The 133,960-nt window shown below is 35.0% G+C and overlaps 6 protein-coding genes across 8 annotated transcripts; 3 read left to right on the top strand and 3 right to left on the bottom strand.

Annotated features, from left to right (window-relative positions):
- Nucleotides 1-2,122: 2,122 nt before the first annotated feature.
- LOC129254996 (cyclic nucleotide-gated cation channel alpha-3-like) lies at nt 2,123-18,833 on the top strand. Of its 2 annotated transcripts, none has more exons than XM_054893542.2 (11): nt 2,123-4,840; nt 10,919-10,977; nt 11,339-11,400; nt 11,951-12,039; nt 12,832-12,934; nt 13,230-13,384; nt 14,316-14,402; nt 14,965-15,061; nt 15,572-15,708; nt 16,008-16,218; nt 17,285-18,833. In XM_054893542.2, the coding sequence occupies exons 1-11, from the start codon at nt 3,396-3,398 to the stop codon at nt 17,426-17,428; spliced, it is 2,589 nt and encodes an 862-aa protein (XP_054749517.2). In that variant the 5' UTR covers nt 2,123-3,395; the 3' UTR covers nt 17,429-18,833. The 2 variants fall into 2 exon arrangements, with proteins under 2 accessions (XP_054749517.2, XP_054749518.2); XM_054893543.2 differs by having other exon boundaries at nt 2,218-4,840; nt 16,011-16,218; nt 17,285-18,825.
- A 9,035-nt stretch (nt 18,834-27,868) lies between these two features.
- On the bottom strand, nt 27,869-32,976 carry LOC129268622 (uncharacterized). Its single transcript, XM_054906154.2, has 3 exons — nt 32,533-32,976; nt 31,098-31,196; nt 27,869-30,572 (listed from the first exon to the last, which is right to left on the bottom strand). The coding sequence occupies exons 1-3, from the start codon at nt 32,942-32,944 to the stop codon at nt 29,542-29,544; spliced, it is 1,542 nt and encodes a 513-aa protein (XP_054762129.2). The 5' UTR covers nt 32,945-32,976; the 3' UTR covers nt 27,869-29,541.
- Nucleotides 32,977-35,380: 2,404 nt separating this feature from the next.
- On the top strand, nt 35,381-43,595 carry LOC135153262 (dCTP pyrophosphatase 1-like). Its single transcript, XM_064095743.1, has 4 exons — nt 35,381-35,549; nt 37,367-37,445; nt 42,158-42,284; nt 42,830-43,595. Exons 1-3 carry the CDS (start codon nt 35,467-35,469, stop codon nt 42,266-42,268), a joined length of 273 nt encoding a protein of 90 aa, XP_063951813.1. The 5' UTR covers nt 35,381-35,466; the 3' UTR covers nt 42,269-42,284; nt 42,830-43,595.
- Nucleotides 43,596-52,888: 9,293 nt separating this feature from the next.
- LOC129254998 (dCTP pyrophosphatase 1-like) lies at nt 52,889-69,771 on the top strand. Its single transcript, XM_064095898.1, has 5 exons — nt 52,889-52,909; nt 54,793-54,918; nt 56,994-57,025; nt 59,026-59,060; nt 65,072-69,771. The coding sequence occupies exons 1-5, from the start codon at nt 52,889-52,891 to the stop codon at nt 65,287-65,289; spliced, it is 432 nt and encodes a 143-aa protein (XP_063951968.1). The 3' UTR covers nt 65,290-69,771.
- A 3,120-nt stretch (nt 69,772-72,891) lies between these two features.
- Nucleotides 72,892-81,588, bottom strand: LOC129254999 (uncharacterized). The gene is made up of 2 exons (XM_054893544.2): nt 80,668-81,588; nt 72,892-77,482 (listed from the first exon to the last, which is right to left on the bottom strand). The coding sequence occupies exon 2, from the start codon at nt 77,470-77,472 to the stop codon at nt 75,592-75,594; it is 1,881 nt and encodes a 626-aa protein (XP_054749519.1). The 5' UTR covers nt 77,473-77,482; nt 80,668-81,588; the 3' UTR covers nt 72,892-75,591.
- An 8,198-nt stretch (nt 81,589-89,786) lies between these two features.
- LOC129255000 (huntingtin-interacting protein 1-like) lies at nt 89,787-132,384 on the bottom strand. 2 transcript variants are annotated; one of them, XM_054893546.2, is made up of 26 exons: nt 132,121-132,384; nt 128,111-128,174; nt 123,932-124,074; nt 117,703-117,759; nt 116,277-116,357; nt 115,051-115,133; nt 114,209-114,270; nt 113,727-113,867; nt 112,381-112,514; nt 111,597-111,710; nt 110,049-110,197; nt 109,380-109,545; nt 106,803-106,887; nt 106,134-106,222; nt 105,147-105,321; nt 104,611-104,700; nt 103,730-103,816; nt 103,143-103,250; nt 102,005-102,144; nt 101,110-101,217; nt 100,505-100,657; nt 99,503-99,603; nt 98,840-99,069; nt 98,072-98,244; nt 94,857-94,873; nt 90,527-91,466 (listed from the first exon to the last, which is right to left on the bottom strand). In XM_054893546.2, exons 1-25 carry the CDS (start codon nt 132,157-132,159, stop codon nt 94,862-94,864), a joined length of 2,784 nt encoding a protein of 927 aa, XP_054749521.2. In that variant the 5' UTR covers nt 132,160-132,384; the 3' UTR covers nt 90,527-91,466; nt 94,857-94,861. The 2 variants fall into 2 exon arrangements, with proteins under 2 accessions (XP_054749520.2, XP_054749521.2); XM_054893545.2 differs by lacking the exon at nt 94,857-94,873 and having other exon boundaries at nt 89,787-91,466.
- Nucleotides 132,385-133,960: the final 1,576 nt, after the last annotated feature.

Here is a 133,960-nt window from a genome sequence, read left to right as displayed (position 1 = left end):
CTAGATGTGGCGTGTTCAGAAATATGATAAATACATAACCCATTACTAATATATTTGTTCACGAGACTCAAAGAGATTTCACCGAAAGTAAGTAGTGGTATTTTACCACTATTACCAACTTGATTTATGTAAAGACTTAGGAGATTTTGTACGATTTTTTAAACTCTTCATAAACATTACCTAACCACCCCCTCACCCCCTTCGTATTATCATGATGATTCCTTGAGAGCAGTGGTTACTAGGCAACATGTCAACAAGATTATAACGGTCTACAGTTATGAGATTAAGAAAGAACGGCATAATATAATCAAAGAGATTGTATTAAAGTCTTCCTATCCCGTAATCGGCTTTTGACCTATTGTATCAGAGATTAGTATACAGTATTTCAATGTAAACAGCGTGTATATCGAAATAGTAAAGCATTGCGATGGTCTAATAAATAAAAATGTAATCATATTTCTATAAGATTCAAACAAGCGTGACATTATCTTCTGGTTGACAAAAAAATAAAACATAAGAAATCGTTTATATAACACATTTTGTTCCACAACCTGTGAACTCAGTATTCTTGATGACCGATATGTTTGTCTTTTTTAATCATTGCCGTTATGGTGATGATGATGATGATGATTCTGATGATAATGATGATGATGATGAAAATGAAGATAATAATGATAATAGTCATAATAATTATAATGATGATGAAGATGACGACGCCAAGGCAGATGATGATTATTATTAGTATAATTATAGAAATAATCTAAACAATATTAATAATACCACTGTAGGCCTTTATATGTAGGCCTATAATCATTATAGGTTGTAACTGTTCTTTAAATGTGCATTATCTGTAGCTATTAGGCCCGCAAAGTTTGTGCTATTGTGCAAGTGTGGTGTTATTAATCCCGATCCGTTATATTCCTGCACATTTAGTTTGGCCGAAAAATCCGCCCCTTCTTTTATTCTTGCCCGGCAGGTGTCGTTCGGGCTTTGTCAAAGCTTTTAAGCTACTAAGAAATCGAAAGATCGATCTATTAGCTGCTTTATAAATGAGACAATTGGTCCGTTTAGATCAATATTCGTAAAAGACCTGCTCTTGAAATAATTCTACCAGAGAACCGATGACCCCATAATTCTTTAACATGCAGTTTCCGCATTTGAGCTTGGATGGTTGGATTATCAAATTCAAGTTATTGTTTACTTCTTCAGAAACAAAGATTTTGATTTACTTCACAGTCACTATAACAGTGATATTGACAATCATCATCATAATCGTCAGCATCATCATCATCTTCAACATCGGCGTCATCGTCTTCATTATTTGAAGACATATTTACTGGTATACCATAACATTATGAGAGGAAGAAGATATGACTCAAATATCATAACCATCAAACCATGTACCTACTACAATAATTATTGCGCCTTATTATCTGAATACCCATGAAGATTTTCGTCCTGTTTCCATGACAACTTGTAACGCTAACTTCGGTTATACTGGATTACATAACGTAATAACATGAGATATGTAATATTAATGTAGCCTACTCGTAGGAGCATCCATGTGGCTCAGGTGCACATGACATGAATTTTACTGCAATTGTTATTTTAATTGTATTTTCATTTATTATAGGTTTTAATTTTTTACGGGAGTTTTATTTAGCTTGCATATTTACATGTGAGTTTACTATTTATTCATTCATTTTTCGGGGGGGCACCAACAACAACAATAACAAAAAAAACTGAAAAAGTGTGTCTTTTTCTGACGACGTATCCCTACTCCTCTCTAAATTTTAATCCGCCTCCGAAGAGAACAACAAAACATGGAGTCAAGATGTCTTGTTTACATGTGCCACAGCCGCGGGAAAATAACCTTCATTTGAATTGGGGCGAATATGAACCCTTTTGAGTGCGCCACTCTCAAAGATTTAGATCTATGGACTATAACCCTTTCCTCATGGTCATAAACGGTTTGTTTGGATATATAAACTAATTACGCCTTATATCCTAACTTCCTAATATAAAACATAATTTGACGAGATATTTTTCTGCGTACTATCGTCTGAACACCTTTAAAATCCTCAGCTTATTTCCAAGCCCAAGAGGACGCAGTTGAATTGGAATAGAAGACAGAAGATTTTCTTGAGAACTCAACCAAATCAATAATCCCTGTGAATAACTCTATTTTCGGTCTCCGTTCCCCGGAATGTGAAGATTAAAAAGCAAAGATAAAAGTTGAGAAGCATGCACTGACTTTCTAATCTCTTGACATTTCTGGATGGTTTTATGTGATTCATTTCTTCATTCTAATATTTGAAATCCGTAATCAACGTTGGTTTCGATCTAAAAGAGTAAATATCCATCTACCATGCTATCTGCTTTCTATATGATGTTCATTCTTCATTATATAATCATTATAAAATTATGATGGGAAAATGATTATGTTTTCTCTTCAACGTGACATTAGTTTTTAACATATTTTGTCACCCACAGAATTTCGGCGCCACTACTTTAACCAAAAATCTCACGCGTTTCGAGAACGAAAGGCGTTCATTTAACAACAAAGCTTCCCAGCCCTCGATACAGTGACTGCCTGCTTGTGTTAACAGTTTGTTTGTGTACTCGACGTATTAGAAGACGCTTCGATTTTTATCAAATGGGGTAAGGGCCTTCTTCAGAGTTGAAATGTCTTTTGTTTAATCCGCAGAGTCCCTCTTCGTTTGTTCTTTCTTCGTGACGGTCCACGTTTGTGGGATTTGCCCCGAGCGAGCGGCGCAGACAAACCAAACCAATTGGTAACAAGGGCTGTGACAAAACAAGAGGATGAGAGGATGAGTCTATATTATTCTTACAAGGTATAATTGCGTCCAGAACATGAGGAATAATAGTCTCGAAGATGAAACTTGAATATTTTGTGTTGCTTTTCTTGAATAACTCTGCCCGGCTTTAAACTTTATACAATTGTGTTTGTTGTGGATTGAACGACTTAAATGGTTTCAACATTGAATAATTTTGTTGATTATAAAAAAGGAAATCACTGTCGCTGTTGTCTTTTGTCATGTCTGTGGTGGTCGTCGAAAACAATAGATAATTATTAAAGTCGATAACACCCAAAGAAGGAAACATGCTATGGAAACGCTGATAATTGGATTGGAAAAAAGAAGATCATTCAATGAAACCTTCTGAGTCGGTACTTGAAACAGAAATTGTCTATTAAACCTGCTAACGGATGGAATCTTTCAAGAATCATGCCCTAAAGTGGATATATAAGCATGAACTGTTATGACCTTTAGATAACTCAACAAGGGTGTAGTCTTCAGTTTTTGTCTTTGGCAATTAGCCATCGTTAAGCTGTCTGTATTCGATGTTTTAATTAGAAATCAAAGCTGACGAATATGTCAGTGGAACCCGCGATGAGTCAACCACGAGACCAAACGCCAACTAAGGCTACGCGGGTCCTCACCAGTCGAGAGAGCAATGAGCGGCAAGCCTGGAGTGAGTCGCCATCAGATCGAACTCAACTACTTCCAGAGGCAATTCGATGCTCTTCTGAGAGCTGCGTCAACGAAATGGTGAACGATGACAAGAGTGGTACAACGACAAGTTCGAGCTTACCGTCACATGAAGCAACGAATAGCCATGATAGCGAACATATTTTGCCGAATGAGGCAACAAGAGAAAACGAATATGAAGTTAATTTCAAACCAAACAGGAGAGTGCCAGATCTTTCAAACGGAAATGTTAAACCAAGTACAAATTCTTTTGAACGCAATAGACATGACCTACCATTAGAAAAGGAAAAGATTACAAAGGATTCGAAAAATTATCTTGACTTGATAGATGATTCTAAGTTTCTTCCTGCGCCGGTCATCCAAGATGGTGACTCCAAAGAGGCTGTTCAACTGGATGAATTCGCCTCTGCATCGGATCTTTCTACAGGTCCTACTTCAACCAAAGGTTTTTGGACATCCATCAAGGCGGTGAGTCGTTTAAAGTCAGGAGTCAAGTTAAGGGAAAAGAACAAGCGGAAGAATAAAAAGGTTTCAACACAACGCGTTGACTCTTTCTTGGAGAAATTCACCACGAGGCGAGGTGATCTGACCAACTACCCCGATGACGAGAAAGCCAAAAGTGAGGTTGTTGAAGACGATGATAAAGACGAGGATGAGCAAACGAAGATCATCGTCTCACCGGATAGTGATTTCCTAATATATTGGCTGACCATTGTTAGCATTGCCGTCATGTATAACTTTTGGGTGTTGATCGCAAGGGAAGCATGGCCCGAGCTGCAAGAAAAAGGCCGCATTGCGTGGTTTGTCATCGATTACTTCTGTGATTTTATATACATTCTGGACATCGTAGTCCAAGCCAGAACAGCCTATCTCGAGCAAGGTCTTCTTGTCTTAGATAGTAGAAGACTTCTGAGACATTATGTAAGATCATGGCAGTTTATCATCGATATTCTCTCACTCCTTCCAACCGACCTCTTCTATCTCCTGGATACCAGTCGTCTTCATCCAATTGTCAGGTGTCCTAGATTCCTTCGGATTTACAGATTCCATTTCTGGTACATGAAAGTTGAGACCAGAACTCAATTCCCAAACACATTTCGTGTTATCAACCTTACACACGTACTTTTATTGCTTCTCCATTGGGCTGGGGCAGCTTATTTTCTTATATGCGAAGCCATCGGTTTGACTTCAGAATCAGATGAGTGGGTTTATGCTGGACCAGCAGGAAGAAATGCTACCTTGCCTCACAAATACCTTGCTTCGTTTTATTGGTCGACATTGACCTTGACAACGATCGGCGACCTCCCTGCTCCCGACAACGAAATTGAGTGAGTATAAAACAAAATATGCATCATTTCGCTCCTGAAGTGTTTTATCTTATTATTTTCATCATTGCATCGATGTATTTGTTACAAACTTATAGTCTGAACATGATAGTCCGAAAAAATAGTCACGAAATACTCGATGAAAAATGACAATAACATCCAAATTGTCACTGTTAATCAATGGCATTTCGATTTTGAACAATTATGATCTATCATGAATTATATATTTGCAAAAGACATCATTGTAATCATCATTCTGATGAAATATAATTGAAATAGATAACAACACGTCTAATTGAAACACCTGATAAATAACTGATATGCCTTGCAGGAGACAAAGACGTAGATATATCCAATGCGAGACAATTAATACTACCAAAAAAAAACACTATAAAAATATATTTAGATGTACGTTTGATAATTTTTGGAGTATATAATGATGATATCAAAAGTGACTAATACAGTTGTTTTGATACGCCGTCTATATGATAAAATTATTTTACTCTTTTGACATGTTTAGGGAGAGGATTCCTAGATTGAAAAGTTTTGAAACATAGGGGGGGATTTGAGTGATTCTTTTCACATTGGTACCACAAATTCAAAATGATTATTCATTGTATTGCAGCCGTGGATGATAAGTAGATAAATGAGTGAAATTGTTACAACAAACTGCGTTAGGTAATGTTTGTAGTGTACATTAATTTCTTTTTCAATCCGGGAGGCCTGTGATATGTAAGGAAGGAAACACTGTTGAGCGATTAATTGATAACTTCCATGAATAAGGTTAATGTCGACCTTGCCTTAGTTTATTATTGTGCTTGAATCAACATCTTCTTGTGTCTATCTGTTTTGTCTTTACAGTGATTGTCGTCAACGTACGTACATACGTGCCACTTTATAGATACCCTTCAGTTGAGAGTTATCGTTAAGGAACGTTAAAGGTCAAGTCCACCCCAGAGAAATTTTAATTTGAATAAAAAAAAGAAAATTCCAACTAGCAAAATGCTGAAAATTTGATCAAAATCGGATGTAAAATAAGAAAGTTATGACATTTTGAAGTTTTGCTTATTTTCACAAAACAGTGATATGCACAACTCAGTGACATGCAAATGAGACAGTCGATGATGTCCCTCACTCACTATTTCTTTTGTTTTTTATTGTATGAATTATACAATATTTCATTTTTTACAGATTTGACATTGAGGACAAACTCGACTGAATCATATGTATTAAACAATGCTAATTCCACATGCTCAGGGAAGAATCAATCGTTGGTTTCACTTGACAATGAGGAGAAAATTAGAATATTCCATATTTCATATAATAAAATACAAAATAAATAGTGAGTGAGGGACATTATCGACTGTCTCATTTGCATGTCACTGAGTTGTGCATATCACTGTTTTGTGAAATTAAGCGAAACTTTAAAATGTCATAACTTTCTTATTTTACATCCGATTTTGATGAAATTTTCAGTGTAATGCTGGTTGGATTGTTCTCTTTTTATTCAAATCAACTTTTTGTTGGGGTGGACTTGTCCTTTAATCACTATAGTATACAGTTTCCAATGATAGATATTTCCATGGAATCCTCAATTTCATTGGCTGTTGGCTCCCGTTACCCTGAACTACGAAACATACCATTGACGTAATTGATGGAAATTTTACCATCAGAATTATGTTTTACTTGTGAGAGTTAGCAAATTAATGTGTAAATCTACTTTGATTATATTTAGAAATAGACACTTAAATTTTGCTTTATTGATTTCCAACCACATATTTATACAGAATCAATACATATAATATGTATGATTTTGATTTGATAGCCTAATTGAGAATTTAAAGATATACAAATAGTCAATAATTCAAGGTAAACACTGTAAGAGAGAGAGAGAGAGAGATCTGTTAATACATGTGGAAATACACTGTAAAAAAATATTGGGTAAAACTTTTACCGCCACGAGGGTAATTATGTGACCAACCAATTTTGGGCAGTGCGGGAAGCATATTGTCCAGTAAGGTTAATAAATACGCAGCAATTACTTTAAAATGGGCAAAATTTTCATCGCACTGGATGAACAAAAATGCCAAAAGAAATGCCCAATGTTGGTTGGACACATAATTACCCTCATGGAGCACTTTTACCCAATATTTTTAGAGTTTACAATCTCTTAGTAACCGACATAAAAACCAATGCAATTGATATGTCACACTTCTCTGTTCTTTCTTTCATGAGGGTTTACAGCTTTTCTGTTTTGTTAAGAAGGCATGCACTCCCTAAATATGTTTTCTCATGACAAAGGAAACTAACTAATGATCTGTTTAATGTCCTTCATATCCTTCGTGAGGTACCTCTTCCTCCTTTCCGTATAAGTAATGACGTCATCAGTAACCAAAGGAGCATGGCATACATCCAAACTTCCAGACATGAACTGATGTTCGAGTGTTGTTGATTTCCATTTGATTATGTTTAATTACCATTATGACTTTCGAATTTGAAAGAAGTCTTCTAACAGGAATGAAAGGGGGCCATATGTTTCAGTAACACACCGCGCCAGACTTGCCCCCGTTCGACAACTTATCCAAGTAATTTTGATTCGTTTCTAAAAAAAGTTCCCTAATTAGAAAATAGGACGTTCTAAGAATGAAGCGTTCTTTAAGTAATTTGAACATTGACTAGCAATTCCATGTGGGATTGTAATTATAAATACATGAATGCTTTGTCCAACTTACAGTACATGTTAAGAGAGCTGTGCAAACATGTGTCGTGCCTTTTACCCCATTTCATGCCCTTTCCACTGTTAAGTTTTCTCTCTTATTTTGACATCTATTCCAGTAAATAATTCGTTGCTAAGCACGAGTAAACAATCTATTTTATAGTTGATCTTGTTACCTGTTCGATATATGAAGTGGATATCACAGTTCAAACAATTACTTCTCAAATTACCGACCAAAGTTCGACACTAGGTCATATTCTCCTCATTCCGTTAGTGATCAAGTTCTCATAATTAGTATAATTCAAATTTGATTTGGAAACATTATGATCACAATTACAGTCATCTTACAACATCAAAGATTGTGAATATGTAAATTAAGCATATTTGTCGAGATGAATTATTGTTTGTGTTCACGAAACTAAAGTAATCGTTTTGAGAACACAAATACCCCTCACAGAAGCATGGGAAACTGATGGAAGCTTCTTGGGCGAATATAAAAATGTATTACTCGAAACTTTCTTTGTGGTAAGAAAAGGTGGCTGACACTTAACTTATACCATTCTTCTAAGGGTGTTTGGCTAAACTTTCTAAATCAGCAATGGTTCATATCATTACTCGTAACTTGCAAGACTTGTAGACTAAATAATAATCAAAATGAAGAAAATGCTTTAAACATATTTATTCATGTACTTAATGACGATTTAACGGTTTTTAAACATACAGTTGGAACAATTATAAGGGATGGGAGGAGGTATCATGATACCTATTGATGATAGGGATAGATGGATGAATGCTCCTTCAAACTCCCTCTCCAGTTGGTCTAATTATCGATTCTTTCATTAAGTGTTTGGGGTTCTACTAATAATGACGTCATTCTTCTTTACTTTCAAACATTGATCTAAACCATGTGGGAAAAATCAAATAATTAATAAACATTTTGCAGACTGGAATCTGAAAAAAGTGATAACAGTTTTCATGAAAATGAAAAGTGATATTCAATTTTAACATTCTAAAATCAGCAGGGTATAGGCATAATACATAATTTATGACTCATTTCGATTATATTTTGAATACCATGTTATTTCTTTAATACCGATTATTAAAACCAATATACTGGGTTTAAACTCAAATCCAGCTTCACTTTCTTGTTGACAAAACCGGAAAATGATTTCCCTTCACTAAAAATCTGACAAATTTCTCCCCAGGAATACAAAAGATAATTTTAATGAAAATGATTATCACACCCAAAACTGTTACACCTATATCCTACAAGCAATCAGACAAACATGAAAAGGGTAATCGCTATGAACGCTATAAACATTTTGATTAAAAAAACTGCCCCATTTTACACCAATTTTCTTTAATGGAATTCTCGTTAATCCGAACCCCGTTTGTAAGGCCAAGTGACGTGAACTAAATTATCAAATCTTTGTCAACAAACGTGAAAATCTATACATATCTATAATAATTTTTGTTCCTTTAGTTGACAGCAATCATTCTTTCAATAAATGCAGATAGATGATAGACTTTTCAATCTTGTTCTATATTCATTCATGAAACTTGAACCGAGATGTACCGGAATATATGATTTGTATAAAAATGTTGATAGTAGATAATGATCTGTGGATAGATGAACATTCACATTGTGTCTTTTCTTATAAAACATAGGCCTATATACATGGAATTTTAATTTTACTTGGAAAACTGTAATTCTTATAGCACGATACAAATAAAACTTTTCTAATGATTAAAAAATGAACAATTAATTGGAGCTTCGATCATTGTTCTTAGTGTAATAAATCGGTGAAAGTATTTATCAAATAAAAAGTTCAATGTATTTCTTAGAAAAGAAGGAAAGCCAGTGTTACCTAGTTACCCTTGCCATGCTTGCAACTTTTCAATGGGATTTGGAAAGTTAAAATATTACGTAATGGTTTTCTCTCAAACTAGTCCTCATTATAATGTAACAGTACCTGATCTATAAGCAGGCTTCAGTATAATTGATTTCTTCTTTTATGGGTTCTTTTAAATTCCTTCAATTTAGTTTTAGGTCTTTCTTTCTCAACCAAGAAAGGTAACACATCGATCGATCACCCTTTGAGAGGGAGCAATTAGGAACCTTTTATATAGATCTGATTCTTTACACCAACTCAAACTACTTCTTCATTTGTGAACTTAGCCGTTCTTATCTCTGATGCTTGTTGGTAAAGAATGTACCATACAATGGAATTCACGGGAAGCTTTACATGTGTACCAGGGAAGTTAACCATTCCTAGTGTGTACTAAAGATGTTTTATATTGAATTTCATTTGCTTTGGATAATCTAAACCGAAGTAAAACCCCCAATTTTCATGGGATTTTTGGAAGAAAATGAGGTGTTCCCCTCCACTGCAGGGAGCTTTTAGATTAAAATGGTGATATACTATGAAGCATGATAATTTAACTCATATTTGCCCAAACTCCCTAATTTTAATACTCGACGAATGATTTGTCCGATAGTTACCATTGTTAACAGTCAGACGTATACATTAATTTCAGCAAACCAGATTCAAGGAAAACTTGTCGGATCCAGGGGCACCACCGGGATATTTTGAGTGAAGGGGAAGGGGGGGGGGCTAGCCTACCTAAAAAGATGACGTCATTTTTTCTCAGTAATAATAGGCTTAGACGTCTTACACGGCTCAAAAATTTTCTCATTTACATACTCTTCTTTCTTCCCTTTTCTTATCCTTTAAAACGCTTTCCTGAGAGTCTACATTTTTATTGAGCATTCTATCGCTTCCTTCAAATATTTTGCGATAGGTGAAATAAGTAGTGCACCCCCCCCCCCCGGAGTACACCAACCTTGCCTATAATGATCATGATTCGTTTAGATAGATACACAGGGAAAATATATTTACATTTCTGTGTCAGTTAGTTTGCTTAAGACTCTTACTTGAAAATCCTTAGACGACTAATATTTACCAGATGCTTGAGGCATGGAGATTACCTTAAGGAAACCCTTTCTAACATTGGTTAAAACCTCTCGAATCATCAAGTGTAATCGGCTTGTACAAAAAGAATCGAAACAATAAAGCAAAGTTCACACAGTGATTTCCATTTACATGTAGCTGCGATATACTAATTTAAGATTACAGAACTTCATGAAAAAAAGGCCTACACGCTACTTTGTCTTTAGTTTTAATTTTTAATACTAAAAGTGAATGCATAATTCGCACTATGATTACGCTAAAAACGCGATTGTATACATTTATGTTGTACAAATGTGAAAGGAATATTGATCGTTCTTAAATCTCATCAAACAATATTCAGTCAAGATTGATAATTTTGATTGATTTAGATTTTTTGTTTCTTCTCTTCATCAGATATTTTGTACAAATTGTTGGATATCTGGTTGGTATTTTCATCTTCGCCACAATTGTCGGTAAGTTCCCTGTAAGGTTAAATTCACTTCAAACTTTGTAAATCCATGCTTGATCCGATATTCTCCACTTTGGAGAACTACTGTATTCGTGCGCACATATTACCTAGAATAATTTAATGTTGCTATGAAATACTTTCAATTTGAAGGAAAGTATCAATAATCTCACAAATAAAGAGGATCAACATTGCCACCGAATACAATCTACATGATCTTGACAAACTTATAGAGGCTCTATAAAACAAACATCTTCAAGCAAGAAAGTGAAGAAAAAAAAGATATTTCAATTAAAAGACACACAGATAAAAAAATTCAGGGCGATCGAAAGCAAATGTGTTCCCTTATTTGTTTTAATGCTATACAGGGCAAGTCGGTGCTGTTATTGAGAATCGCAATGCAACACGAATGGAATTTGAGCGTCACGTGGTAAGTAATCTAACCTCTCTTTTGAGTTTTTTTTTTAAGAGTGGGGGAGGGGTCATGGATAAAAAATATTGCGATTGCAAATGCCTTTTTTATTCTGTTATTTGAGAGGATATTTATAATTATATTTCAAGTGGTGTGAATAGAGGGCATGTGCATTTTTTACATATACCAACTTAAAATAATTATTTAGCGTCACTTCTAGGTATACTAATAATTTCTTATTAGTTTATTCAGATTCTTGTTAGACCTTGTCAGTAATTACTTTGTGAACATAATAACAACGTCCTGCAGAAAATCGTCAAGTAAACTTAACCATTAAAGTTTATTTCAGTGATTGAATCGGTATTACTAACATCATAATTATGTAGCCATGGTTTGTTTGTTTGTTTCTTGTATTTTTGCTGATAAGTGTGATTATAAAATAAGTTTTGAATTAAGATTTTAAAAACATTAAAACAATAACATTTACCGATTTAGGAATAAAGAAGGTGTAATACTAATAGCATGTTTTCTTTATACGTGTAAACCTTTTTTTAATTACTATTTCCAGGACCACGCAAAACGATATATGCAGACAAATAATGTTCCGAGAGATGTTCAGTTGAGGATACTTAGATGGTATGACTACACATGGACTCGGTAGGTATTTACTCACACACACTCTCTCATCCACCCACCCACCCACACCCACACACACTCTCAAACGATGGCACATCCCACGTACACACACACACCCACAATTTTTTTTTAATTATTTTTTTATTTGGAGAGTATCATGCAAAATAAACCCAAGGTAAATAATTAGAACAAAATTTACAAATCTTCATTTTTGTGTTAATAACTTAATGAGTATATAAGCTGCTCTGACTTTGTCTTTATTGTTATTTTTTTCATTTTTGTTCTGTTATATCTCCATTTTTTTCTTCTTTTTCCTTTGTGATGTACTCTATGTGTATGTAAGTAATCATTCTTCCTGTAGCCTTTTTAGTTTTATCTTATTTGTCTACCTTGCACTCGCTACAAGCTGTGCTTTCGGAGTTGTCACCTCCATTATATTGTAACCTTTTTGAATGTCTCATTGTGATTGATGCTTAGCCATTGGAAATGTTACTGAATTACATTGAACATAGCCTTCAATCAATTTTCACACCACTGAAGCAAATAATGAAACCGATAGAACAAAGTGCATAAAAATATATACTAAGAAAACCAAACCAAGCCCCGATCATATATTTAATGAGATTTATTGGTACTCCGTTTTGTAAGCTTCTACGAAGTAGGGATTTTGTTACGTTTGTGTTTAGAATAATTGACTAAAATGCAGAAAAATAATAAATTTAGAAAAAATAGGAAAAGCATTAACATAGAAATATTCTTGAGAAACCTTATTACGATTGTTTATTATGTTTTCTTACTATTTTCTTTTCACAGCGGTGCTACACAAGGGCGAGGTGATGTCAATTCATTGGGGCTACTCCCAGACAAACATCGCACAGAACTAGCTCTCCATGTTAATCTACAAACTCTTAAAAGGGTAACTTGATTATCAACTAATACGAAATTCGTTATATATAACCCGAATTTCACCAAAAAACATACATATTTTATCAGTAAATAAGTACGCTTGAAGAAGATAACTTCGAAAGCTTATTCTCAGAGAGGTCCTCGACATGACTGTGTAGAATAATAGGAATATTTGCAGCGATTCATATTTCAACGTAATCCATGGATTAACACCTAATTTTATTTTTGGGTATATCATATAGCCACATTTTCTATTGACTGTAAATATTTGTGAATAAGTCAACTGAATTTTCTTTATTCTACAGGTATCAATTCTAGAAGTGTGTCCCCCGGAGTTCCTTCATGACCTTGTCCTTAAGATGCATTTATGTATCTTCACTCCGGGTGATTTGGTCTGTAGAAAAGGAGAAGTAGCCAGGGAGATGTTCATTATCTCAGACGGTCTTCTAGAGGTCATTGAGTAAGTATTCGTAATTGTTACTCTAATAGTAGTAGTAGTAGTAGTAGTAGTAGAAGTAGTAGTACTACTACTACTGCTGCTGCTTTACTACTACTACTACTACTACTACTACTACTACTACTACTACTACTACTACTACTACTACTACTACTACTACTACTACTACTACTACTACTACTACTACTACTACTTCTACTACTACTACTACTACTACCATTGGCGGCGGAAGCCAAACATTTTAGGGGGACCACAAAATTTTTTTGACAAGCAAAAAAAAACAAAAAACAAGGTTACCAACAAAAAAATTAGGGGGGATCGTCCCCCACCTAAAATTTAGGGGGACACGTCCCCCCCCCCGCTTCCGCCGCCTTTGACTACTACTACTACTACTACTACTACTACTACTACTACTACTACACTATTACTACTACTACTACTACTACTATTACTACTACTACTACTACTACTACTACTACTACTACTACTACTACTACTACTATTACTACTACTACTACTACTTTTACTAATTTTACCAATACTCTTCCTCTTCTTCTCCTCCTCCTCCTCCTTCTTCTTCTTCTTCTTCTTGTTCTTGTTCTTCTTCTCCTCCTACGGTGACAGTATAGTTGTTATTGCCGCTGCTACTGCTGCCGCTGGTACTATACTGTAAAAGTGATTTGGATAATAGTAATGAAGCGGATAATGATGATGAGGAGAAGGATATCAATGATAATAATACAACAGAATATAGATATAACGATCCTAATAATCATCATAATAATCGTAAAGATCAAAATATCCATGATAAAACGGTAGCAATAATGATAACAGTAGCGCTGATGATGACAACCAGAGGTAATCCATTTACAATTAGACTATGTCTTTTTCTCTTCCCTTTAATATATCTTTATTTCGTTTCCTTTGTTTTTAGCGAATCTGGTCGAGTATTAGCCACTCTAAAATCAGGAGACTACTTCGGAGAGATTGGAATTCTTGATCTGGAAGGCACAAGCAACAGGTGAAATACATGGCTGCTATATAATTAATTTCAACCCTTCGTTACTGTTCTTCGAAATCCCACGTTTAGAGAACCACACAGGATAAGAATGATCAGGAGAGCCTTTCAATGAGAGAGTACTGATTCATACTTTTGTTTAATGACTTTACGAAAAACTGGAATATATTTTTCACACGCTTTATTCACATAAGCAAACATTAAAATAAGCTAAATAATAACTGATATATATGCATGTAACATGGTGTGAATTATATCACATGTCACAAATTAGATTAGGTTATGAGACGAAAAATACATTTCATTTTGGTAAAATGGCAGAAAAGCTGCCTTCATTTTTGGTACATCGTATCCCTATATCCTCAATGAAGTCATTATAGTCCTGGAAATTAACAAACATCTTTTTAAATTACTTGTAATGAAAAACAACAATGTTGTATTCCTTTTCCTCAAAGTATATTGTTAAAACAATAAATACACAATCTGTACCCGAACAAGTTTCATGATTTCTCCTTGAATACAGAAACTATTTTTTATTTTTTTGCTGATAATCATCTTTTGGCAGACGAATGGCTGATGTACTTTCTGTTGGATACTCTGAGCTTTTCTCACTCTCTAAAGATGACGTCTTGGGGGTGCTCAAGGATTACCCATCAGTAAAGGTGAGTAGGGCTGCTACTACTATACAATACAACAACAACAATAACAGCAGCAAATACTGTACTAGTATTGCTGCAAGACGGGTGAAAGTTCTCCGAAAAACAATTTGACGCGCAAAAAGAAATAATTTGGTTTTGACCGGGGAGGGTGACTAGCACGGAACCTGTGTCACCGGAATCCACCACTGAGTTAGGTGAGGTTGCAATTATGTCTACATTTTTTCCTCCTAAAATAATCCAGTATCTCTTCCATGATCCTCTGTCGATAGCTCTAAGAAAGTGTAGTTTCATTTTGACCTTTGTTTAGGTATTTTCATTACATAATGTTACGTTGGTGTTTCCTTATTTACGAATATATTTATCTTCTCGAACTTGAATAAGACAAGTTATCTTCTTCGTGATGTTTATCCCTATCCGTAATCTTCAAATTGTTAATCCAATCCACAATCTTCATGTTGTTAATCCCAACTCCTAATCTTCACGTTGTTAATCCCAATCCCTAATCAATGACAGACCGTGATTGAGGATGAAGCAAGGAGAAGACTCAAGACACAAAAGATGAATAAAGAAGAGTCAGACGATCATAATAACGTGGATGCTACGGACGTCGACAAGGACATCGACCGTGTTAGCATCTTATCAGAACTCAGGTACGTCAATCATCACCATTCATTCATCAGTAAGTGTGTTAAAGATATTCTCTTTCTATGTTACTCAAGTAGATATCAGAGGTTTAAAAAAAAAGTCTAAATGCAAAAGAGCTAATCACACTCCTCTCAGAGTGAGCTCAGTGTGAGACGAGGGAACCAGTCCTTTTGGAGTGGGATTTACATCATTTGAGAGTGCATTACAGTATAACTCCTTCTGGAGTGAAAATGTCAAAAAAATATTTATGTACACAATAATCATTTATCCCTCTAACTCATCCTTGCCCTTTACTCTTCTGCAGCAGTTTTAACGTTCCTCAGGAAAACAGAAAGGATTCCACTAAGAAGGTAACTGGACAGGAAAGCCAACAGACGAGACGGAATCGTGAGAGTATTACGTCCCTTAACGTTCCGGTGGTTAAGAAACGAAGAGCTTCTGTTTATGCAGGACCTCCAGACGTCGCCATCAAAGAGATCATGGCGATGGTTGAGAAAGTCGTGTCAGAAAAATTAGTAAGTTCTGAGAAGAAACATATTTTCTATTTCATTTTCACAATGAAATTTTCGATGCTCAAGAAGATACCCCATTGTGAGATTTCCCGTTGAAATAAACTCACTTTTAATTTGCCTATGATGTTCATTTGTTTTATTTGTGAGATATACTCGTTTTTTTTATTATTATAGCTCTGACCATGAATAAGACAATATGCTGATGAATGTGTTTTAAAAACCTTTATCGAAAAATGATAATATCGTTGCCTTATTACAGGTCAAGTCCACCCCAGAAAAAATGTTGATTTGAATCAATAAAGAAAAATCAAACAAGAAAACGCTGAAAAATTAAATCGAAATCGGCCAAACTAAGAAAGTTTGATATTTTAAGATTTCGCTTATTTTTCACAAAATATTTATATGAGTGGTATTCAGATGAGAGAGTCGATGATGTCCCTCACTCGCTATTTCTTTTGTTTTTCATTGTTTGAATTATAAAATATTTCAATTTTTATAGAGATTTGACAATAATAACCAACTTTAAAGAACCCCCTAAAATATTATAACAATGGTTGTTTCACATATTCAGGGAGGAATAAAAATTTATTTCACATGACAATGAAGAGAAAATCTAGGTATTCCACATAATGAAATACAAAAAAAAATAGTGAGTGGATGACATCATCAGTCTCCTCATTTACATACCGACCAGGATGTGCATATAACCGTTTTGTGAAATTAAGCGAAATGTCATAACTTTCTTATTTTACATCCGATTTTGATGAAATTTTAAGCATTACGCTAGTTGGATTTTTCTCTTTTTACTCAATATAACGTTTTCTCGAGGTGGACTTGTCTTTTAAGAAAGATAGTTTACTAATAATTTGTAAATATGGTGAACTATCTACTGAGGGCACCGTATTTAAGAAAAATCTTACAAAATTTATTGTAAATTTTTTCCATAATACAATAATAACAGTCATACAATGAATGAAATACATTGCAACTATGTAACACGTAAACAAAGACATTTCGATGACAAAAATAAACTTTACCAAAATCCCTCCCCATTTTTTCTTTTCACCAGAACTCTTTTGCTGAGAATGCTCGATTGCTGAGAGAAACTAATATGGATATGAGAGAGAAAGTCAGATCACTACAGAAGGAAAATGATACCAAGACTACAAAGATTCAAGCTTTGGAAAAACGAGTCAAAGAATTAGAAAACTAATGTAAAACATAATACTTTCAATTAGCATAAGAGTAAAGGTTTTATTTGACAAATGGACGATACCAGTGTGTTTGATAGGGAGGGGGAGATGATTTTAAGATGACGTCATTCTCTCACTACTAATGATGGCAGATTTACATGACGCTCGTTGAACCAGGGAAGTGTCTATAACACTTCCCTGGTTGAACGTTTGTTTTTATTTCATTTTTTTCACCTTGAATCTTTGTGCAAGATTATGACCATAGAAAACATCCTGTGTGGTAAAGAAATTCGGGGATTAACCATCATTGAGCTGATTGGAGTAATTATTGTCCCCCCCCCCCAAAAAAAAAAAAAAATACCATATACCCTCCGAAATTAGAGGCACAAAAAACAAACAGTTCATAATCCCACAAAACAACGTAAACAATAATTACCATGTTATGAAACTGATAGCCTTATTTTTTACTCTCTACCACTAAAAAGGAGATCAAATTTAGATACTCGTTCCCCTTCAATGTTACATAATCACAGACACTGTATGTACATTTCTCATGTGATGCCAAATGTTTCCAATTATTTAGTAATTGTTATTTTGTTTGATTTCCATATACATTATTTCTCCTAATCGAATAGTTTAAATCATTATATTTTCGTTTAATCCTTTTTGCTGTAATCATCCTAAGATATATATTCGGACTATCCGCTTGTAGGGGCATTGACAATGCTGTATATTGCTGTCTATTTATTTCCCTGTTTGATTTATACTTGGTTGACAAAAAGACTGTGTAAACCCGACTTGCAATGATTCAATATTGAAATCATCACGGGTAGAATATTTTGCATTATTTTAAAGATGTGATGTAATTTCTTTTAAATATTTCTTCTATTGATTGCTGGCTATATGGATGAAGCGAATTATTTTATTTACCGGTTTAACTATCCTTCAAATGCAACGATCCACAGGTTTTAAGCTAAGTGTGGTAGACAATGGAAACAAAAATGCCAAACATGCCACCCCCCGAAAAATTACTTTCTGAATAAATGATACATTGTGGCCTTCAAATGTATTTATACAACATAATGTATGCCAATCAAGATTAATGTTTAGCCTAATTGGATTGCAACCAAAACTGAAGAACTAGAATCATTGAAGACATGTGGTCTTTGGTCATGCTCTCTGCATTGTCTATTTTTCCTTCTTACAACGTGGCATAGTTAATTTGCCTAATAGTAATTAATTCCAGTTTATAAGCTTTCCTGATATCAAATTATTCTGGAGATGAATATTTATTACACTAAAATATACATTAATGTGTCAATTGTGTATCTAGTTCTCTAAATTCCAAAAGTGTGTGGAACAATCTGGAATTAGCTATGTTAAGTGCAATATTTTAATGAGAATATTTGTGAATCATAATCATTTCCATTCCGGTATGTGTTTGTCTTATGTATAAAGTAGTGGTACTTTAGAGTTTTGAAGAGTTTTACGTATAAATCATACTACTTTATGTTACAGCGGATGACAATTAGCTTATATCAATAGCATTTCATCTGATGTGCAATCCCATTTATACCTTGGTCACATTGTTCTACGGCGGCCGTACGGCGAGTCGAAAACAGCCGTTTTAACATTAATTTAGTTTGTACCAGCTACATAATAATAGGTGGTTTTAGTAAAAATGAATAAAACGGCTGTTTTCGACTCGCAGTACGGCTGCCGTAGAGCAAATGTGACTGAGGTATAAGACAGGCCTCACAGACATTACATCGTGCTTTAAGATTTACATCAAATCATAATAAGAGTGAATTAAAAGTTATCATATTTTATGTGGATTCAGTTTATGTTTGTTCAGGTTCTATCATAAATATTGCGTTTTAATATCAGAGCTGCCAGAAAAGACGTTATTATACAAAGTATGATAATAATGAAATGGCTGAGACTCCTGAAAGTGAATATAGGCCTACTTTTCTGGTTAAGTGTGAGTAGATATTTTACGTTCATTATTTTAAATCAAGCATTTGCCATTCCCCATCCCTTTTTATTGCAGTAGTAGAAAATTATTAAATTCAGACATTTAACATGTTTAAGTTCAAGTTTATTGATTAAGATCCATTAAAAAATCTTAAAAGAAATTAAGAAGCGAATACTATGACACACCATTATATAATTATCACAGCAATACAGAGATACAGAGAGAAAAAAGCACAGAGGGTTATCATGGTTATGCATAATAAAAGCAAGGAGCTTCCAACACAAAGGAACGACAAATAGAGAGGGAGAAGTATAGTGTGAGAGAGGGAGAGAGAGAGAGAAAAGGGGGAGGGGGGAGAAGAGAGAGCCGGGGTGAGGGTTGTGGGATAGACCCGGGGGAAAGGCAAATAAACACCACATGGAGAAACAACGCTGAGGTCAGGGGAAAAACCACAGCATTCCAAGCGATAAGCGAGCAAGGAGAAAGTTAAGATATCTGAGCGATAACGACGTCCCTAGGGTCCCATTCCCCCTCCTTTTATCTGCGAGTTCGATGCCGCTCGTTCTGTTGTATGAAGCTCCTTGATCGAAGCTAGCCATCGAGCTGGGCCGCTCAGTGCATGCGCAGTGTGCAGGGGTACTTCTGGCGCATGCGCATTAACGTTCAATCTACTCGATCTGCTCTCCTCTTCGTTCTCCAAAAAAAATCACGAAAATCGGACCAAAAATGGGTGAGTTATGATATGATATTGTTTTTTATGAATATATAATGAGCTATCTTATATTTACTGTAAATAAAATCCCGCAAATTTCCTCCTGATGTGAGATATATGAATTTAAAGCTTGAAGTCTCGTCTTCACAGACACATTCATGAGCAGTACGGCCAGCCGCGGCCAACTTCAAAAAAGACAATTTTCGAAGGCTTGTTCAGTCAGATTTTCGGTAATGGTTGTCCACTCTCGCTCTCGCATGTCCCGAGTTTTGGCATATAATCCGTAGTTCACACGTTTGTTTTGCGTTTTGCATTGTTAAATGTAGAAATAAACCACGGGTAATGTGATTTAAGGCATTGTTTTGAATGCCGTGTTCGATGTCTCGTCAATCTAAACTAATAGTAAAGGCAAAGCCTAGGTTATTGAATTCTAACTCACACCAACTCCAGTATGTGGGACCAAGGAGCTTCCAACACAACACATCTTCCCATTCTACCGAGAAGCATTTATAAATTAGAGCTCTTCTTATCCTAGTCATGATAGACAAGAGTCTAAATTAATGTTGAATTGATGTGCATGTGTACACTTGATATGAACCCAACCCAGGGGGGGGGGGAGTACATTTTCCTGAGGAAAAAAATTGACAAGCCCCCCCCCCCCCCAAAAAAAAGGGTTTTCAAATTCAACAAAAGAAAATAAAGGACATTTCATCTACGCAAAAAAAAAAATCTTGACTTTCAAAGGGGGCGGGGGCAGGGCACACTTCTGTTTTAAAAGCATTTTTACATTACAAATTTCAATTGTGCCTCTCAAAATGGGGGGGGGGGGCCAGCTTTAACCCCCCCCAGCCTAGACTCTAGAGGACTCTGTGATGATATTTTATTATTTTTTTTGGTTATTTTCATTTCATCACGGAGCCTGGACATGCATATGGGACTGCCTGGAGATATACACAAGAAGGGAATTATAAAATAATAAAATTTAGATGTTTATTGTAAATAATGATTATTTTTATAAAAATTATATACAATCAAATTTGAATCGTATTATTTCATAAATAATAATTTTGATCTATGAATTGTTCTTCAAAACAGCACTTCGTAACATAGCTCATCGAAGCAGTTAAAGTGTCAAGCCTATTGTATTTGCAGTGTTTACTAATGCCAATGGATACACGACATCGGTCTTGTAAGAAACCTCTCATTTTTCTTATTTTTTGGGGGGAAACTATCATACCTTTATACGCTTTAGGACGTATAAAGGTATGCAATTTAATAAAATTTTAGTCTACACATGGAGCTAAAAGGATCGCTAGTTCTAATCTTAAATAAGACTTAAATATGAAGGGAATTCCCTTCTTGTGTATCATCTTCGCTAGGCACAGTCCCATATGCACATCTAGGCTCCGTGATGAAATGATGATATAAAAATCCTTTAAAAAATCACAGATTCCTCTAGGCTACCCCCCCCCCCCTTGGATCTTCCAGCGACCCAACCACATTATGAACAAACCAGACCAGGCACAATGTTAAAGAAAATAAAAATGTGAATTAACTTCTGCAGTATGAACAAAACTTGTTTCAATATTTGACATAAAATTGAATCCAATCTAAGTGAACTCTAAACTCAATCGCCTTTGCTGTCAAGCTGACAATAATCGGGTACCCCAGAAAAATCAACAAGAAGTAATTAACTTTTCAGGGCCTTATAAGATGTAGAACCTACAATACAGTGTACATGTAAAATTTCAATATAGAATTCAAAAAAATTGTTTTCCCCTTTATCTTCCTCATGCAGATCCAATGGAAATCCACAAAGGCAGATTGAAAAATATTTGTCGACTGTGTGGGTGTTGCGAACCATCCCGCCGCTACCAACCAAAGGAAAAATGGTCCTTGACTCTGATTAAGTGCCTTCAGATTTCATTCGATGATGATGATGTTTCAGTTCATCCTCCTTCCATCTGCGATTTGTGTGCCAAAAAACTTACCCGCTGGAAGGAAAAAAACAAAAAGAAACAACTAGCCGAGGCCAATATCAAAGTGGTAGAATTCTGTCAGCATTCTAAAAATTGTGATGTCTGCAAAATCCACCAGCCAAGCATAACTTTTTTAGAAAAAGTGAAAGGATATGCAAGTAAGCATGAGATGTGCTCAGAGAAAAGAAGCGACAGAGTACTGATTGTGGAACTTGACAATGAAGGTGACTCGCGTAAGATGGCAACGATAATGGCAGATGGTAAATGGCGGGTGAAAGTTTATGGCAAAGATGTGTGTGACAACGAACTCCTACGGCCATATCCATCAATCTTAACCGCTGACACACTCTCACCTTTCCTGGATACATTCAAGACCCTCCATGTGTGCACAGGGAATCAGGACTTTGCAGACCTGCCCGAGGAAGAGATTTCTGCCAGACCCATATATTTTCATCCATCAGTAAATGACTTGGCCAGAACTATTCGGCACAACGATTGTCCGGTTTTGCTCAATGAACCAGGGAGATGTCCTGTTTGCCGTATTTACAGGAGCGATTTGGCTGCCGTCCGGACAAGAATGGGGAAAAAAAAGGACATACATGTAGCCCATACATCAGTGCACAAACCCCAAAAATACATGTCAAAACCGGAACTGAAACAGAGACTTCAATCAGTAACACAAGAGAAGAAAAATGTAAAGAAACAGCTATCTACCGCTAAGAAGGAACTGAAAAATCTTATTCAGCAGGATGGAGAAGAACTCCCAAAGAGCCAACACAAAGCGTTTCAAGCAATTGTCCGAGAGAATCCTGATGTTTCATGTAATTTTCCAGAGGGGTCACCTGCCAGACTTTTTTGGGATGAACAGAAAAAGGCTGCCTCCTCAAAAAATGCCCGGCAGATGCGATGGCATCCTGCAATGGTGAGGCTGTGTATCGCCCTTCATGCTAAATCTCCATCAGCGTACAACGTACTTCGTACTTCTGGCTTTGTGAAACTGCCCCACAAAAACACACTCCACAACTACACACATGCATTTGATGTCTCACCTGGCTACAACTTCAAAATACTGCAGAAAGTTTGTAAAGACATCGGGTTCAGTTCTTTGCCTGCCTTCAAGAAGAATGTGTCTGTTGTTTTTGATGAGATGAAAATTAAGACTGGGTTGGTGTATACGTCAAAAGGCACCCTTGTCGGCTTTACAGAACTCGGTGATCTGAACAATGAACTAGAGAAATTTCAGCGGGCATCAACCAACATGTCAAAGCCACCTATTGCTTCACATGTTCTTGCCATCATGGTGCGTGGCATCTTTACCAGGCTCCAGTCGCCATTTGGGTATTTCCCATGTACTGCCATGTCAGCGGACCAGTTGTATAACATCATATTCGAAGGTGTGGAGATGCTGCACACTGTTGGATTCCGTGTGCGGGCCTTCGTTTCTGACGGTGCTTCAACAAATCGCAAATTTTACAGACTTTGTGGAGATCAGCATTTTACGATAAATCCGTTTGATGAAGGTAGCCGAATCTTCTTTTTCGCGGATGCACCTCATCTACTCAAGACATCACGAAACAATTTGGAGAACTCTGGAGCGCACAACAGGAGCAGGAATTTAATGGTAATTACTTAAAATTTGTTTATGCATCGGTTGGGTACTTTAATATTAGAAGTGTATCTTTTAGTTGTCTGTCCTTCCAACTATTTTCATTCTCATGATAACTATAAAAAAACCTTTGATAATACAACTTCAAACTTTGCTCATGTATGCACATGAGGTACATGATGATGTGATTAGAATTTGGGGTTGGAAGTCCTAAAGGCCAAGTTTAAAATGTCCCATTCTCACTATAACATTGCTCCATAAACAATTCCTCAGTTGTCTTTTTTTAGATGCTCTTTCAACTTTCAACATGTGGAAAAGGATCTCTTACAATTTGATATTAAAATCAATTTTACAAAATAGAATTGTGAATTTATCATCACATACATATTTGTCTATTTGGTATACATGTAGAGGATACTTGTTTATTAATTAATTTATTTTTGGTGGGCAAAATAATGTTATTCAAGATTATTTAAATGTATAAATGCAGGATTTATTATGATCTGTGGTGTGTTAACAGTATTTACTAATTTCATGTTATTTATTTTTTTCTTGCATATTAGTTCAGAGGACTTCCAGTGTCATGGCAGCACATCATCAACGTTAACAGGTGGGATGAAGGACACAAAGATGACGGCACTGCAAAAGGCTTGAGAATGTTGCATCGCATCACTCCAGATCATATCTACCTGACCCCTGCTTCACGGATGCGAGTTTCTTTGGCTGCCCAAGTAAGCACCTTTTTTCATATCATACGTTATCGATTTTTTTGCTTAAAGCCCAAGTATATAGACATCCATTCTCATATAGTGATTAATGGAGTTTAGATTATTGGAGAGTATGTACATTTTCTATGGGATATGGCGCCCCCCCCCCCCCCTTCAAAAAAGGTACACTTTTCTACTATGAAAGCACAGATTATCTCTGAATTTATCAATACTATTATTCAAGATTATCAAGGAGTTTCAAGCTCCTTGAGATTGCATACCAGATGTATTGAGAAAATATATGTCTTAATTTTTATTCAATATGTCCATTTCAGGTGCTCAGTTCATCGATGGCTAATGCTTTGAGGATGCAACAAAGTCTGAGTAAGGAGCCTCTGGATACAGAAAGCACTCTCATGTTTGTGGATAACATAAACCTGTTCTTTGACTGTTTGAATGTGTCTGGCCTCGGACAGCACATCAAGTCCAAGAACCTTGCTCGTGCTCCTTATGAGACAGCTGACGACTGGAGATTTTTGGTAAGTTGATTATGTAGCGTGTACTGAAATAAAGATTGTGTTATTTAAAATAGTCAATATAGCAGGAACCATGAAACCCCATGTTAACTTCTGACCCTACCAAGTAAAAACTTGATCTGAAACAGCATAGTCAAAATATGGTACAATAAATATACATGGATATAATTCTTATTTGAAGTTTGCTATAATAACCAGCACTTTATTTACTACTAGGAGTACAATTAATGGTATTATGCAAATTATCAAAGTAATCATCATGAAAAATCCTTAAGTGTTTGTCAGTCCATGCCTGCATATTAAAAAATATTTTCAGGGTCGGAAGGTTGAATGAGGAATCCTTATTCCTTTCCAAAAGGCAAATTAATAATGATCATGCACAAAAATTATTTAAGTAATCAAATTTCCTTTTTATTATTCTGCAGTGGCTTGAAGAAAGCTTTCTTGGCTTCCTTGATGAATGGGAATCAGAAGGCCAGCTCCTCAAAGACACAACTCCTTCACAGCGAGAAAAACTCTGTCTGAGTAAACAAACCCTAGCTGGACTTAGAATGACAGGTAAAGCCACCAATATGATGTATTCAACCATGGAGCTATACGGCTTTGATACAATACACATCCATAATGGACTATATCGCTTTAAAAATTATGTCATCATACTGTAATGGAGAAACTTGCATATTTGTTTGTAAAATTTTAGACCTGCCTTTTGCACAGATAAAAATAGATGGGACTCCTCGCAATTAGTGTTCTTATCTTTACATGTATTTTGGTAAAGGCAATCAAATACAAGAAGTGAGCACACTTACAAATGTGTGTGTTGTATATGGAAGTTAGTAATTCATATATTTACTTATTTTGGTAATGTTTGCATATCTTTTGATGTAGTATTTATTTTTCAATATTTTGCAGTGAGGTCGTTCATAGCTCTTAGCAAGGAACTCTTGACGGAAGATGGTGTACAGTTTCTTCTTTCCGAAAAGTTTAGTCAAGACCCTCTGGAAGAATACTTCAGTCGCCAGCGTGGAGTAGGTGGTCGATTTGACAACCCAGATGTCCATCAGTTTGTTACCAATGTCCTTCCACTAGATGTTGCTGGAACAGCCATTGCAGTATCTACCAAAGCAAATGTGAAATCCAGCCACACAGCAAAGCTTGACTCTACCCCTCTTGAAAGACGTAAAAGGAGAAAATTGACAGAATGAGAATGGGGGACTTGCAGGCATGCTGTTATAATCCTCCAGACAAAGTCACACGAAGGAGCTTCAAACATCCTCTTGATTTAGGACTATTTGATTCTTTGTGGTACATGTACATTATGGTTATGACATGAACATATCCAGTATACTGACTTTGACATTAAAAGTTTTTGGTTATCATTTCAGTGTGTTATGACATGAACATGAAATGCTTGGCACTTTAAGGGGCATAGACATGGAATGAAATATCTCCTGTATGTAACAAACCAAGAAGCTACTTCATATACATATACATGTAGGATACTATCATTGTAGAGAATGTGGATGAATCACATGGTACGCACAAGATGGTGGTGACACTGCATTACTCTCCCGTTGTACATGTACATCTACCCCACCTGCATCGCTTGAAGTGTTATAAATTTGTGAAAAGATTAACACTTCTGTTTGCATTGCTGGTCTCAAATACCACATGGACATGTATGATGGAAATGATTTTCATATGTAGCTGCAAGGAGCTTGCAACACATTTGGTAGCTGGAACATTTATTTATTTATGATTAAAGTTTTGGAGAACTGAGAAGTCTTTTGTTTTCATATTCTTATGAATAAGCTATAATTTTGTTTGGATTTATTGATTGAAGTTTCAAGACAACACAGGTATTGATCAGGCTGGTTTGCTTGGTAAACTGGCAGCAAGCTTTGCACCCTTCATTCCATGTCACATACCATTCAGAGTCTGCATAGCAGACTGCTTTAAAGAAGTTCAACCTGAAGATTTTTATTTTTTTGTAGAAGTATAAAAAATACATATTGGTGCTTGAGGAAAATCTGTTAAAGATTAAGAAAGTTATTAGAATTTTAAGTCTTTGATTTGTGACGTTCATAGCTGCCCCATATTTTATGTAATATAAAATGTAAGGCTTGATAAAATGCAGGAATTTCTTTTTTAATGGTTCCTGATGACTTTTTTATGATCAGGTGTGAATTTATTTCTATTGATAATGATATACATTTTCAATATTCTGAGAAAATTACATTTCATTGATTTTTACCATACACTATATGTAGGATTCCTGCTCGCATATGATATCACAGATGAAATAATTAAAATTCTAATACCTGTTTTATGCTTTGATGAATTTTTCTCAAAACCTTTGGCAATATTTTATATCATTTTTTCTGCTATTTTTACAATAAACCTTTTTCTGGGATGAATTTCCCCTTTAAGTGTATTTGTTAAAAGATTTGTCAAGCTCATTACAGTATAAATGTACTTTCAAGGAGCTCGGTATTATAAATGTCGCAATTTTAAGGAGCATTGTGTTGGATTGTATGCAGTGTACATGTACATTTCAGAATGTGCACTTTTTTAGATTACAATCCAATGTGAGGCGTATTTTTTTGTGGGGGGGGGGTATCAGTAGGAAGAATACATGTAAAGCGGTGGTGATTTCATTGTAAACATGCAAAGTTATTAATACTGTGTTTGGTCTTTTGTTCATATCAAATTACATCATGTATCACTGCTGGGGTGTCAACCAAAACTGTATTCAATTTGATAATCTTCCCTCCAATGAGGTAATTGGTTTTAAAATGACCTGGGATTTAATTTGGACATTACAAGATAATTATTTAAAAAAATCAACTATATCTGACATCTTGTCACCCCACCTATGATACTTGAAGAAATGAAAATATGAATTTCTGGTTAACATAGCACAATAAAACATTAAGGAATGCAAGTTTTGAATTGAACTGAATTCATTTATTACCAAATATCACTGTCAGGTACAATTACATGTAATAGTACATCACATATAAACAAAACATTTGGTAATTGGAGCTTACATAATAGCAAGATGCTAAATCGAGGTTAGCCCCAAGTAATTTCATCGTAGTTTAAACAATAATTTAAACTAAATCTCAATATTGTACATCAAATTCAGTACTTACTTATTACTGTTGCAGAAAATTACGATCATTTTTAGTGAACATATTTACACTATTTACAATTTAATATTACTTGGCAGATAATTCCATAGAGGACCAGAAAATGAAATTGTTTTCCCAAATTGGTATTATTTTTGTCAAGATTAACATTTCGCTTTTCTATATTTCTCGTATTGTAAGGATGATCTATCAATGAAAAATAATCAAACTATGTGGCAACCGATTATTAATAAAATCATTCATTATACTATCAAATATTGGTATATGTTTGAAAATATCGAGAATATTTAGATCATGAAATAAAGTAGCAGAGTGATAAGTATGATGGTTGAACGTTATTATTCTAGCTATTTTTGTTTAAGTAATAGTATATGGTTCAGGGTTGTTTTGCACATCCCACCCCAAACTTTACGTGGCGGATAATTTTAATCCCTTTATTTCATGCTTGCAGTAACACATAACATTCACAATATTATTCAAATCAGGATGTTCCAAGAAGTTCCTTGGTCATTTATGATATTTGTTGATAAATACTTATTGCATGTTGGAATCCAAAAATATAAAGCATAACATTTTGACAAAATATTGCTTTTATAGACATGCAATGTATGTGTGTAAAAGGACCTGTCACACATTCTGCCTCCATCTAACAAGTTTTGTCAGATAGTGTTAAGATGGCTGCATATTTTTCTTGCCGTGAATCAATGTTTGAAATTACGTGTATCAACATCTAGATATATCTGAAAACCGACTGATGAACAAATTCATAAGTTAAATAAAGGTACATGGACACATACAACATTCAGATTGTTAGATGGCAATATGTGACAAGACTTTGCTTTCAATAGCATGATATGGAAATGCTCTTGTTCAATCTTTGAAAAATTGCTTTGTGAACTTTTGATTTAGAATTTTTCATCATGCTTGCACCACTCTTTATAACAAACCAAACCAACAAAATTGCAAATGGTCTTCAGATAATAATAAACAGACAAGGTGAACTGTGAGTAGACATTTAAATGGCTACACTGTGGCTTGCAAGTATAGAACCATGGAACATAGTATTAATTTCCTTAAGAGTTGAATATCAATTATTAGATGACTATTGAAGAAAAACCTATCATAATTAGAGTGCATTGTACTTGCATTTTAAGTTGTTACAGTGCAGAACTTTAGACTATGAAAAAAACCAAAACATCACCAGGTACTAATCTTTGCCAGATTTAAAGATGAACTATTAAATAGCTTACAGTGTACATGTATTAGAAAATGTTAGAGCAAAGGGAGTTACACATAAATCTTTACATGTAGATGTACATCAATACATGTATGAGTGTGAGTTTTGTGTTGATAATTCAATTTGGATATTGTCAGAGCTCTATTTTTGTGTTATTTTTTCAAAGATATGAAATTAGAGAATACGAAAATACATGTAGAAAGATATTTGATTTTTGTGTTGCAAGGTCTCATTTATCCTTTTCCAAACCTTTGCGCAAACTTTTTTCTCCTTTTTTTGAAAGCTTCTTCTGTTTCTTATGCAATATTTCTTCTTTTCTCAAAATATTCATATAGACTCTAACATATGCTTTAACTCTGATCTTCACCCAGTAATTTAGTACAGAAGAAAACAGAATTTCACTATCATCAGAACACAAGGACTCGCACAAAACTTGCCAGCATCGTATGACATTTTCGTTACTTGACACATTTTTACAAAGGACATCTTTTAGGTTTTGGTTTTTTGCGATATTCATGTTCAAAGTTTTTTGTGTCTTAATTTCCATGGCTCGAAATAGTTTAAAGACCTTGTCATTAACGGTAAACAGACCACCTCTGTTGACTAGATTTGTCCATGTGCAGGTATATTCTAGAAAGGAATCTGCTTCAATGTCCTCTTGTCCACTTTTCCAGCTTTTGAGAATGCTCAAAAATTTCTTAGCTTTTTCTGATGTTTGTTTGCGATATCTCTTCACAAGAGCATGAGGAATATATCCTGCCACATATCGAATAACGTTTTGGTCATGGTCAGTTAATTTTGCTTCTCCTCCCGTTTGAACACTATCTTGCTGTATCCTCCTTTTTGTAATTATATACAATATCTTTCTCATCAAATATTGTTGAGTAAGACGGATAATGTCTAATGGCACAACTAAAGTGGTTGCAGAAATTAGATCCTCCCATACTCGGCAAACTTCTGAATCAATTCTCATACTGTGGAAAGTTGAGCACATCTTGCTACTTGCGAAGGAACCAATCCGAGCATTGTCTCCAGCACTTGCCGCATCATAGATCTGTTCTATTATAACTTTCACCGAAGCGAGAAGTGTTGTGGTTGTCAAGATGAGCAGTATTTGTTTACAAATCCTCAGGACACTCTGCCCACGCTCAGACCCCTTCAAGTGATCTTCTTTCTCTGCCGCGTGCAGTGCCTCTTGGAATATTGCAGTGCTGTCTCTCAGCAAATCCTCCTTAGACATCTGGACCTTTGACCTTTGTGCTATAATAAGAACACAAGTGAAACACAACATTAATCAATTACATAGCAAACATAAGGCATGTCGAATTTCACATGTAACTTTAAAAGGAAGGATGAAAAATAAATTTAAAAAAAATCTTTCATAGCCTAGATGTACTTGAACATTAATATTATCTGAGATTGCCACCACCCCCCCCCCCAACATGTGATAATGACCATGACGATAATAACTTAATAATGATTATTTAACGGTCATAATAAATGAATAATTAATGAAAAAGGTCAAGAGAGAAAAGGAGATAAGAGTTGCCAAAATAAGAACAGGAAATAATGTATCTTATTGCAACAAGCCAACATCATAACTCCTGTTGCAGCGCTTGATATCCCACCTTCGATACTAGAGATCTGCACAAGTCTGTTTTATTTGTTCATTGATCTTTGATCTGGATATATCATGGACAAAAACTATCTGTATGAGGTGTTCATTGAGCCTAACTATTGCTTGTTGTACTAAATTAGACTGATTCAATATTAAGAGCTACTTACAAGGAATTTTCACCCTCTTCTTTCCAGTTGTGGAGGTGCCTACATGGGACCCATCATCACTTGCTGTAGTTTGCTCAGCTGTCGGTTTTCTTTTAGGATCTGTAGCAAAATAACAGAATAAACATTAAATAAGAAAATGTTACTGCTCCGTTAACTGTATCTGGATATCCATTAGAAAGTGAAAAATTATATAAATTGAAACAATGATTGACAGATCTATAAACATAAAACTTTCATTCATCAGATCAGTGCCCTGGCCTGGGAACAGTTTTTCAAGTAAAGGGGGTGCTGGTTTTCATGAAAATGTTCAGCAAAAAAAAAAATGAAAATAGAAAATAAAACTTTTTACAAGAAAAAAAAGTTTCCACTATCGACTATGGGTAATTTAGTTCTGGAAAAAAATTGACAAGAAAAAACAAATTCTGGCCCATTTGTTCTGAGCTCTGTCTCTCTGCCAGAGCTCTTGGGGACAATACGCTCAGTAAAGGCCTCATTGATGGTGATTTTCTGTGTCAGACAGAGTTTACATTTCGGGTATATTATTCAAAACTGCCAATAAAGTTTGATTTCTTCATTGTCATGTATATTTAAGTAAGGTAATGCAATTTTCGTGGAGATCTGCGTTTTAAAAGAACTACAGGAAAAGTTAGGGTATGTGGGCCTTTATTACATGGCCGAGTACAGGTTATTGTACTGTTATAGATGGAGTAGAAATTAGATATTGAATTCATTTATATCCAAGTTCAACTCACAGTCACACCCACACAAACACATCCAAGATTCTAAGCATGAAAAAAATAACTTAAAAAATCATACAATATTAAATAAGTAAAAATTCATTAATAACTGAACAGGTATTCCTCAAAATACAAAAACTTAGCATTTGAAAAGACCTCCCGAAATCCAAAAAGTAGCCCACGAAAGATAGAAATGGAGCCCCCAAGATTTTACAAAAAGTTGAAAATGGAGCCCCCGGAAAAAAAAAAAATTTCCCTGCATAGGAAGTCTTTTTTTAATTTTGTTCTACTCTTAGAAAAAATAAAATAAGGTTCTAAACTAAAGCTAAAGACTTTAGCTTTTGTTCAGATCCTTCTTAGTTTTTTCCAAGACCAAGAGTTAAAAAGACTTCCTAGTTCCTATGAGAAATTAAAAGAAAAAAATGGGCCAGAAAATACCTGTACTACTAACGTAACATAGATCCAAATTTGATTTTACAATCAGACCATATGTGAAAGAAAAATACTTTCTTACTTAGTTTAATTTAATGTAGATAAACTTAGTAGGCCTAATGTACATGTAAAGCCTCATGACAATTTCAGGATTTATATGGGATCAGACAATGTTTGAACACTAAAATCTCTAAATTATAGTAAATAAATGTGCTAGCATCCTATTCCTAACGTTAACTTTAGTTTAGAGAGCAAAATTAATTTACCGTCAGTTTCAGTGTCCTTGGCATTGGAACAAAATTCGCAATACCATGACCATAAATTCCGCTTCAATGTCCCCCGCGTCGAACCACTTCGGCTCCCAATACCAGCCGCTTTCCCCGCCCTGGCCATAGGGGTTCCGGTAGTGGCGCTCTCGTCTTCAAGTCCGGGTTCATTGTGACGCTCCTCGGGATCACAATTCAGTTGAAGTCCGACGCACTCCGCATGATACAGGCCTATCGGGCATGTTTCGGACGAACAAGCAATCAATTGCTCTGTCTTCGGCAGAGAACAGATACAAATGCCCTCATACGCCTCCGTTTCCCAGTCTACTGTCTCCAAAATAAGGTTTTCTTCGCTTGCAGAATTCGCCATTTCACCAACACTCGGTTCACTACTAGTACTAGACGCATCCATGTTTGTTTACGGAATTTGCAGTCCCATAATGCACCGCGCGGTATCGCTTCCGCAAGTTTTACGAGCGGCAGTACCGCCGCGGGAGATTTGAAAAGGGATTTCGCCAGATTACTTTTCCTGCTGATAACGATCGCGGCATCAGAGTCCAATCAAAAGAACAAGATGCGTTGTTTCTCCATGTGTTGGAAGCTCCTTCTTGATAAAAGGAACGACAAATAGAGAGGGAGAAGTATAGTGTGAGAGAGGGAGAGAGAGAGAGAAAAGGGGGAGGGGGGAGAAGAGAGAGCCGGGGTGAGGGTTGTGGGATAGACCCGGGGGAAAGGCAAATAAACACCACATGAAATATGTAAAGGCAATATTGAAGTTACATAAAGTTACACAAAAAATCACCATATCCTTTTACTTCAAAAGAAAGCTATTCGTTTATGTGCCGACGCTGGTTATTATGAAAATACTGGTCCCCTCTTTAACCGTTTCAGGACTTTAAAAATTGATGATATACATAAATTTCAAATTGCTTTGTTTATGTTTAGGTTTCACTGGACATCGCCAGTTACCAATAACATTTCATCATAATATGTTCCTTTTGAATTCATTTATTCATAATTATCCTACGAGAACCTCAACAAATTTACATTTATCAAGCCCGCTAACCGCCTTAGCCCATAGGTCAATTAGACATACTGGTCCAGATACCTGGAATGATATACCTTTACAAATACGTGGTGCTCCTGCATTGAACAAATTTAAGTTTGAGTTTAAGTATTCCATTATTAGCACTTATTTGAGTTGAGATATTGTTCTATCATTATTTCATCATACTGCTTACAGTATTTTTTCATTTATACGACGCAACTATGTTAAACATAGTAATATTAATCGATACGCGACTGGTGTGTTATTATCATTAGAGTATTCTTGACATGCTTGGTGTGTTTTCCTTTTGGCCCTGCTTTTTGTATTTTTTTAAATATGACTTATATTGATTTTATTCAGGGCTGTAGTCTTTCTTGAGGGGCGTCCTTTTTCAAGCCATTGTGCTTATGACTGTCCTCTCCCATGCAATGATTGTTTATTGTTATTTTACCGTGAAATATTATCAATATATTTTATGCTGTATGATTAATTTTTTGCATGGAAATAAAGAATCAATCAATCAAATAAAGATTTCTGACTTATAAGCGCAAATCAACCAAAGAGTAAGATGCAGTGGTGTTTTTTTAATCCTTTTTTTAGTATGCTTTTATTGGTTCTTCCAGTGATATTTACAACAACAATTTCTTAACTTCATAAATAATACATCAAGGTACCAGTAAAATAAGTAATTCATAAACATATACATAACTTTATAAATCAATGCAACTGGTCCATTCATTTTCCAATTCACTGGAGTGTCTAGTCCATGCGACAACCACCATTATACTGACAGCACTTACGTGGGCGTGTCTATTTTAATTAGGGTATACTATAGGCTAGGAACAAAGCGATCAAGCGTTCAAATTTAAATTCAATTTTAATCACTAAATTGAAATTTCTTGCGCGATTTGTCTTGAGAACTAAAAAACACTAAAATTAACAAATACAGATAACAAAAATTACATTAATCAAATTTTTTAAAATTTCTTTAATTTTTAGAGATTTGGGGTAATTAAGGGAATCCCTCATCAAATACTCTCAGCCTAATTTGTATTAGTATCAGTAGCACATGTTTAAAGGACAAGTCCATCCCAACAAAAAGTTGACTGGAATAAAAGGAAAAAATCCAACAGGCATAACACTGAAAATTTAATCAATGATCGGATGCAAAATAAGAAAGTTATGACATTTTAAAGTTTTGCTTCATTTCACAAAATAGTTATGTGCATTTCCTGGTCGGTATGCAAATGAGGGGACTGATGACATCACCCACTCACTATTTCTTTGCTTTTTTATTATATGAAATATTCAAATTTTCTCCCTGTTTTCCTATGAAACAAAGTTTTATTCTTCCCTAAACATGTGGTATTACCATTGTTTTAACATTTGATGGTTCTGTCAAGTTGGTCGTTATTGTCAAATCTGCAAAAAATTAAATATTGTAGAATTCAAACAATAAGCGAAACTTAAGATTGTTGTAACTTTCTTATTTTACATCCGATTTTGATGAAATTTTCAGTGCAGTGTTATGCCTTGTTTGATTTTTCTCTATTCATTGAAATTACCATTTTACGGGGTGGACTTGACCTTTAATATAATGATGATGATGAATGATGATGATGTTGATGATGATGATAGTGATAATAATGATTATAATGACAACAATAATGATGATAATAATCATGATAATAATGTGCGCTTTTCTTCACCCTCAGACTTGAAGGAATCAGAGCCATCTTTCTCTGCGCAGAATATCAGTCAATCGCCATCTACGACTAAATACTGCACAATAAACAACTTTACACGTGTAACGTCTAGTCTTTGAACTTCGGTCAGTCAGCTGCTGATAGGCCTATATTGTTGTTGTTTTAAATCATTTAAACACAATGTCCTCTCAAGATGATCAGAATCCAAGCGGCGAAGATCATCCTGAATTCAAATTCAGCTCGCACACTTCTCTTGAAGATTTGTAAGTATTTCTTAAATTTGGTTTATTTTGAGCGATCAAATCATTTCTGAGTCTGAGGCTGAGCTGAGCCTGAGTTGTCCCGTTATGTAAATTTAAAATGGATGTCCATTGGCATTTAATGCACTTGCAGACCGCATAATATAAGATGGCCGGGGGGTGGGGGGTACTCGACCAAGAAAGTAGTAGGTCTGTGCCGCGGGCGAGACAGAAAGCGGGGGCCTTAGTTGGAGTGGGCTTATTGTAAAAAGGAGGGTCCTCGGAACGGGCTTCGGAACTACAAATGTTTGTGAAAACGGGTTCCTTGGAACGGGTCGCCTGCGCGTGAGTGTGTATTCCGGAACGGGCATACGTGCATGTAGACAGCTGGCAGCCGTCTGTTTCGAGGAGTTTTTTTGATTTTTTTGAATTTTTGAATCTGTATTTGGTGATCTGAAGCCAACGGAGTTCAGCTGAACAACCAACATAACAGAGACCGAAGCTTTTGGTCTAACGTGCATGCAGCTAGCCCGGCGGCAAGGGCGCTGGGTGCGCTAGCGCAGCTGAGGCGATGGTCGGACAGCGCTTTGCGGCCGCTTTTCACCAAAATTGCAGCTCATTGTAGCAGATCAATATGGCCGGAACGGCGTAACGGAAAATATGCGAAGCTTTATAGTTTGAAGCAGATTTCTTTTTTCTTTTTCCTCGATAAGAAGAAAATGCAATGCTTTGGAGTGGCTTTCTTTGTTCTTTTTCTCAATAAGACAAAAATGGTATGCCTTGGAATGGAAATTTTAGTGTAAAAATGGGGGTCCCCTCCGCGGCACATACCCACTATGCATTATATACTGAGTGCCCCCCCCCCCGGAAGATGGCCCCCAAAAAAACTGCCAGAGACAGAGTAGTCGGACTTTCATGCACCATTGTACAAAATCCACAGATATTTAATCAAAATTTTTACCCTAGTTTAAATATAATTTGTGATATATAAACTGCATTTCTTTAATAAAGTATAAAATATCTAATTAAAATTAAGAGTGATAAAAACATAAAAAAGGATCCATTTGCTGGGAAAACTAGGCCTATGTGTTTATGGTATAATTTGTGAAGGTATAAAAAGACTAAAATACATTGTGTACTTTTTGCCCTAACACTACGCGTTTCCTGTTTAGGGTCCCAATTTTAACGAGACAAATACTCCTTTTTACTCACTCAAAACCAGTGACAAATTGTGGCACTTTATGGTAACAAAGGCAACATATGACCAAAACATACACTCAGCTTACTCTACAGTGACTAAACTTACTATCGGACACAGACTCCTTGCCCTTTCTTGTAAGGTCTCAAATCAGTGATCTGAAGCCGGTTCACAGTACCCCACACCTATTAATACACCGCCGAATCCAAAATGGCGATCACAAACCCAAATAATTGCCCATGGGTCTTGCGCATTCGCCATTTTGTGAATGCATTTGATAACAATTAGTTCAACAGTTTATATTGCACCTGCTGGTCCCTGAAACTACAGTACCACAATAATCTTCAGGATTGAATTAGGCAGTGTAGCTTGAAGAAGAAGAGATAAAGGAAGAGAAAGGAGAAGAAAATAGAAAAAGGGGAAGAAAAGAAAATGGAAGTTCTAATTTCTTAGAAAGAAAGGTAAAGAAAATGGGAAATAGAAAAGAGAAGCAATCAAAGAATTCTTTTTTGAGACATGAAATGATTTTGAAATTCATGGTGTTACTTTCCACCTTTCCCAAATTCATGTAACTTCATTTTTAAAGCAATATGGATGTAATCTATTTTAGAAGTGTTTTGGTTTACTTTGTTTATTTTTACAGGAGAGCCAAGGTACACAAGTTTGCAGAGGAGAGAGATTGGGACCAGTATCACACTCCTAGGAATCTATTACTTGCAATGGTAAGCTAAATCTTTAATACTGTTTCCCCCCCCCCCCCCACCGACCTTACCATCTATACACCCCACAAGAGGAGAGAGATTTGGATCAGTACCACACTCCTAGGAATCTATTACTTGCCATATTACCGGGTAAGCTAAACTTTATTACTGTTCCCCCCACCGAACTTACCATCTATATACCCCACAAGTGGAGAGAGGTTTGGATCAGTACCACACTCCTTGGAATCTATTAATTGCCATGGTAAGCTAAACTTTATTACTGTTCCCCTCACCGACCTTACCATCTATACAACCCACAAGAGGAGAGAGATTCACACTCCTAGGAATCTATTACTTGCCATGGTAAGCTAAACTTTATTACTGCCCCCCCCCCCCCACCGACCTTACCATGTATACACCCCAGAAGAGGAGAAACATTGGGATCAATATCATACCCCTAGAATTCTATTACTTGCCATGGTATTAAAGCTTAATCTTCAATACTGTTCCTCCTCCCCCCCCCCACATTGATATACACCTTACCCTCTAATACACCCCACAAGAGGAGAAACATTGGGATCAGTGTCATACCCCTAGAAATCTATTACTTGCCATGGTAGGCTAAACCCTAATTATTGCTCTTCTCTTTCCCCTCACACTACACCAAACTTTAATAATAGAGGTACAATACATCATGTTCGTGAAACTTAATGAAGTCCCGTTTAATGAAAAGGCCTACTGCTAGTCAGGCAGCATATGTCATGATTTACCGGCTACTTCGACAAATTGACTAAGTCTGATTTTTCACTTTTATGTGATTGGGGATATCACAAGGAACAAGTTTCAACTTGGTGACAAATTTCTTATGGTCATCTTGATCATGTTAGGGGTCCATTTTTTAAATTGCCCTGATTGTGTAGAGTCATACATAAAATTGTTTGTTTTGTTTTGAACAAAAAAGTGTACATAATCATATACTCGTGACCTCCCGTAAAGAAGTTATGACCGGAAATGTCAAAAGATCAACGAACTTTCGTTAAATGGCAAATGACACTGAAGGTGTTAAGAAAGCTATGTTTAAATCCTCCTACATTACCGTATTTGAAGAATGGTAATACCTACAACATAAAATACTTTTTGACCATTTTTACACTGTTCGCGAAATTGGACCACCTTATGACACGCGACCAATTATCAATATTGTTTTGAGTATTCAAGGAATTTCTGAACCCCAGCCAATTTTCAAATGCACACATTTCTTGTATAGATTTTGGACACACATTCCATTAATGCTTGAGAACATGTTCACCCAACATCAAGCTGAGCTTAATGAAAAAATAGAAATATAAAAAGCAAGCATAATCCTGAAAAATTCATGAAATCAGATTTTTTTTTAAAAGCAACAACAAAAAAATTGAAAAAGCATGAATATGCACAACACAGAAGGCATGAGCTGATGTCATTGTGATTCATTCAATATTTATTTTACTTTAATTTAGACTCCTCTTTGAACTTTTGAAGATATTTTCAATTATTTTGAATAAAATACAAAATAACTATTGAGTTTGTGACATATTTGAATCTCTCATCTGCATACATGATTCTTTATCACCCTTTATAGTATCAATATTTTGATTTTCATCAAAATACAATTTTTTATGCATTTGTTAGGCCTACATGTACCCTTTTGGGGGTTTTAAATGTAACTCTTCCCTCTTTTTATTGCTTTTTAGCCTTAACTAGAATAATTTTTCTCATACATATCACATAAAGTACCTACACAAACTGAAGTTTTACATTAGTATAACAAATGAAGGAAAAGAATGTTCATCATGACTTAATTTTTCATACAATTATGGATAAATATTATCATAACTTATAAAAACAAACAGAAAGCAATATTATTTGTATTTTTTCGTATGATGTAAAGTATGTGCATGGGGGTATACCAAAATATAAGTTACGAACAGATATCAATCTATATGAAATAGTTCATTTAAAAAAATATAGAGAGGAGGTAATGTCAAATGAATGTCTTCATATAACTTGTGAAATGGTACTAGAAAAAAAGAAATATCCACGTTTGGTTTTTAAAATGCTTTTTAGCCTTTATTCGGATAATATCACATTTTTCATACATACAAGGGTAATAAATAAAATATACAAAATAAAGTGAAGTAAATGTATACAGCAATATAACAAATGAAATATACATTGTGATATTCATTCTTGAAAAAAGATTATCATAATCCAATAATACAAACAAAAACAGCTAATTTCATTTGTATTTACTGTATAATAATGCGGTATTGTATGATGAAAAAATCCAAACATAAAGACTTCTTCTTAAAGGAGAATGAAACCCTTGAAACCAGCTGAATCCATATCAAAGAGAAAAATCAAAGAAACATATTGTTGAAAGTTTGAGGAAGATTGAATGAATAATAAGAAAGTTATGAGCATTTGAATGTCGAGATCACTAATGCCATGTAGATCCTCCCATTGGCAATGCGACCAAGATCTGTGATGTCACACACGTACAACTCCCTCATTACTTTAGTACTTATTCCACTTATATTCTCACTTTTATAGAGTCTATCACAAGGTGAGGTGTTCTCTTTATGAGAGGACAAATACAGAGGTTTCACAACATTATATCATTGATGAATCATTTTGTCATATGATTAGAATGAGCAAAAAGAGATGTTTTGGGGTATATTTTCAGTGTCCAAAAGGAGAGAGTTGTTCATCTGTGACATCATAGATCTTGGTCGCATTGCCAAAAGGAGGATCTCCATAGCATTAGTGATCTCGACATTCAAATGCTCATAACTCTTCTATTGCTAGTCCTATTTTACTCAAACTTTTGTTGATCTTATTCTTTGATTTTTCTGCTTTCACAACAGCTAACTTGCTCCAAGAGTTTCATTCTCCTTTAAGTTCTCAGCAGATAATAAAATTGATATATAAAATAATTTGTTTAATAAAGATATGAATAGGCTATCGCATGATAAAAATATATATATACATGTATATATCTCCATATTTTGTAAGACAATACAAAAAATTAAGTCTCTATGTTTATACTTAGAAAGTGTACAACAATCTGAATAAAGATTTTATATATAAAACACACAAAAACAAAACAAAAAAAATGTGAAGGGAGAGCAGCCAAACTGAAAACCATCTACTCTGTCTTTAGGATGTTATTGTATATGAATCACAGAGATACGATCTTACGTATACGTAAGCTCCCGAAGGGAGCTAGAGAGGGAACTCTTCCGCGCGTTTTTATTTCCCATAGGTTTTGTACATAGCCAACATGGCTGCCGGCGGACAATTTGAAGGTTGATTTTGGAGGGTCAATGTTTCATTCATGAGAATGACGTCAAAATACGCATAATGCACTTGTATGATTGGATAAAACGCTAATGTTTTATTCATGTACTCATGCATTAAACATTTTTTTCCGTCCCACAATTCCCTACGATATATGTGCGTAGTATCGTTCTTTTGGACTCTGCGAATTTCAAGTTTCTGAAACGAAATAGCTAGACTAATTATCTGTTTATAGAATTGATGTTCGAAATCATGGTTTCTGAGTGAACTTCATTGGAGCAGAAAATCTTGGAGGGAACATCAATACTATTCTAATGACATTCCATAGGAATAAAAGTAAGTTACGCTCATTTTCATGTTTTGATCTCACTTGCAAATTGTAATGTGCTTGCCGGGGTTCGGGGCTCATCCTGTATTACCGTAATTTTCAATATTTCTTTTGCCTGACTTCCAAATAAGTGTGATCATTGAGTTTCTCAAAAATACTATATCTAGGGGTATATAGTTTGTCGTAGATCTAGACATTCATTGGAATGCTTCATGTAGGTCCAAAGTAAACCTGTATTTCAGTTTTATTGTGATTAGACAATTATCAGGGGTAGATGTGGACTTGTTTCCGACCTCCTGTTTTTTAGTAACGACAAACTGTCGATTTTAGGCCTATTCAAATTTAGGTCAATGTAGGGATATGGTCAGAGCGGGATCCAGCCTTTGATATCGCCGGTGCTGGCCGGCTAGCGAGATTGTCGATGTAGTCATGGGGTATGAAAATAGCGGGGACGGACTAGGGCCAAAGTTCAAGCTTGAAAGTTGAAGTTTAGGCCTAGTCCGTCCCCGCTATTTCATCTTCATATGAATAAGTATAATTCTCAGCAGTTTCTTTTATGCAGGAACGTTTTACTTCAGAATAATCAGTGTTGAAATACGATTGACTTAGCATTAATGTCTGTTGTGTTATGTTAAGTGTTAGGCCTACTTAGTCTTAGATTTGAATGAAATGGCGTAGCCTACCCTAGACCTAAATCAAGTCTATTCGAACAGGATACCCTGGGCCCGGCCTGGGGTGGTCATTTGAAAACGTTCTTAGTGTTTACTTCATTCAAATGTGATGTGATTCTTAAGTTATACAGGCCCAGCATAGACCAGATCCAGATTCAGCTATATACAGCTGTAGAAATATGTGGTTGGAATCATTTTACTTAAACAGAGTGAGGTAGGCCTATGCCTCTATGTGATAGAGAATGAAGTTTCGGGTCCAGATAACTTTTTTGTTCTTGTTTGAAATATTCATACATAGACCTGGGATATGGGCAGCTGGAAATTTCAAAAATATTGTTTAAGAAGAGTAATTTTATTTATCTCTAAAACTCTCAAATTTAAATTGTCAATTGCAGATCCAATGGGACCAAGTTCTTAGCAGTTCACACCTAGTCAGAAGTACAAAATTGAGAACCATGCCGATCAGCAAGTGTTCGTTACAATCTAATGAGGAACAGGATATCTGAATGGAAAAATTGCAAGGTATGCTTACTGTTTTGATAATATACAGGCTGTAACAAAGCTCATCACCCCCCCCCCCCCAAAAAAAAAAAAAAAAAAAAAAAAAAAAACCAGATAAATAAATATTCCCCCTTTTTTGGGAGGGGGTGGGCTATGGCCAATTGTGCTGAAACATGATGCGATCATGTAATGTTAAAGTTCCATTGTGATTTAATATTTGTTTGAATTCAGATTTACCAGTATTTCCATTTTTAACACTGCATACTAATTATCCATATCTCCTGTCTATACATGCATTTGCATATAAAAAACAAGATATTAACAGTTATCACAAAATTCTGATAAATATTTGAATCATTAATTTGCACTCTTTATTTTCAAAACATACTGTAGATATATTGATATATGAATTTATCTGGATGTGGGACGAAAGTGACTGCATGTGCTAAACTTGTTTTATCACTGAAGATATAAAATAGAGTTTACATCTTTTTTTTTAATAAACGACTAGATGAGTAAAAATAATTTACAGCTTATTTTGTTCTTTTCTCTTTTTTACCATGCAGGTTTCCCACTTCCCAAGCTGTTTAAGTACTGGTATCACAACATAAGTGCCAAGAAGAGATATGAAACGGTCTCAAAATTTTTGCTGGTGCCCCCCCCCCCCATGCCGTGACCCACGGTACGCCACTGCAAGTCTTCATTAATTATGTAGGGTTATTAAGTTGCATTTATTGTTATCTTCATTTTAAAAAAATGTGAAATGGGTTACCACTGCAATAATATATAAGTAGACTATATTTCAAAAATAGATTGAATTCTAACCACAGTGACAGTAGACAAATCAAATTTTGTTAATGATTCGCTAATGTATTGATTGGGGAAGGCACTCTTTAGGTAGATTCTGGCATTGTGTACCCCCCCCCCCCTTATGAGGAGTGCTTTCACATCAGTAGACTTTTTCTTGTCAGCAAATTTGAAAGGAATTTACCAATTTTTTTGAGTGACAAAGTTTTGTGGAAGAAAATAAACGAACATCAAAGATTTTTATGCTCTTTTATGGAATATTAACTATAGGCTCATCGAGATCCTTTGAATGAAATTTTAACAAACATTGTACAATGTAGAAAAATGTACTTAATCCTATTTTTGTACATTTATATACCCACCCCATACTACCCCTACCCAGTAACAGCCCTTTTTAGCTATGCATTGCCTTTATTTTTTAAAATACAATTTAATGCTTGGTAGACGCTAATCATTATTTTTATGTTAATGTCAATGTTTTAGAAAATGGATTCCTTATATAATAAACATTTTAATTTTGAATTGAATTTTTTGATCTTGGTAAATTTCATTTATCAATTAAGTGTGATGATATATTGCTTCTGAGCTGTTTAAGTTATGCACAAATGGCACAAGATGTTGCACTGTACTGAAATGTGATGGTGCCACTGTTACATGAGATCAAACAGCAGTCAATTTAAATATTATTCAAGAGAAATAAGGATAAGAGTGGGAAAGAAAGTAAAATGACAGGAGAATTATTTGCTTGTATGCATATAGTTATGTCAGTTTCTGAGAGAGAGACAGACAGAAAGAGAGAGAGATGGGGGGGGTGAAAGTTCCGTTTGTTTTGAAAGAAGCAATTATAAGACCTTACTGTTCATGACGGGTAACGGGGGGGGGGGGGGGGCTAATTATTTCTCCAAATTTTTGAAACCTACATATAAAATGTATTTTTTCTTTCCATATGAAAATTACACCAGATTCATTTTCAGTTGAAAATAAAAAAAGAAATACCCTATAGCCTACGATCGGTTGCTCTCTTGCCTATTTGATTTTGAGAACCCCCTCCCCCCTAAAATATGGTATATACCTAGGTCATGATTATTGATGCTTGACATAGAAGTCGCCATTTAAAATTAAGTGCTCCGAGGACTGCTATTTATAATAGGACTTATATTGGAGACTACAATTATGGAGAAGAATTTGATTTGTTATTATCTTTGTTTATATTATGAAAAAAAAGTTCATTTTGTTTTCTGCAATAAAAAGAAAAAAGGGCTCCAAAAACATAAAGAGATGTCATCGTATAGGCCTATGGCAACATTTTCTTTGGGAACCTCCTCTGTAATATTTTCTAGCAAAGACCCTTGCCATTTGCAGCTTAAACATAGCAAAGATGCAGTACTAATCGTAACAGGCAATAACAAATAGATCATTAAAATAGATGAATAATAAAACTCTGAGGAGGAAAAAAACGAATGATATGACATGATGTAATCACAGACACCAACGATATTAAATCAGGTCGCGCATTATGCAAATTAGTGACAAAATAATAATTTACATATTTTTACGCTATGCGCGAAGGACGTTCCATGACCATGCCTTCATTTCGCTGGTGTACCAAAACAGTGGCGGTGTCCATAGGCTTGTATACGAAAAATGGGAGCAGTGTGCACTTTTGACCCTCCAAAATTTTCCCCAATTCTGACCGGATGCAGAAGCGGAGTTTCACCCCCCTGATATGAATACTGAATAGCGCCATCTTCTGCTGGGATTTATGTAGTGTACAATTTTATCAGGATTTACTTTGAAGATGATTTATGAACTACATACAGTATTGTTAGGAAGTTAGGAACAATTTTAATATGCATTATATATTTTGGCAAATGAAAAAAAAAGCTCAATGTGAGATTACGTTTATCCTGGGCTATCATAAATGAAATACCATTGAGGGGGGGGGGGGTGGAGGCTGTTGGTGTAGAGAGTTACAGTACTTGGGCTTTTAAAATATCAATTTCAATTAAATTACATTGTTATTAGAAGAAAGAGAACAATTTTAAGCCCGTCTGCAGATATTTTTATTGACAACCATCTTGGTTTTAACTATTCAAACGCAATGAAGCAAAAATTAGTGATTGAACTTGAAGTATTTGAATACCTTTGAGCTTAAAGGGGAATGAAACCTTTGGAATAAGTATACTTGTGTTGGAACAGAAAAATCAAAGAATAAAAACAAATAAAGTTTGAGAAAAATCGGACAAATAATGAGAAAGTTATGAGCATTTGAATATTGCAATCACTAATGCCATGGAGATCCTCCCATTGGCAATGCGACAAGGATGTTTGATGTCACATGTGAACAACTTTCCCTAAGATGGACTTTAAAATACCCCCAAAATGTCTCTTTCTGCTTTTTCGTGTGGTGATACAAACTCTTTATCCATGATGTATTCTTTAAAAATCTGTATTACATGCCCTCCTATAGAAAGAACACATGATCTACTGATAGATGTGATAAAAGAGGCAATTTGAATAAAATATATACTAAAGTAATGGGGAGAGTTGTTCACAAGTGACATCACACATCTTTGTCGCATTGCCAATTTGAGGATATCCATAGCATTAGTGATCACAATATTCAAATGCTCATAACTTTCTCATTACTTGTCCGATTTTTCTCAAACTTTCGTTGATCTGTTTCTTTGATTTTTCTGTTTTCACACAAGCTATCTTGTTCCAAAGGTTTAAAGGAACCAAACTTCATGAAATGTCTTAACTTGGGAGAAAAATTTGAATAATGAACTTGTTTTGCAGAAATTAATTTGGATTTTATTGTTTATTGGATTGTATTATTTTGTTACATACATTGATTTGCTATTGCTATTGATGTTGAGTTGTTTGTTAAACTGCAGGGTGCATTTGGAAAGCAGTTTTGCATATTAAACTGAACAGGCCTACCCTGCAGTTTGAATTAAAGAAAACAAATAAACGAATACATAAATAAATAAATATATTTTTAAACAAATGAATAAATAAATAAATAAATATATAAACAAATAAATAAATGAATAAATAAATGTGTAATGTGTATGTACATGATTGGATTTTCTTGTAATAAAACTATGAAACATACACAATCCCATGCAGTCCGAAGATGACTTTAAAAATTGTGTGTCTGACCACACATGAGAAGAAATTTATTCATAAACTTGAAATGGGTGAACACAGGATGTTTGAAAGTAATCCATGTATAGTCTGAACTTTGCACACACATTTGTGAAATTTGAGGCAGAAACTGATTCATAAACTTCAAGTGTGTGAAGGTACTTGAACCGAAGTTGATTCATGATTCTCAGCTCTCAGATAGTAATACTTGGTTGACCTTGGTTGACCTAGGAAGGCAAGATGACCTGACGGGGTGATAAACAAAACCACATTCTCATAAATTTATGAGATAAAGGTGATATCACTTCAAAAGAATGCAAAGGCTGGCTGTCATTATAAGAGGGTTCCTGTGTGTTGTTCTTATTAGCCCTTGGAAACAAACTGTGGAGAAGGTATTTTCTCTATTTTCTGGGGTTTTTTTTCAATTCTTATTCTACATTTTTATTTTATTTATTTATTTATTTATTCATTCATTCATGTATGTATTTATTTACTATTATTTTTTATCATGTTTTTAGTTTATTTTTTATTTTATTTATTTATTACTATTATATTTTTTTCCAGGGGGGACTCAAACCATTCCTTTAATATGACTACCTTGCTTAAAAGATACAATTTCAGTATCTATGCTATAGAATCCAATTCAATGCTAAATTCATGGAATCCATGATTTTGATTGGCTGTTGAGCTTCATTACCATGGTAATTATGTGGATGGCAACAGTTACCCTAACAATAAATTTAATGGAAAGGGTCAGGGGGGGGGGGTCATTTTATGATCACCGCAACCAAGCAATGTACCAAAATACCTTTCTATAGACTGCAAGGGAAGTGATTTTATTTTTATTTGCAAGATGCAGACTAATGAAGACGGATCAATCTTGAAAAGATACATACCAGAGGTGCAGTTTAAAGCCATCTGCTGCTATTTTTGGCTCATCCACTCATAAAAATATATTTGTTAACAGAGAGAGAAAACTATTAAAGACATGTTGCTCCTCTTCATTAAAATTATTTTTTGTATGGAACCCAGTAGTATTTTACTAATCCTATTAATGGGGATTATTTTGGAAATTTCTAAGGCTAAATTGCCCTCAACCTCCATATATTACAGGATTATGTTTAGGGGATTTTTTTTTTTGAATAACTGAGCTAAAGGTGGTGTTTTTGTTTAAACTTATTTTCTTGCTTCTCTCTTATTTATTCGGCACTTAAAACATGTTCAAGCTTACAAAAACATTATCAATCATTACATAAAATGACAAAGTATTATATAGATGCGTGCAATATTTGATAGCAGTTTGCCCAGTGCATCAGTTGGTGGCCAGGGAAGAGGAGAGAAAACTTAATATGTCCTAAGTTATAAAGTCATATTCAGTGAATTATTCTGACTTGTCAAAACCAAAATCACTACCTCATCAACACAGAATGTAGTGTATTCATCCATAATTATAGCCTGCAGTGTACTACAATGTGTTTTGTTTGAGTTTTCAAAATAAAATCTTTGCTACTCTTGTAATAAAGAAATACAGTGTAATCAATTTACATGTAGGCCTTCTCCTGTTGAAAAATTACTATTAAATAAGGTATCCATCAAAGTTTACACACAGGCAAGCAGAAAGAATGATGTTGTTGATTATTCTGGATAACTTTGCTTTATGTCAGTTTGTATGAGATACCTACATGCAACAGGCATTTTACTAGCCGATTATGGTGATTGTCATTGTTGAATTGAGCCAAACTTCAACTATCAAAGTGCTCTCTTGCTATGAGATGCTTTCAGGCCTCAGAATTATGACCTGATAAATCATGCATTCACACCAATGTGAACCAGTGATAGAAACAAGAACCTTACGTTCCTACGCAAAGGCTGCACATCCTTGCATTTGTTATATGCTGTCATGCTTATGTCAGTCTTGGAGATTCCCTTGTGAAAGTTCTTTTAATTGTATAAAGTACATAATAATTTGTGAGTATTATATTTCAGGAATAACTTTGCTTTCACGCTTGCAAAATACCTGGTATTTTAGACTTCCCAATCAAAAACTTCCTTGTATGATTCTGTAATCAGTATGAAACAATCAACATTTCTTTACTATTGGAATTCTAATCTGAAGTATGTAATGATGGTAAAGACTCTGGATTTGCTTTCTTCGTTCGCCCTGCATGGTTATGACCTTTGAATTTGACCTTATAACCTTGTGATTCATAATTCCCATTTCATGGCATTTGATGCAAGAAGGACCTGTAGAGGGAATAATACAGCTGGTGTCATCCATCTATCATTTCAGAGAGAAAGAATTAGACCTGGATGATAACATGCTATTGTTGGATAAAAAAGTAGGTCTTCATTTGAAAATAACCAAGACAAAGGTCAAATAATAAAATTATGACCTAGTTTTTTGTCCACTCACCTTTTCGTGACTTTAAAGTCTCAATAGATGTTTATGCTAAGGTTGAGTTTTTAAATCAATTTACATCTAAAGATGTAATAGTCATTTTCACCATTGAATTCTCTGGTTCAATTATGGAAAAGACTGATTGGGCCCTGACGACTAATTCTTGGGCTTGTCTTTCATGGGCCACTTAGTTCCAGTTGGTAATGAATTCATTCAAACTAACATTAGGGAATATATTTATTATTTTTAAGGATCAGCTTATGAATATAATGATGAATATTGTCTATATATCATGTCATATGCAAGTTCAATTATTTTTCAGTATCAAATCAGAGGAATTGAAATCACTTCCTACATTATGACCCACTCTTTGCAAGTTGGCCAAGTATACAGCTCAGGATGGTTCTTCTATTGTTCGTTATTCTATTGTTGCTTCCATAAAAGCCTCTCAAAATATGAAAAATAGGTCAGAAATGGGTCAGACACTCTAACTTCATTGAATTTTCACAACAACATATTTTATTCCAAATGCTTTACACTGGCTATGATGAATAAAAACTCTGATTTTCATATTGATACTTCATTGGCTTATTGTTAATATTTGTTTTCTCCCTTTTTCTGTTTCATTGTTTCTCCATTTTGCTGCATTGTTAGCTCTTTCTTATATTTATTTTTAATATTTATATTTTGCCCTTTTCTCATAGGCAATTTCTTTAACCCTGTACTATAGGTGGCGCTATAAAATGGCAAGTTAGCCCCACCTGCATGTATCATGAGGGGTTAAAGGTCAAGTCGACCCTAGAAAAGTGTTGGTTTTAATCAATAGAGAAAAGTCAAACAAGCTTATTGCTTAAAATTTCATCAAAATCGGTTGTAAAATAAAGTTATTAAATTTGAAAGTTTTATTTTTTTCACAAAACATTTATGCACAACCATGTACCTACATGTACTAGGTCAATGGCACAACTCAGTGATACTAATGAAAGAGTTGACGATGTTTCTCACTAATTTTTTTTCTAATTGTTTGAATTATACAATATTAAAGTTGTACAGATTTGACAAAATTGACAAACTTGACAGAACCGTAGAATGTTAAAACAACAGTAATTCCACATGTTGAGGGAGAAATAAAATTTGTTTCACATGACAATTTGGAGAAAATTTGAATATTTACTATTTAATGAAAAACAAAAGAAATTGTGAGTGGATGATGTAACCAGTCCCCTCATTTGCATATCAACCAATTTGTGGATATAACTGCTTTGTGAAATCAGCGAAACTGAATTATCATTGCTGAACATATTTTGTTACAAGAGAGACATATACGCACATGTGTGAAAATATGAAAAGGTTATTTACATGTAAACACATAAGAAAACGGAAAGTTGGGATATGACATCATTAGCCCACCTTATAATGTACATCTTAATGACAGCATGCATTAAACTGTTTTTCTTAACTTTAAACTTTGTTATTGCTAATCAAATTTTGATGAAATGTTTAGTGTTTTTCTTGGTGAATAATTTACTCTATTTAGATACTGATATTTTCAGCTCCTTTAAAGATAGTATGGGTTTAACAATAGTCCAGGGGAGCGTTTCATCAATATTTTCGTCCGACAAGTTGTCAGGTCTGACAACTTTCCTCCATTATGATTGGCTGAGGGGCAAGGTTACCATAGCAACTGTCGGATATAACGGGACTTGTCGGATAAAACGTCTGACATGTCTTTCATGAAACGCTCCCCAGGATTAAGAAAGTGGTGTGAAACGGGTATTACTCTTTTAATACCTCTTTTTACTCTCTCTCTCTCTCTCTCTCTTCCTCTCATTTTAACTATAAGAAACTTTCAATAGAGGTCAAGATTTTCATTGTCTGTTAGTTTCCCTGTTTTGTTGAGTAGTAGTGATGGTTCGGTTTAGTAACTCCTCTGTATAACATGATTATGCCCTATAAAATGAGATGAAATCATTGTTGGGTTTTCTTTCAGGAGTAGGGGGACAAACTCAGGGGCATGGTTGAATGGTTTTTCTGTATATGCAAACTTAACCTGCCAAGGATAATTATTTGAGAAACCAATTTTATGCTGTATTCAGCAGAACAAGCCCAGACAAATGACAAACGGTTTCAGATAGGGCTAACAATACGAGGAATTTTAAATAGAGCTTAATTCCCCCAATTTACCGAAATCAAGCAAAGAGAAAAGGAGAAGGGGTGTTGTCATGCTTAGCTGTGTATGTAGGCTAATACAAGGTCCTCTACTAAGTAGTAGTCCAGGATAGAAGGGGTCGAACCTTGTTTTTTGTCTCACCTGCATAGCAGAGTGAGACTATAGGCGCCGCTTTTCCGACGGCGGCGGCGACGGCGGCGTCAACACCAAATCTTAACCTGAGGTTAAGTTTTTGAAATGACATCATAACTTAGAAAGTATATGGACCTAGTTCATGAAACTTGGCCATAAGGTTAATCAAGTATTACTGAACATCCTGCCTGAGTTTCATGTCACATGACCAAGGTCAAAGGTCATTTAGGGTCAATGAACTTAGACCATGTTGGGGAAATCAACATCAAAATCTTAACCTAAGGTTAAGTTTTTGAAATGTCATCATAACTTAGAAAATATATGGACCTAGTTCATGAAACTTATACATAAGGTTAATCAAGTATCACTGAACATCCTGCATGAGTTTCACATCACATGACCAAGGTCAAAGGTCATTTAGGGTCAATGAACTTTGGCCGAATTGGGGGTATCTGTTGAATTACCATCATAACTTTGAAAGTTTATGGATCTGATTCATGAAACGTGGACATAATAGTAATCAAGTATTACTGAACATCCTGTGCAAGTTTCAGGTCACATGATCAAGGTCAAAGGTCATTTAGGGTCAATGAACTTTGGCCAAATTGGGGTATTTGTTGAATTACAGCCATAAATTTGAAAGTGTGTTGGTCTAGTTCATAAAACTTGGACATAATAGTAATCAAGTATCACTGAACATCCTGTGCGAGTTTCAGGTCACATGATCAAGGTCAAAGGTCATGTAAGGTCAAAGAACTTTGGCCACGTTGGGGGTATTTGTTGAATTGCCATCATATCTCTATAAGTGTATTGGTCTAGTTCATAAAACGTGGAAATAAGAGTAACCAAGTATCACTGAACATCTTGTGCGAGTTATAGTAGTTTTCAAAATCAGCACTGCTGCTATATTGAATCGCGTGATGCAGGTGAGACGGCCAGAGGCATTCCACTTGTTTATATATACAATGTTTTTTTATGGTTTCTTGTCAATTCGAGGGTGCTGATTCCGAATCTGAATGATGCCACTCGTGTAACCTTGAGCATTTTCTGCAAATTGGCAAAATCCAATATGGCCGCCAAAATATTCAAATTACCCATGAAAATCATAAAATTGTCCACACATTGGCTTTAAAGTACATGCAATTGTGCTGCCGGAGTAAAATAATATCTGAAAAAAATGATTTTTGTCAAAATATTTATTTTCTTGATATCAAAATGGCCGCCATCATAGACCCCTGTACAATATGAATGGGGGAAATTAATTTTTACAAAATTGAGCACTGAAATGCAAGTAATTATGATCTATGAGTGAAGCAATGTCTGTAAACATGATTGCTAACGATATATATCATTTGTTATGTCAGTTATGTGATAAATCCTGTATTTTGATATTCAAAATGGCCTTCAAAAGCCCTAACACTATTATGTACAATGTGAATGGTGACACACAAAAAATCACAAGAGTGAGCACTAAAATGCATTTTGTTGAGATGAACGAGTGGAATACTGACTAAAAACATTATTGTTAACGAAATTTATTATTTAACATGCTATGTATGTGATAAACCCTGTATTTTGATATTTAATATGACCGCCAAAGGCCCTAAAATTATGATCTACGATGTGAGAGAGGACAAAAACAATCACAAGGTGAACACTAAAACGTATTTTTTTGTGGTAAATTAGTGGAATACTGTCTTCAAATATAATTTGCAACGAAATATATTATTCGGGTTTCATATTAAATTTGTGTTAAATATTGTATTTTGACTTTCAAAATGGCCGCCAAAAGACATTGACTGTATTATGTACAATCGATCTGGGAAACCAATTTTCACATGAGTCAGCACCATAACATGCATATAATTGTGATTTAAGAGTAAAATATTGTCTGAAAACATAATTCCTAACAAGATATATCATTCATTCTGCCAGGTAGGTGATAAATAATGTATTTTGAAAGTCAAAATGCCGCTACAGGCCGTAACGGTAGGCCTATTATGTACTTTGTGAATGGGAACATAATTTTAACAGAATTTGGCTTTGCTTGACTAAATGGTGTTGCATGTATGAGTGAAATATCGTCTGAAAATATGATTTTGTAACCAAATAGATCATTTGTTATGTTATTTAGGTGATAAATGCTATATTTAAATTTCAAAATGGCTGCAATATGTTTCTTTGTGGAAATTATCTTTCCCCATTCAAATTTTACATATTGTAGCATTGTATATTTGTCTTGTATTATTTTGTACTTCTTGTTATGAACAAAATACTGGCAATTGCCAGTGAAGTTCTAATAAATTCAATTCAATTCAATTCAATTCAATTCCATTCAATTCATATTAAGATAAGGGACTATGGCGGCCATTTTTCATTTTTAAAAGGCTGCATTCATCACCTTTATGACACAAGCTATGATATATTTCGTTAGAAATCATTGGGTTTAGACAATACTTAACACTTACATCAAAATTAAGCCATTTTCATAATAAAAATTTTGTCAAAATTATCTGTCCCCAAATGTACATACTACTTTGGGCTATGGCAGCAATTTTGAATTTCAAAGTAAGGCCCATATTACCTTCTCAACCATTATGTGATGTATTTAGTCAGAAATCATGTTCAAGACCAAATTTTACCTATACATCACATAGTTACGTGCGTTTTTGGTTCTCATTCTGGTGATGATTAGTTTCCCTATACGCATGTTACAGAATTTTTAGGGGCTTGTGCGGCCGTTTTGAAAGTCAAAATACAGTATTTATCACCTATGGGAGAGGAAATGTTATATTTCATTAAAAAAATCACGTTTTCAAACAATATTTTCCTTATACAACAGAATTATATGGATTTCATAGTCAGGCAAATCCTAATTCTTTCAAAAGTATTTGTCCCCATTTACATTGTAGATAATACTGTAAGGGCCCATAGGGGCCATTTTGAATTTTTCAATGCAGCATTTATCTCATGCATGAAAAATGAAATGATATGTTTCGCCAGAAATCATGTGTTTAGACAATATTTCACTCGTATAGATTACAATTACATTCATTTTATTGTTTTTACTCTTGTGAAAATTAGTTTCTTCATTCGCTTTGTTCATAATACAGATAGGGCCTATGGCAGCCATTTTGAATGTCAACATGCAGCATAATTATCGAAGTTGCAAGGGAAATGATATGTTTCGTTAGAAATCCTTGTTGTCAGACAGTGTTACACCAATATTTCGCAGTTATTGGCATTTTAAAGTCAAACAAATTCAAAGGTTGTGAAAATTATTTGTCCCCTTTTATATATTGTACACAGTATAAGGGGTCTATGACAGCCATTTTGAATATCATAATACAGCATTTATCACATTAGATAGTATACAAATGACATAGTTTTGTTAATAGTCATGTTTTCAGACAGTAGTCCACTCGCAGGTCACAATCACATGCAATAATAGTGCTCTTGTTTGAAAAAATATTTCCCCATTCATATTCTACATAATAAAGTAATACAGGGGTTATGGCGGCCATTTTGAATATCAATTAAATAAATATTTTGTCAAATATCGCTTTTCCAATTGGTATTTCACTTCTGCACAACTACATGCATTTTATAGCCAATGTGTTGGCAATTTTATGATTTTCATGGGTAATTTGCATATTTTGGCGGCCATATTGGATTTTGCCAATTTGCGGAAAATGCTCAAGGTTACAAGAGTGGCATCATTCAGATTCGGAATCAGCACCCTCGAATTGACAAGAAACCATAAAAAAACATTGTATATCTAAAAAAACAAGGTTCGACCCCTTTTCTATGGGGCCTATCCTGGACTATAGGTCTACATTTTAAATCTCAGTAAGTGATGATCACCATTCCAGTATTTCTGTTTATGCATTTTGAAACTAGAGTACCCGGTGTTTTGTAAAACAGAAAAGGAAAAAGTTTCATGGAAATTGGAATTTACGAAGAACTCAGAATTTCACAGAACAAAGATTTCAGGACAGGTAAAGGTATTTGAATTAGGAAAAATAGAGTGAAATCTAGCTATGAAAATCAAATCGAAATACAATAAAACAAAACTAGATGCATAAGTGAAAACCCTGTCTGTCAATCATGTTAGCAGCATAATATTTTTCTAAGATTTTCACCATTCACAAAATATCTCATTTTGAACATTTCAATGAAAAACTCAGAATGTGATGTTTTGGCAAACCTCTAATAGGTATTATATAAATCAGAAAATTTGGGTATTTAAATGATGAAAATTACAAAAATCATAAAACTGATGCATGTAGTACTATGCTTTTAGGTGAGACTATTATGGTCCAGATAATGTAGGTGTACTGTAAGGTTTATTTTTTAGTTGGGGGTGGGGGCAAGGCTGCTTTTCTATATTTCAGAACAAAAAGAGACGAGAATTATAGCTCTACAGAGCAAAACAAATTTCCAAGTCAATGAGAGGGGAGGCCAATAGAAAGGCCGTCCATCCTCTTTATTGGCCTTGGATCAGTCAAACTCCTGGTTTTAGAGGATATGTATTGCGATTCAACGTGAAAATTTATCATGGTTGGAATTTAAAAAAACTGCATATTTCCGGATTTTCCCCCTTTTTGTGGTATAATTGATAAGCAGATTTTCAAGCATGAAACAAATTGATTTTTTAAAAGTTACAATTGGTTCATTAATTTTCTCCTCACTCAATTTATCTTCCAGGAGACTCTGCCTTGATATTCTATGACATATAGAAAAAAATTATTCTAGAAATCTTTCATTGTGATAGAGTGGGCTTTCTGTCAAAGTCAACACAAAGGCTTAAAACTCAACCATGATCGATGGCACATCAAATTTAACATTATTTCTTGGATGAATGTTTTTACATAGCCGCACATCTAGTACAATGATAAAGGGGTAACCCACTCGTTTATTTTCATTTGGTCCAATACCAATTCATCCAATTGCCAATTCGTCTACTATTTGGTCTACCATCAGTTCGTCCAATATCCACAAGGTCTAATTGCCATTTTGTCCACTCACCATATCGTCTAATAACCAGTTGGTCCAATAGTCATTTAGTCCATATACCATTTGGTCTAATAAGTGTTAATTGGGCAAAATGAATGAAAATGAAACGAATAATAGACCAACTGGTTATGGGATGAAATGGTCGTAGACGAACTGGTGATTAGACGAAGTGATGATTGGACCAAATGGTTGGTAAACAAAATGTTGATGTACGGGCTAAATGAAAGTAGACCTTGTGGTGAGTGGACGAGTTGGCAGTGGACAATTTACCACCCACCCATTAAAAGGGCCCCAGGAGGGACAGCATTTTTAATGAGGGTGGGAAACGCTGTCACACCGTAGCTCTTTTTCATGCTATTTTGCCTTTTGTGTTTTTAGAGTGTAGATATTGGGTAAATTATTAGACCATTAATAATGTTCTCTTGTTGGTTATTCACAAGATTCACAAGAATGAAAACATGTAATTACAGGCTAAAGTAAATGCAAATGAAAAATAAATTGAGTTTTAGTTCTTTCTTTTCTTGTTCTCCAAATCTAATCATGAATGCAAACGTGACAAAAACAAAACGTGACAAAAACAAATTTTACAGATCATTTTCAGAATATTGATACTGCAGGTACTGATTCAGCCAATGCAGAAACTTTGCAAAGGAGTATCAATTTTGAAAATATGCATTTTGTAGACTAAGAAATAAATGACTAAGTCATAGTTAGTTGTGGTACAAAACTATCCATTAAACTCTTTCCAATCCTCTACAAATTTATTGAAAATTTTCATTTTATCAGTCATAAGATTAATTTGAATATTTATAGCCATTATTTGTGTTGTTAGTATAAATTGATTATTTGAAATTGAAACGTCACACTTTGTTTAATATTTGTATAGATTTCTGATCACATTCATAAAACAAACTCAGATATATCTATATGAATGTCAACCATACTCTCAAGTGACTTTGATTTAGTTAAAATACGCTGATGTATTTTTTTGTTGTAATTTTAAATAAATCTGAAATTATTTTTTTCCTCATGCATTTTTTTATTTGAATTGTTGCAGGTTGGAGAAGTTGGAGAACTATCAGAAATTTTGTAAGTTTCATTTTTCTTTAGTAATAAAACTATTTGCTATTTTTTGTTCTTTATATCAGAATGTTTCTCTCCCACAGTTTCTTGTCTCTTCTGAACATTATAAAAATCTCTGACGTGCAAATTTTGGGTGTTATTTACCAGACATGAATACAGAAGTGAACTTTGGAGTATGTCTTTCTAAATAGTCATTTATATACAAATTTTTATTTTTGTCAGTACTGAATTTATGACCATATGAAATGCTGTGAAGGGAATGACTGAAAAATCCTGCCAGCAATATTTCTCATATTGTCATAGTATTGAGTGAAAAATAAGATTCAATTAATTTTGGCATAAAAATCCCATGCCGTGTCAATGCATTGTTACAAGTGTGATTGATCTGTTTTATTATTATCTGAAAAAAGCTATGTGAACGTAACATTCTAAACTAACACAAGGTATGTAGCTAGCTCGGGGGGCGGGGGGGCACTCACATATAATATTGGTGGTACAGGGACGTGCCGCTTTGATGACCCCCTTTTTTCAGACCAAATTTTCACTTCTGTAGATACTCTGAATGACAAAAGTTCCGTTCAGAAGCAGCCCCGCCCCGCTCGCAAGACCCCTGTTACAAAACACTGCCCAGTATATATTCAATTCCCAAGACCCTGTATCCAAAACCTTGTATCCTTGTTCCTTAGATCCTCATTTAAGGGTTTTGTGAGGCACACCCCCATCAAAATATAATTTGAGTGCCCCCCCCTTGCTAGCTATGGTACGGTTATTTTTATTTCAATAAATGTAATGTATGTATCTTTACCTACATGTTGTCGAGGTAAATGTAGTTTTATTACAAGACAATTGTCTTTGAGCTCGTACCATGAGTATCTTTGGATGATGTGTGTGTGTGTGCACTTCATATCTATACTGATTAATATTAATATGTCTCATTCTTTTACTCTTCATTTGCTTGTGTGTGTCCTTCCATGTTTTGACTGTACAATCACACTCCTAATCAACTTCATTATTAAGTGTTCTGCTGTATTTCTTTCCTTCATTCTTCATCTTTCCAGATATCACCCTATGGTACATCATGTTTATTTAGTTACACCGCATTTCTCTTTCCTCTGTTTACCATTTCATTCTTTCTTTAGTCTTTCTTTCTTTACTTCTCTCTTCATAAGATTCTTCCTCTAAAAATTCTGCAGATTAAAGATTATATTTCCGTCATTCTCAAGAATGTCTTTACTCACTTTGAAGATACAGTCAAGCAGTCAAGTTAAAATTGGAAGTTTACTCATCATGACTAAATCAAATACAACCTCATTTTAGCACCCTGGCATTGAGTCAGTAATGAAGCCATGTATTCAAATTCAAATACATTTTGGCATTCCTACCAAATTTGGCCTTTGCCCCTTAATTTCTTTCATTTCTTATCTACCTTTGTATTCCTGTGAAGTACTGAACTAGTATCTCTTGTTTGTTAGCCATTTTTTGTCAGTTTCTCCCAGTTTAGACTGTAAGAAATAATTGTACATCTATGCAGATATATTTCCTTGCCTGACATCTGCTTCGGAAAATGGCAATAATGTCATTGAAGCAACTCAATCACACTCATTAAAATTAGCCATTGAGCACTGTCTTAATTTAGAAATAAAAATGAATACTTTTGTTATGAATATAGTTTTATAATGATAAATCAAAGCCCTCTACCTTTTGTTTCCCATTTCTGTTTCCAAGAACTTGCCAAATTTTTATATGTGTGTTTCTTTAAAAAGTCCTTCGTTTAGTTTCATGTGTGTTTCTGCACAATTGAGCAAGTTTTACAAGTTTGTTTTGTCTGAAGGGGGCCTTTCAGACACTGCTCTCAATCAATATGGTGTGTTTGTTGAAGTGATAACCCTGCTTGGTAGTGTTTCCTCTCTGTTTACATGTAATATCCAAAGTTTGACTTCTCTGATGATTTTTGCTACTACTCAATGGTTTATTCTTAGCCCTTTCTTTTCTTTCATCTCACACAGTCAATGGAGAGGAGAGGTAAAGTCAGGAATTCGAGGTGAGTATATATCTGCCCCCCCCCACTCGATCCCCACCCCTGCCCTTATCCTATCATGAATAGTTAAATTTCATCAGGCCAAACTCCAAAGGTGAGGTGCATGCGTTCTGGGAAGTGCAGTTTTTTGGCGGGATTCATTTCTTTTTGAAGTTCCCTGGTATCTGATGTACATAGACCTAGATGTTTCATACTTGGGGTCACAAGATGTCAGTGCCTAAAAATATACCAATTTTCAATGAGTCTTTATGTAGGCCTACATTGTACTGTATGCTTACATAATATGCCTATTTCTTTACGTTCCAAATGATGTTCATTTTCTGCATTCTCAATTTGTTTGGGATGTGGGGGGGGGGGGGGTGGATTAAAATAATTGATTTGAATAAATATTTCTAGTAGTAAAATATGGTCCTGATAAACCTTGTTTGGTTTCTAATGTGACAATAAATGTTAGAGATACCTACAAGATGGTTGGGGTATAGGCCCTAATTGACCCAATTTTCTATTCCTAGTTCATCCCAAAGAGATATTGGCACTTCATCTGTTCACCCTTCCTTTTTCATGTCAGATCTCAGCCCTTTTCTTTCATTTCAATACATTTCATGGTTTGCGGGTGGGGTATATCATATGGTTCATTATTCTTGATCCTTATGACCTGTTGAAGTATACCATATTCCCTAATCTTTGTAACCCATGAACTATCTCTATCTCAAAGAGCAGAATTCATATTAATATATCTGATTAGGGATGATTATGAATTTCAAGTACCCTGCATTTTAACCCTCAGTAATTTAAAGTACTTTTATGATTAAGTTTTGATTCTCCAGTTATAGGCTATACATTAAATGTACAGAAGGTGTGGCTCAGTGGCAGAGGCGTCGATCCTGGGGGGGGGGGGGGGGCAGGGGGGCGATGGCCCCACCAATGAAAATATTGGAGGGGGGCAAACATATCGTTTTGCCCCCCCAATAATTCCGCATGTGCAAAAATAAAATAAGATTGTACTGTTACACCAAAATCAGCAAGCGAGATTGAGATACACAACTCATTCTTTATTTAAAATCGTGCTCAAAATGTCCGCTTTTCAGATTGGAATGTAAATAATTTTAGCTCGCGCTTCGCGCTCGCATCATTTCTGTAGCAAAAACCTATACTTTTCATGATTAAATAGGTGAATAGAATGTTTTCAGTTTTAAACCTCAAAAGAACTCCCGCTTTGATTTGCAATAATCTTTTGTTGAATTGGATATATATCTTGTTCTTTGTTAAAAACATCAATTGAACTGTCAATTTTTTCAGATCGAAATATCAAATTATTTCAGCTTGCGCTTTGCGCTCATATCTATTGTTGTTTTAGATACCCATCTTAATCATTGGTACCAAAAATGCTTAGAATATCAAGCTTTCAGGTCAGAATATAAAAAAAATTATTCGGCACTCACATTATCTGTGTAGTGAGATATGTATCCTCCTCATGAGTTACTACAAACACTCCTAAACAGGTACCTTTTTCCAGTTTTCAGGTCAGAATAGTAAAAAAATTCAGCTCGCGCTTCGCGCTCGCATTAATTTGTTGATTTGTTTGTCTGTGAGATTTGTGTCTCTACTCAGATATTGCCTACCTAGAGTTTGAATATAACATTTCCTCTCCCCGACGGAGTTATATTTTCCCCAAGGGATTATATTTTGCCCAAAGCGCGCAGCACTGAGGGAAAATATTCTCCCGAGGGAAAAATATAGCTTCGGAGGGGAGTTTAAATGTTATGTATTAAAAAGATAGACCAGGCAATATCTGTTTTATTATATAGTCTATGTGGATTCGCCATCAGAGATTGCATTTATTATCTGGCTCCAACCCGAAATTCTTGCTACAGCTCTGATCCATCTACGTCATAATATAATTTTTTTTGGAAAATACATAAAGCGCATTCTTCATGCAATCGACGCGTTAACATTAGCGCGTACATCAAATAAACTACCTGATTACACAACTTGTAAGCAGCGAGTGACGTCACCTTAGTGAATACAACGCTGCAATTGACAATACAACGCTGTTATATTCACTGAGGTGACGTCAAAACCTTGAATATAACAAATGCGATCCTCGCAGCTATGGTCATGTGATGGCGTATTGACCTATCACTGATTCGAATCTACATAACCTATGTAACATATATATATACATATACACTGACGAAGAGTGTGACTTTACCTTTCATTTTTGAGAGCTATGCTCCTTTTAAAATCTACGATTTTATTTTTACGGCATTTACTAAACCTTTTGTGATTATATATATATATATATACATATATATATATATATATATATAGGCCTATGTGTGTGTGTGTGTTTTGTGTGATCGAGCACCTTTAGAACGTTGATTCATGATTTTGCCCCCCCCCCCATCTGAAAAATGGATCGACGCCCCTGCTCAGTGGATAAGTCTACTGAATTTTAACCACAAGGCCCTGGGTTCATATCCCACCGGAGTAATCACATTTATTTGCCACTCCCCAAGTTATTCTTTGAATGCTTTGAACGGCTCCCTATCAGGGTAGGCATGGTAAAGCCAGGGTAATGCACCTCTCAGAAACATTGTATTAAGTGCTATATCGGGCAAAGGATTGATTTATAGACACAGAAACAGGATTTTTTTTACTAAACATTGGCTGGTTTGATGCCTGTTCTCATAATTCAGCCATTACATGTAGGTCTGTTACTCCATCAAGGGAAGTAAAAAAAAATCTTAGTCACAAATCCATGAAGTAAACTTTATTGTGAAAGAAAACACACTATTTTTGTGAATAAATGTGCACAACTGCAAACATAAAAATATTTGACCATGAAGACGCAGTATTTAAAAGTTAATAGAACCAGCATGAACAAAAACAATGCAAACAGTAAATTGAAAACCCCTTTAAAGACCCATCATGCCTGTAATAGGAATTATGTTTGACATGAACCATTAGGTGGTTTCAAACCGCCTCGATCACAAGAATCCCCGTTAAATTACGAGAACTTTTTTAGGCTGAAAAATACCCATTAATTATTCCTGCATTCACACCGCCCTGAAACATACCCTTCGGGATAAGTTCCTGAAGTTACGAGCATGCGCAGTATGGTCTGATAAGCAGCAAGGCGCGAAATTCAAAATCACTAGCCCAGCAGCAACCCATGCATGGCGCCGCACCCAACGACACGCTGGGCTAAAAGTTCCCGTAATTTGCTTTCAGACCGCCAAAATACCCACGACCTTGGAAAAATCCCCGCGAAAGTTCTCGTAATTTCGCCAAGTACCTACTATTTATCGGGTATTTTCTTTCGGGGATATTACGCGTAGTTTGCTTTCAGACCGCCAAAATACCTGGTATTTTCTGATCGGGGTAAATTTCCCGATCAGAGAATACCTGGAACTGGCGAACTTCGAGGCGGTCTGAAACCACCTATTGTGAGTTTGGTTTCATTTCACAGCATGTAGATCTGTCTGCCTTGGGTACAAAAATGTGATATAAACCTCTTCTTTTTTTTTTTTACTTTGAACCTGGGTAAAATGGTTCATTATCACTAGAGAAGTTCAGGCCCCTTTCATACTTGAGAATATAGTGGTATGTGAATAATGGGTGCTCCTGTGACTGTTATCCTACAGACTCACAGTAAATGCACACATTAAGCAAAACATATAAATGCAATCTTCAAGCCTTACCTTAATCTTAATCCTAATTCTTACTTGACCCTTGAGAAACCTATTTATCACAACCCTAATCCTCACCTTATATCTTCAGAGAAGAACAGATGTCACATTACTGAATACTCATAGCAGTGTGTTGTATCCACTTGGTTTAATTCACTGATTGTGTAATACTTAAATGGCTATAAAACCCACTGGCCCGTATTCCGAAGTCAGGTTTAACTTAAACTCAGGTTTAAAGTTGTGGTTTAAGTATGGATAGCCAATTGTTACATAAATCACTAACAGCAGAGATATCATATTTCAGCTCATTTTGCTCTCAAATCATTCATAATTGTCTAGGAAGTATAAATAGATGATTGTCTTCACCATCGATGAATCAGGAAAGAGCACAGTAAACATAAGAAACATACAACTTAATAAAAATTTTGACACTTATGGCTTCCCATAATTTTAGCACAGAGTTAGACCATGGTCAGAATACGGGCCACTGGGTCTACTCTCACTTTGGTCTAATTACTATTTGGTCCAACCTTCACTCAGTCTAGTTGTAATTTAGTCTTATGACTTATGTCCAGATTATTAATTTTCACTTTGTTTTATTTCACACTTTATTAAATGGAATTGACTAAGTTTTGCTAGTATTAATAATTGGAAACTGAGGAGGATGCAGAAAGATGTGTGCCTCAAGTCATTTTTGAAATTCTAAATCACAGTCATCCTCCTGAAATATTATGCTTGTCTTTGATTTTCATGAATTGTATTTAGGCTGCTGTTCAGGTACACCATGAGTTCGAATCACAAGCATGAATCATATCTAAAAACATAAATATACCCTTTTTCCAATGCTGTTTCTCTGTCACTTCCAGACTAGCCAGTACACATCATAGTGCATCCTCATTCCTCACAGTATTCTGAATCCAAACCCTATCATGATCATACTCCTAACCCTATAGGCCTTCTTTAAATCAAAGCAAGATAAATTGTTTACAGAGTCAATGAGTCTCACATGTAGATTATAGACTAGACTTGAAATGTCTATCATGTTGCTTCATTGGTCCTTTTGAAATTCTTTGTTCAAATTTTATGAAAAAAAAGAAAGAAAAAGTTCCATCAACCCATAAACTCTATGAATTCCATATAATGACCCAAAATATTGGTGGAAATTGAGCCATGAAATGGAACATGTTTTTGTTTATCATTGTAGTTAGTATCAATATTGAAATAAAGAATGATTGTTGAATAATACAGTCAAATGTTTTGATAACAGACCAAATCAATTGTGTACCTGTAAATACATGTATTTACATAAAACCATAACCTTGACATATTTCCTCTACTTAGGGCCTATTTGGGTTAGTCATGATAAGTCATATCTGATTTGAAATCTTTATTTTCTCATATTGTTCTCTTCAGTTACAATCATTGCAAATAAGCTCTATTCAGGCATATATTTAGATGAGGCGAATATGTTTACTGCCTTAGAAATGAAGAAAGAAATGCAAATTTGTGGCAAATCTGCGAGTGGATTTGTCACTGTATTTACAAAAGATTGTGGTCATCATCTCTAATTCTGATTTGAAATTTTAATTTGATATAGAAAACAAAATTATTTGACTTAAAAGTTACTCTATTGAATACTGGAAACAAAAATCAAAACATTTTGATAATGAAGAAAGTTATTCAATTGTTGCATGAATCATGTTACATCATAATAGAAGGGTGGAAATACCAGAATAAAGATTATGTTCCAGTACCAGAATATTTGTTGTATGAGTCTTGAGTTTAATACTTATTTCCCATGTGCTTAATCATCCTTTTGATCAAGTTTGTTGTCATGAATAGTCAAAGACTGGTCTGAAATGAACAAAGCAGAGCATTATCACTGTCTACTGCATACACATTACCCAGAGGTGCCACAAGTTGAAGTTGAAACAAGATAGTCCCCATTGTACCTTGATTACCTCTCATTGTCTTGAAACTATACAGACTGGTCTGACCAGGATATAATTCACCTTGACAAAAACCTCAGTGATAATATCTTCATCTATCTCTCATTTTCCAACCAGAAATGCCACATTGGTTTGCCATCCACACTTAAAATGTCATCACTGTTTCTCATAATTACAGTGCTAAGAACTTTTCATTGGCTTGATTACTGACTGGTCTGAGAAAGGGAAAGGGGGGGGGGGGTACTCAACCATGGACAAGAACTTGGGTACGTCATCCACCTAATTTGCCCCACCAAGTTGTCTGTCATTGATTTTACAGCTACAGGCAATTCTCATTGTTTCTCTTGTTAATTTTTCATTCTCTCAAACACAGACTGGTCAGATGAAGACAAAGTCCACCTTGGACAAGAACTTAGTGATGTCCTCATCTATCTCATACGCCTTGCACAGAAGTGCCACATTGACTTACCAACTGCTGCGCTTGATAAGATAGCCCTTAATGCCCACAAGTATCCAGCGGCCGTGGTCAAAGGTTCCAGCAAGAAATATCTGAAGTACGACAGCTCCAAGAATGTTGAGGATAAGAGATGATAGAGTAATGCTGCTGTAGGTTCATGGTAATAAAGAGCTTTAGTTTTGGATGATGGATTCTTCTATGGTGATTGATAAGTATGCCTGTGCTGTCAGATCTTAAAGTGTTTCAGCCCTGCAAATAAATCGTCTTGTTTTTAGGACAGGACATAATCCCAGGGACATACTGAAAATGATCACATGACCAACACTCTATTGTCATGCTGTTGTTTTCAGGACAACGCTAATTCACTTCCCAAGCAGTAAACTGGTAAATTGATGAAACTTCAGAATTGTTCAGTCATCAATTAATTGTCATAAAACCATCTGTTGTCATGTGAAATGAAAGCTCCTTAATATCTTATTGAACATTTTTTTATATTCAAAAGTCACAATGATTCAGTGGAATGGCAGAAGTGTCACAGCAAGGATGAGGTTCCTGGTTTTAGAAACCATAATGAATGTCCTGGTGTCCTTTTGGTGTTATAACCTTCTTACGATGTCTTTCAGAGAGAACCTAGATCTTTCGATCCTTGTATTATTATTTCAATTTAAGAGCACATATATTCATTTTTAGCCTGCCTATTAGCAGTATGATAAAACATATCCCTAAAAACTGTATTTTATCTAGACCCCAGGACTCTCCTAACATAACTGAAGTTTGGGGTGTGCAGGTGGACCACTACACATGGTTTTCACCTAAAAAGCAAAGGTAGTGACGCTTCTCTACACAGGACCTCCATTTAACATCCTGTCTGAGGAATAACATGGGATAACATTTGTAGATTTAAAGGATAACTCATGTTGATGCTCCAGAATTTTATATGATATATGAGGTGAGGAACACTTTCAAAAAGATTCTCGGGTTACTACACAAGTAGTAATAATTTAAGTTTTATCTTCTTTAAATAACTGTCTCATTGTTTTGTTGTGAATTTTTAAAAACATATTTTGTTGCTTAAAAATGATGTTGACATGTGTGTTATAGTTTGTAAGAAAACTAAGAACAAATCTAATGCCCAACATTGCAATATACATTGGAAGCATTTGATAATATTGAAAACCATCTGAGCTATGGATGAAAATGCAACAAAATGATTGATTCCTGTAACAGCCATTTTGAATATTTCTCCTGAGAATGAAAATGACAAACCTCTTTATTTCATTCTCTTTATGTTATTTGTTCAGATATGTTTTTATCAATATAAAACTTAGTATGCATGACATGTATTTCATCTTGATTTTGAAAAGGCTTAAGGTGTTAATTTTATGTTCACAATTTTTATACGCCCGTCTAGACGGGACGTATTATGGTATCACACTCGGTGTCCGTTCGTCCGTCCGTCTGTCTGTCCATTAACTTTTCCTTGTAAACGCGATAACTTCAGTTTAACTTAACCTAGGCTCATATAATTTGGTATGTATAATACTAGCATAGATCCTAGGAAGCCTATCGATTTTGAGGTCAAAAGGTCAAAGGTCAAGGTCACAGTGACATGTTTTCATCTTACCCTTCTGCAGTCCTTGTAAGCGTGATAACTTCAGTTTAACTTATTCTAGGCTCATATAATTTGATGTGTATAATACTAGCATAGATCCAAGGAAGCATATTGATTTTGAGGTCCAAAGGTCAAGGTCACAGTGACATGTTTTCATCTTACCCTTCTGCAATCCTTGTAAATGCGATAAATTCAGTTTAACCTAACCTAGGCTCATATAATTTGGTATGTATAATACTGGCATGGATCCCAGGAAGCCAGGTCAAGGTCACACTGACATGTTTTCATCTTGCCCTTCTGCAGTCCTTGTAAATGCGATAACTTTAGTTTAAGTCAACCTAGGCTCATATAATTTGGTGTGTATGATACTTGCAGGGATCCCAAGAAGCCTATTGATTTTGAGGTCAATGGTCATGGTCACAGTGACATATTTTCATCTTACCCTACTGCAGTCCTTGTAAATGTGATAACTTCAGTTTAACTTTAACCTAGTCTCATATAATTTGGTGTGTATGATACTAGCATAGATCCCAGGAAACCTATTGATTTCGAGGTCAAAAGGTCAAAGGTCAAGATCACAGTGACATGTTTTTATCTTACCCTTCTGAAGTCCTTGTTAACGCGGTAACTTTAGGTTAACTTAACCTAGACGCATATAATTTGGTGTGTATAATACTAGCATTGATCCCAGCAATTCTATTGATTTTGATTGAGGTCAGAAGGTCAAAGGTGAAGTCGCAGCCTTCCACTTTTCTTGCTTGACCAATAACTCAATTTTCCGTGTTACAGGCGGGCGTATTTTGTGCTCGCCTTAGCGACACTCTTGTTTAACTTTGTCTCTTATTTATATTATTACTTACTCAATTTAAATTAGTAAATGTGTTGACTAATCTTGTTCTTTCCCTTTTTTATACCAAATCATTTCAAAGAATAAAAAACATTGGCCCAGATTTCAGTGTATTTACTTTTCTATGTGGTCCATTGGATTGGTGTCATGACTTATAAATCGGATGTTATATGCACTATCGTGGCATCTTCTCAAGCCAAAATGAGTACTGCAATAACTGACCCGCATTTCTGCTGGTTAAGTGTCAGTCATTCCTTCACAATTAGTGTCTTCAGGGCTCTCCTTTGGCATGGAATGATTTCGTTTAGAAGTGATGTGAGCCATGTGCCCCATTGCATAAAACTGTAGTAAACTCTGACATATCTGATAACTTTTATAGTGAGTAATGCCACAAATATCTGGCTCAGATTAGTTTATTGTGTTCCTGTTGATGGTATTGGTAACATATGCATGATATTAATGTGTATACCTTTGTTTAGTTCCATTTGATTTTCACTACAAGTTTATTCTTTAATATTATGTATGGTATGCCATTTCTCTCAGTACTTAATCCATTTTGCATAAAATGACAACTCAGCTTAAGTATGATATTGAATTATGTTAATGATGATAATGATTAGTGTGATGTGTATGGATATGACAGAGTAGATGACTGCGACTACTTCTACTACCACCACCATTTCTATTTTTCTACTTTTACCATTGCTACAGCTACTGCTGCTGCTACTACTACTGCTACTACTACATCTACTACTACTACTACTACTACTACTACATCTACTACTACTACTACTACTACTTCTACTTCTTCATCTTCTTTCTTCTTCATCTTCTCCTTCTTTTTCTTCTTATTCTTCTTCTCCTCTTCTCCTTCTCCTTCTTCTTCTTCCTTTTCCTCTTCCTCTACTACTACTACTTCTACTACTACTACTACTACTACTACTACTACTACTACTACTACTACTACTACTACTACTGCTACTAATACTGCTACTACTACTTCTACTACTACTACTACTACTACTACTACTACTACTACTACTACTACTACTACTACTACTACTACTACTACTACTACTGCTACTACTACTTCTACTACTACTACTACTACTACTACTACTACGTATACTACTACTACTATTACTACTACTACTACTACTACTACTACGTATACTACTACGTATACTACTACTACTACTACTACTACTACTATAACTACTACTACTACTACTAATGCTACTACTACTACGACTACTACTACTACTACGACTACTACGACTACTACTACTACTACCACTACTACCACTACTACTACTATAACTACTACTACTACTACTAATGCTACTACTACTACTACTACGACTTCTACTACTACTACTACTTCTTCCTCTCCTCCTCTTCTTCTTATTCTTATTCTCCTTTTATGATAATATTAATATTTCAGATGTTTTTTCAGGTTCATTTCTCCCTCTGATTATTACCCAAGTCTTGAAATGCTCAAGCAATGAAATCTTAAATGATTTTTTTACACATTGTATTTCACATTAATTGAATGATTCATGAATGCTTTTGAAATATACTTATATTTTGGTTACATGACATGGTGACTCTAGTATGATTTGTTTTATTGTTTGTTATTTTGTGTGCAAACATTACGAGATGCTCAAAATATATGCAATCTAACTTCATACCAGATGGCCTGTCACACACTTCCTTTGAGTAAACAATTTTCGCCATCCGGCGTTTGGTGGTAACGTTCAATTTACATGTGTGTTGAATCGACACACTGGGGTAGCACTATGCTTCTTAACCCTAATTCTCCCGGGGGGGGGGCCATAATGGCCCCCCCTCGACAATTTTCGCGATATATCCGCTGCGCAAATTTTTTTTACCTCGCCGCTCACTGACTTTTTACTTTCAAGTCTCGCGCAAATTTTGAGACCAAATTTGTGACGCCCGGATACGCGGTTACGACATTACGCAACATTATGTAAGTGCATGTCAGACCCAAAATTGCTCATAAACGTGATTTCATGTACAAATCCAATGCAAATTGTGTATTTAGCCAAAATTCATAAATGTATCATTATTTCTACTTTTACTGATTGAATTTAATTAATTTTGCCTTGCTTATGATCAGAATTAAGTCTGGAACGATTTCCATTGAAAAAACAATAAAAAACAAAAAGTAAAAAAAACAAGGAAATACATAAGAAATTCATAAAACAATAAAATACATAGGAAATTGATTTCCAAACCGAAGTTTTTTTTTAATTGCGATTGTTAAGAATGCTACAAAGAATATTTTAACCAAAAATTAGCATTCTAGGAGCTTTATTTAGTGAATTAGAGCAAAAAGTATGATTTATGCATAAATTAGCATAATTAATTCATATAAAATAAAATCCCATTATTTTGGAAAATTTTACCATACAGCCTTGTAGATTACATCGCACACAACCAGCATGCAAATTTTTGCGTCGCTCGAGCGATCAGCGGCCAAGATCTTAAGGGGGGGGGGCCATAATGGCCCCCCCCCCCGGGAATGACAAGAATCAAAATACCCCGGGTGATTGAGGGTTAAGGGCAGGGCCCCTACAAAAATAATTTGAAGTAGAGAAAAACAGATTGATCATAATACTGAAATTTCATAAAAGTTGGATGTGAGATAAGAAAGTTATGACATTTCAAAGTTCGCATAATAAAAAAAAAGTCATGTCTTTAACTCTCTCATTTGCTTATCATGGTACCTTAGAGTTGTGTTAAGATACTCTAGAAGCAGAACTTAAAGGCTTCTTGTTACACTTCTGATTTTAATGAAACTTCAGCTTGTTTGATTTTTCTCTATCCATACACATTAACTCTTGTTGTGTTGGACTTGACCTTTAAACCAGCTGAAGAAGATAGGTGTAACCACTCATGTTGATAATCGAATGGTATCGACAGACGGTAGTTTGTGACAGGAATTCATGATAAGTACTTCATAATTCATGCATTGTTTGTTATACAGGTTAGAAGTCACAAATGAATTAATTATGAAGAGGAGGAACTGATCGAGGAGTAAGTAGTGTGATGTGGAGTACAAACATGAACATGACGAGCTTGGAAGCATTGCAACCGGTTCCATACTCATGATACATATCAAAGCTAGTTATTGCATTTATTTATCTATCTATTTCAGTTTTATTTACGCAGGGTAGCCCTTTCAGTTATAGAATTGATTTACAAAGAGGCCCTGCAACGATAGAAAGTACATATACATATTTTACAATGGACATATGAATAAGATAAATCATACAATGAAAATGTAAACCATTTCGATTCAGAATCGAATTTCCTGGTGTTACTTCGACATAAGGTCGAATTCATGAAGAGTAGCAATTCCTTCATTCTAGCCCTCAGCTAGGCTTTTTTTTACTGTATCATCAGTAAGACTTTTGCTTGAATCGTACCCCCCCCCCCCAAAAAAAAAGGACCACAAAGAGGATCAAGGAGAGGGGGAGATAACACGGGGGTGGAAGAAAGGACATGAGAAAAGAGAATATATGTGTGGGAAGGGGGGGGGGGGGGGCGTCGGCATGAATAGAATTGCATTGAGTGAAAGGGGACAGGAGTTGAATGGGTATATATCATGAAGTGTTTGTACATCCATGCACATGTTACAAGATATGATGTATCTTTATCTTTGAGGATAAAGACAGCTAAGAAAAAGTGAAATAACGAAGAGAAAATTGGTTCAGGGAGAGAAAACCAGATCACTATTGAGGGAGGTAAAAAAAAAAATCGGAAAACATTATCACCAGAAAGAATGTTCTAATAATGACGAGCGCCGAGAAGTCGTGTGGAATTATAATTTGAAAGAAAGGGGAAAAGAGAAACGTCACAAGTAATTGTATGAGAATGGTAGAATTCCATTTTGCTATGCCAGATTATTCAAGGTCAAGTTTGATTTTTGTTGAAGGGACATGCAGATTCGATGCGTAATGATAACCCGTCCTTCGGTGAGAATTCCTGAAGTTCAAAATTAATTTCGTCAAACTTGGATATCAATTCGCCCGAGGAAACTCGACTCATAAATCAAAGGGAATTGTATTTCAAGAACATGACTTATATTACCAATATTGAGACGTGATTTATGGACAAATAACGCCCTTTGTACGACGAAGGCAGCATCTCATCAACCATCGTATGGAACATCGTCATCATGATCACAACCACCATCGATCACATCCAACCACCGCCATCACCATCATAACCACCACCGCTATCGAACATCATCATGACTATCATAATCATCGCCACCAACACACTGCCATCATGCATCACCACCGCGACGCGACACGGTCACCATGAACCGCCGCAGAACCGGGGAGGGGGACTGCCCCACTTTTTTAAAATCAACCCCCCACTTTCAAAACCGTTCAGCGTACCCTTATCACAAGCACCAACACCCATCACAACTATATCCCATCACCATCACAACCACCTCCCACTATCAACACGGTCACAACCAACATCCCCGGCCAACATCCCACCATCACTATGAGCACATCCACCACTCCCATCACCGTCAATTGCACGACACGACATTCGATCTGGCGTCATTATTCCAATGGAAAGAAAATCCAAGCCGGAATCCAAGTTATGATTTAATCAAATGCCGAATGAACAGATGTCACAGGAACGAATGTTTAGTAGCCTTTTAGTCCCATCTCATCACCGCTTTCCTCCTCATCGCCACCACGAAACACCAAAATCATTCACACATCTGACCCGACCCCCTCCCCATAACCTACAATGATGTAGGGATAGGACTTTTTCATCCTTGTCTGGTTTATTTCCAATTCGTCCAGTTACCAACTCGTCTACTATCATTTTGGTCTATCATCGGTTCGTCCACTATCCTCATGGTCTAAATGCCAATTCGTCCACTCACAGTTTCGTCTAATAACCAGTTGACCCAATAGCCATTTAGTCCATATACCATTTGGTCTAATTGGACTAAGTGTTGATTGTGCAAAATGAATGACAATGGAATGGACATCAGACCAACTGGTTATGAGACGAAACTGTCATAGAAGAAATTGTGATTAGACGAAATGATTGGACCAAATGGTTGTTAGGCGAAATGTTGATTGACGGAATGGCATTAGACTAAATGAAGGTAGACCGTGTGATGAGTGGACGAATTGGCAATTTACCCCTTGTATGTTATCCTTTTTTGTGGTCTTGTACCGTGCAGAGATCGAAGATAAAAAGACACGTTTATGAACGAAATTTCAGAAAGAACTTTTCACCAATTTTATTAACCAAAAGAGACAACATAGTTTTAATCTTTATACGCTTTTAACCTACTTTGAATATAAAGAGAAGCTGACAATAAGCATTTGATAAAAAAAAACATTTATACGGAATGTACAAAAAGCGCCATTTCAACAGATAATGAAAGAACTCAGATATCAGAAATAATTTACAGTAAATTTTACACATACCACTAATTAAACCAAACAGAGGATGTTTGTTTTAAAGTAATCAATCATGACAGATCATGCGATGCTTTTGCGTCAAGCCTGCAAGTTTAATAAATGTGATAATAACACCCGATTTAGATATATTGCTGAATCCTCCGCTTCTAGCCATTTTCCTAGCGGGAATATGGGCCTATACCTAATATCATCAAAACATGTCGTGTTTGATTTGAAAACTAAAATTTCAACTGACTTTTTTTTCTTTCATTCACCAGGGCTGCTCGATGAATAATGAGCGTATTTCTGTGGTTCTATTCTTTGACCAACTATGATTGATTCGTAAAAAGGGTGAATAAAGAAAGGTTTGCACCATTCAAGCTTAGCGTTACCTTTACATTTCTCAGCATAAAAAATTGCTTTATCGATTAGTTGTCAAGACTGAACTTCGTACTGTTGTAAGTCTATTTAGTCATGTACACGTCGATGCATATAGTATACTGACTTATATGTCCCAATTCCACTATTATGAGGAGATGTACAGAGGTGCGAACAGTAGAAGTGAATACCAAAGAATATTTCTTGTCAAATGAAACACACTCTACCAAGTACATGGATAACACAAACTGAATGATGTATTCATCTTGGTTGTTATCTAAAATCATGTAAAAAGTCTATCATTATATGTCTGTACTCGTATTCCATGGTCAACTCATTAATGTCAAAAATAATTCCCACATGCAAGACAAATAGGAAGTCAACCTTTAAAATGCATTCAAATTAAGAGCACAATGGTATACTGGATAACAAGAACTAATGCGAGCTTATATAGCAGTAAATTCAGGGAAGCGATATTAATTCCTGTCACCAAAAACATGAAATGGGCGAAGTTCGTTACACAATTCTCACATTCATCTGTGGTTCCTGAGATCTTTGTCCATGAGAGAATAAACAGAAAGGTGTTATGACATGATTATATCCCCAAAGATATGTTTAGATAATAGTGGATACCGTTTTAACTCACTCGAAAGAAACCTGCAGCACTTTCATTTTGAATCATATACCATTTGATATATTGACGCTGCAGCTATTTGAGCGTCTATTCGGTTACAACTCTATATGCGATATTTACAAGAACGAGAACCATTTATAATGTGGTTACATCATAATGTCATAACTGTATTCACAGTTTAAGATTTCCATAATTTTTTAATTTAACACACTAACGCAGGCTGATTCCAAAATTCTAAATCAGTCATAAATGGCGTCCCTTACGCAACAGATGCCAAAGCCTAACACTATCATCCCGGCTTCAAACATATATACATATAGGCCTACATGTAACTAAAATGATAAACTTGATTATTTTATCTACTAAACATATTCTGAAAATGTACAGATGTATGACATAACTATTACTCAAACAAAAAAATATATAGAGAGAAGACCTACTTAACCAAAAAATATACACACTTTATACATGAAACTCTAAATATAAATCATTTCTAAGGTCTATTTAAAAAATTGAACTATATTCCAAATAGACCTTTGCTTTCATACAAATACATAAAAGAGCATAGAATATTACTTGGCTAATAAAGTCAAAGGACACAATGTGATTCGGTAGTTATCTTTGTTAAACAAATAAGTAGCGTGAGGAATGACTCCAACAGAAATTATATATAAAGACCTAAAATAAACATTCACAGAATACGAACCAGTAAAATGTACAGAATGTCACAATTAACTGCAAACATTCATAAAATAATTTCTTTATAACAAAACTAACCTTTTTTTTCTTTTCATCAAGCAACTATACTTAGCAAAATACTCAACATCCATGAACAATATATACATGTATATAGGCAGTACTATATTTACCTCGAACTTAATTCATTAAAATGCCTATTAAGGCACTTTAATATAATGAAATACTTTTTACACAAACGAAACAAACAGTACTGAGTCAACTTATTCTACATTAACATTCCAATAACGATACGAGGACAATATACAAGCAAATACATAGCAGGTATTAATGGGATTTCTCTGAATGACAAATGTATCTTTTCTTTCAATCGTTAATTTTTGTGTTCATTTTCTTACTTGAAGTGCAATCAAAATCATTTGATTTTTTTGCATGAATACACACTATTAAAATTACAATAATTTCGATTAAACAAATTTTGAAAGGTACGATAGAGAGATGAGGTATTGGTTTACTCTGATGAGATGGGTAATAAAGAATCGAGTCGGACATGATAGGTCTGTAATCACGTCAGGAAAGGGTAACGGAGGGGTGTGTCTATTCTCGTAACTATTCTATCTCGCATCTCACGGTTCTCTTTTCAAGAAGAATGCGGTGACTGCCCTAGCTACCTCATTTTTACATAAGTATTTTCCTATTAAGGTACTCTAATTTGGGTTAAGTAAGGTACTCTAGTTTGGGTTAATTAAGGTACTCTAATTTGGGTTAGATAAGGTGGTTTACTTGAAATAATACTTGGCTGATCTACACATTTGCAGCCGTCATGGCCTCTTTGAAGATGTACATCCGGTCTGGAGTACAGAAGGCAATGCACTTTGGCGGATAGTCCTTTTTGTTGTTTTCTCCTTTGAAGAGCTCCAGGGAGTACCAGTGGCGCTTTTCTGGCTTCTCTATCTTGTAATCGGCAATGAGCGTCTGGTCATGCTTCAATTCGCTGTTGTACAAGTCGATGCTTACTAAGCCTTCATCATGCTTCACCCAGGCGATGACGATGTCGTCATTATCTGACACGGCAGGGTAACCGTAGATGTTATCGAAGAGAGTGACTTCGTGCATCTTGTTGCCGTGGAAATCGATCAGCCTTACAGAGTTGGAGTGGCTCTGCACCAGCAACTGCTTTTTGGTCTTGAGAGGGAACACCTGACTGGGCTCATAGCCATCACATGGAATTTCATGGTGACACCCGCCACCTTCGCTGTTGAAAATTTGAATGCACTTGGCATTCCTGTAACCAACGTAGATATCATCGTAGTTGTCTACTGCTAGATCGCCTGCTCCAGCCACGTCGTACCGCGAGGTTTCGAAGCGGTGGTGTTTAACTAGCTCACCTGACTTGTTGTAAATAGTGATGGTGTTTGCCTTGTCACGTGCAACTAAAGAACCATTCTTGAGGGTTGCCATTACTCGCAGCTTCGTATTCTTTAGAACAGATCTAACGACACGCCCTTCAACATCAAATATGTCGACACCTCCTTGATTACTAGCCAAAGCCATAGTACCATCAGGCAGGGTAGACATTGCAACAATGCTGTTTTTCACTGGAAATTCAACTTGCTTTGCTGCCCAATCGGCTACCTGCACTCGACCAAGATCAAGTTCATTGTTACCCTCATTTCTCTTGAATTGGATTTTCTCTCCTAGCTTGGCAGCTATTGTTGGTTGTTTGTAGTCAGGGTTATCCCTATCAAGGATCCTTGAGAGTTCCTCGCAGAGTGTGTCATGAGCTGTCAGAGATTCCTTTTCCAGAGGATTATTGAGGCCATGGCTAACCAGCTCGGTGGCAGCATCTACATGGATATTTTGTTGGTGACTTGATTCCAGCATGTCCTTCAAAGACACCTCCAGCTGATTGATTCGGTGTTTCACATCGTTCTTCAGTATTGCCTTCCTCTCTGTCAGTCGTTTCACTGAAAGCTCGTATGCCTCGTCGATCTGCTCATTCATCTGGCCCAAGAGGCTGTCTAAACGTTGCTGTTGCTCCTCCACATAGGCAGCGTATTTGTTTATGGTGTTCTTCCTCATCGAAGCTCTGGCTCTCAAACCCTCGATGTTTTCTCTCACATCCCCCTCGTGCTCCTCGACTTTCAAGATCTCATGGGTCTGCCTGGAATGCTCGAGCAACTCACAAAAGCAGATGTACATACGGCAATCAATACAGAAGCAGGATGCATCAGCAGTTGGGTGTTTCTTACACGTGGCTCTCTTCTTGAGCTGTAACTTGCCCGAGCAAAAATCGGTAATATCCACCACCTGATGCTGGGAAAAGGTACCCCACTGCTTATGGATCTTCTGACAGTCGTCGCACATGTACTTGCCACATTCCTGGCAATGTACTTTAGCTAAAGGTGCCTTCTCACATGATGTACAAGGGTGGCGTTGATTCTTCAGGTCATCAACCACCGACTGAAGAGCCTGGTAGGTCTGTAGATTACCGATTTCTCCCTTGGGGACGGCTGTTGTCTTCTTGCAGATGGGACATGGTAGAATAGATCGGTTCACCTGTGCATCAGACAATTTCTCTAGACATGACTTGCAAAAGGTGTGAGAGCAGGTCAGGAGTTTGGGTTCATTGATAGTCTTGAGGCAAATAGAGCACTCCAAGCTATGCAGATCAATGTCCTGCATCTTCGGTTATCTGGAAATATAAAAGAGTGAAAATACACTGTATATCAGTACATGCAGATATACATATATGTATAATTCACATCAATGTGAGTAATGGACATTGTTTTTTTCTGAACCGTTTGAATTAATATTTACATTACGTACGTAACATGCTCAAACATAAATACGCAATAATTTTATGTATTCAATAGTTTATTTATTCATTTTATTCATGTATTTATTTGAAGAAAAAAAAAGATTATTTGATATCGTGCCCATTCAGTAAATCTGGCATTAGTTGGGACCTTAAAGCATACATAATAAGTATACAAAATGATAAAAATATACAAAGTAATTACATTATATTGAAACACAAGAACCTTTGACAATTTAACATTTGCCAGACATAAAATATGATTTGAGTTTTTTAAACTAGAGAGGGTGGTTTTGGATTTTAAATGAAGGGGTAAGGAATTAAACATTGATATTGATATTATGATATTGATATATTCATGTCTGCAACAGAAAATTGTCATGCGTCATTGATAAGACCATAATGCATTTATTATTCATTCGGGTCAATATTCGTTATTTTCGTAAACATTTAGAGCACATAAAAATAATGATAATAATGATGATAATTATGATGAAAATACGATGAAAATATAGGTCTGACCAACATGATATTTGAATTATATGAATACCGTTTTAATGTTATGGTTGAGTCCACGTGTGACAACTATCCAGCTGATGATGTCATATCCCTTACATAGCAATATTCATATAATACTATATTCAATATTGTTGAAGACGAGTGGTTAATCGGGTCTTGGAAAATGGTAAAATATGGTTAACAGTCTCCTTCGACAATTCCTGCTATCGTAATATTTCCTAAGATATGTCTAATTGTAAAAAGGATTTGGTTTTAGAGTCGGTCTTTAGTTTAGTAGGTCCATGGTTTAGGTAAGGATCTTCTACGATAACAATTGTCGCTTTATGAAATGTCATGGATCACAGTCATGTATGTCATCCATCAAACATACATGTACCATGGCTATTTGACAACTTCCAGTTTGATGATTCATTTTGCTTTTCATCTCAAAATAATGAAAAACTCCCAAAACAATCGAAACAAAAACATCTGGCATTAGAAGAAGTACAAGTGACATTTAAAAAATGAAAATCGTAGATTGTGTAAAATTATGGGATCTGCATCTGGAGGTATATACAGAACATCCCACCTCAAAAACAAACAACTTGATGTGAAATATAATTCAGTTTGGCTGCCTCACCCCACCCGAATAGTTTGGAAGACATAACAGGGCTAACTGGGCAATATTACTTTTCATATCAACATGTATGATAAGATGGAGGCCCGCAACCAAATGAATTTTTGTGGTAACCTCTGGTCCGACCCTTACGATATTGTGTATTGTCTGACTTGACATGCTGTCAGTAGGAGCAGCTGTCCTCCTTTGCATCTTACATGTATCTAATGAGGTTGACATTGGCATATGAATGTGAATAAACATTTTCAAAACATCAATCCAAGAAAAGTGCATTTCATGCAATTTCTAACTTTTCAAGGACGAAATATCAACATGAATTCACATGCGCGTCCCCTGGTTTTTTTACCCCCGGTTTTTTTTAAATCATAATACACCAATTCTAAATTTATTGTAGAGTTTTTGTCTGGAGAAGATTGAAAGTGGTGCTGTAATTGGCAACAAGTAACGTAGCTTGTCGACTTAATCTCCTTTCTCACAAAACATTTTATGACCAAGGTTGGATGCCCTTTAACTTCGTCGATATGGTGACGAAAATGAATTTGCCAAGTCGATTGTAAAAAGGTGAATGTATAATGGCCAAAAAGGGTGTGATCTCATTATCTCAATCTTGGTTGTCGATTTGTCAGGATGACGATTTACGAAATCAAAATGTAAGTAGACTTGATAAGATATTTTTTAAACGGTGCAGACAAAGTTGTATAAAATTATCATTCTATTTGAATGTAGGATCAAAGAGCACTGTTGATTAAATGTCTTTCTCATGTTCTAATCTTCCATTTTTGGATTTTACTTATTATGGGCAAAGGAACCAAACCTTTATGAATTTTCTCTCTTTTTTTACGTTTCAAGCGGCAAACAAGACAAACAAGGCAAACAAGACCAGTGAATTACAGCCCAGCTGACTTTCTACATCTAGCATTATTATGTAGGTCATTTACTTGACCTACTTGCCCACTGCAACCATTAACACGATGAATTCAATATACCTCAGCGTAAATATAACCATGGTATGAAGTATCATTGGCAACATGCTAATAGTTATAACGGAATGTCAGGTATAAACGTAAGGTTATATAAAAGCATTTTTTTTTTCATAACATACATACGATTAAGAATTCGAGTATGATAATGCCATCTCCATAATTTTATTTGTTCTTTTATGTAGGGTAATTGTATTCAATGTTTTATATGAGATCATTCTTCTATACTGCTCCTACTATATACTACCAAATTTCTTCCATCTGTTCTCCCACTTCTTCGTCATAATCTGCCTCCTCCGCTCCTGGAAATTTTCAGATATGAAAATGGGTGTGGTCAAATCTTCACAAGGATGAGTGTATTATGGGAGTCCTTCACCGATATGAATATTGGTATTATATAGGCCTATAACATATCGACTTAGCATATCGTGTTGTTATTTCTTTTCACCAGGACAATGTGTATCATTATTTCATTCTATTCGTTTTTATGTGGTTGTTCTAGCTCTAACAACGCTTAGGAAGTGTCTGCATTCATTTCTACTGATACCAGCGATCTCCGACCAGGAAGGATACAAGAGAGAGATTGTGTTGTGAAGTAATAGAACAGTATAATACTCCGAGATAACGCTATGATAGTGTCAAACAAGATCTTGCTTATTAATATTATGGGCATTTTTTTTTCTTCTGAAGAAGATAATTGAAACTCAAAGACAAATTGCTTCATGAAATATTCTAGTTTGAAATCAAGACCCTTTAACATAATTATTTTGGTATTATCATGATGTTCGAATAGTTCTTCCCTTTTCCACCTACATGACGTAGCGAAAACAACAACAGGTCAAATTCGTCTCAAGGACTTGAACCCATTTGAAGAATCAGTGGACCTGAAAAATGACACAAATTTTATAGAAACAAAGATGGACAAAAGAATACGTTTGGAAATTTACCTTTATCCTTGACGATGTTCAAGACAAAAGTATTGTATCCTTGTGCAGTTTATCCCTCTTTTATCGTTCCTTTATAGCGTCATTAAATAGCAAATATAAAGTATTAGAGATGCCCGTGATGTTGGCAGTAATCAAACAAAAATGTGTCCATTTATTCGACAAAATCAATATCTCTTTGAATGTACGCGATGAAGTGTTGCCTTGCGAAATGAAAGCGATATTCCAAGCAAAATGTATATGACAATATCTGGTATGCTAGAAAATGGCGCCTTGTGTATAGAAGAAACGTGGATGTACACAGAAACTATATAGTTCAACTGCAGCTAGAAATACATGTGACAAGGTAGCTTCGATCTGTTTCTATCTATTCATTCTCTCTGGAATGCGGTGATTATTCAAATGATACACATTGGCGTTCATGCATATCAACCAAGTCAAGTGCGGCTGAGAGAGAATCAGCGTTGTATAGTCAGAATTATCTCACCGCTCTTTAATTCCAATCCACCCGATACTCCGCGCTATACACTGTATTCATGCAGGATGCATGCATCACTGATGTCGTCGAAATTCGACACGAGAGTGAGACGTCGTCGTATTCCTGATCGCACGTAGGCTCGTAGTCGACAAATTTCGTCCGCTTTTCCAGTTCCAAGCTTATACACCCCTATCGCTGCCGCCGTTATTTGCACACTGCACTACAGTTATTTCTCAAATATTGTCCACAGGTCTGTGGACAATATTCGAGAAATTACTGTAGTACAGTGTGCAAAAACGGGTGGTTGCGGTAGGGGTGCATTACTCAATGGTTTGGCGTTCCTTGATAATCTTTCCCTATTGATAAACGCCACAGCCACGCCCCTACGGCTTGTATAGGGCAAGCTTTCGGGTCCCGATGAGTAAAGTTAGCGTCATTGGCGCCCCAGAAGTTCTTGTGATTGGCCCCCTGGTTATATAGAGTCAAAAGGTCGGTGGTATTGTTAGCAGCAAACAAGTATACTGTATAGTACGCATGGGCTCAATCACAATGGGAACGATAGCGTCTCGTTCGTGCCCGGATAAAAAAAATATCCTCTATGAAACATTTTAAAATACTTTTTTTTTGCATCTCAATTATTATTTTGTGCAATACAACTAGGAGTGCGGTCCTATATTGAAATCGACATTGCTTGTTATTGAAGTTCGTAACCCCTTCGTAACATCAATGTTTCACATTAGAAGTCGAAAAACAAGTTGTTTTCATTCAAATATTCAAAGGTAAATATCACAATTTTTACTGTTATGGAAAACTTTTCATTCGATGAAAAGACATAAATACACTAAATTCAACTGTCTTCTATAGTAGCCATATTTTGTCCAGGCAAATAAAACGCCTATTTTCATGTGCGTTTTCAACGCATGATTTTAGGAATATGTAACTCTACGGTCTTCACAAAACGAATATTTAGCATTATACCGTATTACAATTCTTGCCTACATGAAGTTGCAATGTATGATTCCAATTCTCTCACCAAAAAACTATTCCCGACATTCGAAGAGAGTCTTCAATCCGGGACCAATAGGCCTATTAAGCTGCATATTCAAAGGTGCAGATCATGATGATGAGAACATTGTGATCATGATGATGAGAACATTGTGTTCATGATTTGAAATGGGGACACAAAACATGATTATTTGAAACCAATATGATGTGCTTAATTTTAAAGGTGGATAATAATGAGGTTATCGGGAGGTTATATGAAATAAAATAAACAGAGAAATAAACTGGATTAAAGATAAACGATCTTCTTTTGAAAGAATGCGTGTAGAAAATTATATTTTAGTATTGGTCGTTTTCTAAAAACAATGCTTTAAACTCACACAAAAAATGTACGGTAATTATAATGGATCTTTCGGGATCTTTACCCTGCACACTTCTAATCTAAATTGTTCTTGAAATCTTACGCAGTAAACCCACTGTCTGTAATCAATTGTTATACCTTATTAAGGCCCTATCGGGAATTTAATGGGCTTAGAAAGTGATCTTTTGTTTAATTCAAGTTACATTATGATTATATAATACTCAAGCTTTGGTGTCACTAAAAATATATGAACCATTTTGTTTGAGCAAAACGTCTATTTTTGACAATATTGAATTCTCGACCCTTTCGTAACCGCTTTATGCCCAGATGATTCCATTATATTCTCAGAAGAAAGTAGTGTATTTGGCCAATCAACCCTCGTATTTGAACTTCTGTTCTTCTTTTGAAGAATTAATTCAACAATAACGAGACGGAACCTTATTCTTAACCACCACGGTTCGCTCACCATGATCGGATTATCACCTCATTCCTGGTTCGAAAATAAACACATTTAACAGTTCACCCACAGTCTCGAGCGAAAAAAAAACAAGAGTTGCAACTTGCAATAAAACAAGTGATTCGGCAAAATATACACTGTAAAAAAATATTGGGTAAAACAGGGTGCTACATAACGTTTTATAAGTTTTTTCAAATAGTTGGAATATACTTGTCCAAAATCTATTTCACTTGCCCGAAAAAAAATCAATGAAAAAAAGTTTTACCTCTTCAAAAGAAAGTTTTGCGGTTTTATAAACCATTGACCTTTTTATCTCTTTTGACATGAACTGATCTACTTTGTATTTGCATTTCTTTTTCCTAAGTGATTTTATCTTGCCTGCCATGACCAAAATTAGGGTCAATATATTATATTGACCCTAATTTTGGTCATTCTTCTGTGAGAATTTTGCTTGCCCAATTCGGCTAAGTGTAGTTTTGGTCTTTACTTCAAAACACTTGCCCGACTCTAACTTTTACTTGCCCCAGGCAATCGGGCAAGTGCTTGTGTAGCACCCTGTGTAAATTTTTAACCAGCACGAAGGTAATATTGTGTCCAACCAATGTGGGGAAGTATATTACCCAATGCAGGAAGCATATTATCCAGTAAGGTTAAAAATAAGCAGCAATTAATTTAGAATGGACAAAATTTTCTTCCCACTGGATAAATGCCCAAAAGAAATTCCCAATGTTGGTTGGACACATAATTACCCTCATGGAGCATTAGCGTCTAATGTCTCGTAGGCAAGCATTTCACTGTTTACATTTTCAAATAGCAAACTAATACAAGGAACAAAAGTTTGAAAACATGTACAATGATTATAATTAAACCTACATAATATAAAGCTTTTCAGAATCAAAAGTCTATTTAAGCGATCACCGTTTTAAGAATAGATTCCCGTCAGATATACTCATTTACCTCACCTGGTCGAGGACAAATCTCTTGCTCTAGGAAATAACGCCATGGCTTAGATCCGAACCCACGACCCTCTAATTGAAAGGCATCCAAGTCAGAACCACTAGACCTCAGAATATATATTTTTTCCAATTCAAATAGATTTTTATTTTTGATATAAAAAAATCATGATTATTACGATGAATCTGACATCCATGTAAGATATCCATGTAAGATAATTTATATTCCTTTTTTCTAAAAAAAAAATATATTGAATAGGCCTAATTCATTCTTATTTGATATCATCATATTGTTGAGGATATTCTTTCTTTCCGCTTCTTTTATCATTATCATCCTTTTTTCCTGACGATGGTGCTTCAAAACATATTTTTCAAAAAGTGATTACTTACTATTATGTGAAATTCTATTATTGAGTCAGTGTGTCCTCAAATCGAGGACCCTCCTTCGAGGGCAGCTTAACCACGCTGGGGGTTATGTACCCTCAATCGACAGTACAAGGCACCTTGGCGTGGGTCCCAGAAAAAAAAAATATCCCAGATTATGAATGGGGACAATAGGGATTTGTGTAGTCAAATTCACACACCCCAGCGGAATGGGGAAATACAGGATCGGATAACAATTCCAGCAAAGCCCCGGGGAAATTCAAGGCACGCTGCGCCGAGGAAAGATGAACGTTGACATTATTTTGACGGAATATTTTTGAGCTCTGTTCAAGCTCACGGGCAATCGACCTTGATTTTGTTATGGCCTGCACTAACATTCCATTCCTTTGACTGAGCCTTTTCTTGTATGTTTCGCACGTGTGTATTTGACCCCCCCCCCCAGTTGAGTTTGGTTGGACTTGACTTTACGACCGAAACTCTGCCGCTATAGTCCGACTTTGCAAAGTGAATGACATAATTGTGTGTATATAGGCATATTTGAAAACTACTACCAGGATACTCGAGTAATTTTCTTTTATTTGTCACATGAAGAAAAGCTTTGAGAATAGAGTTATCCAAACAAATTGATATAAACAAATAGAACACAGAAAGGCATAGCACTTAATTTGTCATAAAACGAATGCAAATAGTTTCGCGTATTATTATTTACTAAAGTTTCCCGGGTAAAGTTTATACACATTTGGTCAGAACCTGCATGTGTGTAAATGAGAGATTCGCCGACTGATGTCACACGCTCACTTTCATATTTCGTATTTTGTGTAAAAATTGTATTATTTTGTTATTTGATTATTTTCAGCATTGACCTACGTCCATGTTTTAAGGAACTTGACGACGTTTACAAGGCGAGATGCTTTGGATGTTAATTATTCTGAAGGAATGTCCCGAGGAATGTTAGAATGTGGGACGGTAAGCATTCAATGAATCAGCCGGACAAACATTTTCTTATGTAATTGTGGTCAGATATAATTACATGGTTGATGATAAAGGCGAAATCGATGTGTCATCATTGGTCACCACCGTCTTATTCTTTGTGGTGGTGGAAAATGAAAAACCTAAATCATTCTCTGCATGCCATTATATTCCGATTAATTCGATAGCGAGTATCGTTAGAAAATGGAAAAGAGGGGGTAGACTGAGAGGGAGCGAAGAAGTAAAACAGAAATAAGACAGGAGAGAACGAAAGGGAGAAAAAAGGATGAAATATAAAGAAGGGGATAAATCGACAAAACGAGGGAGGGGCGAATGATTACCATATATAGGCATTTTTTATAGGTTTATACCATGTATACAATATGTTTTTACCATATACTCTCTATGACATTCTTTTGCCCGTGAAAAGTACAATAATACAATAAGTTTTATTGATTGTCGATATTACCAGTTATGGTAACTTGTCATAATAGTAATGTTAATAAGTGTTTTGTGAAGATGACATTACCATACAATGAGGAACTAAGTGATGAGATTATCAAATAGAACGGATGTCATACTGGTTAGAAAATGCTTCCCCCTCTAAAAAAATGTACTGACAGCAACTCCTGGGCAATGAAAAAGGTCCTGAATTAAAATATACCAAACATCGTGGCACTTGTCAAAGTAATATAAACAATCATAATCATTTATAATAAACTTCTGACAAAAAAGTTTCCAACATAAAATCCCTAGGGACCGATGAACTTTGTCTTTCTCCAAAAGTTACCATACAGGCAGAGGCCAGTGCCCCTCAGCCAATTAAAAGCAAGGATTTTAATGAAAATAGTCGATCAGCACTGACAATTTAGTCAGTGTTAACAACTTTCATGAAATATCCCCAGTGACACCTGACAAATGAATGATAAACAGTAATATTCATGATTGAGAACCGCATTACTACTGAAAGACAGAGTCTCCTCGTTAATTACCTTTGTAATTTCCAAAGGTGATACCTTCTCGATACAGGTCAGTCCTAGTTCTTCTTCATTATGCAATAAAAGTTAGTACGACTGATAGGCCTTGCTTTAATTAATGTCTTCTCCATTGCTCACTTAACAAGTTTTCTTCAATTTCCTAAATGTCTCTGCCACCGGCCCCAGTCTGCTTCTTCCAAGAAATACCACAATATTTGTAAATAATATGGTTATATAAGAAGATATAACATGATCAGGAACACTGTTAGTACACTTGTACGCTGTGGACGAAGAAAATATTCCAACTTTTGAAAGGAAATCTGAAAAGAACATGAAACATGATAAATGAATTAATTGGAAAATCCACCCCCCCCAAAAAAAAACACCTAACCATAAAAAAATATTGGGTAAATGTGCTCCATGAGGGTAATTATGTGTCCAACCAACATTAGACATTTCCTTTGGGCATTTTAGGGTATTTTCAAGCCTTTATTCTTTCTTCTAATCTACAATACTTTAGTATTGTCATGTTTATTTCAACATCATAATGGGCTAATACACCTTCTAAATTAGAATTTAGAAATACTCTTTTTATTGCAAGAGTTTTGTAAAAATTGCTTCCTCATACATATAATGCACACAAGAAAAACATTGTTTGCATGCATGGTTTCAAAATTTAGTTGCACTGAATATTTCCAAATTGAACAATTATTGTAATGCAATATTTCTGTTTAAGCACAGGCTTGAATTATTATCTCATAATTTATGTAAATACATTAGAATCAAATTGTACAGTTTATAGTTAAGATATAATTATAAGAAATAGAATGTAGTATCATTTTACATATTACAAATCAATATGAAATCAACTTTTTGGATAAATGCTATGAGAGTATCAAATTTTCTTCCACCAGATATAACTTTTAAAATAAATCTCATTTTAAGGGTGTCAGAAGTGTAAACCATGCAAATTTTAAACTCCAGTGTTTGAGTCTAGGATTGTGCATTTTTTCGTATTCTTTGTTTTATTACCCTGCTTTTATGCAATCAAATCATTATTATTTATTGTTCATTCATAACCATCTTCTTTTCTTAATGGATTGTTTAATAATAATAATAATGTCATATTTTACTCAGGGTAGCCACTTTAGTTTTGAAAAATGTTCTCCTAGCGGGCCCTGCTTTGATGTTAAGGTGGCTGGCCAAATAAAACCTGTTGGGTTTCATACAGCAGTAAATTTCAATTTTTAACCATGTAATTTTATCTACACATATATCATGGTATCGATATTGTATATCTATTATTATATTTATACCTGTCGATGTAACTACATTATATAGAATGGAATAAAATAATATATAATTGATTGGATACCAGAAGCTCCAACACACACTTTCTTCTGGTTTAATCCTACCCAAACTTTAGTTAGCATTGCTCACCCAAACTTCAGACTGTTTTAGGTCCACTAGTGTAACTCTAATCCAATGTTATTTGCTAGATCATTGTGAAATTAACTTCACCTGCAATGCTGCTTGTTTACTGGCGCAAGTATGGCCACTTACTTGAGACAATGGCCATGGCTGCACATACATGACCTAGCATCAGCAGCAAACTTATGCGTTATATCACATGATTTGATATAAGAAATTGTTATAAAGTACCATTACGGTTACCTATTAATTAAGGACACTACACATAAACAAATTCATCAAGGAAAAAGAATATTACACCAATAATATAATAAGAACACAGTCAAAGATTATGATTTGTTTGTCACATCACATTTTAATATAAGATTATGCACAAGTTTGTATGTACATGTACACGAGAACTGAAAAGTTAGGCATACAATACACTTGTAAAGAGATCAAGATTATTGGCCCTGAAATAAATTCCTATGAAAGTCATATACCCTCTAGAAATAAAATTACCATATAGGTGATAGAGGAAATTAAACACACTTGAAAAAGTGATGTGATGCATCTTATAAAAGTCTAGGAATGGCAACATAATATAATGATTAAAACTGTATCATTATCTCAGATCCAACAAAAATATCATGAGTGTAGATCTATCATATTTTGCCTCCGACGAAGATTCTGCTAGGATCGAAAGCTTAGGCCCCTTTTGACTTTCTTATATTTTATATTAGTCACTCTTGTGACAAAAAAAAAACACATGTCAGGGTAAAATATCATCTCACTATTTTAAGTAAAATAAAGAACTAAAATTTAGAATAAAGATAAACTTTTTTTTTCATCAGGAAAAAAAAAATCAAACATAACCTTAGAGGTTTCATGATTTATTGACAATTATGAAAAACGTTTTTGCAAAGGAATAGACAAATTCAAGGACTTGAGCACTGGTTGACAATACTCCTTAGCACATTCTCCTTAACAATGTACAAGTCTACAAAGAAATAAATGTAATCATATCTCAATATATATATATATATATATATATATATGTTTCAAAGCTTCCTCCAATATATATCAGTAAGAGTTTTCCTTATTACAGAACAGTAACTTGAACATGGGAACTTTGGAAACAATGCAAATTCCCTTAAAGTTTTTTTTAGACATTAGTTGGGCAAATAAAAAGTGCCTAGGCTGTATGGAAAGCCCAAGCAATGTAATGTGTGCAAGGATACTTGGTTGAAGGGTGTGGTTACACAAAGTTTTCATTATTCTCCCAGTAAATTTCACGTCATACTAAGCTTCAATCTACAACCATAAACTTCCTACTTGATTTTTTATATACACATGCACGTTGTTAGATTAACTAATGTTACAAGAAATAGAACATTGTTGTTCACTTTCACTGTTTATATACACGAGTGATAAATAGAAAAATAGAATATAGAAATAATTTGATAAATACAACACATAGTGACAAATGCATGGAAGATGTACAATATTGATAAAAATGTGGAAAATTTTGCTGCAATTTTATATACCTTTACAGCATATTACTTATTATTTGTTTCATTATGCATGCATGATTTGATACAGGTATTTGCGAACAAGAAATTATCATTTTACATATCAATACATTATCATAGGAAATATCATTACAATGCTTTTCATTCATATTTCAGAAACTCATATTTTCTGAGCTTAACTTAACTAACATTTGCAATGCATTATTCAGATATACACTAAACACTTCAAAAGTTAATAAATGAATGAATCTTGAACAAAAATCATAAATTTTGCTTAAAAGTTTTTGAATAAAATTTGATTCACTTATATCACCCATTCATGCCTCATATATTGTCAGCTTAAAGTAATCTGAAATACAAGCTTTTTGTGTGTGAAAACTATCACAACTGATTGACATAACTGAGTAGGTAGTGACAATGAAGTAAGATTATAACACATATATCAAGTATTTCAATGTTTTCTTCAGGCCATCTTGACTCACTAGGTAGTATTCCCATAAAATAAACATTAATTAGCTTAATAGGACTGAAAAACCACTTATTTCAAATTCCAAGCTTCATTTTTCCCCACTCAACATTTAAGACAAAAAAAATCATCTTAGAAATTAATTTTACTCTCATGTGATCTTTTCATTTTCAATACAGGATCACAATATTTTATCTGTGAAGGCACTACATTTAAGCATGGTTTGCATTTAAGGAGGGGTACCTTAGAGCACTTCAGTAATCTGTGCTACATCAAAACTGAGTATGATTATATACAAAATTGTAATAAATTTGATGCTTTATATCCATCAGAATACCAACCAATGTGTCAATCAAAATAATTTTCTCAAATCATATTCTCTCATGGCTATTTGCTTTCCCATTTGAATATTTTCTGATTGCTTGAAATATCACATTTCCAACACATAGTTTAACGATTAAGCCAGCCATTGAAGGTCTGATTAAAAATACAACAATCATCAATAGGCCTTTATCGAGAAAAATATTGTCTGATTAGGGTATCTCAATATACATATCTTTGGGTTTCCTTTTTTTTAATACATAAAATGCTATAAATTGGAAAATATGAAATTGATCATTTACATAAAGATATACAAACGGCTGAAACTTACTTTCAAATGTATCCAAGAAAATAAAACTGGGAGTCAAAATGGCAGCATCTCTTACATACACCTCTAATGCCACAATGGGCTATTTCTTTTATGTCAATAAATAAGATACATGGTATACTAACAAATATAAATAAACAGATACACAGAGTAGTTTTGAACTGTAACGAATGATGTTTGGTATAGCACCATATACTTCTTATTATGTTTTGGTTTCTTCATTTGTGAAGAGTACATTTATCCCTATGAACACAATTTTATTTTCAGGGAACTTTATAAAACTGACCAAATATCACATTGTCAATAATTTATTTGGTTAATATCACAGTAAGAATGATAAATGATTCTGAATATATGGCTGGGAATGCTGTTTAAAATAAAGATGAATGCCAATTAATAAGGCATAAAGACACCAACATGGCTTTGAATCCAAAACTTCTGGTTATATATCATGGCTCTATAAACACTGAGCCATAGCAAATATTACAGGATTTCAACCACGTAACAGTAATACTGCCCATGAGGAAAGGGTTTAGAAAGCTTTTGGTTTGCAGGTATATGAAACATGACTTTGAAAAGGTGAAATATTGAAATTTAACTTATGAAACATTTCTTTTTCTAACATGAAATATAACATTTGCAGCCACAATGTAAACATTATCAAAGTGTTTGGTATTGCTGATATGACTTAGTTTAATGGACAATTGTATTTAGCAAGAATATATTACATGAAATACAAGGTATCATTAATATTTTTGTTTGTTTCAGAGTAAGCAATATCTAAGCAAACCCAATGAATGTATCAAATGGTGTATGTTTGACAACATAAGTGACAATCATGGGAGACCACTGTAAGGGCTGTGTTCCATGAAGGATCTTGTCAGTAAATTTCACTGATATATTTTTTCTCAGCCAATCAGATGCAAGGATTTCAGAAACTTATAACAGTCGTCAATAAAAATCACTGACTATTTGTTTCATGAAATGCTCCCCATAATAAAGCCCTCATAGTTTACTTGTTACAGCCATCTCTCTAAACATTCTCTATGGTTGTACCATGTCTATCCACATAACCTCATCACCTACTATCATCTACAAACTGAGCATGTGTCTTCTCTACACCAGATCAGCGTATTCTCCTTGTCCTCCAAAGTCAACATCATCCTGAAAAAAATAACGAAGATTAAAATTAAGGGTAAAGATGGTGACGATTATGATGATAAAAGCTGCAATTTGTATATCTTTATAAAGTGACATTAGCAGTTTATTTATATCAATCACACTGGTCATCGGATGAAAGCTTGGTTACACACAATGCATAAACATTCTCCATTCACATGGTTAAATGTACAATCTTTTGGTAGGCTCATCATTCATTCTAAACATATCATCAGTGGGCTGTTAATGCCTTGTGTCTCAAGATTTATAAAATAATCTTAGAGCAAGCTGTAATTTATAAGTATATGTGGGGCATAAGTGGCAACAATCTTTCCTCTATAAAAAAAAGGTCTCTACTTCTGTTACAAGACTGTTCGATACAATACTTATATGAGGTTGCCACTTTTACCATAATTCTAAAATACAATTTTTCCAGAGCTCTTCCTCACCTTTTTTAATTATTTAATTGGTATTTGGTACATCTAAAATCTAAATTTATCACTGCAAAAGACATGAATACCACAAAATTATTTGATAAATTCCTCTCCATCATTATTTGTGTGACCATAAAATAACTTTTAGTTTACAATATATTAGCATATCAGACTTGACAGAGTAAGAGACACAGATGTACTGTTACAGAAAGACAGAAAGAGAGAGAGAGAGAGAGGTAGAGACCTAGAATTAATAAAGCTCAACACTTCAATCTGAAACAGCATGAAGACTACATGTATGCAAGTTTTTCAAGAATACATGAATGTTCAGAGCAGGTGATGATTTTAATAATGCATTTCCATGACAGATTTGATGGATGTAAAAAAAAGAGCACCAAATTTTGAAAGTGTAATGAAATTCTTTGTAACTTGCAGACCATTCAGTGCTAATGGTATCAAGATGTCAAACAGATGATATCCTTAATGCAGCTTGTGCAAGATGCATGTATGAGTACTGGGATTCATGTAAAACAGTAAAACAATAATGTATTCACACACACAGAACATGTACAGAAATGTTGAATACAACAAAAGATATGTGAGGGGATTAAACGCTATACATGTTTGGAGCTGTGTCAGAAAATGGTGAATGTGATTTATTCTTAGCACTTGAGTAATTTGAAAGGGTGAATTTATGGTGTAAGGATATCCTGCAGCAGGGTTAGGTCAAGGAAGAACCCAAGAAAGAACTCTTTCCTTCATTATCTAATCATGGTTAACACCAGCAGAGCACACTGGTATACCCACAATATGAATGTACAGTGAGCTGGGATAATGGGAGTGAAGGAATGAAGGGATTATACAGTGACTCTGGTGACACAAAGACATGATTATAGGTCAATTCCACCCTAGAAAAATGTTGATTTGAATCGATAGAGAAAAATCAAGCAATCATAACACTAAAATTTTGATGTTGCACTTATTTTTCAAAAAACAGTTATATGCACAACTTAGTGACTTGCAAATGAAAGTTGTTGATGATGTCCCTTAATCAATATTTCTTTTGATTTTTATTGCTTGAATTATACAATATTTCAATTTTTACAAATTTTACAACATGGATCAACATTACTGAACAACAAAATGTTCAAACACTGGTAATACTACATGTTCAGGGAGGAATAAAACCTTGTTTCACATGACAATGAGGAGAAAATTAGAATACTTCATGTAATATATTACAAAAGAAATAGTGAGTGGGTGATGTCATCAGTTCCCTCATTTGCATACCGACCAGGATGTGCAAATAACTGTTTTGAAAATGTAATAATTTTTTTTTTATGCTTGTTAGATTTTTCTCTTTATATCTAAATCGACTTTCTGTTTATTTATTATTAAAAAGTAGGAAAATCATTTGGAATGTGACCTTTGTCTTACAAAATAGGAGTTTTCCATCACCATGAATATTATGAAAAGTATGAATTTGTCAATTTTGTGTGAAATGTAGGATCTTTGCTTATTAAAGCGTCCAAACAATCCGCTTTTACTTGAGTTTAATAGCAAGTGAAATCAAATGATTTCATCCTGTGGGATTAAGCCTTTACACCTCAGAATGGGATACTCTGTGTTATGTCAATAGGCAACTGATATAAATTGGAAAGAATCCATCATATCCCACATGAAAATGATAGGAGACAGAGTGGTGTAAATGATATCACTCCACCTTGGAGGGAGAAGAATGCATAACACATATAAAGTTAAGGATTATAAGTTATATAACCATCACTAAATAAATTTAGCCCACCACCATCTAAGTGCTGTACATAAAAAAGTTATAAAAGAGTACAACCAATTATTAGTTTTACTGAGGGTTCCCAGTACTGCAGGGTGAGAAATTGTTCATAACAAATGAGTGTGAGCTGAATCTGGCTAACCCTGTTTAACAGAGATGAAATTGGATTTATTACTTTAAAGTACTGATTACCTGAATAACCCTGAACTACATGTATGAGACAAAATACAGAGGTTAAACATGAAGGTCATATGAGAGCATAGAGGGAGAGTCGACCCCAGCATCAAATTGGTTAAAAGTAAAAAGCTGAGAGGAACTTATCAATGAGGGTTTCTTGCAAATATTTGACTTATTGAATGTAAACAAGGGAAGAAAAAAATATGCGTAAATAAAAAGTGGACATATTCCTTCTACCAAGGAATTCGACTTAGGTGAGGTGAACTATATTTTGTTTTTCTTTGAGAAAATGACACTTTTTCAATTTACATGTATAATACAGGACTCATGGTTGACATGACACAATAAATCTAAAAGTTGAAAAATAAAAAAATAATTTTTTTTTCTGCTTCTATTAAAACTAACTTGACATCAGGATTTCCCCTCTAAACCTTAACAGGAGTAATTTACTAGGGATACAAAGTGAAAATGTACAATTGAGAACAACAACAGAAGTCAGAGACAATCTGAAAGCAAATTCATGAAGGGTTACAGGGGTGGAGTGCACATAGGATTATACATCTGTAGAATTGGGTTTGCAGGGTTCTGAGAAAAACAGACAAATAACCTCGAGTTAAAATGCAACCACCTCGTGAATGGTATGAGGGAGGAATATGATAGCATCTGATAGATTACAATGTGATGGTATATAAAGAAAACTGCAAGTGACAAATAACATACTTTTGTTACACATCAAGGGGGGGGGGGAGTAGGGGTGCAAATAACAAGGCATACACCTCATGAATGATATGAGGGAGTAACCAAGACTAATGATAGCAGCTGATAGGCTACAAGGTGATGGTTTCTGAGAAATTGTACATAACAAATTGCTGTGAGTTAAAATGCAAATCACAACATGAGGGAAGTGGAGAGGATGCAAATGGCATGATATACACCAATAGGGGGCAGCATCCAACGGACTATTTAGGGTGATATACTATCCATGCCACATACCTGTATTATTTACTATCCTGTGAAACACCCAAGCATCATGCAGACAAGAAAGGAGAAAAAACACACGGCATCAAAACAATAGTTAGATTGATACATCATAGCTTCTCTACAGTATATTCATGCAGAGTGGGTATTGTGCTTCAAACTTTCTTTTTAAGTTAAGTTTTAAAAAAGGAGGGGTCTACACTGGGAGAATTCAAATTTGGTGTTGAAAGGTGTTTTCTGTGATGGCCATTGGCCATAAACGAGAGGAACAAGGCAAATGGAAGAAAAGCTTGTAAAATATCTTACATAGATTAAAATATCTGATCGATCACAATTTTATAAAGTAATATGATAAAAACAAACTCCTTGAAATCTGTCTGAATTTACCTGGACTGGTTTACCTCATTTCTTACTTGTATTATACATTTATACTATTTTTTTAAGGTCACAAGGATTCTATATCTCAATAGAGTACCAAAGCAATTGTGCAACTACTTTTTTATTTATTTTTTATTTTTTGCTTCTCAGCACGTTTTATACCATATCTCGGTGGAAAACGGGGGAAAAACACAATCCAAATTTGGTGGGAATCAGTCTCTGTATGCCCAACATGTGGTTAGATGAATACTAGTCCTGTAGAATTCTTTGTAAATTAGCCTGGCTCTGAATAGTAATGAACCAAGCCAATTGACAATGCCTTGGACCATCATGAACCAATTCATGTCAAATTTGTGTGTGGTGGTTTTTCATCATGCCCTATCGAAATATGGTCATGAAAATACTGAAATACATGAGAAGAAATCTGATTACATCACACCGCCATAACCTATTATAACATTCGAGACAATTATCCTTTCACCTATTAAAAACACCAAATCACATCAACATGACTAACCAGCAGACAGCACAGTGAATTGATCGCATTTAATGCCGTAAAACTTTTGGGGAAAAAAAAATGCAGGAAGTTTTGCAATGCGACAGAGTAAATAAATACTTCAACACAAATCTACAATTCAATTTTCCATTCCAAAATCTGCCAGTTAATTATAAGAACATAAAACACATGACAATAAATATGTAACAATGATCCATTGTTTTTACTGCATGAGTAGAGTGCAAGAAACAGATTCTTATCACAAGTAGGAAAAACCACATGAATTATTGAATATTGGTTAGTACACTATTTCTACCACAGGCTGCGATATGTGTTCATTTATTGAAAAAAAAATAGAGAAATAAAATCAATGACAAAATAATAATATACAACATTTGTATTATAGAGCACTTAATACAATGTTTTTAAAGGGGAATCCAACCCAAATAAAAACTTGTTTTTATAAGGAAAAGAAAAATAAGACAAGTTGATAGGTGAAAGTTTGAACAATATCGGACAACAACAAGAAAGTTATGAATTTTTAAAAGTTATAAATATTGGTAATCACTATACCCATGGAGACTTCAAATTGGCCGCATATGGGAAGTCATAGTGATGTAAGGCAAGGACTACTCTTCCATGTACTCCAATACATATTATGGCTAAAATGTCATTTTCCCCAAAAGTTTTATTTCAAATTATATTTTTCTTTCATGAGGACATAAAACAATATACTACCTGGGTTATATTTAGATTACTGCCCCAGGGGAATGGGTATACTTAGGAGAAACCACAAATCCCTGATAATAAAGTACATGGCCTATGGGAAAGTTGTCCTTGCCCCTTGTCATAAGTTACTTACTCAGTTGCCAATTTGAAATCTACATAGTATTAGTGATCTCAATTTTAAAGCAGCTATAACTTTCTTATTGCTTGTCCGATTTCTTTCAAACTTTCACCATTCTGTTTAATTTATTTTTCTCCTTCCCAACACATCATTTTATAGCCAAGGCTGGATTCCCCTTTAAGTGTGGCATATTATTACCCCAGAATTAGCATGGCTTCCCCGATCTGGGCCCTGTTGCATAAAAGTTACTATTATGGTAACTTTGCCATCCAGTGGTAACTATCATGGCAACGATGATCAACAGCCAATCAGAATCAAGGATTCCATACAAGTTACCATTGCATGGCAAAGTTACTGTAATGGTAACTTTTATACAACGAGGCTCATGTGCTCAAACACTCAAGGAACTCCTTCCTACGGGGTACCCATTTACTACACCTGGACGGAAAGGTGCCAAATGTAGATGACTTGCCAAGAAATATGAGTGCTGCTGTTGGATTTGAACCCCGGACCTACATCTACTCTGATAGTATGCATGTATTTGCCTAAGGGAACTGAATGGTCTCTATACAAAGACTAAGGGACTTTGAATCTTCTGTAATTAACAGGTTAATTGCATTCTAGTTTTTAATGTCATCTGAAGCAACAACATTATTTTTTCTTTCTTTCTTCCTTACATTTCAGTATTTTTATACCATGCCTTGGTAGAACATGTAAAATATCAAATATCCATAGCCAATTTTTTTTTATAAAAACCATTTCCCAGGGCCCCAAGATTTGAAGCCCATTTAAATCAGTATGAATTGGCTGGGTTCAAAATAATAACGAACCACGCCAACTCACACTGCTTTTAAATGGGCACATTGGATATTCATTTGGCCTAAATTTGAGCCACCAATGTATGTTAAAATTGGTGTTTAGGCTTTTGATCATGCGCTACCAAGATATGGTCAGGAAAATGCTGAAATGCAAAACAAAAAATATATAAGTCATACATTAGTGCTCAGCAAGTTTTTTTTTACATTATAATAAAACAATTTTTTTCAGCGATTGGCATTATTCATTGTTACTGCTGGCAATGTAGAGTGTAATGTAATGTGATTCAGCCCCCCCCCCCCCCCCCCGAAAAAAAAAAAAAAAAAAACATTGACTTATTTCAACTAAGCATTTAATGAAAAATGTTAAGATATTTCTGCTAAAGTAAGTGTTAAGGGCTACAAAAGCAAGTATAATCTTTTTTAAAAATTAAATATATTGCAAGTATTAATTCTTTAAACTATTTTGCTTAACAATATTGACCTTTATCTTTCCTTATGGATCTTCTCTACTGGCTTGCAATGGGGATAATAACTTAAGAAAAGATAATGTTGGGAGAGAAAATCCATGGGCTAGGTTGTGAAATCAAAATCTACCAATAGATGTCAATATGGTTAAGACGGATGCTAGACCCCATGATAGTTGGTGCTGTTGTCGGACATTTATCTCAATTTGATTCTATGACATACTAACCTCTTCGTCCCATCCCTCGGAAGCTCCTGCTAGCTGGTAGTGCCGCTTGCGTAGCTCCGCAAGGAGAACACGCTCCTTCTCAAGCTTACTCTCCAGCTCCAGGACTGTTACCTGAGCCTCCATCTCCATTCGCTTAGTCTGGGTAAGCTTCAGTTTTGTAAAGTCAGGTGAATCTTGAGGAAAGAGGAATATATATTCATTTAATATGCATGATCTTCTTATTAGTATTGTTAACTTTGACTATATAAGTAAGAAGAATCAGTTGATATATTGTTGGGGTGTCAAAATGGGTCAAAAGCTGCACTATGGCATTATCATGAAACATCACTCTTGTTTTAATCATAATAACCTAAGCTACTCTCAAAATCAGCTTCATCACCTTTATCATTCTCATTTAATCACTGTGATCAGAGATCAATGTTTTTGTTGTTTTTTTCATTTTTTTCTGTGACAGTTGCTCGAGCTGTAATTTCTCTTTAGACAATTAGAATAAGGTTGTTCTAGGCTTAAGAATAAAATACGAGGATGTAAATCAGTGTTAGGGTAAGGTCTTATGTTTGGCCTCTTATGCAGTGGTGTCAGGAAAGCTGACACCACATGCTGGAAACCAATGTGATCACCATCATTGTGAAGTGAGAAGCTCTTAACACAAATTAACCCATTGCATACAGGGACAAGTGCTCCGTTTACAAGATCTTTATGAGGTACTAAATTCAGTAATCAACTTAAAAATTATCATAGAACACTCATCCCAACACTAATTCTTACCTCCTTCTGCAATCATCTGAGCCCCTGTCTTTGCCGAGGCCACCACTCCCGCTGTAGCAGTTGCAACATTCCTTGATGCTACCTGGAGACCTTTAAGGTTAACACTGCCCTTGTCTGCTTTGACCTTACTTGCTGCAACCAACTGGGCTGTGCTGGCTGCTATCTCATGAGAACACACCATAAGCTCCTCAAACTTGCCTCTTCCACTCATAACCTTATCAGAACTATCCCTGCTCAAGGAGAAGAAGATTATGAAAAGTTTGAAACAATATTCTTATTGTCTTTTATTTTTAAATTCTATATCACTACATTGGATTACATTTAGTTTATTCATTGCTTCAACTTATAGTACATGAAGAAAAAACTTTTTCAAAAATATTATTAAGTTATTAAAGTTGGAATAGCTGATCCCTTCAATCTGATCTGACTCTCCACATTCCCTCCTGATTCCCCAATCCTAATCCTCTGTGTTCCAGAGTCTCCTGAATGGAAAACTATATTACTTGAGCCCTTTGAGTGACAGATTCAATAAGGATGAAAAGGGAGACAACTTGATAATAAAACACTTGTTAAATTAATGATCAATCAACACTCTTCTAGATCCCCTGTAGTACAAATAGATTACACTGTCATATATGTATGTCAAAGTTCATCAGTACTTACACTAAATGAGAAGCTCCAACCCCAACCAATTTGGCAGCAGATAGGAGACCTTCTGTCCATCGATGATGACGTTTGTAAAATTCCTTTGCTGATGCTGTACCCTGTTTGGAGGAGTAGGGTCCGATTCACTTTAGTTTGATGTTTAATTTGAATATCATTACGTCTGAATGAAGCAGACATATATACTTTATAGACTGCCTTTTCAACATAAGATTGTCAGAAGGAAGTAGATGTATCATCCACACACAGAGAAGGCCTAAAGTTATCAGTTCTTATCAGCAAAAATTTATGCATTAATGGCAGTCAGGTATTCAACCACCAAAACTATAAAAGCTGATAAACTTAGAAGATGACAATGAGCAAGCAAAACCCTCATTTTGGGTTAAATTGTTGTTGAAATAATATAAGTAACAAGGTCCATGAGCAACTTGTCAAAGGTGGACAACTCTTTTTCCTTGCTGCACTGGGGTCCCTTCCAGCAGTGTATAAAGGTTACCCCCTTGGCATTCCATTACATATATCAATTTTTATCCATAAAACCATGGAGGTAGATGATAAAACAAGCATGAACAAAACTTTAGGCCTGCATGGATGTATTGCAGCAAGGAATTAGAAAAAAAACAAAAACAAAAACTTTCCTAATACCCAGTTTCAAGCAAATATATTTAAATTAGGAGAATTAGTTGCTATGTCAGTCAATTCATTTAGCTAAATGACAATTTTAGTGTCAAAATTTAAATTTGAAATAAAATTCTTTTTCATTATAAGTACACACATGATATGCTTTACACAAGTTTTGACATTTCAGAATTATTGCTATGTCAGGCAGCTTGTCAAAACTCCTTGTGCAGTAGACCCTTCAAGTAATTTATCCTAGGGGTGCTTAGCAGCCTTAGAAAATTGATCAAATCTCATGTAATGTGTATATATATATTTCAAAATGACAGTATACTGCTCTGCTACTTGGTTAATTGTATTTCAGTTGTATTCAAGATCACTCACCCTTCCACTTGCTACAATTTCTTGCTGTAGTGACTTTGACTTGGTGATGAGTTCTTTGATACAGATCATAAGCTGTGTACAGGAATCTAGAATCCTCTCATTCACTTCAAGCTTTACACCGGTATCTGCTTCTCTTGACCTCTTCAACATCTCCTATTGAACAAGATCAAATGGGTTATGGAATATGTGATCAGGATAGAATAGGGTGGATCAGTCAAATATTACATTCCATCCTCAGGGAGACCCTCATTATCATCACACCTAACTATAACCCCGTCATGACCTAACTATCAACAAAAATAATCGCATACTTCTTCCGATATAATAAAAATGTTACTTCTTTTATCATCATCATCGTCATCGTCGTAATCATCACCCGCACCACTACTGTTATAACCACTATCACCACCACGAAAATCATCATCAACAACACTATCATAACAATCAATATAAAGACCACAATTTTAATCAGCACCATTAGTCATATAACTACAATCGTTATGGTCATCAGCAACATCATCATCACTATCATCATCATCATCATCATCATCATCACCATCATCATCATCATCATCTGCATCTTCCTGATAAACAAGACACATTACCTCTATCCTAATAGCCGCCTGATCAACAAGGTCTGATGTTGACTGCATCTCTGTCTCTACAAGATCACCAATCTCTTCTGTTTTACTTGTCTCCTCAGATATCAGCTCCTACATAATCAAACACACATTTCTTGAACAAATGAAATACAATAGGTCTGCATATAATGTCGATCTAGCATACATGTATGTCGAATAATAAAGACAAAGCTGTTTTGCAGACCAGAATAAATGAAACATACTTTATATAGCTTATTCTTCTTTTGCCAAAAACTAATTTCTGTGGTCCTCATCTGTATCACACTGTTCACACACTTCATTAACATGAAACTAACATTTCTAACTGCATTTGAATTCATTCATATTTCTTCAAAAGACAGGCTGGTATGTACAAATATCTCATTATAACATATTTAATTACACCTACATGTACATAGTTAAAACATTACAGAATGGATTTTGCAGCACTTAGAGACATAGGAAATGGACATAACTACACATATAATAAATTTAAAATTGAAAATTGCACTTGTAAAAATGAAAAATAAAGAGGCATTATGTACATACAATTAAAACAGGATTACAATACGCAGAAGAGGCCTATGGCTCTCCATGTGGTCAAATCTAACAGAACTTCTGTACGGTGGAATGACATTGACAGAAACCAAAGGCGAGAAGAGAATGAGAACAAGAAGCATTTTCCATGATGCTAGCTAAAGTCCCTAAAATGGGGTGTAAACTCTGTAAGCAAGCAACCAACCCCACACAATGAAAGACACCCTACCTCATCTACACAGTGAACCACAAGTCTTTTCTGCCATACCTGTATTATAACAATGATCGTTTTGGTTTGAATAAACTCTATTACACCAGACTGTAAAGATCTCTTCTATCTTACCTGTGTAAGGTGAGAGATATCTCTAAGTTTATCTCTCAAATTGTTTTCATTCTTGGTAAAGTTTTGTTGATCTTCTTCTTTCAATGACTGTAGGACTGTCAAGGCACTGTTACAAGTCGCGAGGCAATTGGATGATAATCCTAAAAAATAACAAAACAACACCAATAAAAATAACTTTGTCATATAAATTATGATGTATGAGGTTACAGTTTACAATAAATTGGTCTAATCTATGGAAATTGGGTCCCAGAAATGTTTCCACATTTTTTTTTTCTTTCTGATGTAGACCATTTCCCAAGCATGGAATGGGACGAAAATATCAGGATTCAATCAGCAAATTGTTTTCTGATACACATATCTTAAAGACAAATTTTTTAATTGTAAACATTACAGAAAGAGTGAGATAAATCATATAAACTTGACAAACTTAAATTTTAAAAACGAATAAAACTTACAGTCCACTTTTTCTCCATTTAAATGCTAGAGTAATAAACTTTACAAAAAGCACAATTCCCCTGATTTGATACCTGCCATGTTTATTTATTAGCAAGTGACCACAAAAATAAGAATAGAGTTGAGTTGTAAGACAAATAGAAATTGTATGATTTTTCTTGCCTTATCTGGGTGATCATTAAATAATCTGGTGTTAAAGATGATGTCGAGAGTGTGAAAAAGGCTGCTGAACCAAGCGCCAACTCCGAGCTGGGTTCAGAAGTACATTACCTATCATGTTATCAATATGGGCTATGCTGCTATAGTGCTATTCATGTAAACTTTATGCAAGAAATCTCAGCAATGAAAGTGATATTGAGGAGGAATTGCAGTAGAGTCTCATTGTACAGATGGCAAAGTCTAAAATCACTTCAAGAATATGAAGGAATTAATATTATTGCTCATTAAAATGTGTAAAGCTCTAATGAAACATGCTCGTATTAACTGTACAAGCACAATTTTTACCCTGATATCTCATCCTGTTTGTCAGCTTAAGATCGCCCGATACCAACACCAAACTTGAAATCAATCCTGGGGGTTGGTGATAGTGAATGGAGAAATTATGAGGCCAGGATTGACTGACTTTAAAGCCAGTAGATGATGTCTGATTAGACAGAAAGAAATTGCTTGAAGTCATATTACTTACTTTCCCCAACATCAACAGGAGCAAGATTAGATGTGGCTTTCCCCTGCAGCAGATATTCACCAAGTGAATGAGAAAATGAGGCAATGGAACCAATCAGCCCTCCAAAATCTGGAAAAGAAATCATTTAATATGTGGAAATCGGTGAAAAAAAAAATTGAACATGATGGAATATGACATGTTCATGGGTATGATGTCGGAAAAGCTTTCCTTCCTCTTCACAAACTGCTGATTGTGCAGGATCCAAATGCTGGCAAGCCATTGCTATTTTTATGCATTTTCAATATATCATTTTAAATTCCATGTAGATGAAATATAAACTAAATCAGTCTCAAGAATTTGTTATCTAAAACAAGTTTGACCATTTGGAGTGCTGTGGCCCAGAAGATTAGTCTCCAGACTTTTAAACAGAGGGCTATGGGTTGGAATCCCAATTTCCTTCAGCGAGATATTGATCCACATCGCACTGCATTCGACCCAGGTGAGGTAAATGGGTACCTGGCAGCAATTGAATTCCTTGAATTATACAATTGTAAATTTAATGATACATGGTCCTGATAAGGAAAGGGAGCATAAGACTTGATACATACCATTGCTGTTCTGCTGGTAAGAGTTATAAGATCTCTCAAGATTATCCACACATTCATCAGCTATAGGGGCTCTACTTTGAAGATATTCTATGGCAGTCATACAAAGGGAGAGGGGGGAGGAGAAAGATGAGTAGATATATTACCATCACACCATGTACAGTACATGTACAAGAAAATGTTTCTCGACAAAAGGTAAAAAGTAAGAGATATTGTACACAGTAGAATTCCAACTTTGTGTAAGGATGTCTACAGAAATGGAAGTGCTTTTCCCTTCATTTTTAAAATCAAAATCAACTGTTAATTAGAGGACATACCATCATTGCATGGGAAAAAGAATAAATTAATGACCAACTATTTGTCAGTAACCAATTTTAAAGTGTTATCTAGTTTTATTCAAAGCAAAAACTAATTTGGTAGGAGTAAGCTCGATGCCATATGCTCAATGCAATGTATGCATACATATGCTCCATGCATGTATGCCAATATATTCAAAGGTAAATTCACACCTACCCAATTAGAAATATACCCAACATTTTCTGGTTTGGTATTCTTCCTAAATCACAAAATACCAGGCAATTTGCTAGTTTCAGTCAGATGTGAAAGCAGGAAATAATCAATCTGGTATTTTTAAGCCTCAGCAAATTCTCATTTACATGAAGTTTGCCAGATGGGTCTCGGGGCCCCATTTCATAAAGGACTTATGATTGTGGCATCTTTGCCTTTTACTGTAACTACCTGGTAACAGGTCTCAGTAGCCAATCATAATCAAGGTTTCTATGGTAGTTACAATAATTAGAAATATAAGATAAACTGTACTACTTCTTGAAACAGGTCCCAGGAGTGAAAACGCCTGATGTGACTTGTATCAGGGTATTTCTAACCTGGTGTACATGTTGCTGAAGCAAACTGAGGATCTTCCATCTGTTGGATGATTAGCTTTAATGTCTCTTCAGCACCTTCTACAGCCTTGGCTAAAGAGAGAAATATAGAAGAGACATACTGATGATGGTAATGGTCAGAAATATCAATCAAGTGGGCAATAAGTGTAATAATCATTCAGCTTCAATCGGGTTAATTTTAGTGATGCTGGTAGTCACAATCGCCATCATCATCACCACCACCACCATCACTATTCTCCTCCTCCTCCTCCTCCTCATCCTCATCATCATCATCATCATTATTCTTCTCCTCCTCCTCATCAATCATCATCATCATCACCACCACCACCACCACCACCATCACAATCATAATCCTCATCATCATTATCATTCTTCTTCTCCTCCTCATCATCACCATCTTCCTAATCATAATCTTTATCATCCTCATCTTTGTTTCCATGAATACTTGTGATATCTAAACAAAAATTTAAGAACAATGCTAATCACCCTATCAGAGCAAATTGGGTTTTATGTTTTACCAAGCAATTTTTTTCTTTGTTCTTCCATCTGTCTCTTGAGTTGGGCTTCTCTGCTTGCTGTTTGAGCTATAGACATCTGTAGCTTCTCTACAGTTTTTTCAGCCGTCTGTCTTGCAGCAACCATCTCCTCTGAGCTCTTAGATACCGTCGTCAGATGCTTATTAGCTTCAGCATTCTGAATGCAGAGTTTGAAATGTATTAATTCCATTTGAATTATATATTCCACTCTAAATATAGGCCCATTGGCTACAATGCATAGTTTGATACAAATTTATATGATTAAAATTATCTATTCACTTTAAGACATGGAGAATATTAGTGAATGGAAGTGTGTTGTTGATTTTGTTGATAGGGATGAACTATGAGTAATCAAAAGTTGAGCTAATGCATTTATTTTACTTGTTAGTGTAATAATAACAGTAAAGATGGCAGAGCATCCCTACCAAAGCCAGACAATTTCAAAAGAAAAATCAATGGCCAGGTGGTTTAAGGTGCCTTGTCTATTTGACATTTTAAAGTCCCAGTATTTCTTTGTTCTACTGACCTTCATTATTAGATTTCCTTCTTTTCTGAAACATTCACACATGTATACTTAATAATCTGTGCTTCATTTATTCAGACAGTGCTAATAATAATAAAGTTTTCCTTGAAATATTAAGCTTCATATAGCAGTCTTTTGCTTCCTTTCAACCCATTGGGCTTTATGCCCAAGATCACTTGGGCTATTGAAAAACATAACGAAATTGAATCATGTTTAAAGGGTTCAGAATAAAAGCAAGCTCTCATATTTCTATATTATCTATTTTGAAAAACATAGTGAAATTTAATCATGTTTAAAGGGTTCAGAATAAAAGCAAGCTCTCATATTTCTACATTCTCTATTTTCAACTTTAATGCATATAACGAAAGTGAAAGTACTTAAGTAGTGATAGATATGAAGGTCAAGGAGACTTTTCCTTAGAAAGAAAGAGAAATCAGAGCACTCACCACTCTCAGAAGAGATAGATGTTCTTCTCTTAGCTTAGTGTACACATCTTTCATCTTTTTAAACCTTTCCTCATTTACTTTTGACCGTCCTGTTTGCAGTTGAAAACAAGAAACAAGAGTGTGTGAGAAGGGAATGTTAAATTCATTGGAAGGAAATAATGCAATAAAATGAACCTCAAGTGCTTCAAGAAAACTCACTAACATACAGAGTATCACTTTACTCTATCTGTATGTTGGTCCTTACAATACATATAATCAACAATGATCAAAATAAAGGTACAGAATTAAAAGACATTACTAAAATACATATATGTTTCACAAGTAAGTGAAGGGATGAACGTATTCAAATAAACTGACAAATTTGTATACTTTGAAATCTATAACAGCATTTGACTGATGTACTTAAAGTGTAAATCGTTACACTTCTTCTTTCTAATTACAATTTACAACTGGTTCAAACTTTTTAAAACTCAATTCTTTCATTTCCTGTATCAATCCATACAAACTTATTTTAGGATTAATTTCCTTAAGTGGTATAATCAGTGAAATTATTTCCCGTTTGTTCCTCTTCTTACTTTGTAATTTGATTTCTCTACATAACTCTTCCTTATATCAAAGCCTAATGACAAAAAATACAAATAATATTGCTCATTTGATACGGTTACTCACTTTCTGCATCAACTAATTTTTCTTCAGAAACCATGAGAGCAGCATACTCTAGTTCCTTTACTTTGTCACGTAGCGTCTCATTTTCCTGCAAAATCACAAAGTAAATGGGGAAACTATAAATTTTCTAATTACAAATGACTTGAGAATCTTGTAAGTTGTAATTAACAAAATGGGCTAACTTAAATGACCTGGCAACCAGGAAATTCAAGACGAAAGAGATGTGTATATATCTGTCACACACATTTGGGTACTGTCCTCTGACCTCTTATGATTAATGAGTATTTAGACATGCAAATTTCACTTATTAATCATAAGATTCCCACATAAAGCATCATGCTTATTCTCCACCTCTTTCATCAGGCCTACGTTAAAAGCATATCACAATATACATGATACTCATTTCTTGCCAATCTCACATTGTGTTAGGTTGCCTGTCTGTAATCTCACACAATTTCTCTCTTACCACAAAGGGATTTTCAAGAATAGCATCAAGATCCCAAGAGTTAAATGCAGTTCATTCTAGTGCTGCAAGTCAGGCGCCATGTTCGGGTTCGGTTCGGTTCGGCAACGTTCGGCAGAAAATTGCCGAACATTGGTTCGGTTCGGGGTTCGGTAATGATAGACTGATAAAGTTATAGTTCATTCAGGTATACGTAGCGTACCGGTAGACAATTTGTACTTGATTGACTGCATGTGCTCGCGTGTCCTCTGTCACATCAAACCATTTTATCTCTATCTTGTTGACATGACACTATGAAAGTTATAGCGCTCAACGAATCAACTGTTATCTCGAATTTGATTATCTGATGACAGATTTATTGGGTAACTCACAGTTCTAAAATGGCGACTCTTCCTCGTCGTCCATCCCTGGACCACGCTTTGGATACTTGCCAAATTAACTACGCTCGCACTCGTACCAGTACCAGCTAGGCCAGCGCATGCAGTCCCCTTGTAGCGGGACTCTGAGCTCATGAATATTTATATTTACAGTCCGGCCAAACGTGATTGGCCATTGCATCACATACGAGGCGGCCAGCGCCAGTGCACTGAACTGCAGGCATAGTAGGGCCAGGGCGTGTCGAAGAAAGCGTGCTTATGTAATGTGCCTTTCGCTAATTGGCTCGATGGGTGAACTAAACCACCAATCGCATGTCGCTGATTGTCGCATTGGTACATACAGCCACGTGCTTTGTCACCCGCGAAACTCAGCTCACCGATTGAAGAGCAATTGCCGAGATTTCTATGATTTTATTGGTCAGATTTCATTCGACCATGAAAATACAGACAAAGTGGGATGCAAAGTTTTACGACTGTAATGGGACAGGGGGAGTAGAGTGATCATCGAATTGTTTATGGTTAATTTGAGAAGTTGATAAGAAAGGGAAAAAAGTAAAGATTGGGGGTCATTTTCCCCCAAGAGATGACTGTTTCCGCTTTATCTTCATTCAACTTTTCAACGAGGGGAAGGGGATCTTGCTATATGCTATACCGTAATCATTCATGAGTGTTTGATTTTTATTTTCATCTGATTGTTTATAATAAAAAAGATAACTTCACCTCATCTCATTTCTATATTATTTGTTTTGCGTGTCCTTTCCATCTCTAACAGTCACTCACTTTATTTCCCACTTTCACTGGATCTCTCGTTTTCAAAACTCTTTACTTCTCTCTAAAATCATGAAAACTAGACAGTAGCGAGCCGACACCTCAATAATAATGTTAATCACCTCAATCAGATCTTTATTCTCCGCCGCAACAATACACGAGTTACGATCTTAATCACGTATCGTAATTCCAAGTTCGTAATATTAATGGTACTTCATCTTTCACTTTCAGTTTATTGAGCTCGTTCATTCAAAATACTTTGAAGATTTTCAAACAAGAATCTTGTTCGCCACCTAAAAACAACAATATTTAAATAATTAGATTTAACCAATGAACACTCATACAGTTTTGGTTTTCTTTACCATGCTTCGGCGATTCGGCCACAGAGCGAGAGATGATGAAAGCCAGTAAAATGATTATAGCGCAAGCTCGCGCAACATCATTCATCGGATCTCCTTTCTTAATCAGGGCCGTAAAAACCACAATGTCAACATGAAAATGAAAACAAAATCTAGTAACCGCAAAATAAGCGCATACTTCCAACATACAATTGCAAAGAAGATTAGAGAATGCGCAAATATAATGATTAGAAAGGGTGTAAACTTATAAATTTATTAGCTGAAAGCCGTTTTTTTTTTTTTTTGCAGAACTTCCGAACCAAGTCTTAGTGTTCGGTTCGGTTCGGTTCTGTTCGGTTCGGAAGTGCCATGTTCGGCGAACTACCGTTCGGTTCGGCGGTTCGGCTACAGCACTAGTTCATTCATACAAATCTTTATGACTTATAGTATTCCAGCACACCCCCCCCTCAAGCGCAATTAGGGATAAGATGGTATTTTTTTTTTTAAGGAGAAATTGAAAACATAGAAAAACTGTACACCTTACAAAGAGTTCAAAGAGTTGGAAATCAAAATGGCTTCTAAGAGTCTGTCTCCAGCAAGCTACCATTGGCTCTGATCCTGAGAAAACTCTTACCTCACACTGTGTCTCCACCACTGTCCGATGTTCATTCATTTCTTGTTCCATTTCCATCAATCTTCTCTTGAGTTCTTCAATGATTCTTTGATCTTCTCGTTTGGTTCTGTCAAGTTCAAATTTGAGTTGATTCACCTCCTCTCTCAATTGCTCAATAATCCAATCTCTGCAAGCGTAAATTAAATCAATCAAATCAAATAGAATAAAAACAAATCAAATCTATTCAAATAAGAAATCAATCAAATTCTATGTACATTACTCATCTTGAGACTTCCCATGATTCTCACTTGCTTCGGCATTTAATCTGCTTCAGTTTTCTGTCAGCTGCTGTCTTTGTTCTTGAATCTCAGAATCTCTAGTGTTATTTATGTAAAAAAAAATTCTGAAGATATATTTCTTTGTCCTCTCCAAGAGATATCAACATTGACTTTCAAAGGCAGGCAATCTTAAGGAAATATTCCTTTAGAGCTATATTCAAGGGAAATAGAATTCAGTTTTTATGCACAGAGTTGCAATAAGAAAAGACATAAATACTTCTTAGAAATACTATACAAAATTGTTTGATTTAAGGTCTGCAAAGGAATTCCCCTAATAGATTGTATGGATCACATGGTTTGTACAAACAATGGGTATATGAACAAAAATATTCAAATGTGATTTATATGATACCTTTCATCTGGACCACTCTGTTGGACTTGTTGTTGTTGGAACTGTCCATTATGTTGTGGGGGTGGAGATGACATGAGGTCTACTAACATAGCGCTGTGCATAACAGGTTCTTCAAAAGCAGGCTCTTCAATTGATGCTTCACTCGGAGGCTGGGTAGTAGATCAAATGGATATAACTTATCAATTTTTCTTCACAGTTCAATTCAAGTTTATTTGTGATTATTCAGATTGTTTTATTCAGTTGAGTTTAATTCAGTTTTGTCAAATTAAGTTTAAGCTACTTTGATTCATATTCAATCAGACCATCTCAGCTTATGATCATTTCATTTCACTTTTGTTTACCTAATGCAGCCCAGCTTAGATCTAATCAGATTATAAATAGCTCAGTTCAGCTAACTCATATAAATTCAGTCCATGGTAATTCATCTCAAATTCTACCTGTTAACACCTACCATACAATGGGTGGGGGGATCTTGCCCAAATATTCAAGTGACATATCTTTTCTTTAGGCTTAGAATGGCTTGCATTCTTCTTCATCCAATATCCAGATGGCTTGAAGAGTGTTTATTCTTCACTAAGATATCTGTTCCCATTTTTGGCCAAGTAAAATAAAATCATATAAGTTAATCTTCACTTCTTGACAAATTACTTTGGACATACATGTATGCTTGAAAATTAAATGAAATGGAACGAGTTAAATGTATATTTGAGATCAACCTTAAGTGTATATTGACTTCAATCAGTCACATCATTCAGTAACACAGGAACAATAGACGATTATGATATTGAAATCTCATCACAGTGGTGTGGCAACACTAACACTAGACAATAGACTTGAAATCATCCACTGTGTTAATATATTGTAGACTTTTCCACAGGGGTCTGCAACACAAAGCTCAGCAATTGATCAGAGAACATATTTTAATTGCATTAATCACAATGTACAATCAATGAAAAATCAATCATACAATTAATTGTTAACCCTTTGAACCCTAAATTATTAGGGGCGGCAGTGACCTATACCCTGAATTATTTGCACATATCGACCACATTCACAAACTCCCATGATTCGAGACCCAACGGCATGTTCCCCCCGCTAGTACCCGGACAGAGCCGGCTGAAGTTGTTTACCTTCTCGTAGACCTAGTCTACAAACAGAAATATCAACTTTAGTGTCTGTTTTGGGCTCAAAATCACTGTTTTTACCAAAGTCAGATATATCAATTGCTTCCCCATAGTAAGCATGTGACTCGCCTCGTATTACGCCGTGTATCACCGCACATACGACACAAGTAACCGCAGAAAAGTGGCATATTTTGGCAATTTTTTATGCAAAATCCTTCCGAAATCATTGCCAATCTTGACTGAAATTATCGACTAAATATTCCTACACGTACTAGAAAGATGACGTCATTTTTAAAGTCACGTGGCTGTAGGCCGGTATTCCGGCCTATCGGGTATATACACGTTCACTGGTAGGCCTGTATTCCTGCCTATCGGGTTCAAAGGGTTAAGCTTCGTGCTACTGGGCCCAGGTCTGCAAACTTACCGGAGGGCTATCTCTTCCGCTGCTATCATTCATGGATTCATTAATGGCAAGCATTACAGCTGGGCTGATGTATGTGTCTTGATTCATAGCTGCTACAAAGAAGTTTGGAGGGTCCTGAACAAACAAGAGGTTAATACAATATGTCATATATCTGTATTCTTACACCTCTAACATTAAACATACAGAGAAAGGGAGTACTCCATAAAGCACCCTGTTCATGGTTTCCACGAATATCTTTGCTCTCTACCAATCATCACAAGCTTGTAGCAGTTGTTGCATATAGTGGCTTGTTTCTTGTGCCTGTTGGCAATCAAGCCTTTCATTGATTTTCATCAGCAATTAAGATGTTATAAGTTAACCTAAGAAATTATCAATGACAAAATACCCATCTTCCTTAAATAATAATGATATAGGATTTGTATAGCGCACATATCCACCTTGCTAGGAGCTCAAGGTGCTCCTATATTACCCCGGCTAAGCTAGTCTACCGATTCCGGTGCGCACAGCTTTTTGAGGAATTACTTCCTGTCGGTACCCATTTACCTCACCTGGGTTGAGTGCAGCATAGTGTGGGTAAATTTCTTGCTAAAGAAAGACACGCCATGGCTTGGATTCGAACCCACGTCCTTCAGATTTAGACAAGAGTTTTAACCGCTACGCCCCTACAAAAGCGCTAGACTACGACGCCCTGTCGGTATGTCCATCACCAAATATTATCCTCTTTAATACAAAATTGTCATATGATACAGTTCAGGGGACTTAAATTTAGAGATGGATTACTCACTGCAGGTAATGTGGGAACTTGAATAAGTCTTCTGAAGTAGATGATGCTACTGCATTTGGTGTAGAACTCCTTCAAGGCATGAAATTGCTTCAGGAAACGTGATCTATGACCTTCAAGTGTGTCTGATGGCAAGCCTGTATATTATGATAAACATAAATTCTGGTTATTAAGATGTAATACACCATATTTTTCATGCTGTATACTGCGCAGGTTGTACTTCCCTTATTTGAATTGTTTTGCCTCAAATCCATTCATTTGTGTGCTGATTGTACCAGTCTCATTACGGTAAAGCAAACTTGAAAAGTCAAAATAGAATCTGAAACAATTGAAGAATGCCAACGTGAAAACAATATTTAAAAATCAAAATGAATTAATGTGCCAAAACTGACAAGCACAAATGGGTATGTGGCTGTTCATGATCAATAACTCAGAAATAAGAGCTTTGAATGACAGGATTTCATGCTTTTCCTAGTCATGGTGTGAACAATGACCGGTAATCATTTTTTACCAGAACCATTGACACATATTTATTCATGCATTTATAAATTTGGTAGCCACTCTGTTGAAATGATTTTGTGATAATTGCCACAACTTAGTTTTTTCAAAGATATACTGTAGTAGCAATATGGGTTCTTTAGATATTTAAGTACTTTATCAGCTAAATAACAGATGACCATTGATGTTAGGTCTTAAATTACAAACACAGGCAACATTCATTTGTCAATGTTGGTTCAGGAAATAGCTTAAATATATAAAATACAAACATTGTACATTGGTGCCATTCAGAAATAGCTTAAATATATAAAATACCAACATTGTACATTGGTGCTATACAAAGCCACTGGGGTGAAGAACCAATTTGAATCTGTTCCTGCAAATATATGTGCAATCCTTATGCACATTCAATGCAGGGAAACTCACTATCATCAGATCATTGATTAGACTGAGACATTTGATTCATGAAATTTGAAACATTTTGCTAAAAATCACCAGGTTGGGTGTTTCATAAAGCTTTTCTTAACTTACCAGTGACTTTACAAATAACTGGTGATCCTTTCTTGTGGTAAATGATACACACCAGATTTTCTTTGGGTGTTGATTTAGTTCTAAAGAAAGAATCACCGGTCATTCCTAAATTTGCTTGTAACTTACAAACAGCTGTATGAAACGTCCAACAGTTTACATGTGAAATATCAAATGACATTTGGCAAGGATGTTTTCATGGAATTTAGACAATATGACACCAGCTTTAATCAGTTTTATGTCAATTATCCTACAGCTTCTACTAATATTAATAACATGTACAAGCAGATAATGACTTCCAGTCACTAGTGAATTTTACTTACAAGCATGTAGTTTATAAAGTAATCTGACGCTGAAGTCATAGAGCTGAGCAGAATCTAAGATGACAGGAATGAGGGGTGAAAGTCGGCACTGACCAGAGGGAGTACCGGACAAAGCTCTGGACATGTCAAATGATCGGAAAACTGTCAGTTGGTAAGAAACAAATCCATAAATAAATGATCAGTAAAATACATTATAAATCATGAAACTTTCTTCCAAATTCAAATAAATCATGATGAAATCATTCAAGGCATTTCAAAGACAAATGAACCGATTAAGCATGGCCCACTGTAGACCATACAGATAATTTGAATAGTTTAAATTGGAGCAATGATTACACTGTTGCCATTTTTTTTTGCTTTATTCGAAACAAAACCAGTTATTGTTCCTATCAAATGTCTACTCATTACTTTAATAACAGTGATGCATTTTCATAGTTTAAGAAATTATTTCATGAAAAATTGATCTCTGTTTAACAGCTTACCTGCTGCTTGCAGTGTAATGAGGGATTCTAAATAATCAAAGATTTCAACAGACATCTGGAAGCTGTGAAAGAAGAAAAAGATATTAAATTCAAACTGAAATATTTCTAAAAATAAATATATTTCATTACTAATTTCATACCAAAACTGAGCAATTGACAGGTCCACATATGAATATCAATCTCTCTTTGAAAGTAGTAAAAGAATAGAAATAATTATCATTGCAACTTTGAGAATTTTCTGTTTTTTTTTTTAAGTATTCTTTACATATTGAATTGAATTGAATTCAATATAATGTTGGTGTAAAGCTTCTGTCTAAAGATTATTTATGCAATGTTTACATAAAATATGATTTACATTAATTCAGAGATTGTATACATAATACATTCTTAATTATCTACATTTGAAATTATTAAAAGTAGATAGTTGAGACATCGACATGTATGTAATAAAGTAAGATTTGGTATAATAAAAACCAGCTTGAGATTGCAATATAACATTCTAAAAATTCCTGTACTGAGCAATGAAAAAAATCCTGGTTAATGAAGATACATAAAGAATATTTCCTTCTTTGAAATGATTTACATCAAATATGATACTGATTATTTTCCCATAATGAAAATCTCAAATATCAATAGAGTTGAAAGAAAAGAAATGACATTTAATGATAAATATATTATATGAAATGCAATCTAACCAAGCCCCAGACCACAACTGCTTGTGGCATTATTTTCCCCAATGTACACTGTACCATGCATGTACCATGCATGTTGTTGCATCTCTGAAAAACAACTCAATTAAAATTAATTTAGGAAGACTATCCTCCAAACCAAAATCCACTTACTAGTTATTGATGTCATTTTCACACATTTTTTCAATGTCTTTCTCTGGCTCTTGAAGCACAAGATTACCTGGCATGGAAGGATTCTAAACATAGACAAATACGAAAAGTGAAAAGGTGGATAAAAAAATCATATCAATATCTAGCTTTTTAATACATTATGATAGCTACTGTGCAATGAAATGCCTAATAAAGGTCCTACGCTGTATATTTGGCCTGCATTTAGACTAGGGTGGCAAGTGTATTTTATTTTACCTATTCATTGCTGATAAAATATCAAACTTGGTAATACATTTTTTCTCTCTCTTCTTTCTTTCACCATGCTCTAATTATAGTAAAATTTATTTCACCATTATTTTGTATGTTATGAATGGAAACAGATTATGTTATGGTATAATATAGTCAACAGGTATTATGAAATAAAGATGTACATATTTGCATTCTTCATAACAAATTGATTTTTGTATGAATTAATGTTTACGAAAAATGTAATGAAAAGGAAGAAAATAAATGTTTATTTGAATTGAAAGGAAATATCAACATAAGGGCATGGAACTGCACTCAATGCCAATACATTTAACTGCTGAATATAACAATAAAGAAATGAATAGTCTACTTTTCTACGGATATTACAGTACTTGACCTCAGTAGACTTTCAACTACATTATTCAAATTCATTTATCCTACAAATTCACTATTGTCATTTACACACATCACTGCCAGCTGGGTGTTTATTCAACACACAGATCACAACATGGTAACAGTTTTATAGCCTATTCTCAAAGACAAATTATATTGTCCTCACAAAGAAATAAAGTTCTCACTAGAATGGAATAAGAAATAAGTCATCAACAACCCAGGATTAAAATGAATAAAGCACACACTTTTATCAAGAATAGATGAATGGGGCTATGTATTTTGTTTTTATTTTGTAATGAAAATCACATCATAACATGAATAGAAAGATACTGCATAAATGTAGATCTCTATGCATTTCTGACTGTAAACCAAAATTTTAGCTCCACACCAAACAAAGCACTTTGGGCTAGATATTCATGAAATCATTATAACATTAATTATAAGAAATTCCTTCAAAAAACTTGGGAGCACAAAACTTTCATCTGAAATTCTTGAAACATACTCAAACCTTAATGCAAAAACAATTGTTGTTTGAAAATAACAGAATTATCAAGCTGACTGGAGGTAAGCCTATCTATTTACACACCCACCTTTCTATGGAATTCCAGTTTGGTATTGAGTAGAGTGCAGTAGGCAGCATTTAGCTTACCATAACCATCATGGAAATGATGCTGAAAAGAAAAAAAATAAAGTAAATAAACAATGTTTGACTTTGACCAAACCCAAAGCCTAATAGGTAATTTTTAATGTATTGTTTAAATACAACAGATCATTAAATTCACAAATATCTTTGCATTGCTATACAGTAGATTTGCATACTGTGCCATCAAGGGTGAATGGTCCTCAGGATATGTGATTAATGCAGATAATGTAGGCCATTTCAAATCAGTAGGCTTACTGTACAATATATATCTTGGAAATGTCTTGGTCACAATTCTGTGCATTTGACATACATACATGTATATCTGAGCAGAACAACATTTACATTATCATTCCTCAAAAATATCATACATGTATGTGTATAATACATCATACACTGTAAAATGAAGACTCTTTCATATCTCATTAGAAAACACTTTAAGTCTTTTAGTTTCTTTAATTCAGGCAATTTCACAAATAATTGTTCTAATTAGGGATAAATTGTGCAGATCAAGCTAATTAACTGTGAGCTGTTTAATTAGAGAACCATATGATAAGAGTCAATGCAAGAACACATGGGAAAGCTTTCATTAAATCCATGCTAATCTCAGATAACAAGATCCCATTGTAAATGACTGATTGATTTAATTAGCAGAAGATTTGCAGAAATTCACGGAATTCAAGCTCTTTTTCAAAGTCTGTCAACAAAGTCTCACTAAAAGTTAATTGTTTTCAAAATGGAAAAATGCAAGAGTGAAATAAATTTTCATAAATGAACTCATAATAATTATGCTGTAAATTTTCATGATCTCCATGTTTTTTTCAACTGAGATTGGGGAAATTGTCCATTCTTTTTAGCAGTAGATATTGACATAAAATGACAAAAATAAAAGAAATCTTCTCTGCAACATAAACTGAATGCATTAATAACTTGCAATTATTGATAATAATTAATAACTTTCAAAGTATAAATACAATTTGTACATTCTATAAGAAATCAACAAATGTTTATTAGGAGTATGGGGTCCAGAATGAATACTTTCTCTATCTTTGGTATAAATTTCTGTCCTTATTTAGAAATTTGATGACGTTCAAATGGGTTTTGACCCATGGAGAAAAAGAGGGATTTTAATTCAAATCTGTGAACACAAAAGAGGTTTTTACCAAAGTCCCAGATCTCTTGATTTTACTGTTCTACCTGTCTCTCAACTTTGCAAATTTCAAGATCAAACAAGGAAAAAGCACATGATATATAATATATAATTTTTTTTTTCATATGTAGTCTCTTCATACATAGCCCAGAATAATGAAAATGCCTTAAAAAAGAAAACAAATGTAAAATTTATTTAACAAATGAATAATGAATTTCAAACTCACCCACATTGTTCCAAGATCTTTCAAATGATCTGTGTGTTGTCTTAGCTGCTTCTGAGCCTGCGAATAATAACAAATATTTGTAAATTTGTTGTACTGGTAACAATTTATGTATTGGACAATGTATCTCTATTCGCATTCATGACTTGTAAGCATGTAACCCCTTTACTCAATACTGTATTTTATTTTTATATAAATATGTTATTGTTTTATACATTCTGTGTACTTTTCACCATATATAATTTTAAGACAAAAAGTTTTTGAATTGCCCTCTGATTTGTATTATGTAACTTGTATTGTAGCATAGATTTCATACATGTACATTCTTTTATATTTTCTTTTTTTCTCAAAATTTCCTTATGTATTAAAAAAAGATTATCTTGAACACATTAATACAGAAGACAACATGGTAAACAGAACATATACATAGATGTATCTGTGACATGAAATGTCTGTTTAACTACATAAAACTTTACACTAAGACCCAGCCAAGGGTAGTTTTTAACATCTAATTTGTGATAAGAGGTCATCATAAGATCCAATGAATTTGGTGTCTTTGAGTCACTCATCAGTAGAACGGTACATGTGTGGATGCAATTAGAAGCCAGAGTAGACATAATTGGGTATACTGTAATGACAGGCGACCGGAACTGTCCTAAAGTATGCGTTTAGACAAGGGCATGCTTCAAATAGAATGTTGGCCTACAGTACAGTCCTTGTAGTTTGCTACATAGTGGAAACCAGTTAAGTGAAGTGGGGGATGCTCAATGCGGTCTTGGTCTCCCAAACCATGGTTTTCTAGATTGTTTTGCATGGTTTACAATGTAACTGGTTTCAGCAAAGATAACGACACATCAAATCCCCGGGAAGCGATCTTCGCCCAGGGAGTGTGTGCATATTGGAAGCACTACTCAATACACACTGTGTGTAGAATGCCTATGTTACAGTTTCAAATTTAGCACGAAACATGTGACCCTACTGAGAGTATTCCAACAGCAACAAGATTGTTGAAATGGCTTTGGAAAACAATTCAGGAGATGTTGTTGAGAATGATCATGAAGTTATAAAACCAGTTAATAAGAAAGTACATGTAGATCAGAATGGGGTCTACAATATAGCTACCTATAATTCTGTATAATGCACGTGTACTAAAAAACAAAATTACTGAGAAACTTATGGAATATATGCCGACACAAAGACTGGACATTTTTCATATTTAATTTAAAAAAATAAATACTGGTGACAATCTGCATGTTCAGCTGTCTCTTATAAAGTCATTGTATACAGTGTATTGTCAATTTGGCATCCCTTTTTTTTGTGGATAATTTGTTTCTACAGACATAATTTTGCAACACCAATAAAAAACCCACAATACTGTATACTGTAAGCTCTTGATATAGATAGATAGATAAATGGTTTATTTGATAAAACTCATACATCATGGCGGCCAAGCCGAATTGTGACGTATTTACATGTAAATTAAAATAAATCAATACATTTAAAATGGAATACATATCATTGAAATATTATATGATATCTATTGCCTATAGAAAATAGTATACTGTAACTATAATCCAGCAAGACTTGCTTTATTTGGGCATTGGAAACATATCCTTGGCCATAATGTGTAGACAGAATAGTAAGTCAATGCACTTTGATGTGTCCATGTAGTGTTGAAGTACATATTGTAGTCTGCTGTGCAAACCCATCACTTGAGTTTAAGTGGTCTGAATACTCAGCCTACAATGACTTGTGTACTGAAGGCCCTCTTGCTCAGGAAATTGAAACAGCAATATATGTGCTAGTCTTGTGTGAAGACCCACTTGTTGATCAAAGTTTCAATCAGGGTCTATTCCCGCAGACTAGTGTAAAAGTGGCAGCACACAGGGAATTCCCCTGGCCCCAATTGACCTCTGACCTCTGCTGTCTGAGGTAATGTTACCAATGCAAAGACTTTCTTCGATTTGACACTTCAAAACATGTACATTGTACTCCAAAAATTCTAGATCTGAAGCATGAGCGAACTTGACCAGACTATTGCAATGTCAGGAAGAGCTTGTGTAAGGTAAACTATTAACCAATCGATGTCAACATGAAGTGGACTCTACTGTCAATTTTAGACCCCTTTCTCAGTATACTTTCTAAAACTAGTTATAGTGGAAACTGGTTCAGGAAACCAGTTTCGATTTGCTAGCGTTCCCATCTGATCACCTGAAAGTGGTTTTCAAAACCATTCCAAGTAAAAGTGGTGTTGTTGCTATGGTCCACACTCTCAGTGGGGTGACAAGTTTTGTGCAAATTATGATACTGCAGTGTAGACATTCTACACAGTGTGTGGAGTAGCACACCAAACATGTGTGAAAGATCACTTCCCAAAGAATGTTTGTGTCCTCACCCATGCTTACACTGGTTACTTTAAGCATGGACTACTAGTAGGTCCATGCTTTAAGGAGGCAAAGCGGTCTTGAAAACCACATCACGAGGTGGTTTTCCAAACTGATTTGCAAGATTGCTTCCATGATGATTGATCGTTTCCCATTACATGTTAAACTACATAGTACATGTACGTACATGTACTATGTAGTTTCCACTAATAACCATTTTCAGGACTGTAATGAGAACAGTGTCTAAGTCTGTCTTATACTAATGTAAAAGGGTTTAGTAAAATCAAACTTCATTCACTTGCCAATATGCTATGTACAGTATCTACCTGTCAATGATAATGTACATGCTGAGCAGGTCGAATGAGTCATACTTTCGTGTACAGTACAAATACAATACAATTGGGCACTGGGAATTTCCACTCTCACTAGCTCGCTGACTGACTGGTCAAAAGCAAGGTACTACCCCGGGGGGGGGGGGGGCACTTACATTGACGAATGGATACCATGCGCAACCAAAAAAACACGTAAAGGGATGTCTTTTTCAAGATTGGGCACGTTACGTAAGTAACGTAATAAGGGTGTCAAAAACACTAAAATAATGAAAAAAGGGTATCTATTTTCGATGTTTAGGGTCATATTTGCGAGGGTATAAAAAACCGAGACTAAAATGTTTTATAAAGGATGTACTTTTTGCCCCAAGAGTCAACACTATACGTGTTAAGAGTACGATTTGCACGAGTGGGGCTGTACTAAACCCATTGATGTAGGTAAAGGTAAAACCGACGACCGACGTTCATGACATAATCGCTGTACTTGTTTAGGGGTTCAATTCAGGGAATACTTGACAAAAGTATCGTTATGGTTCCAATACTTGTTAAGGGTACGGTTTCACACGCCAATACTTGTTAGGGGTGCATTTTCAGAATATGGAAAATACGTGTTGAGGGTGCTTTTTGAGACCTCATGGTCGCGCATGGTATCCACTCGTCAATGGAAGTGGCCCCCCCCCCCCCCCCCCCCCCCCCCGGAGGACTACATGTACATGTACAAACTGAATTTTGGCTCACACAAAACCACTGACTGTGACTACAGTAGGTCATGAATCAAGAGGAGGAATTCATGTGAACTTAAAATAGCAAATTTGTAAGTTATTATGAAACATGTACAGTGTATTCGTGACTATGCACTGTACATGTAAACATGTATGTATACATGAACATGCAGTCGGAGTTTAAAACTGTAATAAGCTACCTGAAGATTTCATGTAGGCCTACATGTTACATGCATGCATAATACTATGAACACTCTTGTTTTTAATCAAAACTTTGAAAAGTAAACATATAAGCCTATTTGTAATTCATGAAAATGTATATACGGTAATCTGTTATCAGCCAAGGCATGACATTGGATAATAGTATACATAAAAAACAAAAGAGAATATAACTGCAATAATTGTAAATGTATGTTATGATAAATACATTCTTGATTTAAAGTTCTAGTCACTTTCCATAAAGGCAGGCTAATGTGCGTGTAGCAGTAGACAACCTTAAGATGTCACTTTATCAAATACCTTATTTATACAAGTATCTCTCCTATTTTCTGGAATTCAATTTTTTTATTTTGCACACAACACAAGCCACTTTCATGAACATTTTAAGGTAGACTACATGTATATGGAAAGGAAAAGGTCACTGATATAAAAGAATTATATGAAAAAGGGTAAAACATATTGCATTTACATGTAACACCAACAATTTATTTTCATCTGTACATGTGCCTGAGAATATAATTCATAGTTTTGCTTTCAAATTATAGCTAAAGAAGGAAATAACTGCATGAAATGTAAGAAATTATGTAAACACACCATCAATCTGTCTAAATGCAGATGATAAATTACAAACAATATCATTTCCAAAGAATATAAGGGGAAAAGGAATTAAAGTTTTCAAGAGACATTTCAAAGCAGGTTTCACTTTTAAGATTATTGTTTGTGCAATAAAAAGATCTATCTTCAGATGCGCATGTACATGTACATGAATAAATATATTGAATGAAAAAAATGCATTAAAAGTGTCATGTTCAGATAAGCTTTCAAAATTACAAATCTGCCTCCTTTTAATGATAAAACTTTCAGTTCTTAAAACTCAATAGTCCATAGTACATATCTACATTGTATCTTATTTCTTGAGTGTCATCATAATAAGTTGAATCTTTAAAGACAAAGTCGAAAGAATGACTGCTTCTAAATGTAAGTGTACACAGCTATTCCACATACACATGTACGTGTTCACTCCCATGGCTTCAATTTCAAGTTAAACAATCAAGAAAAGTATTTATTTTTGGCTGGGTACATAAGCACCAAAATTGATTTGCAGGAAAAAATATAAATTTTTGGCCAAACCATATTTTTGTAATGTGACTAACCAATTATATAATTGCATGAAAATGAATGGAGGGATTGATCCTATACTGTATCAGACCCTACATATTGCACTGGTCCCCTCTCCTTATTTAAAAATAATTACAAGAATAGCAGTTTATTTGTCATGAATGAATGAACCTCTTGCTTATATCACTTTCCCCTCCTTAATACGGAAATTACAACATCAGGGACATGGGGAGCCTCTGAAACAGGTCTCAAAAGTTATTTTCAGTTGCTGATTGTTTTCTTCACAATAGTTCATGTAGGGACATGCATACTTCAGGAGGGCAACTAGCCAGCTACCGCGCCTCATAAAAACAAGATAAAGGATATATAATCCAAGATGAGTTCAATCAATAAGCAAACATTAAAAGGAGGTTCAAAACCAAGTTGACATGATACTGCTAATTTTTGATAGGGGGTGCCTCATGAAACCGTGAAATGGGGGTATAAGGAATTGACCACAAAGGTCAAATACAGGGCCTTGGGATCTACTGGGCGGTGTGAAAAACAGGGTCTACGGAACGGGATCACGGTACAGCATATGGTGCACGCTAGCGCTGTGCATGTATCTGTGGGCACTAGCAGTGCATAAAGCTGCACGTGGAGGGAGTTGTGAAGCCGTGCGTGCAGGTCTCGCATGCAGTGCTCGTGCTGGACAATTTTGACAGGGCTAGGGAACTGAGATGTTTTGTAACGGGAGTCTTGCGAGCGGGGCGGCTTCTGAATGGAACTTTTGTCATTCGGAGTATATAAAGAACTGAAAATTAGGTCTAAAAAAGGGGGTCATCAAAGCGGCACGTCCCTGTACCACCAATATACATGTATGTGAGTGCCCCCCCCCCCCCCCCGGGTACTGCTCCTATAATCTGATTGTGGAAGAATTAAAGCCACTGGTCCACTGGGACATCACTGATCCACTGGTTGCTTCCTTACAAGCCTCATTCTGACATGCAGTTTATTAGTAAAACCAACTGACCATACATGTATATCCTAAAACATCTACTGAACAAAAAAGATTGATCCAAAAAGTGACTGAATGTGGTCAAGTTGTCCACCTTAACATACTGTATGTATCTGATAATTCACTAATGACCACCGGACAATTTCATTGTTTATTTCTGACATACATGTAGGCAAAATAATCATCACTTCTGACACACACACAGGGCAAATTGACGATAACAGGGTATTATTACTGTTACATATGTGGTTTCACATATGTATGCACTAAAAACAGTCCATTTTTTAAGTATGGCCTAGCTTTGTATCTCTTTTGATTATTAACTTGTGACAAAAAGACCTGCATGAACAGCTTTTGCATTACCTTTTTTTTACTACTTGACTGCATGTGCATGTAGTAAAAAAACAATAAACACTATTCAATCATTTTTTAGTTCTTATAAAAATTGGTCTAGATGCTTACCTCTTCATGGCCCTCTCGCAGTACTTTATGAAGGGTGTGACAGAACTTCCAGCATACCACCGGGTTACCCTGAACCGGTAACCTACACACCACACTCCAGAAGGTTGACGCCCCCTTCTCCTGGAAGGTTCCGATGATGATACCTCAAGATAGGATTGGTCAAGGAAATTAATATGTGATGTAGAATCCTAATAACAGTAATTGCTGGAAAAAAATCACTGATTTTGTGAATGATGTGATCTAAAATTGTATAAGATACTTATAAATAAAATTTACAGTCAAAATGTAATAAAAAATGAAAATTAGGCTCCCATCCCCGAACAAAACGTAGCTTTTAATACTGATGTGCAAGAACTAGATCTACAGATTTGTCATGTGTAAACAGTCTTTACCGTCTTTATAAGAGGCTGCAGCTTTCAAAAAGAAGCAATTAGCATTTAGTTAAATTGGAATGTATTTGCGATAGTCTAATATAATCAATATTGATCATTGAAACTCAACAAAACCTGTAGAAAGTCTTCTATATACTGTGTGTATGTATTAATCACCTACCACCTTCTTTCAAACATCTAATATCAAAGCAGGTAATAATAATACCAAAAGAAATTGAAATTATATTGCAAACCATGGCCCTTCAAGGGAACAGTAAAAAGGATTGGCTTCAATTATAGCATTCCAAATGAACTACTCGGCAAGAACATACTGTACATGTATTTATTATAGGGTTGGGGCAGAATAAACATGAAAAATAGAAACTGATACACGCTTGAAAAAGAAAACAAAATTGAGTTTGAGGCTTTGTATTATTACAGGCAACCTTTTCTACATTTTTATTAAGAGATTGATCAATATAATTCATTTATAATTTGATTAACTTTATCCATCTTCTCATTCATACAGTATTGATTTGATTTCTTCAGTTTAATTTCCAAGTTTTCTATCATTTTGATATTTATTTATTCACTTACATTTATTTCCTCATTAACTGATTTATTCATTTATGAATTTATTTCTTTATTTTATTTATTCATTTATTTATTATTCATCTTTTTATTCATTTACATTTTTTATTTGTATCTTTCAATCAACCATTTTTTTTTTACCCTTTACATAATAAAACAATAAAAACAGACCTGCCAACCTCTGCAAATAAAAAAAATGTATTGTTTATCCCTAAAACTGTATTTTCTCCCAAGAAGCTGTATTGTATGATACAATGTGCACTGTTCTTGCAGATGGAAAAAAAGAAACTTTAAAAACAAATGTACAGGTATATCTCACTGTGGTTTTAAAATGATTAAAGACATAATGTTATGATTTGAAACTAAAAACTTTTTTGTTACTTAAAATTGAAGCTACCTGAAATAATTGCTTTCTTCCAGTTACCTACACTGTACATATATTATGAAAAATAGAGATATACGGCGCTGATTTTTCTCAATGAAATATGATTACCCCCCCAAAAAAAAAAAAAAAATCAAATTTTCTATAGAAAATAATATTTTATGAAAAAAAATCATAATGCAGTACACATAATGGTGGGCCGTTCTAGCAATTGCCAACATTTGCAAAGTTCTATTAAATTGCTACATGTATATCACTGCTACCCATTGTTTGGAATGGATTGAAAGTAATTTTTTTCAGGGGGGGGGGAATTCTTATTTATTTATTTATTTTTTTTTTTGTATTCCTTACACAATCGTCACATTTTGGCATTACTTTGTTATAATCAATTTACTTACCTGTCCTCTCCTCATTAAGACAGATTTTTTTTCTGGATCCTGCAGACTTAACAAGCCTTGCTTTTTTATGCAGGTTCCCTCATATTTCACTCTTTTAAATTGTCTTCAATTCCAAATCGCTATTTTCTTTAATTTGAATTAATTGTTATGCCTTGTCTGATTTGGATTCTCATAAGTTTTCTGATATTGTTTCATAATTTTGTTTGTACTTGTGAAATATGTAAAATAAAGTCAAATCAAATCAAATTCTGGTCCTTAATGCAGCTTGTACAGTGAGTATATTACAATAACTATCATTTCATGGCTGCAAAATAAATCACACACTAATTTAGCATCATCCATTCCATATAAGGATCTATTTGTTCCAAGCACAGCTTGAAATACTGCCAATTTTGAAACCTTAACATTTTCACACTGATTATGACCCAAGCTCGATGTGCCAAATTATTCTAGCACTCTGTCTGTTTTATTCATTATTTTGAATCATATTAATTCTTCACCCAGCATTCTTACCAATCTGTCCATCATGTGTATCTTGACTGTACAATGTTCACCGTTTTGTAATATAAGAATCATGTATACACAGTACTAGCTGCATCAGGCGAATTGAAGTATTCTTTCATGAAACTACAAAAGTGTATTCAATGCATGATCAAATTTGTAATAGCAAACATGAAAGTTAGGCTACTATTTTTCATGATATAGCTTGAATTGAAATTAAAAAAACAAGGGTAAATTTTCTACAAATAACATTACATGTGTACATATCAGTATATTTAGATGAATACATTTTTATGTGCTTATTCAAAAATCAAAATATTTAGAAATTATTACCTCTAAAAGTGCATGACGTGTAATAAAAAAATCACAATATCAAGCATTGTAAAAAGGAGGTATGATTCAAGGGATGAATTCGTACGGCAACAGAAAAATATTTTTGTTAGTAACCTTATTGCAACTGATTCATGATTAAATGTGTTTGACACACAAATTTCTTCTGTATGCTCTTCTGAAATTTTGCTGTTATACATGTATTCAATAATTTGCATTGTACCTGCCATTGCAAAAGAACTGTCATTTGAAATCATACTTAGCAAATTCAAACTTACTTTTTTGTACAACCTCGTTCATCAAATCTTGATTTAGCCCTTGATATTTTACACAAACAGTTTTTATCCCCACCCCCTTCCAAAACTCTACATGTACATACTACACATCCTAAAATGTACTCATTACCGATAATATGTAAAACATCTTTTGACAGATTCTGCTTTTAATTTCAGGGGAAAATATTCTATTATTCTATTCAGGGGAAATAACCTACTACGGTAGTAGGTTCATGATTCAAGTGAACTATGTGCAAGCACATGTAGATCATAAAATGAATTCACTTTTAATAGAGTACATGTACAGAGAAAAATTCCCAGAAATAGTGCCAAATAAGATTATTTAGGATTATGAAAGATTTACACTGTACATTGCCCACATACATGTACATGTAATGTGTTATTTTGTGCATATCTAAAGAAATATGGACAAAGTGATTTCATTTGAATACTGTGCCCCATCTTCATCTGGAATTGTCTTCATATGAATCTGTCAAGGGTGAGTCATTATAGAGAGGGTTCCAAGCACTTTTTATAGGTTTGGCTTGCTTTCCACTCTGTTTAGTGTTCTCATTAATATTGCATGAATCCCGTTTGCTGGCATTCACCAAGCAATTTGGGGTTCTATACTTGTGGTTTTCTCATTATGAGAGTCCTTTTTTGTTGGTTCATATGTACCAATGAGTGCTGTATAAATGCAGAGATTCTCTACAATTAGCAGGACATGCATCAAATGCGTAACATGAATTTTTCATGAAAATTCTACAGTAACAAAACTAACATGTACAAGTAGGCCCTATCCATAGTGTATCTGGCTGCGCTTCACAGTTCTTTTTTTTCTTGAAAGGGAGCGGGGAAAGTGCATTTAACTTTAACAGACCTGCTGGATTCTATAGGCTAGCACTCTTATTTAGACCAAACCCTATTCTAGAGATATTGTCCACAGAGCAAAATTTGCAAATGAGTTTGACAGACCTACCTTATTGCCAAAACAATACCCTGTTGTCTTGGCTTCCTTAGGCATTGTAGGCCCATGCTTGGGCACACTCCTCTCCAAAGAAATCTTCACTGTTCACCCACTCTTATCTATTCTTAACTTTTCTTTGAAGCCAGGGTGTATTTCAGTAGCTTATAACAATTGCCAATATCCATCCATCCATCATTAATAGTATCCCAAAGATACTGTCTGATTGTCATGTTTATTCCAAAAATAATAGAATTAAAATCTTATTAATCCACAACACATTCATTATCATGGTTAGTACATGTATGTATGATATTGATAGGCAGCAATTTGGCAAGAATTGTTGAACTGATGTGGTAAAGGATACTTCTGACATGTTTCTCCTTGACTGGGACTTCCTGTGAATTAATTGCCTTGTTCACACTAGTTTGCTGTAGAAAGACAAGGAAAAGAAATAATCTTATTAAAATTTGCATAATATTCATCTTTACAAGGAAGATACATCCTATATGTACACACAACTATTCCACAGTTCTCATCGGCTTTATAAATTCAATCTTGATGTGATTTTGTGTTTCCATAATAAACAGATTTTACTTCAATCTGTTCTACAATGAAAACTGTATGTACAGGCAAGGAGTATGTACTATATATACATGTACAGTACCAGTAACCTCTCATAGAAGATATCATACAAGCAAATACTGACAAATATAAACAACATAAAGTTCTCTATTTATTGAAAAAGAAATAGGTCTACACATGTACTTAAACATGACATACATAGAAATACAAATGGAACGCCTCTGGCAGTCTCGCCTGCATTACGCGATTCGATATAAATGTAGCAGCAGAGCTGACTTTGGAAACAGCTATTGAATAATTATTCACAAAAGAAAACATTCATATGATAATAAAATACTATGTCCATTGAACCAAAATGACCTTTGACCATGATCATGTGATCTAAAATGTGTGCAAAACAATCATTTATACTTGATTTATTCTTAGTCTTATGTCTATGTTTCATGAACTAGATCTTTATACACTTTCTAAGTTATGATGCCAATTAAAAAAATACCCCCACCATGGCCAAGTTCATTGACCCTAAATGACCTTTGACCTCGGTCATGTGACCTGAAACTCGCACAGGATGTTCAGTGATACTTGATTACTCTTACATGTATGTCCAAGTTTTATGAACTAGCTCCATAAAAATGTAAAGTTATGATGGAAATTCAACAAATACCCCTTACATGCCCAAAGTTCATTGACCCTAAATGACCTTGGTCATGTGACCTGAAACTCAAGGATGCTCAGTAATACTTAATTACCCTTACAGTACATGTATGTCCAAGTTTCATGAACTAGGTCCATATACTTTTTAAGTTATGATGTCATTTCAAAAACTTAACCGTGGGTTTAAGATTTGATGTTGACGCTGCCGTCGCAGTCACCGCCTATAGTCTCGCTCTGCTATGCAGACGACACAAAAAAATGAAATCTGAACAAATTCTAAATTCTCATCATATTAAGACCAACACTGTCCTGACAGGTATTCAAGAAAAGCTATACATGTACATGTATGTATGTTCAATGGAATGCTTGACCATAGAAACATGACAACTTGTATTTGACCATAATGAAAATAAATGTCCATCAAAACGCAAACATGAAACCTTAAAAAATTGAAAATATTAATTTGGTAGATGTACAGGCAGCCCGTTCACCTCTCAAAAAGTGTAATCAGCACGCGACACTGGCACAGGTCCGACAGTCACAGACCAGTAAAAATTGCTGTCGGGCCAGTAACTTTTCAGAAATAGCCAGATTTACTGGTCCAAGATGACCAGTAAGACCAGTAAACAATATATCAAACTGATAAAAATAATATTTTCTCCTCTTTTGTTAATTACAAAAATGGCTCTGGCATCTCAAAAAATGGCTCTCCGAAATTGAGAAATAGCTATCATGAATTATGATGTGTGTGTGTGTGTGCTGTTCTTTGTAAATAAAAGACAGCAAAATAAACTCAAGTCTCTTTTATGTTTTACTTTATACTTGGGGGCCAGTAAATTTTAGGCTCGGACCAGTAAAAAATGGATAACCTGGGTATCTACTGGTCTGACATGAACAGGTTGGACAAGTAGAAACAAAGGGTTAGACACTGTTCTCATTACACTTTCTAAAACTAGTTTACTGGAAACCGGTTCGGGAAACCAGTGCAGAATGATTGCTTTGCGAGCATTCCCATTTGAACACATGATAGTGGTTTTCAATATCACTTCACGCAAAGCAATCTTGTTGCTATGGAAACGCTCTCAGTGGGGTAACATGTTTCGTGCGAAATTGAAACTGCAGCATAGGCAAAATGTGCGAAAATCAATTCCCGATGAACGGCTGTGTCCTCACACTAAAACCAGTTTAACGAGGCAAAGCGATCTTAAAAACTACATAGCGAGATGGTATTATGAACCGGTTTGGAAGATCGCTTCCAAGATCGCTTCGACCGTTCTCACTACACGTTAAACTAGTTTCCACTATACTAGTTCTAGGAAGATAGTGAGAATGGTGTCTTAGTGTGGAGCCCTGGTATAATGTACCAAGTAGGCTAAAACCCCACTTGGTCTACTTAATTTCCATTTGGTCTACATGTACCTACTGTTAAGTTTACACTTCACTTGGTCTAATGGTATTATTATTAGGCCTGAGTCATTACATTTATTTTGAAAAGCATTTAAAACGGTATCAATAAACAGGCATTTACAGTTAATCGGCAGGGGTGTAAAAAAAATTTGCATCCTTATAAAATTAACTCAACATTGCCATAATGTTTTGATTTTTAGTTGGAAACTATCAAGAAAAGGAAGAATGTTCAATCGTTTTATATTATACTCAGTCAACACCATGAAAGTCTACATTTGGGACTACAATATTGGCATTTGTGGTCCCAAAGAAGACTTTCATGGTGTTGCAATTGTACTGAAAATGATTGTTTGATCATTTTGATTGTTTTTATAATTTTTCCCCGATACTTCTTGCACAGGACTACCGGTACATGTACTTAAGTTTTTTAATACTTTTACAGATACATGTAGTTTCAGAGGGCTGTCTAATCATATGTCTAATATATGGGCAGGGGAAAACCTCCCACTTCCCACAGGTTTATGTACATGTACATATACCAGATAACTAAAAAAAAAAGTATTGTATCTCATAAATTTCATGTGCACTTACACCAAGGTCCACAAACTTTCCATAAATATCATTCAAGTTCAAAGAAAGAACATTGTACAAGAAAACTTTAAGTTTATAATAATAATAATAATAATAGCCAATTTTTATAAAGCGCTTTTCCCAGAATGGCTCAAAGCGTGTTACAGCATATTATTACCCCGGTCATTGGATTCATTTCAATCCCGCACGAAAAGTGCACAATTTCCACTCCCTGGGGAACATTCATTGCAGCCTCATTATGGCGCTGGCAAAATCAAACATACAATATATTTTGCATCCTACCGGGGACCCATTTAGCACCTGGGTCGAGAGTGGCAAAGTGTGGATTAATGCCTTGCCAAAGGACGCTAGACCGCGGTGGGATTCGAACACACGACCCTCTGTTTACAAGGCGAGAGTCAGAACCACTACACCACGGCTCTTCCACATGTACATGTACTGTATGCACTTTTTAAATCAACCATTAACATTCCATAAGATCTTTCAAGTTCAAAGAAAGAGTGCTTTATAAAGTAAGAAGCTGCCAATGATAGTTATGATACCATTAATCAAGTAGTATCATGGTTGGACCACTGAGTGTCATAGCCTATGAGCTCTACTTGTGGCTCAAGTCGCTCGATCGGATGCCTGAACAATATGTCCGTATTCTATGTTGGCCTACATGTACATGTCTGCAACAGACTGGTGAGCATCTCATACACACTGTACAGAGAGCCAGCCATTTAAACATTACAATTCTAACAATCTAGAATAACCATCAAAGAATATACATTTATCATGAATTAAAAAAAATAAGTACAAAATGATTCTGGTAAAGAATGTAAATGCTGAGAAATTGACAAAACAACGGCATTCCTGTCAGATAACACGTCTGAAGTTAATAGTCCAAGCAATAACATACAATGTCCATCTGTGTTTGTGATCTTCTGCAGGGTCATTTTCAAGTTAGATTTCATGTTAACACCTCAATAGGTTTATTAAACGAGATCTACCATGACATGGAAACAATTAATCTTGACTTAAAGACTTTCTTGTGAAACCATCATTTGCTGCAACTAGCTCCAATGGTACTGCAGACACATGTACCAATAGCAAATGTCTTAACCAGTCTGCATGTAAAATTTTTATCCACAAACTCACAATTTTTCGCTTGCTTCCTGAGGAAAACACACCTTCCATTATTCCAACTTGGCCGGATCAGAACAGGATATAAACTGAAGCACAGATAAACTACCAGCAGAGATTTTGATTGTCAACTCAGATCAAAATCTGATACATTCATGTACATGTAGGTCTCTAAAATATAGACCAATCCAAGGTTTAAAGTGGTGTGGACTGTTGATAAATACAGGTCTACATAGAATGTCCCTCCTCTGTGTGTTAATTATGCAACGGTCAAAGTACAAGTGCAAGGAGGCCAGATAAAACTGTATACCATCTTTATTTGATTGCCTCGGATGCAAATATTTTAAGACTGAATAATTGATTTAGTAAACATTTACAGTGCACCTTTAAACATTATCAAAGGGAGTAATTAACCTGTTGACTACTGAATTTTCTGGTTAATGTACAGAGTACATGCAGGCTTGTTGGTTTTGCACTTCTGCCAATTGGATATTAGAACTAGCACTTCAATGATGTGGAGCTCATCCGGCATCTCGCACAGAAATTTAACACAATTTCTTATTTCAGCCCAGTTGAAACTGTAGTGAATTATATTGGTGATATAAATTGAGGAAACAGAATTGAAATCGATGAAGAAATGACAAAGAAGCATTTCTTTGTGATTTATGAATAAATTCTGTATAAAATGGCATAAATTTTCTAGTCAAAATTTCTATAGAACCTTTAACCTCATGTAGCTCTTAGATGGCACAAACAGAGAATCAAAATCAATCAACAAATATTTAAGTATTTTTATGAGTTTTGAAAAATATGCATAAATTAGCATATTAAATGAATTTCAAAATTATGTGTTAAAATTTGGTGACCCTCATGTAGCTCTACCAGAAGATGAAAAAAAAATCAAAATTGGTCAACAAATAAAGAAGTATTTTTTGTGATTATGAATATATTTCGCATAAATTAGCATAGTTTTCTACTCAAAATTACAAAAATTCTGTGTAGAAGTTTGGTACACCTCATGAAGTTCTACCAGATGGAAGAAAAAAAATCAAAATCGGTCAACAATAAAAAAAGAAGCATTTTATGAGAATTTTTAAAAATACACTTTCGCATTTAGCTTAAAGGACAAGTCCATCCCAACAAAAAGTTGATTTGAATAAAAAGAGAAAAATTCAACAAGCATAACACTGAAATTTTATCAAAATCGGATGTTAAATAAGAAAGTTAATATGACATTTTTAAAGTTTTGCTTAATTTCACAAAATAGTTAGATGTACATTCTGGTCAGTATGCAAACAAGGAGACTGATGACGTCATCCACTCACTATTTCTTTTGTATTTTATTATATGAAATATTCTGATTTTCTCCTTATTGTCAGGTGAAACAATGATTAATTTCTCCCTGAACATGTGGAATTAGCATTGCTTAATACTATATGGTTCAGTCAAGTTGGTCCTTATTGTCAAATCCGTAAAAATGAAATACTGTATAACTCAAACAATTAAAAACAAAAGAAATAGTGAGTGAAGGACATCATTGACTGTCTCATTTACATGTCACTGAATTGTGCATATCACTGTTTTGTGAAAAATAAGGGAAACTTTAAAATGTCATAACTTTCTTATTTTACATCCGATTATGATGAAATTTTCAGCGTTATGCTTGTTGGATTTTTCTACATTTATTCAAATCAGCATTTTTCTGGGGTGGACTTGACCTTTAAAATTTTTTCTAGTCAAAATTTCAAAATTCTGTGTAAAATTTTGGTGAACCTCATCAAGCGCTACCAGAAGGAAGCAAAAAAATCAAAATCAGTCAACAAAAAAAGGAGAAGCATTTTTTGTGAATTTTGAA

Source organism: Lytechinus pictus, chromosome 2 (genome assembly GCF_037042905.1).
Source record: "Lytechinus pictus isolate F3 Inbred chromosome 2, Lp3.0, whole genome shotgun sequence".
Lineage (NCBI taxonomy): Eukaryota > Metazoa > Echinodermata > Echinoidea > Temnopleuroida > Toxopneustidae > Lytechinus > Lytechinus pictus.
The sequence above is the reverse complement of the archived record's forward strand: the minus strand, read 5'-3'. Positions and strand labels throughout refer to the sequence as shown.

What these genes read in the sequence shown, in the direction of transcription:
- LOC129268622 (XM_054906154.2), bottom strand. Translation starts at nt 32,944, where the DNA reads ATGGATGCGTCTAGTACTAGTAGTGAACCGAGTGTTGGTGAAATGGCG. An exon ending in CAAGGACACTGAAACTGACG is followed by an intron (nt 31,197 to 32,532) that starts GTAAATTAATTT and finishes ATTTTGCTACAG; the next exon opens with ATCCTAAAAGAAAACCGACA. An exon ending in GAAGAGGGTGAAAATTCCTT is followed by an intron (nt 30,573 to 31,097) that starts GTAAGTAGCTCT and finishes TTCTTATTATAG; the next exon opens with CACAAAGGTCAAAGGTCCAG.
- LOC129254999 (XM_054893544.2), bottom strand. Translation starts at nt 77,472, where the DNA reads ATGCAGGACATTGATCTGCATAGCTTGGAGTGCTCTATTTGCCTCAAG.
- LOC135153262 (XM_064095743.1), top strand. Translation starts at nt 35,467, where the DNA reads ATGTCCTCTCAAGATGATCAGAATCCAAGCGGCGAAGATCATCCTGAA. An exon ending in CACACTTCTCTTGAAGATTT is followed by an intron (nt 35,550 to 37,366) that starts GTAAGTATTTCT and finishes TTATTTTTACAG; the next exon opens with GAGAGCCAAGGTACACAAGT. An exon ending in GGAATCTATTACTTGCAATG is followed by an intron (nt 37,446 to 42,157) that starts GTAAGCTAAATC and finishes TGTCAATTGCAG; the next exon opens with ATCCAATGGGACCAAGTTCT.
- LOC129255000 (XM_054893545.2), bottom strand. Translation starts at nt 132,159, where the DNA reads ATGGAAGGTGTGTTTTCCTCAGGAAGCAAGCGAAAAATT. An exon ending in CAGGAAGCAAGCGAAAAATT is followed by an intron (nt 128,175 to 132,120) that starts GTGAGTTTGTGG and finishes GTCTTTCTACAG; the next exon opens with CAAACTAGTGTGAACAAGGC. An exon ending in GAAAATGACATCAATAACTA is followed by an intron (nt 114,271 to 115,050) that starts GTAAGTGGATTT and finishes CTTCTTTCACAG; the next exon opens with CTTCCAGATGTCTGTTGAAA.
- LOC129254998 (XM_064095898.1), top strand. Translation starts at nt 52,889, where the DNA reads ATGCCGCTACAGGCCGTAACG. An exon ending in TGCCGCTACAGGCCGTAACG is followed by an intron (nt 52,910 to 54,792) that starts GTAGGCCTATTA and finishes TCACCATTCCAG; the next exon opens with TATTTCTGTTTATGCATTTT. An exon ending in GAACAAAGATTTCAGGACAG is followed by an intron (nt 54,919 to 56,993) that starts GTAAAGGTATTT and finishes GAATTGTTGCAG; the next exon opens with GTTGGAGAAGTTGGAGAACT.
- LOC129254996 (XM_054893542.2), top strand. Translation starts at nt 3,396, where the DNA reads ATGTCAGTGGAACCCGCGATGAGTCAACCACGAGACCAAACGCCAACT. An exon ending in ATCTACAAACTCTTAAAAGG is followed by an intron (nt 12,935 to 13,229) that starts GTAACTTGATTA and finishes TTTATTCTACAG; the next exon opens with GTATCAATTCTAGAAGTGTG. An exon ending in CTGGAAGGCACAAGCAACAG is followed by an intron (nt 14,403 to 14,964) that starts GTGAAATACATG and finishes ATCTTTTGGCAG; the next exon opens with ACGAATGGCTGATGTACTTT.